Source organism: Lynx canadensis, chromosome E1 (genome assembly GCF_007474595.2).
Source record: "Lynx canadensis isolate LIC74 chromosome E1, mLynCan4.pri.v2, whole genome shotgun sequence".
Classification (NCBI taxonomy): domain Eukaryota; kingdom Metazoa; phylum Chordata; class Mammalia; order Carnivora; family Felidae; genus Lynx; species Lynx canadensis.
Window position 1 is genome coordinate 40,821,438 of NC_044316.2, and position 136,282 is coordinate 40,957,719.

The window sequence follows — 136,282 nt, forward strand, 5'->3', positions numbered from 1 at the left end:
TCTGGAGGGAGGAGGGAGGAGGGAGGAGGGAGAAGGAAGGGGTGGGGGGTAGGGGCAGGGACTGGGTCTAACCCCTGAAATGCTTCAGCTGACTGAGGGTCCTCCCTCTGGGACTCCAGCCTTCCCAGAAGGGACAGTCCCGGAAAGAGCTTGAGATTTGGAGGCAGAGGGCCTGGGTCTCAGCTCTGCCACTTCTTCCCTGGGGAACCTTTGGTGAGGTTCTGCACCTGTCTGACCTCAGTTTGCACACCTGGAAAAGAGCTGATCACCGCATCTGTCTCATTGTGTTGAGGAAGATTCGGAGAGGAGAACGGATGCAGAAAAGCTGTTCGACCCTTTATAAGTGAACCTTTATTCCTTACAGCTTAGACATCCAGGCCTGACTGCTTCTGATCCGGGCCCAAGGGAATCAGGAAAGGCCTCTTGAAGGGGGTTTCTTATGCTCTGGATTCAAAGGCTGGAGGAAGGCCAAAAGACAGGAAGGGGGAGGTCTCGGTAGATGCTCCCACATCTACCCTGAGGGCAAGAGAGAGCTTTAATGACTCCAAAGGCTGAAGTCCTTTGGCCCCCATTTTTCTGAACTCCCCCATAAACTGAAGTCTCTGGGTGAGAACCCCACGTTGCCATGGTGACCTCACCCCAGATACACTCAGACTGAGTGTACATTGCAGGCTGAGGGAGGTTGGGGGAAAAGGGTCATGTCCCTGAGGTTCCCAGGGGACACCAGGACCCTGGCTGGCAATCCTGGTACAGCTGTCTCCACCTACTCCACACTTGGCTCCCCAAGAAAGGGGTTCAGCTCTTCTGCACTATTCCCCACTTCCCTCTCTGCCAACAAAAGAGTTCCTTCTACACAGTGCAGCCCTTCTCCCCGCTTTCCCCCCTCCAGCTGAGTTCCCAGGTCTGCCTCCATCTCTAATAAATCCCCCACTCCCTCTCCTCGTGGGTGGGGGTGAGGGTCAGAGGGAGGAGAGGCTCCAGGTCCAGGCGGGTGTGGTGATTCCCAAGCAGCTACCCACCCCAGCAGCCGAAGAAACAAGGGGCACGTACATAAGTGCTCCTCCCCCCAAGAAAATGCTTCTGCTGTTGACTCCTAAATAACAGATGTCTGTCTGCATATTAATGAGATTGGACGAATAATTGGTGAGTTTTTCATTCAGTGTCAGAATGAACCCGGAGGCCTTATGTTCATGCACACAGACACCCACTCACCCCCCGACTCTCCCCTTCCCCCAGAGCACAATGAGACAGACGCAGATGCTGGCAAGTTTGACCCACAAAGGGGAGGGACAAACAGGGAACTGGGAGGGGGTGTCAGCAGGAGGGAGACCTCCAGGGTCTGGCTAGGTTTGTGGGTTTTCTCCCTCTTGATCTACTGCCTCCCCAGACCCCCAGGGGCCTAAACTTGCATTTGTGAGACTTCACCACCACGCAGAAGGGGCGCAGAGGAAGGTGGGAGCCAGAAGGTAGAGATAGTTGTGGGGAAAGGCAGGTGCAGCCTAGGGGGAGCAAAAAAGCAGTGGCCTCTTTCAGAGAGGTTGTGCCTCCCATGAGCCCAGAATCAGTGGGCCCCGTACCCCGCTTTAGCCCCTATGCCATGGTGTGGGGTGGAAGAACCGGGATATGGGAGTTAGACAGCTACCATCTGCCAGCTGGGTGTTCCCAACCTCTCCGAGCCTCTCTTACTCTGTCTCTAAGAATATCTACCTTGCAAGATTGAACAGATGAAATAAGATAAACTATGTCAAGTGTCTGTCATAGTGCCTGGCTTACAATAGGCCCAACACAGGGCACCCGGGTGGCTCAGTAGGTTGAATGTCTGATTCTTGATTTCAGCTCAGGTCATGATCCCAGGTTGTGGGATTGAGTCCCGTGTCAGGCTCCGTGCTGAGTGTAGAGCCTGCTTGAGATTCTCTCTCTCACTGCCTCTGCCCCTCTCCCCCACTCGTGCTCTCTCTCTCTTAAAAACAAAACAAAACAAAAAAAAGGCCCAACACATATCAGTTCTCCCCCCACCTATCTCCCAAACACAGACACACCAAGGCGGTTTCAAAATTGCTGCCTCTACTGCCAGACCCACCCTTGTTAGGGCAGGGGTTAATTAGAAGTTTAGTCATTATCCTGGCTGCCTGGAAATCGGAAGGAAAAGATAGGGGGAAGGAACGAGATGAAATAGACACAGGAGAGAAACTGAGGGAAACCAAGGCCTGGACCAGGAGGAGAGACTGCAGCGACACAGAACCACAGGCCAGGAATGGAGAAGGTATTGCAGACAGGTGGAGTGAACCCTGAAATGAGAGGCTGGAATTTAGATCGTACATTTCAAACCCCCCAGTTCTGCCTGGAACTCGACCTCAGAAGTCTCATCCCCTCTTACTGCTTCAGTCTTCTCATCTGTAAGATGAGGGAGTTGCCTTGTTTTCTAAGGTCCCTGCTCAATGTGTAAGAACATGAGATTCCCAGAGGCCTGAGGGAGCAGGGGAGGGGAGGTGGCTACCTCCACACCTACCCCCTCTCTACAGCCCATCAGTCACTCTTGCTCTGTCTCCTCTCTCCCTGGGTAAATGGATCTGCTGCACCAGCAAACAACTGTCCATTGTGTCCTAATGAGGGACGAGCAGGGAAAAGCAATCACTTATGATGCAAATGAGCGGCGGCTGCAGCCTCCCGGCTTTCACTGAGCGCCTCTCTTCTGCCCAGACCCCTGCGCTGCCCCAGTTGGACCTTTCTCCCCAGCCCCAGTTTCCATCTGGTCCTGGAGAAGGAGGGGGAGGCCCAGACTGGCCTTCCCATTGTGCTCACCGCCACTCCCTGCAAGGAGCTTCAACCCTCACAGCGGCCAGGCTTCTCTCCCCACCCCAAAGAGCATCTAGCGCGGCTCAGTTTGTGTTAACTGGGGTGAGATTCATAGGACATACGATGAACCATTTGAAGGTGTACAGTTCCATGGTATTTAGTGCACTCACAAGGTTGCACAGCACTGCCTCTCAGGGCTCGGGGGTCACGCCCCTCTGCCTGGCGCTGCGCCCCCAGCCTCCAGCGACATAGGAAAGCTGTTGAGAAGTCAGCAGAGTCTAGGAGGAATAGAGGCTGGTGCTGAGCTAAAGGCTGGGAAAAGCCCAGAGCCGGCCTGGGAGTGAAGGGGACAAGCCCTGGGCTTTAGGATGGAGCCAGCAGAGAAGATCGAGATTTTGGTGGTGATAGGTAAGATCATCACCGCTTTCCCCAGCACAGCCCTGCAGCCTTATCTTTAGGAAATGGTCTCTTGAATTTTTTTTTTTTTCCTTCTTCTTCTTAATTCCTCCAGCATCTGGTTAGGAACCGGAGGAGGTCCAGCACAGATCCTGGTTTCCATGGCTTTCATAGCCCCCGTGGGCTTGGGAATGATCCCACAGCAGGTTTCTTACCTCGGCAGCTACACAGGGGCCCTGAGACAGCCCCCAGGGACTCTCTGCCACTAAGAGAGGCCACCCCTCCACAGGCTCCAGGGACAGGCTTCACCAAGGAAAGATTTTCTACTTATCTGGCATTTGGTTTATCGCACAGACCTATAGCCTAACAGCTGGGAAGATTCCCATAAGTTGTAGTTTGAGTTTCCCTTGCTAATATGCACTACATTTTAGCTTTATGTCGTTTTCAAGAGAAGATGGCAAACATCTGCTTACCTGTGTGTCTGTGTTACCTTCAGCTTCACTCTCCCCCTACCCCCCACCCGCTGCTTCCCTAATCTAGGACATGTGGTAATGTTTTTAAAAAAACAAAACGAAACTCTTCTGGAATCAACCAGTGCCAACTGCTGCAGCATTGCAGAGAAAAAAAACCTTTACAGGGTCACAAACTTTCTTTCATCTTCTCTGGCCCTTGTCCCCACTCAACAGAAGTCCACACTTCCTTTCTCCCAGACAACATAATGAGGGCATTTTCGTCTGTGTTCTAATGAATAGGGAGTCCCAGGCTAGTAAGTTTCAGCTCTGCCACCAACTCACTGGGTGACCTTTGACAAGGACCTCAGTTTTATCACCTATAAAGTGGGAATAACAATTTTTGTCCTAGCCATCTCCCAGGGAACTAGTGAGGAGGAAGAAATACTAGTTGTGCCAGTGCTTTGAAGTCGCAAAGAGATTATCATGAACATCATAATTACTTCTCCAGGGATGGCGGCAGCAGTTTGTGTCTGGAGCATCCAGCCTGGAGGAGGCTTTGCTGGAGGACACATGGAGAGGGGAAACTGATGTCCTCCGTCCGTGTGGGTGTTGGCTTGATTAATCACAAAGGAGTAGGCTTCATGGCAGGCAAAAGAGAATCAAGGAGGGAACCTATAGGTGTGGGCTGAGATGAGGAAGTAATTCTCGGACACTTAGATCTCTTACAGCTTTTGGAGTAAATTGGGGTGCTGGCAAAGTGGGTGGGAAGGACTGAAGGAATTCGCACTCCCAGTGGCAGAATGTGACTAGTTTTCCAGGGACTCAAGTGGGGGGGGGGGAGTGGGGGACCAGCAGTTGGATAAGACCTTCACTCGATGGATCCCTTCATTCATCTGCTAATTCATTCATTCAGCATATACTTTTTGGGTGCCTAACAAGTATCTGCCACATACTGGGGGCTGGGTTCCAAATAAAGATAAAGTGATACTAATCTTCTAAGGACCTTCTAGTCAAATGGACAAAATAGAATATACACACAAATAACTTACTGATGGAAGAAAGTGTCATAAATAAAGCAAACTTCTGAGGTATTCTGTAGGAGGAGAGATTCTGGGCTGGAAGGCTGGTGAAGGTTCTGTGGAAAAGCTGGGATGGACAGGATTGGGCCTGTGGAGATGGAAGAACAGAACTCACCGAGGTCAAGTTACAATGTGGGTGGAACCTGTGGGTCCCCATGTTTGGTGGCCAGGGTGCCTGAGAGGGAGCAGCAGGTGAGGTTCTGGAGAGGTTGGCTTTCAGCTTGGGGTGGATGGTGTAGGAAGACCACATGGGTCAGGGAAATGTATCCTCAGAAGACTTTCCCAACTTCTCTTTGTGGATCGTGTGCTCCTTTCCCCTAGTCCTAGTTCTGCCGGCTGGGGGGGTTCTTATCCAGGCCTTCTGCAATCTCCTGGCTTCTTTTTCACCAGGCCAAATCCTACCCAAGCTCCAGGGGTCAGCTTGAGATGCTTCAACCGGAGGTCCTGCCACACAGCCCCCAGGGGGCTTCTGAACCAGAAGGCCAATTCTGCAAGGGTTTTCTGTGGCTTTCTTGCCTCACCCATTGAATAGTAAGCAATATGAAGGCCAGAAATGGATCTCTTCTCCCCTCCCTTCCACAACCACACATATAGAAGCTATCACAGAACTGGGCTCATAGTCTTCCCTCAATCATTAACCTTATTGTAACTCACCAACTCCTAAGGCTGGTTCCCTGCACAGTTTAGCCTCACACAAATCTATGTCTGCATCAAGGCTTTGCCACCTCCTTTTGTTGTGTGACCCCGGGGCAAGTTGCTTGACCTCTCAAAGTGTCATTTTCCTCATTCGTATGTTGGAAATAGCGCATGGCACTTCGTAGGAATGTGGCAAATGATAGTCATTAATGATTATTATTGCCGTTGCCCCCAAGACCTGGCAAGATCAGATGGTCCCCAGAAGCCAGGGCTGGGTTTCCATTTTTCTTCCCTTTCAATTTAATCATCTTCTCCCATCTGCCTCCTTCTGCTTTGTCCTCTTTGGGTCTTTCCTATCCCCCTTGACGGGTCTTGCCTGCTTTCTCCCTCCAGGCCAGCTGTCGCTTTTCCCCTCCGAGAGCGAGAGCACACTGGTGGCTGGCTCTCACTAGGTGAGGGTTGTCTGTTCACCTTGCTCTCCATCAGTCAATAAAGATAAATTACAAAATCATTTGTTTTATTTGTTCTTGTTACCTTGAGGGCTGTCTGAAATTGCCTTTCTTTAGAAAGCCCCATTTGCATATCTCCACACTGGAGTCAAAGGCTGCAGCTGTGGTTTCACTGCAATTTAAATATTAATAAAATCTCTAGCTGGTTTTTTTAAAGCAGTCTGGCCCTTCTGCTCCTAGGCTGCTAATATAATTTAATCTTTGTCCTTGGCTTTGTATTTATTTAAAGGGCCATTTTGGAGTCAACTGAAGCCAGCTGCTGCAACCTTGTAGTTAAGAACCACTAACTAGCCCATAAACCTTCGTTTTCCTTAAGAGGTACGAGAGCTACCTCTCCCGGAGACAAAATAGACCTCAGGTGACATTTTATACCAATCGGCAGCCCCTTACACTAAGCCAGTGGTTCTCAAACATGAGCTTCCTTCGGATCGGATTGGCTGGGCCCCACTCCCCAGTTTGATTCAGTATGTTGGGAATAAGGCCCTGGAATCTGCATAGCTAACAAATTCCTAGTTGTGGTGTTACTCCCCACCCTCCTTCCCCATCAGGGGATCATGGTTTGAGAATCCCTGCACTGAGCTGCTGGTGAAACTGCCTTATCATTCTGGGTCCCTGAAACAAGATCTCCAAAGTTCATCTGTGCCAGTCCTCGTAACTTGTGGGGAGACTTTCCAGTTGTCCGTTCCTTCCAGACCCTCCAACCATTGCTTAGGTTTTCCTGATCATTCGGACTCATTTCAGGATCAGCACCCTCTGCATCTCCCCAGGGCTGCTCTCTACAGGAGCTGGCTGTCTCCAGTTCTCCTTAATTTTCTATTTGCCCAGATTCATTTCTCTAATTTTCCCCTTGTTACGGGCAGATTTACAGGCTGTGTGAGGGAGCCAAACCAAGCATCACTGAAGTACGGTGGTAACAGGGCCTCTGGCTCAGCCATTCCACAGACTTTGACAAGCAAGCTCCCTCTGTCTCTGGCTAGCAAGCCCTCCTCTTGGGTTTCTGTGGGTAGATCTGTAGCTCCCCTCACGCTGCCCTTCTTCCTGTGCCGCCTGCCTCTGGGGCCTTGCTTATCTGCTCTTCGCAGCCTTCACAGGAGACATTCTGGGCAGCTTGGCTCCTTCCGCTCCAACCATCCCAACACTGATTCCTTTCTTTTTCTTCTGCATGTTTTTGAGTCGATACTTTGTTGATGATTCGGGTTGCATTTTGGGGGGGGGGGGAGATAATCTATGGAGCTCTTCTTTAGGTCCCCTCCCTGCACCTGCATGATAATCCTTCCTCTTCTCCTGCCTTTCCAGCTCCTTTGCAGAAGTTCATTTCTGAGATAACAGCAACACAGGAACTAGTTCCCCAAATGCTTCTGGGCCCAGAGAGGGTTAGATTGTGGGATGGAGAAGGGAGAGGCCATCTTAAAGCCAGAGGTCAAAGGAGCAAGTAGATTTGCTTCATCATCAGATAAGTTTTTTTTAACTTTAATGTTTATTCATTTTTGAGAGAGAAAGACAGAGTGCGAGTGGGGAAGGGGCAGAGAGAGAGGGAGACACAGAATCCAAAGCAGGCTCCAAGCTCTGACCTGTCAGCACAGAGCCTGATGTGAGGCTCGAACTCGTGAACCATGAGATCATGAGCCTAAGTGGGACGCTTAACTAAGCCACCCAGGTGGCCACACAGATAAGACTCTTAAACCCAGCTAGGCATCATGAGGCCAGGGCCAGAAGCTGACTTCCGGAAAAGGTTACGCAGAGCTGAAAAACCGGATGGGTGTGTGTGTGGATATCTGTTAGGAGACCTCGAGAGATCATTACAGAAAACTTTGAATGTGTCTCAGTCATCCCTGCTTTTTCCCAAGATTCCTGGGAAGGCATACTATACTACATGGATGCGGCTTTTCTACCAACCTGTCAGCGACTGGACACCCCCAGGGTGTCACTGGAAATGAGACATCCCTGACTGAAGACTGGGCCAGTAGCACTTGCTTCCCACCTGCCCTTAGGTTATCTAGACCCAGGGACTCCCTGGTGGGCTGCCATGAGCCCTGGAGAGGTGGTGCCATACGTGAGGCTGGACTGGAAGTTTTTTTGTTTTTGTTTTTTTGGGCTTTTTTTTTATTTGATTTGATTTGATTTGATTTTGATTTTTTTAAAGAAAAATTTTTTTAATGTTTATTCATTTTCGAGAGAGAGACAGAGAGAGAGCAGGGGAGGAGCAGAGAGAGAGGGAGACACAAAATCTGAAGCAGGCTCCAGGCTCTGAGCTGTCAGCACAGAGCCTGACGCGGGGCTCGGACCCACGAGCTGTGAGATCATGACCTGAGCTAAAAGTCAGACGCTTAACCAACTGAGCCACCCAGGAGTCCCATTTTATGATTTTATTTTTAAGTAATCTCCACACCCAATGTGGAGCTCAAACTCACAACCCAGAGATTAAGAGTCGAATGCTTCACCGACTGAGCCAGCCAGGCACCCCTGAACTGGAAGGTTTTAGTCACTGAAAGATAAGCAGTCATGACACAGGATGGATGGAGGTGGAAACAGGTAGCCATGAGCCAATCCTGTCAGTCCCTTTGCCGAGGGCTGCTTTCCCAGGGAGAGCTGCCACTGGGAAGCAGGAACATTCTATTGCGTCCCACCGTGGCCCCAAAGAGAGTCTAGAGAGTGCTAATTCCTCTCACAAACCCCTCTTCTCCCCAAATTCCCTTGAGGCTTGAGCCAGTGCCTCTGACCCAGGACAGCGACTGATGTGGGTGGGCAGGGTTCAGATTCCCAGGTCGTCACTTACTAGCTGTGCAAACTCTGAGCAAAATCTTCTATTTCCCATTGTCATTCTTCAAGCGAGGTGACAAATACTCACTTCCTAGGGCTGTGATGAAGACTCCATGAGATAAACATGTCATAATGCCAGTTTGTTCCATTTTCTTCACTCTCCCTTCACCCACCCACCCTGTTTACAAATGTGGCAGTGCTGAATCATGTGAGGATTTAATTCTCTTTGCCTCAAAGAGGATCCTACTCTCTGAACATGTGAAGACCAAAAAATGATGATACAGACTCTTATCTGTGGATTAAGTATGTTAAATAGGAGTGGTTGTCAGGAATCTCAAGATACCCTCCCCAGATTCTTGTCCCCTGGTTATTCAAACACTAATCTAGGTCCCGAGGTGAAGGGGCTCTGCAGCTGTGATTAAGGTTATGGACCTTAAGATATGGAGATCACCCTGGATTACCTAGTGGGCATGATCTAATCACCTGAGCCCTTAAAAACAGAAATTTCTCAGGATGCCTGGGTGGCTCAGTCAGTTAAGCATCCAACTCGATTTTGGCTCAGGTCATGATCTCATGGTTCATGGGATTGAGCCCTGCATTGGGCTCTGTGCTGGCAGCGTGGAGCCTGCTTGGGCTTTTCTCTCTCCCATTCTCTCTGCCCCTCCCCTGCTTGTACTCTTTCTCTCTCAAAATTAATAAACATTAAGAAAAAAACCCAGAGGGGTCCCTGGGTGGTTCAGTCAGTTAAGCGTCCGACTTCGGCTCAGGTCATGATCTCACGGCTCATGGATTCAAGCCCTGAGTTGGTCTCTGTGCTGACAGCTCAGAGCCTGGAACCTGCTTCGGATTCTGTGTCTCCCTCTCTCTCTGCCCCTCCTCCACTCGCTCTCTGTCTCTGTCTCTCTCTCTCAAAAATAGATAAACATTAAAAATTCTCTGGCAGGAGTTAGATCTGGCAGTCAGAGAGATGAGGAAGGGGAAGTCAGAGAGACTCCAAACATGAGAAAGCTTTGACCATGGTTGCTGGCTTTGAAGATGGAGGTAGGGGCTGATGAGCCTAGGAATGTGGAAGCTAAGGATGACGTCTGGTCAACAGCCAGTCATTAAACAGGGATCTTAGTCCCACAACTGCAAGGAACATTCTGGCCAACAACATGAAATGAGCTTGGAAGCTGATTCATCCCCAGAGCCTCTAGAAAGGAACACAGCCTTGTTGCCTTGATTTTGGTCTTGTGAAACTAATCAGTTGAGCCAACTCGGCTTTCTGACCTACAGAACTGTGAGACAGGGGCGCCTGGGTGGCTCAGTCGGTTAAGCGTCTGACTTCGGCTCAGGTCATGATCTCACAGTTTGTGAGTTCGAGCCCCGCATCAGGCTCTGTGCTGACAGCTCGGAGCCTGGAGCCTGCTTAGATTCTGTGTCTCCCTCTCTCTCTGCTCCTCCCCCCCGTTCATGCTCTCTCTCTGTCTCAAAAATAAATAAAAATTAAAAAAAAAAAAAAAAGAACTGTGAGACAATAAATGGCTCTTATTTTAAGCCACTAGATTTGTGACAATTTGCAATGGCAGAAATAGAAAATATGATAGGTACCAAAGCCCCCTTGATAACGCTAGGAGTTGGTACGAGGGTCTGAGCAAATCTGTAGCTGTAAGCTTCAAGAAGTCATGCTTGGTGAAAGTGAAAGCAAATTTATTTGCAGGTGAACAGCAACAACATTTACAAAATGTATTTTGTACAGTCAAGTCTGCACTGCCCTCACACACTAGGGGGCTAAGGAAGACCTAGTCCTTCCAACAGCCATAAACAGGCCTGGATAATGAGTTTATGAAAAACACTTTCTCTTCCTTCAGCACACAAAATTATTTATGAAGCTGTACAGTTCGGCAATAGGAAGCAAAAAGAAGAAAATTACCTCAAGGAAAGCAACAGCTCCTTTCCTGGTGGGAGCCGTCATTTTATAGACATGAGATATCCCTGTCAGAGATCTTGTATTTCAAGAAGAATGGGTGACATATCAGAGCTACAACAATAAACATTGTATTTATTTCTAATGGGGAATTAGAAGACCCTCTTTGGACATCAGTTCTTGAAAAGATTCTGCTATTTCAGAGCATATCAGTGCTAAGAAATCTTTTAGAAATCTGGATTTCTAAAGGGCAGGACGACTCCCTTTTCCTCAAACCCTCAAGGTTCATATTTATACCCATTACCTGCCTCTGAATCCCTCCAGGCCCCCACCCAAGCTCCATCCACTCCAACATTTGAGAGCCGCCCAAGGGCTGTTCTGATTTTAAGTCACATCACAGATTTCCCCAAGTACTTGCTTCCCACTGAAGGGTCTAACTCTTGGCCTTTATGAACACAGGATTTTAGGGAAGCAAACTTAGGGAGACCAGCTATTCTCCTGAGGCCAGCCATTCTGTGCCTCCAGCTCTAAGCCAACATCCCCAGTACGAAGAATAGGGCTGATAAATAATGAATCAGCATCTTGCTCAATTGGCGGCGTTTAAATGGTTTTAAATTCTTTTCAGGTGAAAAATTACCACAATTTTGTGCTCATGGTAGATTTCAAAGGGAGACTTGAAGCAGAAAATCTTTAAGGGCCCCTTGCATACCAGAATTTCTTCTCAGGCTGATGTCTATAAAATATTCAGTAACCGGGACTGTGGAAAGACTGAAGAGGAGCTCCCAGGGCCTGGAAAACGACTGCTTCTTACGATCATTCTTGGGGTCCTGTGGTGACAGGCCCTATACGCTACACACATGGCTGGCTGAGGTCAGCAGTAGCTCTGGGAATCTGGGGGATCAGGTAGGTGTCCAGCTCCTGGCACTGGTAGAGGGCTACACTGTCCAATACCCACTCTCGGGTCACCACAGGTGCCTCACACATCTGCCCAATCGCTGGGGACAAAGAATGCAAACAGAAATTAGTCAATTCACATTTTCCCAGGCCAGACTCTTGTCAATCTACTCCTGGGGACCTGGTTGTATGAGTTCACAGCGTTACTCAGGTAGGTGCAAAACGGTTGATCTTAAGTAATGCTTCAGGACATAGGACCTTATTTAGAAGCCTGAGGAGTGACTGCTGGTGAAAGCCTACAGCCTCTGGCAACTTTAGTAACATGAGCTCCAATCTGTTAAAGGAAGTCACCAGAGAGCAAAACAGCATTGCAGTTTAATGGTTTTGCAACATCTTAGGAGAGAAAGCAAAACATGATGAGCGCGATCACATCTGTGTGAAATACATGTGTGTACATACATACACACGCATGCCTCGTAGAATTTTACCATCACCATCTTCAAGTGGTGAGATTACTGGGATTATTCTGTTGTGTTTGTGTTCATTTATATTTTATGTGATGAACATTAATTAATATTTAACCTCCACCAATGGAAATAGTTCATGCCTTACTTTTATAACACAAAAGACACCACAAAAACTTTTGAAAAGTCATTTTAGGCATGCATGCATGCATACATGCATGCATTCATTCATTCAAATATTCATTGAGCACCTAGAAGATGCTGAGAACTGTGTTAATCAAACAATGGGTGACCTGTGGTGACCCAAACTCATCACACAGATCCCATATGTCATAGGCACATTCCTATGGCCTTCTAAAGCCCCACGCAGGTGCACCATCTACTCCGGTTGATCAAATCAGGACATTTAGACCTAAGATGACCATAGTCTTCATACTTAACCTGGGCCCTGCAACCCATACTCCTCTGGACAAAGGCTTATAGCAAGACTTACCATGGAAGCCACTGTCCTCTGTCCAGGCATCCGGTTGCACGACCACAACTGGGTGAGTAGCCTGTATCCCCGGGAAGGAAACAGCATTGACGGTATCAGAGCAGAGCTTTTAGAACAGTCACTTCACCATTTCTTGACGGTTTGCTGAAGCAGACTAGTTTAGGTGCAACCACAGTAAGGAGGGGGATGGGCACACGGCAAAAAGGAAGGGTTGGAGGGAGAGTCTTCCCTCAATAAATTAAATACTCGGAGAACTCAAGCCCTTACTCATCCTCCACAGATGGCATCTTCTGGCACTGGTACATGGTCAGAGAAGATTCAGGGCAGAGAGGCTTCTGAGGTCCACTGGCAGGGTTCGTAGGGATGGATGGGTACCAACCAGCCTTGCTCAATCATAGGACAGATATTTGGCAGGGCATCACTTACCTTGCTGAGAGTGAATAACGAAGGCCTCTTCACCACAGAAGCCCCACAGAGGCGCACCATCCACTCTAGTTGATCTAAATAGCACACACAGACCTAAAATCACCACAGTACTCTACACACTTAACCTGTGCCCTCTACCCCATGCTCCTCTGGATGAAGGCTTACAGCAAGACTTCTCAGTGGGAGACTCTCCACCTCTCTGCTCCAAAAGGACAGAGAGGCCTTGACCTAGAATCTATACCAGGTATGGATTCTAAGTCAATTTGCCACCAATATGCTACCTACTCTGGTTATTGGTCCCCAAAAGGCCACTTGGCAGATAAGGTTTGACAGTCTCTCAAATAAAACACTTTGGAAGAAAAGAATCCAAGATCTAATTTCCCTTAAATTGCTAAATTGCTGGCTAAGATACTGTGAAAAAATGCTCACTTGCCTTCCCTCCCTCCCTGCCTAATTCTGTGTTGGTAATTGATAACCACGGCCACCAAGAGCACCATACTTGGTGGTAATTACTGTAAATGTCAAGAGACAGGAAGATAATTCATTCAGTAAAAAAAAAAAATACACATCATCCTGGACAGAGACTCAGCACATCAGTGGGGAAGGGCTACGTGCTGAGCTGGAATCAACACATTCGGGGGAACAGAAACCAAAAGGGATTATACAGATGTTCCCCTTGCACCTGGAAAATCAGCAGAACCGACCAATGAATGGCTTCTGGGCCTCTCTGGGGATTGCTGAGGTGCTCCTATTTGTCTGAATAAACCGAGGTCAACAGACTCATCTCTAAAATGATACCTGCTAGAGACCTGGTTTTCATTACACCAAAGAACAAAAACACTGAGAAATCCTCAAGTGGCACTTGGAAATTTCATAAAAATCCAATCAATAACCAATAAAGAAGACAGAAGCAAAATTACTTTGCCAGGCCCTCTTGGGGCTGCTCATCTGTCCCTGACTAGATGCCAAGGCCATCTTCTGAGGAGCAAGAGAACCTGATCCCTGGGGTGGAAGGGGGCACAGAAGCAAAGGTGGGCGGACTTTGTTTTGAAGAGAACAAACCAAACCTATACACATACCAGGGCCTCAGCGCTACACACTGCAGAGTTGAGTCCCACAGCACTCCTAAACATAACATCACATTCAATGTCAAAGTTAATTAGAAAATGTTCATGCAGAGTCTTCCCCTGCCTGCTCTGGGCCTGTGTGGGGCCCCAGGCCCACAGGGCTTATGCAGCCGCTGTGTTTGCTTCTTAGTATCAAATGAAGATGGTGTAGGAAGAGCAGAATTCCTTCTTAACATTTACAAATCTGAAAGGTATCTTCTCCCTAACTTATGACTTCCCTCCTTTCTTAAAGCAAAGGGCAAGAAGGGCAGCTCTACCCCACTTGAGCACAGAACACTGCATCCTAGAACCTAACTTTTCACTGACTTCTAGCTCTCAGGAAGGGGCACAGGGCTGTTTTTTTGCCACAGGGTAACGTTTAAGCACAGTTTTGCCTGACGGGTGGTAGAGAAATAGAAAAACCTCTAGAACACCTCACCAACCTGAGGAACCCCCTTAAAAGGGATGGCCTCTCCTGTAACACTTTACCATGTAAGGGGAAAGGCTGGTGCTGGAATCACCACTTCTCCTGGTCTCTTACCTGTGGGCATGTTGGTAAAGGGCCCATAGCAACAGATTTCTAGGCCCCCGAAGATCTGGGAGAAGAGTGGCACAGAAGGAGGAAGGGAAAGAAACACCAATTATAAAAGAGTATGCATTTTATAAAAAACAGCATAAAGAGACTCTCAAAAATGAAGGACTTTCTTTTTTCTTTACCACCTGATAACTTCTGCTATGTCCCGGAGACAATCAGTGTAATGTCAGAACGTGGATGGATTTTAGAGAACTTTTTTTTTTTTTAATGTTTATTTATTTTTGAGACAGAGAGAGACAGAGCATGAACGGGGGAGGGTCAGAGAGAGAGAGGGAGACACAGAATCTGAAACAGGCTCCAGGCTCTGAGCTGTCAGCACAGAGCCCAATGCAGGGCTTGAACTCAGGAACCGCAAGATCATGACCTGAGCCTAAGTCGGACGCTTAACTGACTGAGCCACCCAGGCGCCCCTTAGAGGACTTTTTAAAAGTGTGTGAGTAATCGGTCCACACTACGGTCACTCTTTGTTATTCAGAGGCTGAGCTTTCCACTTCGCCACCAATCAGGCCCGGGCTCCTTCCTGGTGACTTCATTTCTCGTTAGAGACCCAAAAAACCTGGGCCTTCTTTATATTTAATAAAAGTCTTGGATGGCTAGATATTCAAGCTTTTAGCTGCAGTTTGGTGTTTTTATGCAGACTTGGTACATCAATACTAACCATAATTCTAACTGTCAGAGAGGTCTATGTTGATTTTACATGCTCTTTTTCTCCTCTTTCTCTGGTCTCTGAACATCTGTTCCTGCCTTCACACTGCTTTAAGAACAGCCATTGTTCCTTTAGGCAACCTAAACCATTTAAAAAAAAATTTTTTTTTCAACGTTTATTTATTTTTGGGACAGAGAGAGACAGAGCATGAATGGGCGAGGGGCAGAGAGAGAGGGAGACACAGAATCGGAAACAGGCTCCAGGCTCTGAGCCATCAGCCCAGAGCCCGACGCGGGGCTCGAACTCACAGACCGCGAGATCGTGACCTGGCTGAAGTCGGACGCTTAACCGACTGCGCCACCCAGGCGCCCCAACCTAAACCATTTTTAATCTAGAAGTTAATCTAATCTAGAAGTGAAGCCTGGTTCTGCCTCTCCTCATTGAGCTGACCTGACTGCCTGGTTTCCAGGAGACACAGATTATACTGTGCCTCCAAGGTGCCTCTTCCACTTACATACAGTGCTGGCTGGCACTGCCCAAAAGAACTTTCTGTGATGATGGAAATGTTCTCTATTTGTGTTAATAAGGTGCCCAAGTCACATGTAGCTACCAAGGTCTTGAAATGTGGTCACGGTGGGTGAGGACCTACACTTCCTATTTTATTTAGTTTTAGTTATCTAAATTTCAAAACGGCGGCATGTGGCCGGTGGCTATGGTGTTGGACAGGCAAATTCTTACACACGAATTGGCACAGATTCTTAGGCAAGCACTAGCATATCATTTAAAAGAAATCTCAAGTTGTGTCAGTTGGCTGGATAGATACCATTTGGGTAAACATCATTCTCTTGACCCTCTTTCTCCCTATTCCACTAAAAAGACTGCCTAGGCCTGGAACTCACCTTGTTTAAATAAGAGAGATGGGGGTACAGAAAACTCAGGAGCTAAAAACTCATCATGGCCTTTTACGAAATGAGCCTCCCCACCCCCATTTTAACTACAGCCAAAGGAATAAGAAGAGCAGCAGGACAAGTCTGTTTCTGTTTTAAGTGACAGCCTCCATATATGCCATTCTCAGTATCTGTATGAATAAACTGCATCCCCAACCTGTTGACAGGATCTAGATGCTCATAATGCTAAAACCTGTCCCCAAGCAGCCGTCTGGAGCCCAACATTGCTGTGAAAAGTACAAAAGATTAGGAATTTTTGTATCCAAGCTGACACTCACTGATGAGGATGGCTAGTTAGGAGATGAGTTTAGAAATCTGAAGTTTCACTTCTACAACTACAAATACATTTCTCTTCCACAGGAAAATATTACAGTGACATTTAGTATTTTCAGAACATCATTACTTTGACCGGGCACCTTCCATCACTGCCATCCCAAATTTAGGGAAAACCCTCAAACGCTGGAATTTCCTTTGAAGGAGGAAGAATCTGGTGCTAATTCGGCCTTGCGTACAGTGGAATAAAAACAAATGGCTGGCTCACACAGAACTCCCCTAGAGTGAAGGCAGAAGCAGAAACAGGGCCAATAGCTTTCCTTGGCATCTGGAAGTTACTCGATAGGTTCAGAGGGCGGGGATGGGCTCAAGGGTTCAGAGCTCTCCCAAAGCAGTTTTCCCTAGAAAATCTCCTCCACTGGTTCTTTCTCAAGTTCTATAAAGGGACAGACAGTGCTCCGTATGGGGATGTTCTAAAATGCCCATTTAAAAAAGGAAGAAAAAAAGGCAAATTTTTAAAAAAGAAGAAATGAAGACTAGGCATGGAAGTGCTCAGTCAGTGACCTGAGAAAGCAGCAGGTTCAGGCCTGACAGGCAGATGCAAAACCATGCTTGGACTTCTCCCTGACAGAGAGACAATGTTTTGCCTCCATAATCTGCTACAGTGTGATCTGGGAAAAATCATGGAGTCTTCCTGGGCCTCTAGGCCTTCATTTGTAAAACTGTTAGAATAACCTATTTTTTCCTCTGTGAAATCTATGACTTTCCAAGAAACTATGGTATTGTACATTTAAGATTTTTTAAAAGTATATATGTATGTATATATGTATGTATTTAATCTCTGACCCAACATGGGGCTTGAACTCATGACCCCAAGTTCAAGAGCTGCATGCTCTTCCAACTGAGTCAGCCAGGCACCCCTAGTATTGTTTCTTTTTTAAGATTTAAAAAAAAGTTTATTATTTATTTTTGAGAGAGATAGTGTAAATGGGGTAGGGGCAGAGAGAGAGGGAGACAGAGAATCCCAAGCAGGCTTCACACTGTCACCACAGAGCTCGATACTGGGCCCGAACTCACAAAACCGTGAGATCATGACTGAGCTGAAACCAAGAGTCAGACCCTCAAATGACTGAGCCACCCAGGTGCTCCTCTTTTTAAGACTTCATTTCATTTCATTTATTTATATTTGAGAGAGAGAGGGAAAGAGAGAGAGAGAGAGAGAGAGAGAGAGAGTGTGCATGTGTGTCTGAGCAGGGTAGAGGGGCAGAGAGAGAGAGAGAGAGAGAGAGAGAGAGAGAGAGAGAAAATCTTAAGCAGGCTCCATGCTCAGTGCAGAGCCCGACACAGGGGTCAATCCCACAACCCTGGGATCATGACCTGAGCTGAAATCAAGAGTTGGATGCTCAACCAACTGAGCCACCAGGTTCCTCAAGATTTTATTTTTTGTTTATTTTTGAGAGTGAGAGTGCACATGCACAGGGGGTCGGGGTGGGGGCAGACAGAGGGAGACAGAGGATCTGGGTCCAAAGCGGGCTCCACAGTGAGACAGCGGAGAGCCCAATGTGGGGCATAAACTCATGAACTGTGAGATCATGACCTAGCCGACGTCAGATGCTTAACTGACTAAGCTACCCAAGAGTCCTAAGAGTTTACTGTTTTAAGTAATCTCTACACCCAACGTGGGGCTCAAACCTATAACCCTGAGATCAAGAGTCGCATGCTCCATGGACTGAGCCAGCCACATGTCCCAAGAAACTATGGTATTGTTAAGAGCTCAGATTCTGGAGCTTGACTGCATGAGTTCAACTAGTCATGGGTTCCCAACTAGCTCTGTGAGCTTGGGCAATTTACTCAATCTCTCTGAGCTTTTAATTTTCTCATCTGTAAAATAGGTATAATTATAGTATACACCTCATAGGGCTACTGTAAAATTGTTAATTAGTTAAAATATGATCGAGTGTTTAGAGCAGACCCTAGCATACGGTGTAGGTTATAAAGATGTTAGCTACTGATTAACAAACACTTTCTCTTCTGTGCTTCCACAGACAGCACTGTACATCCCCCTCACAGCAGTGACCACATTACCTTAGAGGAAGACACCACAGTGAAGTGGAAAGAGCAACGGCCTTAGATTCACATCTGTTTCAAATTCCAGCTCTGCCCCTTATCAGCTGAGTTTTGAATCCTAGACTGGGGTCCAAAGTACATAGCTTCTCTACACGTCTAAGCTCCTTCATTCATAAAATGGAGATAATACTTATTTACCTTATTACAGGGCTAGGACAACTAAAAAAGAGCCTACATGGAAGCACTAGTTAGAACTCCAGCAAGTGAGTATCCAGTGCCCCTCACAGATGAATGAGACCATCTCTACCAAGGGGACTGGAATGCAGGGGTATGGGTGGGGTTTTTGACAACAAGGCAGAGGGGGACTTTACCTTTCTGTCCCGGGATTCTCTTGCTCGCTTCGGACCCTGGTGGTTTCTTCCATTGACAACATCTCCTCTGACTTCAAAATCATGCTGGAAAAAAACCAACGCACACCACAGGGATCAGAGAAAGAGAAACCTCCTTCAATGGAAGTGGAGTGGATAAGTCGTATTAAGGAATTCAGTACTGTCAAATTTTGACAACCCTACTCCCACCCCCCAAAATCATTCTTTTTGGTGGACTGAATGAAATGACCAGCATCTCAGCTGCTGAAATCAATTCACTGAAGTAAATCTTTGTGGGCAGAAATTAACAATTGGCTTTTCACCTCATTGGGACTTAACGTATTTTAATTTTTAACATCTATCTCTTCTCAAAACATTCACTTAGCATTTAGATCAAACTGCTAATACTGTGCTGTTATAAAGATAACTGGAGAATTCCTGATCTCTTAAATCAACTGTGCATTACCATCTAAAGAAATAAGGGCTTCTCAGATTTCCATTGAGAGATTTACAGTTAATGAGACCAAAATGATAAAATATAGATTTAACCCAGTAAAGAAAGTTAGAGGCTTTTCATAATCACTATTTTGACTGGTCAAGGACAAGGAAGTAAAGAATAATGTGACTGGGGAGGTTAGAGCTTTTGGGAGAATTTTGGGGAAGAATGCTCGGGAACAATTCTGACTGACACTTGATTGTAGGGAAGACAAAGTCATGAGTGTAACTACAGGCTGTTATTAGAGGAAAGAACACTTAACATTTCGTAGTCACTTGAGTGAGCTAGTGCTAAAAATGTCATCTATTTGAAGCTGACCCTCAAATTCCTTGTCCTGATTGCACCCCTGTGCCTACTTAAGCTCTCTACCTGGAAGTCTAATATACATCCCCAAATTCAGTCTAAAACAGCTCTTGATTCTACTTCTTCCCCCTCAAGGTGCTCCTCCTCCATATCTTCCTGATCTGATTTACTATTACTGGCACCCATTCTTGTTCAGGCCCAAACCCTAAGTGTTAGCCCCTGAATACCTCCCTTTACCTCATCCTCCAAACTTAACCCTTCAGTAGGTCCTATCCCCAAACGTAAATCAACCTCTTCTTCCCACCTCCATGCCTCCAATTACCCTACAAATAAAAGTCAAATTCCTTACCATGACTTCCACCAAATCCTGTGTGATCTGGCCCTTGTCCGTGATCTTCTCCAACCCCTGGTCCAACCTCTGCTCTCTACACAGAATTTGGCAATTACTACTCTCCAGCTACACTGGCCTATTTTTCTTTAATAAACCAAACTCATTCCTACCTCAAGACATTTATGCTTGCAGTTCTTCTGCCTGTTAACATTTGTTTCCTACATTTTTCCAGGCCAATTCTTTTTATTTAGGTCTCGGCTCAAGCTTTCAGAAAGCTTTCGCTGGTCTCCTTAAGTAGTCAACCTCTGTCCCTAGTCAGCTGCTAGTCTGTTGTTCTATATTATTTCTCCATAGTATGTATGTATGTATGTATGTATGTATGTATGTATTTTTTATTATTTGGCTACTATCATTTTTTAAAGTTTTTATTCCATAGTATTTATTGGTATTTTAAATGTATCTTTATTTATTGTATGTCTCCCCTCAATAGAACATGAATCCCACCAGAGCAGGGACCCAGCAGTCTTATCTACTGCTCTATTCCTGGTGTCCAGGACATAGTAGGCTCCCAACCATGTTAGGTCACTGAATCAAAGTTAAAACCAACAAAATGACATTTAATTAATTATAAATATGCTAAATAGTGCATAATAGCTTAAAACTGCTTTTGCTAATTTTATTTTGCCTTGTCTGTTGTCACCAGCAGTTCTTAGATGGTTCTGTTCTAAAATGATTCTTCCTCCTACACCCTGTCTTATTTACCTGTCACTGTTCTTAGGATCATAAAGAGTAACATCCCTTTGAAGGAATCTGATTTTTAAGTAGATACATCTGCATGTTAATATGAAGGGTTTCTCTTCAACAACAGTTTTCTACCAAGGTATATGAATGTAAGATTTAGGTGGGCCTGTTTCTTAAGCTTACGGGTCTTTCTTTCTGCTTTATAAATTCCTTTTCCTGGGGTGCCTGGGTGGCTCAGTCGGTTGAGTGTCTGACTTCGGCTCAGGTCATGATCTCACAGCTTGTGAGTTCGAGCCCTGCGTCAGGCTCTGTGCTGACAGCTCGGAGCCTGAAGCCTGCTTCAGATTCTGTGCCTCCCTCTCTCTCTGCCCCAACCCACTTGCATTCTGTGTCTGTCTCTCTCAAAAATAAATAAACAGTAAAAAAATAAAAAATAAATAAAATCTTCATGTTAAAAAAAAAATAAATTCCTTTTCCTTCCTCTGAGAAAAGGATTGTTTCCATTGACACTTAATTTTTTTTTAATGTTTATTTATTTTTGAGACAGAGAGAGACAGAGCGTGAACGGGGGAGGGTCACAGAGAGAGGGAGACACAGAATCCGAAGCAGGCTCCAGGCTCTGAGCTGTCAGCACAGAGCCCAAAGCGAGGCTTGAACTCATGGACCGCGAGATCATGACCCAAGCAGAAGTCGGATGCTTAACCAACGGAGCCACCCAGGCGCCCCTCTACTGACACTTAAACAAATGAGTGAGAATGCAGAATTTCCTGGTTTGCTCTGCGTAATTCTTGATGGTCCACATTGTCAAGGAAAGTCTTTGGAAAGCAGTATAAAAAAATGAAACAGAGAAGTATTCAATGATTTTGTGACTCAGTGGCACCAAGTCTTTCTGACTAGTTTGTAAGATCAAGTACCTACCTCATCTAGCATCTTTCTTTCTTTAATGGACTGGGTCACCCCTAAAGAGAGGACAGAAAACACAGGTCACACAAAGGCAGAAGAACATGCTCTTTTCACGGAGGTGGATGGTGAAGCGATACCATACAGCACAGAGGGCAACACTGAGTAGAGGTCCTCTCTCTAAAGCAATAGCCTCTTAATAGATTTCCTTCTGGAGACACAGTGGTGGCTTAATTTAAACATTATAAAAGTGCCTGCTGCACATGGATTTCTGCCTGCTATTAAATAAATCCTTAGTTCCTATGCTAACATTGCTAGGAGCAGATTAGGTCGTATTAGTTATAAAAAGAAATCCATTTTCCCCAACATCACCAGCTTTATCCGAACAAAGAGATATGCATTCAAGATAAAGCTAGTTTAGTGTTACCATTAAAGACCTTTTGGTAATTCAGATTCAGCATCAGCAAAAACCTTAGGTGTTAAAACGTTAGGTGTAAAAATGCAATTCTGAGGTGTTAAAGGGAGGAGGGGGGACATTATATTGTACTTACAGAAATAGCTAACTACCCATTTTCCTCCTGCAATACCCAGAAAATATTTCAGTGTCCGTTCACACACAAACTCAGCATCTGCAGGATGAAAAACATCCAAAGGATTAGCAGTTGAAAACAAAAATCAGCCAAGTTCTGCTTTAAGAAGCTAAAGTGCCCCTAGCAACTTATGCTACTTGAGATCAATCCGGATTGAGGATTCTGACAGCCCAGGTGATAGGCTCAGAGGCCAGAAGCACCCTAATTATAAGCAGCAAGTGTGCATCTTTGGAGGCCTGGGAAAGGCTGATAGGAGGTTGAGACCACAGGAAAGGTCTGCTCTATCTTCCAGGTGCCAACGTTGGCTAAAGACGACTGTCATTGTGTTGAAGAAATCACCCGTATCAGTAGTATTGATACACGTGGCTAGGGAAGGTCTATTTTACTGGATGGCAAAATGTGAAAGGAGACAAAAGCAGCATTATTGAAATCCTGAATCTGAAATGTCCATGTAAGCGACAAGGTTTCACCACCCAGAACTTCTACCCGGGGAATCCTAACCCCTTAATTTCTAAGTCCCCTGAGAGGCACAGGAAAAATAGACTATTTTCACAGCTTTTCTCTTTTCTATGTACTTCAGAAGGTAGTAGCTGAAGAATCAGTTCTGTTTTTCTTAGCATTTCAAAGGCCTCCTTTTAAGAACTAAGCAAACTGAGGAAAGAACACTTAGTTTTAAACAGGAGAAATGTATTTAACTAAATCCTAAACACAGTAGGCCATCTGCCAGTAGAACCAATAGCCATTCTCTCTCCCAGAATCCTTCACAGATTTTTAAAAGCCCTTTTTTTTCTTCAAATTTTAGAGCTTTTTACCTGTTGTACAAGTTGATTTAGTAATATGCTTTAAACCCAGAAATTTTAGCTCCTTTTTAGGTTAAAAGTAGCAAATGTTGTATTGTCTTTGAGTTTAAAGACTGAACTACTTTAGATTTAATATACATTTTAAAGTTTTCTTTTCACCTTTCAGCAGCTTTGATCCACAACTATAGCTAGCTTAAGCTATATTAAACTTTACTGACATCCATCTCTAAAATGTTACTTCGCTCAAAGTATCTTGTTGTGGCACTTGATTCCTGTGAGCACTATCCTCTTACCCTGTGGTATGGTCTTTGTACAGTAGAAAACTAAGATCTTAGAGGTTTTAGGGCAATGTGTCCCTGCCAAGGAGTCTGGACCCTATGCTCAAGTGCCTGCAGCTACATGACAGAAACACCCTGGAGAGGACCACTGTATTTCCAGAGAGTCAGTTTTGCGAGAAAGGCTTTGAGAATTGAACTCCAATCTGCATCTTTTTGGAGCCCAACAAGTGAGTCCACCTCCTCTTCCAGAAATCAGCTCTTCCAATATTGGAAGACAGCTGTCTTGTTCCCTTAAGTCTTTCCGTTCCTTCACCTGTTCTTCAAATGACACTGCTTTGAATTCCTTTTCCCCATCCTCAACATCTACCTCTGGGTAAACACTCTAGTCTGTCAGTGACCAGCTTCAAAAGGAAGTATGGTGCTCAAAGCAGAGCACACACCTTCCAGGCAGCCCCTCCAGCAGAGAATGCGGTGGGGGGGTCAGGATCTTCACTTCGCTTGTTCTGGACACTAGGCTTCTATTAATAAGGCCCAATTTCAAATGAGTTTTTTCAGCAGCCCTGAAATGTTTACTTAGATTTAGTTCAAAGCCTGAGGTCTCCGTTATCACAAAAGCCATAATTAAGACTGGACAAGGGGAAGGTGTAAGACAAATGAATTTCCCCTTCTCTTTTTCCTGTTTCCTATGCTAGGCTACCTCAGAACTGACAGTGGACTTGGATCCTGAAAAACTCCCAACCACACTCAAACTGGGTGTGTGGAGTAGAGCTAGGAGACAGAGTGGACAGGGAGCTAGCGTTTCCAACTGCCTGGATTTTGAGCGCAGGCTCGCTTCATTCTCCTCTTTGCCCCATTTGTTCCTCCAGGACTTGGACTGTGCTTTATCAGAAAGCCCTTCACACAGTGTGGTCCAGGCAGAGTGGACTAGAAGTGGTTCATCGTTTGGGCTCCTGATTCTCCAAATCTTAACCCAAACAAAAGGGGGCCAGGAAGTAGCAAAACTTTTATTTTTCTCTCATAAATAATTGGCTGACTACTGGAAGACTGCCAGCCATGCTATGCTGAACAAATATTCCCATTTCTTCATGTGGTTTTATGCAACATGCTCTGGAAAGGCTCTTGGTATACCTGTTTTCATAATGACATGAGTAGTCTCTTCAGAAATTACATTAGTTAAGGTGATTTGGTGTCTTCTGGCAAACTTCTGCACAAGCACCTGAAATCAAATCAAATATTACATCATAATAAATTACCTCTTGTACAGAGCTCAGACTATTAGTTACCCTAGCTTTGAGTCTTCATTTTCCTCACAAAAGGTACACCCCTTTTATTCTAACATGCCTGAAGTCCCAAAATAAATAGCAATTTAATAAAAATTATGTATAAATCAGAGGGAAAAATTCTAAAATAGTCTGTGCTAGTAGCCATGGAAATACAACCCAGGATTCAAAATAATAATTTTTCCCTTTAATAGCAGCTATCATTTGATACCCTAAGATAGTTTCTTTGCAGAGCGATACGCTACTATAATTTAGATTTATCAGCCTACACTTCGTAAGCCAAGAGGTAACCAGCCTGTTCAGAAAGTTACGCTACAGATATGCGGCTTAAAGACCTGATTCAACCCTCTGATAGTTACAAAACATTCAAGGCAAGATGCTTCTAAAGGTCAGTGTAAAAACCATCAATTTCTCTTAAGGATAAGGATTGGAAGAGATTCATATGCTTCCCGAAAGAAAGCTAAAGCCTTCTAGCTATTATCTAACAACCAAATAAAAATCAATAGGCAGTAAAAGGAATTAACCAGATCCGTTACGGACACGGTTGACACAATCAGTAGCTGATGTGTAGTAAACCACTTTGTTTACCAAGGGCCATCATTTACAAGCCATCGCCATCCATGTCAATATTTATGTGCTGCACAACCCTGCAACGGAGATCAGGCCATCTTTCTTTCAAGCTGCCTCACTCCATACTGCCACAGGGCACTGAAAAAGGGAGGCTAGAGAAGCTAATGACATCCTCCCCCTTTTGCCACTGCCCTCTGCCAGGATCATTAGCAATTCTGAACTGATTAATTGTTGAAATCCCAGCCTTGAAACAGTGTTTAGTTAGAAGAGCAACTGCTGAAAAGATCATCTTAATATGGGCTCCAGAATTAATCATGTGTACTACAGTCAGCAGCTTTCATAATAAATTTACCACACTTCAGCAAGTCTGAATAGAGCTGAAAAGTTTTCTTCTTTGCTTGTTTAAAGACAAGACGTACCCGAGTCCCTTACAGTCTAATGTGCAGCTCCGAATTGTCCATGGCAAGAAAAGATTAGATCATTTTAGCCTTCTCTGAAAAGCTGAACTGACAAAACAAGGGAGGATGGAATGCTAATTTTCAATGAATAATGGGAATTCTAGATACATAAGCAAATGATCAAGAACAATATAAACAGGCACAGGTATGAATTTTCAGGCCAAATAGCTGATCTGGGCACGTGCTTGTGAGATCGGAACCCTAGCATTATTGATGAGAATTTATTCGTCGTATCTACTAGGGCAGACACAGCTTATTTTACCTTTTGGTGGTGAGATACATTTGGCCACACAGAATATTATGCTGAGCCACTACCAATAGAGAAGTTAGGATGAGAAATGGTTCTTAGCCTAGGAAGGATATAGTAAGAAAGATACTTAAGAATGACTCAGTCGTTCGTTTCTCAGTGTACAATAAATGGCACCCACTATTGCATCCATCTGATATGCTGGTGTGTTATCTTATGATTTTAAAGAAATATTCACTCAATTATTTTTTTTTTTCACTCAATTATTTTATTATGAAAGGATACCAAAGGTGATTAACTACAAGAAGGTCAATGTCCTAGGATGTCTGAAATCTATACTCAGCCCAAGGAGCAACAAGATTTCAGTGGTATTTTAATAGGTATTTTTCTACAATGTAAAACAATTCCTATTTGTAGCACCATGAGCCCAAGGACACGTCAAATTAGAGGGAAGGTGCTACAGGGTAGAAACGACAGAGCAGGCTATTGAATAATTGTTACAAGCCAAGATAGAGACAAACCCTGGAGAAAAGCCACTATCTGGCAGTTTGCTTGGAACCACTTTGGATTTAGTTCATTATGCTCATAAGCTCACTCAGATGTAAACCAAGGTGTTTCCTCTGGGGAATAAAACTATACTATACAGGGGCGCCTGGGTGGTTCAGTCGGCTAAGCGACCAACCCTTGGTTTCCACTCAGGTCATGATCTCACGGTTCGTGAGTTCAAGCCTCACATTAGGCTCTGTGCTGACAGTGTGGAGCCTGCTTAGGGTTCTCTTTCTCCCTCTCTCTCTGTCCTTCCCCTGCTCGCTCTGTCTCTCAAAATAATAAACTTCAAAAACAATTTTTTAAAAACCCCACTATAGGGGCGCCTGGGTGGCGCAGTCGGTTAAGCGTCCGACTTCAGCCAGGTCACGATCTCGCGGTCCGTGAGTTCGAGCCCCGCGTCAGGCTCTGGGCTGATGGCTCAGAGCCTGGAGCCTGTTTCCGATTCTGTGTCTCCTTCTCTCTCTGCCCCTCCCCCGTTCATGCTCTGTCTCTCTCTGTCCCAAAAATAAATAAACGTTAAAAAAAAAAAAAAAATTAAAAAAAAAAAAAAAATAAAAACCCCACTATACTATACCTACTTGTTTTAGATAAAAAAAATTAAAATTAAAAAGTTCTATGTTATATCCCAAACTACAACATGCTGCTAATATTAATGATTATTTACTTAAGTAAATATACACAAAATAATCTATGTTATAGCTTTATCTAGGTCCAATGATCAGAAATCAGTAATGGAAATTAAATTACATCGAATTGTTCTTGGTACCTAGATTTTTCCTCATAGGTTATTCACTGCTAGTACCTATTTAAAACTATTTGTACTACATTAAGAAGTCTCAGTTGTTAGGGAGATACATATGGATACACTCACCAATTCTTTTGGAGTCAAGCCTGATGCCACCATAGATATTCTTTTGTTGACTCTTTTTGTTGAAGACATCATTTCTGGTTTCTCCTTGCCCTCAATGTCTTCCCTCTTATTATACCCAGCAGTATTAGTAATATGAACAGCAGCTGTACTCTTGGCTGATTCTTCAACTTGAAATTGGGGTAATTTCAAGGCAGAGGTTGAAGTTGGCATGCTGCTAACATGAACCGGTTCTGGGGCTCTGTCCACAGAGAGATCAGACTCAGGGTCATCAGAGAAGAGGCTGATTCCAGATTCGAAGTAAGGGGTTCCCTCTGAAAGGCATGAGGAAAGAAGTTTAACCCACACGACAATGAATTTGAATTATAAATAGTATTCATCATAATTCATTATTTTAAAAATGAAAGTTTAAGTCAACAGACTAAAGAAATATAACAGCATTTCATTGCCAATGACGGGAATACAAGTAATTTTAAATATTCCTTTCGAATTTTTATTACCTACATTCTCCAACTGTTTAACAATGAACATAAAGAACATATAGTACTTTTGTAAGGGAGGAGAATAATTTTGAAAAAAGAAACTAATACTTGATTTTTGTTTCTTTATCCACAACATCATTGTCTTCTTGACTTAATAAATCATCAGATACCCTTACCAAATTAAAAACAGGAGACCATTCCTGAAACATTTCAGAAAATGTCACTCCGTAAGGAAGTAAGCATAGCTACATAGAATTCATGAGATTCCTAAAATGACCTTAATGAACATGGCCAAATACTACATTTAGGTACCAAAGTGTACCTTTCATGATAATGTGTTTTTGAGGACTATTTAAAACTTTCTTTACTGATTAAAAAACTTTGATTTATAAGCCATAAAACACACCATTCAGTTATAGTGATTTATAAGGCATAAAATACCTAGTCATTTATATTCATTAACTCATAAAATAAGAGCTTACTTTGTGGAGATTTGACTCATTTTTCAAAAAAGGGCAGGCGGAAAACTTTATCCTAGGGCCCTAGAATTCTTTTCTTTTACCTTTTTTTTTCTTTTTCTTTTTTTTAACTAATCTCTGTGTCCACCATATCTGAGTTCCGGGTTGAACTCACAACCCTGAGATCAAGAGTCACATGCTCTACTGACTGAGCCAGCCAGGTACCCTAGGACCCTAGAATTCTTATTTAACAGTTGAAATAAAATATTTACAGTACACAAGACTCTCCCATTCTCAAAACTGTTAGAGCTAAACCAATACAGATATATTAACAGCTGCAATAATTTTCATGTAAATTCGGATTAACATTGAAGCAATTTTTCTAAAATGGGTTTAAGTATAACAGAAGCCCTCATGATAGACTACACACGCTAGACATCTGAAAAGTTGATTAACTGAAATATCTTTAGGTCAGAGTAAAACAGAAGTGTGCTCGCTTCGGCAGCACATATACAGAGTAAAACAGAAGTGTTTTCTCCACTAGAACAGATAAAATATTACCCAGATCTTGTCTTGGCAAATAAGACTGCTCCATGAAATCTCGGGGCTCTGACTTAGTCAGTTGTAGCTCCTCCCCATCGACAGCCTTAATTAGCTCCTTCTGAGACAGGCAGTTTGTGCTCTGAAGACTGCTTGAGTGGCTGCGCACACACTGCCTAGTATCTAACAGCCGGGATTGAGAAGGAGAAGACCTAGAAGAAGGATGAAAGGAGAAAGGCGCCAGCACAGCTTATGAAAGGGCTCATCATACTTCCGGGGCAGCTAAAGCACAAGTCGAACAGCTTACTGCCAGAGAGAAGGGGAATGACTGGTGAAAAAGAACCCGAGTGACTGCCCAGAAGTCTGGATCCACGATGCCTGCCAACATGTCAGGGCTGACAGACAACATCTCCTCTTAGGGTCTGGGCCAAGGCAGTATATCTCTCAGCTGTTTAAAAGCATGTCAGCAAATTTCTGTGTCCCTCGCTCAAATTCTATCCACTATTCCATTTGAGTCCAAATGGATGTTTCAGAATCAATCAGATCTCTCACAAAAATACAAAGCTGATTAATTTTGACATTTCTACACTCATTCTTTCTACCCAGTTTTAGCAGAATTCATAGAATCATCCCTACCTCCTGCCTTTTCAATGTCCAAAGCCATTCTAAAACCAAAGCCAGCTATAAAGTATTGTCAGAAGAGTATATGCACCCAGTGGTTTATTCCTCTGCTCTTTCAGGTGTTTAGGACTTTGCAGAATAAGATACTTATCAACAGATTTAAAGGACACTTAACAGATTTGAAGAATTAATACTCAAATGCATCATTTATACTTGTCTTTAAATAATAAACAATGGTTAATAATTAAAATAATCATAAAGTTATTATAATTATAATGGGTGATATAATTAAAATAATATAATCGATTATGACATAATAATATAAATTAACAATGAACATACATTAAATAATTGTCAATTAAATAATTATTGGGTGGAGTTTACTATAAGTCAGGCAATAAAACTAGGCCCTGTGGATTAAAGATGAGCAAAACCTGAGTTGTAAAGGGAGGATGCTCAATCAATGTCTAGGTTCTTTAATAGAAGACTCTGGAGGGTACAATGGGGAAGAGGGGAAGGAGGTATAGAAATATTTAGTCTAAAATATATATATTTTTAAGTCTACTTATTTATTTTTGAGAAAGAGAGCATGAGCAGGAGAGGGACGGAGAGAGAGGGACAGATTATCCCAAGCAGGCTCCATGCTATCAGCACGGAGCCTTATACAGGGCTTGAACTCATGAACTGTGAGATCATGACCTGAACTGAAATCAAGAGTTAGACACTTAACCAACCAAGACACCCAAGTGCCCCTTAGTCTAAATATTAAATGGATGGTTAGCTCAATTGATTAAATGTGGCAATGAGGTCATTACCTCTAAACATGAGTTAGTGCCTATAGAGGCCAGACCTTTGTCTCCTCTGTAAAAGCCACAATGTAAGTCTCCCGCCTCAAAAATATATCCTCAGTTCAAGAGGCTTGAAAGATAGTATGATTAGATTATTGACAGTTATCACTATTTTCAGAAAGATAAATAAAAAATAAAAATATATGTATACACAGTAGGAACCCAATAAATATGATTCCTGGGGTACTTTGGTGGTGAAGTTGGTTAACCATCTGACTTCAGCTCAGGTCACGATCTCACGGTTTATGAGTTCGAACCCTGTGTTGGGCTCTCTGCTGACAGTGCAGAGCCTACTTTGGATCCTCTATCTCCTTCTCTCCTACTGTCTCACTCACACACTCTCTCTCTCAAAAATAAACATTAAAAAAATATATGATTTCTTTTCCTTCCTAGAGTGGTGAGGTGCAGGACTCTAATGGGTCTGAGATTCTGTCCTGAACTATCAAGTAGGAACAACAGTCCAAACTTGTCCTTCTCCCCCTGTAGTATTGTAAAGATCCAACCAGAAGGTAGATAAAGTGCTATACAGTCTTATCTCAATAATGATTTGAACAGACATCCCTTTAAAGATATTCTGAATTTTCCTGGGTAAATCAATAGCTAAACTTTTTCTAGAGAGACAAAAACTTTGATTAGGGCAAGGGCTGCCTTGGAGAAGAATACCATCAGCCCTCAGGCTTGTTTAGCTTTCAGTTCTGAATTTTTTTTTTTTTTTTTTTTTTCAGTTCTGAATTTTATTCCGACCTTCAGGAGGGACAGATCGTGCATTTCTTATCTCGTAGCTCATGCCTTGTATAGACCCAGAAAACCTACATACAATTAAACAAGAGTGTCCTGGAACAATGAGAGGTCAGAAATGGCTCTTTACAAAAAACTAGAGCAGTATGGTGAAAAGGCTTAATAAGAGCTCAATATAAGTAAAGATGTTACTTAGAAACCACAAACTGACATTTATTACTGCTTACCGTCTCATTCCCGGTTCTTTAGTTTTACTGGTGGAACTATCCAGAGATACTTGAAATTTGTCAGCAGAGAGGCTTTCGGGATTCTGGCTTATAAGGCAATCACTACTTTTCTCTGAAGTTAATACTGCTTTAAATGGAATGAGAAAACAAAGAAATCTACTTTACTGCTCTGTCTTAAGGGTGATAATTCAGGTGAGGATATCGATTCTTTCAAAAGCAGCAATCTGTAACAGTCAAATTAGTTTTAAAACAAGTGTATCAGACAGAATTTTATAAACATAAGTGATGCAGCACCAAATGAAACAAAATGACTAAAAAATAGTAATGACAATAAAGGACACACTTCAAGACAGGAGTAAATGAAGATATCCAGCTGAGACGAGGCTGCAAAAAACATATATTTTTTGGCCCTGGATGATAAGGAAACAAGAATAGGAAATGAATTTTTATCTGTGCAGCAAAATAAATTATTCTGAAATCCCCTCAGATAACAAGGAAGAGAAAGTACTGGAAAGCACAAAGCACATTCCCTACTGGCTCCACATCAAAGACTAGAGGATGGGGGTTTGAGCTTTTTGTATGTATGGGGAATTAAGACGGGAATGGTCAGATGAGAAAGAAAAACCAGGTGACAGTTTGCTCTCCATTTGCAATGACTAACAAAAAAACAAACAAAAAAAACTAATATATACACAAAAACCAAGGTGCTGACTGATAAGGAACCTTGAAGTAATCTATGGAACTAATGATGAAATGGCACCAGAAAGGAAAAAACATACAACAGACCCAAGGCAAAGTTCTGGCATGTTAGTGAATTTTTTTTATTTATTAATTCCTCCAAATGTATTCTTGTAGCACTGCTTTCTAGGAAATGCCTTAAAGGCAGAAATCTTTAAAAAGCAAAAGCAAATACTTAAAATTACAAATGTCTTCTACCCACTAAAAAGTCACTGACAATTGTAATTTATTTTGAGCCTTTATTAGAAAAGCTACAATGCATAATCAAGGCAGAAAAACTTAAGCAAAAGGCTGTATTAATTAACCTGTGTTTTAAGTCACTGGGTAGCCTGGAGGGAAATCTAATCCTCAAATGTACTATTTATAGTTTCCTTCATGTGCATCTTTTCTGGACCTGTACATTTCTAGGAACCCAAGAACTCCCAACTGCTGAAAGGAAGCAGAGTCTGACCATGAACCAGCAGGTTTTTCTTCCAACTGTGTATGTAAAGCTTTTTAATTCAGGTATCATTCCCTCCCAAGTCCAGGGTGATAATTGAGAAAAGGTAGTGTGTGGTTTCAAAAAAAGTGAAAGGGTACAGAGCAGGGTGGGGGAGCTTCAGACACAAACAGAGATGTTAAAGTCATTCCACTGCCTGAACGTTTGGCATATGAGTTGCTCTTCTCAATACAATATGGCTCAAGCTACAAAGAAATGAAGCTAACCTGAGTTAGGATTCAATAACTCAACAGTACATAAAAAACACGGGGCAAAACTCTTCTGCTCTTCTTCCTTTATCCGTATTTCATAAACACAGGATCCAGAGCCCAAGTCCTGGAACAGTCCCTCTTAAATCACCCCCTCCTCTGGGGGGTCTTAACATGTTATATTCTTCATGGCTAGGGAATATGGGCTAGACCAAACATTTAATAAACTTATTGACTATTATGTGCTAAGCATTATGCAAAGTATTGGGAGGGGAAATCAAAGGAAAAGACATTGGGGAGAAAGGAAAGATATTAAGAAATGATAAACTACAAAATACAGAACCTACAATGAAATTCAGTTTTAAAAAGTACATAACCCATCCAGGCCAACTGATTCAGAATTTCTGGGGCAGGGACCTAAGAATTTTGAACAAGTGCTTCCGGAAATGAACGTACTGCCAGACGGAAAAGCTCAGATATGTCTGAAAATCACTTCCGCTATAACAGGTTATAATCTTACAAATGCTAATGTTTGCTTTATGAATGACAGGTAATTGGGAAAAAAAAAGTACCTGATAGGAAATAGCTTTACTTGTAGAGGAAAAGTACACATAATTTATAATGGGTAAGGATACACATTTGCACAAAAATATGCAGACTTAGGAATGACCCCTAGATAAACCATAGGGCAGATCTGTGCTGAGGGCAGGACATTTGATGTAAAGATCCTACAAAAGGAGCTTTCTTCATCTTTAAGGATATTGGATCTTAAAAATAAAAACTGGTGAAATCCAAATAAGTCTAGAGTTCCATTTGTTACTAGCAATGTACCAATGTTGGTTTCTTAGGTCTGATAAAAGCACCATATAATGTAAGATGACAACATTAGGGGAAACGGAAACTAGATAAGGGGCAGAATTCCTGCAGGAACTCTCTGTACTATCATTGCTATTTTTCTGTAAGCCTAAAACTATTAAAAAATAAAAAGTCTATTAAAAAAGATGTCAGTACAGCTAAAGGTAAACAAAATACCCTTCCCAGGATCAAGAAGCTCGCTTGAATTTCAGTTCACCTCACACCAATTTAAGAAAGGAAAAGGCACAAAACTTGAATTGATATTAAGTTGATACTCACACTCTTTCAGAAATAAAGCCACAAAATTCCAGAAATCATATCCAGAAATCTCCTTTCAGTAAGTCTGGGGTGTGTTTCAGGGTTTTAATCATGCAAATTAAAACATTTACGGAGTGTCTACTATGTTCTAAGAGTTCTCTGCCCTGTGGAATCTACACTCTAGTGGGAGGTGAGGAAGAACCCTACACAGTAAGCAAAACAAATTGTGTATAATTAAAAGCTAATAAGGGTTATGAAAAAATAACAGTATAACAGGGGAAAGTGGGGCTGGAAATGTCAGAGAGGTAAAAGTTACAATAAAAAATATGGTGGTTTATGGTAGATCTTACTGAGCATTGCTCAGTAATTTAAGATCAAATAAGTAGCATTTGAGCAATTCGTACAACATATTCTAGTTATGCCAAAGAGATCATGGAGAACACTCTCTGTGGAGCTGGGAGAAAGGACTTTTTTCTTTTTCTTTTCTTAGTAATCTCTACATCCAATATGGGGCTTGAAATCCGAACTCTGAGATCAAGAGCTGCATGCTCTGCTGACTGAGCCAGCAAGGTGCCCAAGGAATTTTTTCTTTTAAGCCAGGAAATTTTCTTTAAACTCTTTAAAAAAATTAATTGAAAGAGAGAGAGAGAGAGAGAGAGAGAGAGAGAATCTCAAGCAGGCTCCACACTGAACACAGAGCCCAATGTTGGGCCCGACCCCACAACCATGAGACCATGACTTGAGCCAAAAGCAAGAGTTGGATGCTCAACAGACTGAGTCACCCAGGTGTCCCAAGCCAGGAAATTTTCATAAGCCTCTCCTCCATCCTATCCTCCCAACATTTACCCATCCACCTGATTAAGCGCCTGACTTTGGCTCAGGTCACGATGTCATGGTGTGTGAGTTCAAGTCCCACATGGGGCTCTGCTGTCAGTGCAGAGCCTCCTTCAGATCCTCTGTCTGTCTGTCTCTCTCAAAAATAAATATTTTTTAAAAAAGGTTTTCAAATCCATAGTAAACTAGAATGTATAAAAATATAGCATTTATGAAATTTTAAAATGAAAGAAAGCAAGCCACAAGAAACATGTCATCTGCAGATCTTCAGGAAAAAATAAATGCACAACCCCACCTCCTGTCAAAGAGGAGACAGTAGATTTACACACATATTCAAAGCCAGACAATAACATTTTCTGCATTGTGCATTAACATGGAAAGTCTAGTCTGTTTTTAGACTGAAGATAGTGAAAGCACCCCAAAGAAGAGAACCGTGCTGGGGACGAGACTTTGAGCTTCGTTATCTGGGAGATGAACTAAATGAAGGTACAGTTACAAAGAAAGCATTTAAGGAAATACATTTTGAACCACTGCCATAGCAACAGAGTTCCCAGCTTCTCATGCATGAGCTACTGTTTCTCCCTGAACATGAACATACTGCAAGGCGCATTCTGGGATCGGAGCCATAGTATTCTGGAGAATTAAGACTTGATTTCCTAGAAAGATGAAAAGGAAGGCCCTAAGGCCCCCAGCCAGACTGGGGAAGGAAGCGACAAAGAAGGGACCTGCACACTAAATTAGCTGGGTGGGTATCATGGAGACAGTGGGGAAGACCAGTTTGGGAGGGCTCACCACACCTGCCAGTCCCGAAGCAGCAACACCCTCTGTGGCACCCGTGCCTGCGCATAGCCTCTCATCTCTGTGTCTGCAGATCTGCCCTTACTTAAAACCTGCCCGATGTGCTGTCTTCCACAAGGCTCTCTCCAATCAAAAACTCAAATTTTCATCTCACTTTCCTTCATTTACACCACATTATTCCTCAGCTCTGTGCTCACTTCTTACAGGAAGTCAGCTCTGATCAATCCCAACCTGCTTTGTTATTCTAAATGCCTTCTCTCAGAGGTCTTGTGGTCTTGTTGATCACTAGAACACTGTTAAGTTCTGACTCTCCCGGACTCTCCCACATAACTAGGCTTTCTGTGGATCATGGTGCCATTCCTGACACCTAGGACATCTGTCTCTCAAAATTGGAAAGCACATTAAATAGGGCTTTGGGATCTGACACCACTGTTATATGGGATGAGTCTTGTTTTTCATGTTTTCTAGAATGATGGAGTTTCCTATTTCCAATCTCCCCCAACTCACTCATCTTCCTATGGGCTCCTCATAGCTTCTCCTCATGGTGGGTACTCAGACAGTGACACTTCATGACTGTCCTGGTTACCTTGTAAGGCAAATTAGTTGTGAGCAGGGACTAGAACCAAGGCTCAAAATAAAATTACCCATGGAGTGACTCAGCAAACCTATGCTGAGCAAAGAACATAAAATGTTGGAGTTAGGCCCACACTTTGGGAGGGGAAAAACTTTGCTTTGGCCAATATTACAAACCTTTCTCTGATGTGTTTTGTTCCGGATTGAACAGGTCCTCAGGGGCATAAGAATCTGTTATGAGGGCAGGGGAGCTGTTAGAAGGCTGGCTCTCGTGCTGCTCTAACACGGCTTCCAGTTCGGCCATTTCCTGCTGGAGCTTGATCAGGTTGTCTTGCATGGTATCCCTCTGCTACAAACATTAAGAAATGACACCAAGAAAGTCACACTCTTTTAGCAACTTGCCAGACAGCAGGAATATGTCACACCAATTAATTTTAGCATGGAAACCGAAACCATCTTGCATGGAATTATGAGTTCTGGTTGAACACCTTTTCATCCAACCATATTCCTGCAATTAAGGCCCATGAAGTTATTTCAGAATGATGTCAGAGCAGGGAAAAAATGCCTCAAACTCTCCCAAACAGACTTGTTTTATTGTGATGCCCTTCCAACGTTGGTTATTTTCTCTTAAAGCTAGGGAGCAAATGGGGCGCCTGGGTGGCTCAGTCAGTTGAGCGGCCGACTTGGGCTCAGGTCATGATCTCACAGTTTGTGAGTTCGAGCCCCGTGTCGGGCTCTGTGCTGACAGCTCAGAGCCTGGAGCCTGCTTCGGATTCTGTCTCTGTCTCTCTCTGCCCCTCCCCCACTCATGCTCTGTCTCAGAAATAAACATCAAAAATAAATAAATAAATAAATAAAGCTAGAGAGCAAAAAACCAAAATATTCAAGTGCTTTCAATATTTAAAATTAGCAAGATTCTGTAACATTTTACCCAGGCCATGTTTCACAGACTTGGTGCTGTGGGACTTACAAGAGATTTGAGTTAGTCCATATAATAATGTCTGCCTTCTGGCTTATGAGGACTCTTCCTTTTCTGGGATTCTTTGAACATTGTTTCCAAAAGAGCGAGCAAAGAGTTAATTCACTGGTTTATCTATTCATTCAACAACCATTTGCTGACCATTATATGCAAGGCACTGTTCTAGGGGCTTACAGCCCTCGTGGTGTTGCCATTCTGGATCCAGAGAGGGTACCAAGAGATCACAACAGACAAGGACCCGCTAGAGGGAAGGATTTAGCAGAAAGAACCTTAGGAAATCCTATAAGGACTGTTACTGTTTTTAATTCAAAATAATGGCTCTTCTTGCTTATGGGACTTCTGATGTTTATTTCTCCATTTTAAGAAGGTATCTGCTAAGTCTTAGGTTTTTGAAAAGCAAAGTATTTGGTAAGTAAGGAGCCTTCCAAAAAATACATGTCTTCATTACTATTTGAAGTAACATCTATGGTTGCCAGCAAACCCCAGGGAAACACAGATTGTTTGACCCTCCCTTTCTTCTGATCCTTGAAAATGACTTTGCCCTCTACTAAAAACAAGCCATCTACTTTCTCCTGCTACACTGTGTTCATAGTTTTCAGATGTTTATGACAAGAAAATGTGCTCCCAGCGTCACAAAGGCTTCCGCGGCTGCCCCGAGATGCCTTGCTGCCAAAGTCTGCAGCAGCGCCATTGCCACCACGTGGTGCTTGTGGGTAGTTCTGTCAAACCCTGGCCATGGGAACTGCCTCAGTGAATCTGGAATGAAACCACACACAGGTATCTGACAAGCTTCAGAAGCTGTATTAGTCACTTCTGCCATGACGACCACATCTAATTTCTCTGTTGCCATTAAATACGTTAGAAAATCAGGAAAAATAGTAATGGGAGAATTGTAATTAGAGAGCTTGCCTTTGGGTTTTCCCAAAGGAATTACTTTATAACCTAAATTCCCTTGTAGGTAATTGCCCAGACACATTTGGGAGACCAAGACCAAATTGGTTACTGAGGGTTTTTTTTTTTAAATTCTAATTCTTAAATGTTTCTGGAACTACCCCTATTCTTCTTTTCTATTCCCAATATGCTACTCTGATCTCTTTTAATACAGCTGCATTACTGTGGAAGTTCTTTAAAACTCATTATTGCCCTCAGGATAAAGCCCAAATTCCTAAGCCATAGCATTCAAAAGGCCTTTCACACTCTGATTTTTTTATTACTTCCCCAAACCACCCATATGCCCTGTTTTCCAGTTACACAGGACAACTTTGTGCTTTCTGGACATATCGTGCCTCTGTGTCTTTGCCTTGATTGCTGCCTCCCTTCGCTTTCTACATGGAATAATTCTTCTCATCTTTCAAGGCCCAGCTCAGATGGCCCCTTCAGAAGTCCCCACCAAGAATACATCTACTACCAGGAACAGATGATCCCTCACTACTTCACTGGCTAACACACTTAGTATACAAAAGTGGAATACTAAACCCTTCTTAAATTTTATTTTATTTAATTTTTTAAATGCTTATTTATTCTTTAGGGAGAGAGAGCGTGCATAAGCACAGGGGAGGGGCAGAGAGATAGGAAGGCAGAATCCCAAGCAGACTCTGTGCTGACAGCCTCAAACTCACAAACGGTGAGATCATGACCTGAGCCGAAATCAAGAGTCGACGCTTAACCGATTTGAGCCACCCAGGCACCCCAGGACCCTTCTTGATAGGTGGAATCCTTCTTAACCATTTTTGTATTCCTAATGCCTAGCAAGTAGTAAGTACTCAGTAAATGTTTAATGCAGAAATGAACTAATGAATGAGTATAGTTAATCAGTCTTTAATTAAAAAAAAAACAAAAAACAAAAAAAACAGGGCACCTAGGTGGCTTAGTCACTTAAGTGTTTGACTTTGGCTCAGGTCATGATCTCACGGTTCGTGGGTTTGAGCCCTGCATCGGGCTCTGTGCTGACAGCTCAGAGCCTGGAACCTGCTTCAGATTCTGAATCTCCCTCTCTCTCTACCTCTCCCCTGCTTGTGCTGTCTCTCAAAAACAAATAAAATGTTGGGGCGCCTGGCGCAGTCGGTTAAGCGTCCGACTTCAGCCAGGTCACAATCTCGCGGTCCGTGGGTTCGAGCCCCGTGTCGGGCTCTGGGCTGATGGCTCAGAGCCTGGAGCCTGTTTCCGATTCTGTGTCTCCCTCTCTCTCTGCCCCTCCCCCGTTCATGCTCTGTCTCTCTCTGTCTCAAAAATAAATAAAAAACGTTGAAAAAAAAAATTAAAAAAATAAATAAATAAAATGTTAAAAAAAATTAAATGGTACCAAATTAGGTTTCTCTATCTCCTATATATTTCTTCTTAGTTCTGTTAAACAGTTGGAGGGAAAAGATCCTGCTCCCATCATTTTGTCTGTTACTTTAAATTTCAGTTAGCCGTGAAAACTGACTAGCTCTGTTTTGAGAAGATTCTTGATAAAAACATTTTGCAAAATGAATCTTGAACAAGTAGACACATCTCTAGGAAGAAGATCGGGAATATGAAAAACAAAGGGGTAGTTTATTGAATGTCAAATCTAATGCACTATAGCTAAGCCCAACAGAATTAGAAGCTGGAACCTACAACCTTAAAACACAAGGGACAAAAAGGTGAAAGGCACTGGTGAAAGTTTGACAGGGCCCCAAATCCACCTAGGAGTTGCAGAGAAAAGGCCTCCTTAGTCTTTTCATTCATTTTGTCGCCATGGCAATCCTGTAGGGCGGGAAGAATATTGGTGACAACTCAGGTACGAACAGACTGAACAGGCCACTGTCTCAAAGATTTCTTCCTGACTCCAGCAGGTTTATGTCCTAGAGGGATCTGCTCTGTACAGAAAACGGGGAGAAGACCAGCCCTTTCTTTCTATAGCCCTCACAGCAATGCCAAGAATTAGAAGATTTTAAAACTGGATACCACCTCGTGTTAGCAAAGGTGCAGGGAAGTGAGAACCATCAAGTACCACAGGGGCTGCAAGAGTATGGATTTGTTCAATCTTTCTGAAGAACAATTTAACAATATGTATCAAAGACGAAAAATTTCAGTTGTAGGAATTTATATTAAGGAAATCATTGGGGATGCGGGCAAATCTTTAGCTACTATCAAGATACTACTATAGTGCTGTACATAACAGCAAACTGGGTCTCTTACTTTGAAACCCTCATATTCATTAATAGGCCAAATAAATCACGGCTTACCCAAAGGACAGAATACTATATAGTAATCAAAAATGAGTCATTGAGGGGCACCTGGGTGGCTCAGTTGGTTAAGCCTCTGACTTTGGTTCAGGTCATGATCTCATAGTTCGTGGGTTCAAACCCCACGTCAGGCTCTGTGCTGACAGTTCAGAGCCTGGAGTCTGCTTCAGATTCTGTGTCTCCCTCTCTTTCTGCCCCTCCCCCATCACACTCTGTCTCTGTCTCTCTCAAAAACAAATAAACATTAAAAAAAAAAAGAATCACTGAGGAAAACTGAATGACATGGAAAGAAAAAAACATTACAGTGGAGTATTATGTATTTAAAAAATTTTTTAAATATTTTTATTTATTTTTAAGACAGAGAGAGACAGAGCATGAATGGGGATGCGGCAGAGGGGGAGACACAGAATCCGAAGCAGGCTCCAGGCTCTGAGCTGTCAGCACAGAGCCCGACGCGGGGCTCGAACTCACGAACCATGAGATCATGACCTGAGTTGAAGTCAGACACCCAACCGACTGAGCCACCTGGGCGCCCCATGGAGTATTATGTATTTTTTTAAAGATAAGGAGTACACCTATCTTTGTGCATACACAGGAAAATGGAAGAATTTGAATGAATAGTTAATAGTAATTATTCCTGGGTAACCCATAGAATTTAATCTTTTTTTTTTTTTTTAATTTTTTTTTTTCAACGTTTATTTATTTTTGGGACAGAGAGAGACAGAGCATGAACAGGGGAGGGGCAGAGAGAGAGGGAGACACAGAATCGGAAACAGGCTCCAGGCTCTGAGCCATCAGCCCAGAGCCTGACGCGGGGCTCGAACTCACGGACCGCGAGATCGTGACCTGGCTGAAGTCGGACGCTTAACCGACTGCGCCACCCAGGCGCCCCGAATTTAATCTTTTAAATAATTAATGTAAGCATATGGCATAAAATTCAAGGCACAAAAGGACATTCAGAGACTAAGGCTTCCTCCTCCTTCTCCCAGTCTGTTTCCCCACTCCAAGGGCAACTACTATTAGCTGTTCAGTGAAGATGGTGGTGTTAATCTTTATTTATTTATTTATTTATTTATTTATTTATTTATGATGGGTGTTAATCTTTAAATACTGTGATAGAGAGTACGTTTTCGAGGAGACTGTTCTGCCTGTAGTACTGAAACATTCATGTTACCAAATGTTATAGATAGGACAACGCTCCTATCCCCTTCATATGTAACCACAATATTGGTCTTGGCCACGAGATACAGGAAGTAAAATTGTGTTACTTTCTTTTTCAAAGAAAAAAGAGGACTTACAGGCACCAAAGAACAACTAGCAGATTTAAAAAGAAAGAACGAAAAGAAATCTCCACAAAACAACAAAAGGCTAGATCATCTCTAACAGAACGAGAACTCTGTGGGCTCCAAACAAACCCCTCTCTTTAATACAGTAGTGTCTTCATAGATATTTTTGCTATAGGGAAAATTGCTTTTTTTAAAAAATATTTTTAAAAAATATTTATTTTCAACAGAGAGAGAGAGAGAGAGAGAGAGAGAGTGAGTAGGGGAGAGGTAGAGAGAGAGGGAGACACAGAATCTGAAGCAGGCTCCAGGCTCTGAGCTGTCAGCACACAGCCTGACATGGGGCTCAAACTCACGAACTGTGAGATCATAACCTGAACCAAGGTCAGTCACTTAACCGACTGAGCCACCCAGGCGCCCCTAGGGAAAATTGCTTTTGAAGGTTTAGCTTATTCATTAAATTCAGGATGTAGTATTCACAGTCAACCAGATGGGTGGGTGGGTGGGTGGGTGGGTGTGTGTGTGTGTGTGTGTGTGTGTGTGAAATAAAAGGCAGCCTGAGTTCCGTTCAGGTGCTTACCACCTACTCTGAGGAGACAAGGTACCACATACAACTGTTATACCATTAATTCTAAAGCATGATAAAGCAAATGTCAGCACGTGGGGTGCCTGGGTGCATGCTACTGAACACAGAGGACACAACACACACACATCCACATAGGCTTTTTACCTGAGTGGTTAAAATATCACTCTGAGAGGACACCCCTGAACAGTCTTCAGAGAGGCTTGTTTCACTCTCGTACCCAGATGCCGCTTCACCTTAAATGATGATAAAAATAGCTTCAGATGTGAAAACAGCACATACTGCAACTCGTATCCTTCTCTTCCCATTGGTGGGACAAATTTCACTTTCATGTCATGCAAAATGATTACATTCCTTGTTTTGGGACACCTGGATTTCCTATTGGAAATCATAACAATGAAAACTAGAAACAAGTCCCCCAACAATTATATCTCATTCAAACAGAGAAGATGTTCTAGCTGGGTAAAGGACTTTTAAGGAAAGGCACCTAAGGAGGAACATGTATAAAGTTTAAGAAGCAGTTACTTTAGTTGCACTTGTAAACTTGTAAAATGTACTCTCCCAAAAGGCATCAACATTTAGCTCATTTCTATACTACAGATGGTGGCAAACACAAAAACCTGGTTCCAATACCTAAGTTTGAATCCACACTCTGCTCTTCTTCGTGATTATCCTCTTCCAGGCCAGGTTCCCTTTCATCATCATATGAAACCAATTCCTCATCACTCAGAACGTCCACATTTTCGGACTGATGCCTCACTTGTTTGGAAGGAGGATCAAACATCAAGAAAGGATCCTGGGTATTTGTATTAACAGCCGAGTCTTCCGATGCACTGCACTGTGAAGAAAATAAGCTACCGGAACACCTCGCTTCCTCACTAAGGTGATGTTCCTGGGACTCCTTTGCTGATGTTACCTGGTTACTGCAGTCATGTAAGCTATCCTTCAATGATTCCAGGTTCGCCTCTGTTTTCTTAGACAGACCCTCTGTGGCAATGGCATTATGGCTGGTAGACTGAGAAGGTATACTGGTTACTTTACCAAATAGTAAGTGTTGGAAGCAGGGAAGCTCTTCCTCCTCACTAGACACGTTCTCTTCTGAGGACTCTAACTTCCTGGTCTCTGTTTGGTGACCCTGAGCCAGATGTGTATGGTCTAAAGGGCTAGGGCTCCTTCTGAATTCTCCTTTGTGGACACTCTTGCCAAAAACAGCAGATCTTTCCTTAGCACTTTCAGCAAAGCTGATTTTTCCCTTTATTTCATCACCATTTAATAGGTCATTGGGTGTCTCAGAACAAACCTGAGAAGCACGGCTACTTTCCATAGGTTGTTCTACATTATCGGAAATTAGACATGGAGAAAAATCTGCATTAACAGACTGAACTACTCCTTCATTTTCTCCTTGCCTTTTCATTTCTGGACATTTACAATTACTTACAGGAAGACTTTGCTCATAGACTTCAGGTTGCATAAGACCTAACCTGAGCATAGCACTTAACTTAGGTCCCCGGTTTCTACCCAGTTCTGTTTGAATGTTTTCACCACTGGAACCTACTTCATTAATGCTAGAGCCTACTTCATTAGCACTGGAACCTACTTCATTAACACTGCTTGAGCTAACTTCTTTAAAAGTGTTTTCTCTAATGTTATTTTGGCTAATTGTGCTCACTGTACTTTGAATGACGCTCTCATTTCCCACTGCTCTTTCAGGTGACATTGAACGCTGCTCAAACTTTTCCTCTGACAGGTTTTTCTTACATACAGCATTAACAGATGATCTGATGGGAGAAAGTGGTGGTATATGATAAGGGTTTTTTGAAATGTCATGGTTATTTGCAATAAAGAGTTCAGTTTCATTGCCTCTGAACTGAGATGACTGACAGAGCCCAGGGACTCCTTTTATGCTACATTTGGCATAATCACCTGGCTTCTCCACTTTCTGACTGACTGCAGAAAAGCCTGCAGTTGCACGGACTGCCTGCACGTGCTTGATTTCAGACTGTTTCTTTCCCTGATTTTCTTCTTTTTGTTCATATTCAAGAGCGACTTTTGGACTTTGTTTCCTTAAGGACGTGGAACGGGCCCAGACTGTACCACATTCCTTTTCTGGATTTCCTGGATTTGAAAACAGAGCAAATGACTGACGTTTTGAAACCTTGAACGTATTGTATAAACACTGCGTATCAAGTTCATTCTCTTCCATTTCTATACTTATCCCTTGAGTATGGTTATCTGCACGTCTCAGAGGATCTGTAAAACCCTCTGTGCCATTTCTAGTATCTTTGGAACAACCATGGATAGCTTCCTTGGGGTTTTCAATTGCTGCACACAGACTCACATGTTGATTTGGTGCTGTTTTTGCCTTCCCTGGGGTGTCAGCTTCCAGTAATGAGATACTATCCTGAGTGCCATAATCGGCATCAGGTACCAGTGAAATACTGGTACTCTCTACAGATCTTTCAGTTTGCAAACTTTTTCCTCCACTCGATACCAGCGCTTTGGGATCTCTGGTCCTATCAGACACGTGAATCGTTCCTCGGCTCTCTTCTAGTTCTTCTCTTTGAATGCCAGGGTTGACAAACTCTTGAAGTGTATTAGAACTTGAACAGTTAGTAAAAACCCCAGGTATGTTTGTTAAATTTAGCTCTGGAAAAGTGTTACTGGCAAGTCTTTTATTTATTTGTTTACTTGGCTTGTTACGCTTCTTGGCTCCAGGTGCAGGTTCTTTATTTTCCACGAGTTGAAGTGTTTTGCTGTGTCTGACTAGCATTTGTTCCGAACTTTTTCTTTTCACCATCTCTTCACTGCTAGAACAACTATCAATCTGTAGTTCGGTATGATCAGGTGGGCTTGGATTTCTATTGACTACTAATTCCAGCGCACGCATGTGCCTGGTAGAGGACTTCCTCCTCAGCCTGTTCTCCTTAGGTGCCCTTGAACTGTGGCTATTTAATTCTGATTCCATATTACTTATATTGCTGCTTATTGGTTCAGCTTTGGTTCTAAAAGCAGATTCTTTTTCCAATGATTCTGTTGGCTTAGCATTTTTCTCTTTCTGAACATAATCACCTTTTGTCCCATTCTCAGGACCATTATTTGTTATATTCATCACATGACCGTTTTGCCCTATTCGATCGGTTCCCTCAATTAGCTTTTCAGGAGTCTTTTGAACAATGGCCAAATCTACTTTCTTGATAAAATCCTCAGGATGAAGTCCTGCTGTAGATCTCCTTTTACGCTTTGTTTTATTTGTGAGGGGATGGGCTTGCATTATCTGAGGTTCTATAGCACATGCTCCTATAATGAGATCTTCACTTGTGTGGCTCAAGTTAGGAAGGCTTGCCTTCCTCCGATAGGTTTTCCCAAATATTTTATCTTCAATATTACTCTCTACTGGTTTGGTGTGGACTCTTTCACTTTCACATATCAAAGCATCATGAGGATCACTGGCCATTAAGTCTATTTTCTCAGAAGAACCAGAATATCCATCCACTACATTTGGAACTTCTACTGCACCAGCTACTCCAGGATTCGATTCAGATCCCCCATCATGTGAGTCATCAGAAGTTAACATTTCATCACTTCTGGAAAACCACTCATTAACTTTCTGTATGCTACTATTCAGTGTTATCCAAGGTACATCTTGGGAATCTCTAGGACTGTCAGAGCATGGAGATTTCTGCTTACTCAGTTTTCTCCTACACAGGGGATCAGCATTCAGAACTACCTTTTTCTCTGTGCTGGGAGTCTGCCTATCATTACATGTTTCCTTACTTTCAGCCCATCTGCTCTGTTGGCTCCTTGCTACGCCAGGCTGTTTGCTTTCATTACAGAATTCAGCCTTTTCTACATTCATTCTGCCTTTAGTGAGTAATAAACTGCTGTTCTCATGCTGTAATGAGCTGGCATGAGTATTTGTGGCACATGGCTCCACATGCAAGTTTGAAACAGAAATACCCTGATACTTTTCTGGATGCTTTTCAGTTGCATGCTTCTCAGTGGCGGTCAAATCTTTATTACTGGGTTGACGATGTTCAATATTTGTTATGTCCTCAGAAAATTCACAAGAGGCTGAAAGTATACAAAAACAAGGTGCTTAAAAACTGAATTATCATGAAAAAATAATGTCCTTCATACAACTTGCAGGGTAGAAATAAAGCAACTGGCTATTTTTAGAGAAACTAACCTCATAAACCACCAAATATACTGAAGATGTAGCTCATGCCCTTTCCCAGAATTTCTATTTATCTAGATTCTCCTTATTTCCACTCAAGATACTTAAAATTTTAATTTCAGAATTCCCCTTATTCATAAAACATACCTCCTATTTCTGTAACCTCTGACAATGAACTTAAAGCAGACTGGGCATCAGACATACAGTGCTCTATCTTCAGATTCATACTCTATTTAAATACCAGTATACACAAGATGAAATATAAACATATCAATTAAAAGTAAAAGGCAACAATCAGTTACACAGGCTACTATTATAATCACATCAGTCTAGTGCCATTGAAATAGATCAGGCTGTACCATGACATTTGAAAAAGAAAGATATTCTAACTCTGCCAAGAGATGTTGTGAATTATAAATGTCCCAAATGGTCTTCAGAATAATCTAATTACAGTACTGAATCCACCCATTCTCTCTTCATTGCCCATTAAATTGGGAAGACTTGTCATTACCCTTTTTTGCAGGATTCAAACTGGCTTCAGCTCTGGCTCCTTGAGGGGTGATTCCTAACAATTCGTCATCTCCCACACTATAGAGAAGAGACAGAAGCCTTAATGCGAAATGCTAGTTACATGCTCACAGAGTTGTCAAATGAGCAAGATCAAGTATTTTAGCTCCTCTAGGTACTACTGCAATAAGCTGATCAATTTAATTCACTTTCTGAAATTTGCTCTCTCCTTTAGTAACTTCCAGTCATAGTGAAATGGTCAAAGACTAAAGAAGGAAACACATTCACAAAAGTCAGAGTAGTGTAGATACATTGCTTTACGGATGTGCAAAAGAGAACCAAAATTTAAATGGTAGCCGAACAACAGCCAAAAGATGGTAGAGAAAAATACCCAATGAAATTTAAAAGTGTATGTTAATGAGGGGCACCTGGGTGGCTCAGTTGGTTAAGTATCCGACTTTGGCTCAGGTCATGATCTCATGGTTCTCAAGTTCAAGCCCTGTGTCGGGCTCTGTGCTGACAGCTCAGAGCCTGGAGCCTGCTACAGATTCTGTGTCTCCATCTCATTCTGCCCGTCCCTTGCTCGTGCTCTGTCTCTCAAAAAAAATGAATAGGGGCGCCTGGGTGGCTCAGTCGGTTAAGCGTCCGACTTCAACTCAGGTCACGATCTCACGGTCCGTGAGTTCAAGCCCCACGTTGGGCTCTGGGCTGATGGCTCAGAGCCTGGAGCCTGCTTCGGATTCTGTGTCTCCCTCTCTCTCTGCCCCTCCCCCGTTCACGCTCTGTCTCTCTCTGTCTCAAAAATAAATAAACGTGGGGCGCCTGGCTGGCGCAGTCGGTTAAGCGTCCGACTTCAGCCAGGTCACGATCTCGCGGTCCGTGAGTTCGAGCCCCGCGTCGGGCTCTGGGCTGATGGCTCGGAGCCTGGAGCCTGTTTCCGATTCTGTGTCTCCCTCTCTCTCTGCCCCTCGCCCATTCATGCTCTGTCTCTCTCTGTCCCAAAAATAAATAAACGTTGAAAAAAATAAAAAAATAAATAAATAAATAAACGTTAAAAAAAAAAAAAAAGAATAAATGTTAAAAAAAAAATTTTTTTTTTAAGTGTATCTTATTGAGAACGCAAGAGCAAAGATATTTAAACAAAGAGAGCACTGGGATGGAGTAGACACTCCAATAGAATGCAACACTGCCTCTGTGCTTCTTTTCCAACTAAAAATCATTTCCTCCCAATTGAGAGATTAGGAAAAAGTCATTCGTAAACAAGATCTGATTGGCAATGACAATCACCATAGATCACCAAAGCCACCACAGATCTTAGAGTCAGGCAATAATTCCTAAGGAAAGTAATTTGACAGGTAACCCAATTGGGGTGGCTTGTAGATTACTGTAGAATTGATGTAGACAAAGCTTGAGGGATAGATGGAATTAAGGAAGAGAAAAAGAATTGAAAATTAAGTCCTTTAGTATTTTCATGAGCCAAAATTACCACTGTGTCAATACTACTGTTCAAGGAACTAAGTTAGACATGACCATGGGCTGGAAGCAAGTTTGACTGGAGTTCTGTTATTTTAAACTCTTTTAGACTCTACTAAGATAGGCTTTCTCAGCTATAAAAACAAACAACCATCAAGGTCTATTCCAATGCTATGATCCTAACCGAAACACCAATCCTTAATACTAATTAAACAAATACAAAAATGCCGGCTTCATAGACAAAGGCTCTCTTCAACTCACCTGAAATAACTTGCCTTATTCACTGTATCTTCAGAAGAATCAGATCCTAAAAAATTCCCCAGATGACCAATCAATAAAAGGATTTTTATTAAAAGGGCTAAACTCAATAAATGTACTTGTTGCAAAACAGATATTCATTCAAGAAATATTACTGCACACTCACTATACACAAAATTTGCAGGCACAATGATACATATGGCAGCCAACACAGAGACGTAGTTACAAACACAGGATCTGACACCAGAATTCCTAAGGTTGAATCACAGCTCTGCCCCTTGCTAGTTTTGTTATCTTGGCAAAATGTCTTCACCTCTGTGTGCCTTTATTTCCTCATGTGTAAAATAAGTATAATAATACTAACAACCTCAGAAGTTTGTCATGCATTTTAAATGAGTTATACAAATAAAGCCCAACAGTGCCTAGACCACATAAGTGGTCCTAAATATTCACTATTATAGTTATTTTGTTTATTTTTATGACACAACATCTGCTGTCTTGGAACTTATGATCCTAAGACGGGAAAAGATTTACAAGTAATTTCAAGAGAATCTCCTAAGTGTGATGGTAAACATACAGTGGTGTTTGGGAGCCCAAAGACGACCGGTCATTCTTTCCAATTATAAAAACGTTCTAAAAGATAAGACAATCAGAGACCTGTTTGAACTGAGCTTGGCTTCTTAAAAGTCTTCCTATCCTAGTACAATGTATCTTGGATCCCTCTAAATGCTGTGGCCATCCCATTAGGTTATTTCTTATCCCTACTGTCCATCCTTCCAAAGCATATTTACACATGCTAGACAGCCTTCCTTTTGCTCTTTTTATAAAATAAGAGACTTCAAGGTGAGAGCTGCATCTTTTACATTATTTAGAACACACCATAAGGCTGGAAAAATAATAATATTTTATTTTCACTTTCCAAAGCTCCCTGCCATTGTACAAATTATGAGGATTTGGTATAACTATAAGACAAATAACCAAGCAACTATTATTCTAAATTTACAAAATCTGTGTCTCTTACCCAAGTCAATGTAGACAGACTTATTCTGTGGTTGTATCTGCTGCTTTGTCCTCAGAGATCTCACAATTCCAAAGTTAGAGAGTTGGACACTAAGACTGGTTTCCTGCTAAGCAGTAAAGAATGATCAACTATTTGTTGGCCAGTCCTGTGTTTCTTTTCTTAAAGAGAAACTCCAGGCCATGGACAAAATAGACGATCATAATTAGCTAACATTTGACACCTGGAAAAAACACTTGGCAAATTGCACATCAAAATGTACGAGTTATGTGTGGTTTGAGTATTTTTTCCTCTCTCTGTTGTTTTAAACTTCTCTAAACTGAATGTTTTATCTATGTGATTTTTTGAAGTAAAGAAAAACAGATTTTGAATCTAATACTTTATATTATAGCATAGAAAGGGAATGAACTTCATTTAGTACACATCCCCAATCATATCTGATAACAGGGTTATGAATAAAAACCCAGCAATCCTAAGAACATTCAGAATGGGTAAGAATATTTAAAACTCCAACATTATTCTGATGAAGGTTTCCTTCTTCTTGAGTCCTTAAACATCTACTGAAAAATGAATGCTGGTACCATGAGAACTATTACTTTAAGACCTGCATTATTCATTCATATACAAGCAACAACAGAGCAAATCACTGCATTTTCTCTGACAATTGCATCTTTTAAATTGAAGTAATTTTCAAATGGTAAAAACTGATTTTTTTTCCAGGCAACTTTTCAAAGGAAACAAATTAGGACATACTTCCTCATGCCTGGAGAATTACTGTAAGATGGTTATTTTAAAAACTAGCGAGTAGGGTGCCTGGGTAGTTCAGTCGGTTAAGCGTCTGACTCAGTTTTGGCTCAGGTCATGATCCCCTGATTTGTGAGATTAAGCCCCGTGTAGGCTCTGCGCTATTAGAGCACAGCCTGCTTGGGATTCCCTCTCTCCCTCTCCCTCTGCCCCATTCTCTTTCTCTCTCTCAAAATAAATAAATAAATATTAGAAAAAATAAAAACTAGCAAGCTTAAAACTTAAAACCATCAGTGACCTTGCGGCTAATTTAGACAAGCATCAGAATGGATAAAGCACTAAAGCAGGGGAAGGGCCCAGAAGGTCTCTCTTGCCCACACTAGGTTTAAAGACCTTCTCTTGGCTCTTCTAACTCTTGATCAACCACTTAATTTACCATCTTACCTTGTTTACTGACTTTTTATGTAAATCCACAAGCATCTAGCACCTTCACTAATTCACAACGCTCAATAAACAGATGTTACTAGAATAAATGAAAATGGCTTTACCAAGTTAGGGTTTTCAGGTTCACTCTGTCGAAGTCTTTTAGCACGGTTTCGATAGCCCATACTTTGGATAATAGAAACCTCCTCCTTCAGATGCTCAGGAGAGTTATTTTCCTTTTTTGAAAAGTTATAGCTGTTTGCAACTGTGAATTAGAAAGGAAAATGTTATTTTTGTAGTTAGAAAAAATACAGTAATTGTATCAAAGAACCAAGAGAAATTCTGTATGTATTGTTTTGTTAAGACGATGCATTAAAGACTACCTCTCATTTTTTTAATCAACTCTGGAAATTCTACTCCTAGGAAACACACAGACTGTCAAAGTTATTTCTAATCTTTTTTCCCTACCTCAATACTAACAAATTTACCTATTAATACCATATTTCCCTAAATCTAAGATGCCAACAATGCAAGATGCACCATTATTTTCTGTACCACTTAGAAAACACATTACATTAAGCACTAACACACCACAGGTGGTAAATTGCTCCCAATTTGGGAGATGTGAAATGTGAAAAATGCACATCTCAGAACTTATAAAATAAGGGGTGAGACCAGTGGGAATAATTTAAAAAATAAATCAACAGATAAAGATTTAAAGTTAACCTAGACCAAAAGATCTTACTGCTTATTCACAGAAAATAATTGTGAAAACTTCCCGAGTTTTAATGGACAACCACTTGAGAACTGGCCCCTAGGGCTATGCAACACTTACACTGCAATCCTGTGTCAAGCTCAAAAGCATGAATGATGTTCAACAGCTCTTCAACAAGTTGACTAAATCTTGTACTTTCCTGTAGGCTTCTGAAATTAAATTGATTGAGAAACATACTCAGCAAAGGATGATCAACTTTTAAAGGACACTAAAATAAGGAAAGACATGTAAACAAATAAAGTAAATGTAGCAACAGTAGAAAAATTATATTCAGAGAATACAGCTATTAGTGACATTACAGTATAATCAAACATCACCCACATCAGAAGGTACGTAGCAGTATCGGTTGTTCTCTCTCTCTTTCTCTCTCTCTCTCTCTCTCTCTCTCTCTCTTTTTTTGGCCATTCAAGCCTATCAAAAGCCTATAGCTATCTAAAATAATAGTACTCTGAATCCATAGTAGATATAAGTCTACTGCATAGAGAACTTCCCATTCTTAACACTTGAACCTCATCCACTCAACCTCCTAATTTGAGCTTTCAAGGATTTCTGTGAAATGATGATGATGTTATTTCAAAAGCACAGATGATAATGTCCGAAGAGAGATTTTGGTTTAGGAAAGTTGTAGGGCAATATAATTCATTTATTTGTTTAAATATCTCTGTGACTACTATGTGCCAAACACTGAAAAAACAGTGTTGACTGAGACAGAAAAAGCCAGTGCCCCAAAAGAACTTACATTCTGACCAGAGGGACCCACAATATGTAAACACATGTGTGTGCGTAAATAATTAAGTGGAAACAAATGCAAGAAAAATAAAAGCAGGACCAGGAGACAATGAGGGCAAAATGATATAGTCCCACTTTAGATAAGACTACAAGTTCTTGTGCCATTCAGAAGCATTAGAAAGAGGCAATGAATTCCTAATACCTTTATAAGACAGATATACAATAAAACTTTCAAGAAAATGACTTTAGAAATAATTTATTCTGTCAGCTGAATATCCATTTGTACATTTTTCTAGTGATGAATAGTTTGACAGGAACACCAATATATTATTAAGGAATTTCTACTTTTCCCTACTGTTGTTGCATCCAACCTCCCATCACTACCCAAATCAGATACCTTTTGGTTATATCATTCTTACACAAAGGACACTGAGAAGGCCCTTTCCTCTGGTTGAGAAGTTTCAGCATACAAAATCTATAAATTATAAGGAATGAAAAGAACACTTCAAGTTACTTTTTTTTTGTACAGAGAGTACTCAAAAGGCAAACAGCCATGAAAAGATAATCTCACCACTGCCCTTAAGAGCCATTTTCAAGGTAATGGCAGGTGAATTACAACCAATGGCTTTCTTTAATTGTTTTTAGATGCTGCATAAGCAGAAAACCAAACTACATAAGCAACGATCTATGAAAACTGAACTTACATGCATATGGCTTGCTGTTATCATCAAATAAAACATATTAAAGAGTTAATATGGCATATTTAGTGACATATTCATAATTATATCATGCTGCATAATTAGATATAAGTGGTAAATAGTTTAAAACAATTATAATTAGTTTAAAAACTCAGCACATCGCTACAAAGCTATAGTAAATCAAGACAGTGTGATGTTGGCATAAGGACAGACATATATATCGATGAAACAGAATTGAGAGTACAGAAAAACCCATGTAGCTAAGGTCAATTGCTTTTCAACAATGATTTTCACCAAGACAATTAAATAGAAAAAAAAAAAAAAAAAACAGTCAACAAATACCAACAAATAGTGCTAGGACAACTAAATGTTCACATGCAAAAAGAAAAAGCTAAACTCCTAATATATAATACAAAAAAATTAATTCAAATGGATCACAGAATTAAATGTGAGAACTAAAACTATAAATCTTTATGACCTTGGGTTAAGCAATGATTTCTTTCTTTTTTTGAGAGAAAGAAAGAGCACGAGAGCGAGCTTGTGCATGTGAGCAGGGGAGGGGCTGAGGGGGAGAGAGGGTGAAAGAGAGAAAGAGAGAGAGAGAGAGAGAGAGAGAGAGAGAGAATCTTAAGCAGGCTCCACACTGGGTGTGAAGCCTGACACAGGACTCGATCTCACAACCATGAGATCTAAGCCACCTAGGCGAATGAGCCACCCGCACGTCCCAGCAATGATTTCTTAAATACACAAATAAACAAAGAAAATGTCCAGACACACTGGACTGTATGAAACTTAAAAACTTTTGTGCTACAAATACCATGAAGAAAGTGAAAGGCCAATTCACAAAATGGGAGAAAATATTTGCAAATCTTTTATCTGTTAAGAGACTTGTATTCAGGATATACAAAGAACTCTTACAACTCAATAATAAACACAGAAATAACCCAACTGAAAAACTGGCAAAGGATTTGAATAGACATTATCTCCAAAGGAGATATACAAACGGTCAATAAGCACATGAAAAGATGTTCAATATTATTAGCCATTAGGAGAATGCAAATCAAAGCCACAATGAGATGCTACTTGACGTCCACTAGGATGACTATACTCAAAAATAAGTACTGCAGAAGATGTGGAGAAACTCAAATCCTCATTCATTGCTGGTGGGAATAGAAAACAAGGCAGCCACTTTGGAAAAGTTTGGCAATTCCTTAAAATATTAAAGAGTTACCATAGGACTCTGCAACTCTACTCGTAGGTTTCTTCCCTGGGGAAATGAAAACATAAGTCCACACAAAACCTGTACACAAATGTTCAGAGCAGCATAATAGCCAAGAAGCAGAAACAATCCAAATGTCCATAACTGATGAATAAATAGATAAAACGTGGTATATCCACTCAATGGAATATTATTCAGCCATAAAAAAGAACAAAGTACTAGGGTGCCTGCTTGGGTAAGCATGTGACTCTTAATCTCAGGGTTTTGAGTTTGAGCCCCACATTGGGTATAGAGATTACTTAAAGATAAAAATCTTTATAATTTTTTAAAAATATTTATTTGAAAGAGTGAGAGCAAGCAAGAGCAGGAGAGAGACAGACAGAGAGGGGGACAAAGAATCCAAAGCAGGGTCTGGGCTGACAGCAGAGAACCCGATATGGGGCTAGAACTCACAAACCATGAGATTATGACCTGAGCCGAAGTCAGATGCTTAATCGACTGAGCCACCCAGGTGACCCTAAAATCTTTATTTTTTTACTTTTTTTAAAAAAAGTAGCTGCCATGCTCAATGTGGGGCTTGAACTCATGATCCTGAGATCAAGTCACATGCTCTACTGACTGAGCCAGCCAGGCATCCTGAAAATTAAATCTTTTTTTTTTATTTTTATTTTTTAAATTTATATATTTTTGAGAAACAGTGAGACAAAGTGTGAGTGGGGGAGGCCCAGAGACAGAAGGAGAAACAGAATCTGAAGCAGGCTCCAGGCTCTGAGCAAGTGGTCAGCACAGAGCCTGATGCGGGGCTCGAACCTATGAACTGTGAGATCATGACCTGAGCCGAAGTTGGACGCTCAACTGACTGAGCCACCCAGGTGCCCCGAAAATTAAATCTTAAAAAAAAAAAAAAAAAAAAAAGGAATGCAAACTAGTGCAGTTGCTCTGGAAAACAGTATGGAGGTTCCTCAAAAAACTAAAAATAGAACTACCCTACAACCCAGCAATTGCACTACTAGGTATTTAGCCAAGGGATATAGGAATGCTGTTTCAAAGGGGCACATGCACCCCAATGTTTACAGCAGCACTATCAACAATAGCCAAAGTATGGAAAGAGCCCAAATGTCCATCAACAGATGAATGGATACAGAAGATGCGGGATATATATACAATGGAGTATTACTTAGCAATCAAAAAGAATGAAATCTTGCCATTTGCAACTATGTGGATGGAATTAGAGGGTATTATGCTAAGCGAAATTAGTGGGAGAAAGACAAATATATGACTTCACTCATATGAGGACTTTAAGATACAAACCACATGAACATAAAGGAAGGGAAGCAAAAATAATATAAAAACAGGGAGGGGGACAAAATATAAGAGACTCTTAAATATAGAGAACAAACAAAGGGTTTCTGGAGGGGTTGTGGGAGGGGGAATGGGCTAAATGGGTAAGGGGCATTAAGGAATCTACTCCTGAAATCATTGTTGCACTATATGCTAACAAACTTGAATTAAAAAACAAAAAAGAACAAAAGTACTGATACAGGCTACAATACAGATAAACCTTGAAAACATGTTAATTGAAAAGAAGTTAGACACAAAAGACCAAATATTGTATGATTTCATTTATATGAAATATCCAGAACAGACAAATCTGTAAAAGACAAAAGGTAAATTTGTGGTTTCCTAAGAGGAGGTGGGAGGCGGGAATGGGTTAGCTGCTAATGGGTACAGAATGTCTTTCTGGGGTGATCAAAATGTTCTAACTTAGACTGTGGTAATGGTTGCACAACTGTGAATATACTAAAAGAACACCCTGAACTGTACACTTAAAATGGGTGAATTTTATACCATGTAAACTATATTTCAATAAAAATGTTAAAAAAAAAAAAACTCAAGGCAGGGAGAAAATATGCTCATATTTTATATTCACAGATGTGGTATCTGGCATAACCAAGTGGCTCACTAGCAGTCTAAGGAATGAAGAAGGTGCCAGCCTTCTGGGACAGTTGGGTTGTTAGACTGGCTCTGGAGAACAATTTTGTTGGTTATCTCAGACAATGAATATGGCTAAGAAGACATGAACACATGCACCATATTCTAATAAGTTTGCTTCCTTAAAAACAAAGAAAGAACAACAACAAAAAAACAACTCTTGCCATTGACTGGTGGTGTCTGTAAAGATCTAACGTTCCCTTAGGACAAAGACAAAAGACTCAGAGGAAAAAGAGGTAGAAAGGAAATAAAGGAAAAAGAGCAGTAGAGATTGCTGTGGGGATGGTAGTTAAAAGTACGGGTTCACTCATACCACTGATATTTACTAAATGTCCAGTACTGTGTTAGATGCAAGGGATTCAGTGGAAAAGCAAAATAAAATCCTTGCAATCATGAAAAACAGAATATTCCGGTGAGGGAGGTGACTGGGGGAGGGAGCAGACATTGGCAGTGAAAAGAACCACGAAAGAAGAGATTAAGGGAGCTGAAAAAGCAGTAGGAATGGTGAACCAGCAGACACAGACAGCACTGCTTACTGGCCGTGTCCTTGAATGTGCAGTGCCCTCTCTTAATCTACACAACAACCGTGATGTATTATCTCCATTTTACAGTACAGATTTGCCCCAGAACACACAGTAATCAAGTGGTGAAGGTGATACTGGATCAGGACTGAATTGCAGCAAGGTCCACAGTCTTTCTACCAGAGAAAGTGAATGTAGTAGGTATGGTCAAGGACACCAGGGCCTTTCTTCACCTATACAGATGCTTAACGACAACTCTATAGTATAGGGGACAGGGGTGTCAAAATCCTTCCGGTATTGTATATAAATTCCCTTTAAAGAGCCACAGACTAGGCTACCACTCCTCGAGAAGATGCAAATCCTACCTATACTCTACCATAATGGCCCTAGGAGGCATCAGTGAATTACACTGGCAAATGGTACAATTAAACAATTCATAGTAGGGATAGGGAGGGAATTTCCTGAACAGAGTACTGCAGAATACAGTAGCTAAGCCATAGTGACCAGCTAAGTTACAGAGTGTTGTAGCCTGTACAATAATTACATAAATAACGCAGGGGAAGTAGTTAAGTAGAAATCAACTAAGATACAGGTTCCGATTTTTCCTTACGCTAGAAAAAGAACAGATTCTTCATGGTTGTTAACTAGAAAGAGAAAATGAACTTGTATATGACTTGAAAAGACTCAGTTAAGGAAAGAACCAACAGGCCAATAGAATACTGGCATATCTTTGAGGGCTGAGAAGAATTTGTTAAATTCTGTTTTAGAGCTTTGGGGAATCTATGTGATACACCAATTGAATGAGAACACATACAAAAGTTCTGCATGAGGTTCTCAATAAAAATGTCTGAGACAAGTATGGGGCTTTTTTTTTTTTTTTTAAGATTTTAAGTAATCTTCACACCCAACAGGAGGCTTGAACTCACAACCCTGAGACCAACAGTCATGTGCTCCACCGAATAAGCCAACCAGGCACCCCAAGTTTCTGGCTTCTTGAATTTCTAAAGTCCAATGCTTAAGGAAAGACAATACATTAAAATTTTTTTTCTTTAATGTTTACTCATTTTTGAGAGAGAGATAGAGTGTGAGCGGGGGACAGGCAGAGAGAGAGGGAGACACAGAATCCGAAGCAGAGCTGAAGTTGGACGCTTAATCAACTGAGCCATCCAGGTGCCCCAAGACAATATATTTTTTAAGGAAATGTAGTATGTTTTCTGAAGGGTGGCTTCAGATTTTTAAAGCTGATAAAAACCAGTAAAATCACAGTGGCACAAACTAATTTGGGGGACTTTCAGAGTATTCATTCTCTTTTCCTTTTTTCATTATTTTACTTTATTTTTTATTTTTTAAAATTTACATCCAAATTAGTTAGCATAGTGAAACAATGATTTCAGGAGTAGATTCCTTAATGCCCCTTGCCCATTTAGCCCATTCTCCCTCCCACAACCCCTCCAGTAACCCTCGGTTTGTTCTCCATATTTATGAGTCTCTTCTGTTTTGTCCCCCTCCCTGTTTTTATTTTTTTTTTATTTTTTTTTTATTTTTTTTTTCAACGTTTATTTATTTTTGAGACAGAGAGAGACAGAGCATGAACGGGGGAGGGGCAGAGAGAGAGGGAGACACAGAGTCGGAAACAGGCTCCAGGCTCTGAGCCATCAGCCCAGAGCCCGACGCGGGGCTCGAACTCCCGGACCGCGAGATCGTGACCTGGCTGAAGTCGGACGCTTAACCGACTGCGCCACCCAGGCGCCCCCCCCCCTCCCTGTTTTTATATTATTTTTGCTTCCCTTCCCTTACGTTCATCTGTTTTGTCTCTTAAAGTCCTCATATGAGTGAAGTCATATGATTTTTGTCTTTCCCTGACTAATTTCACTTAGCATAATACCCTCCAGTTCCATCCACGTAGTTGCAAATGGCAAGATTTCATTCTTTTTGATACTCGATTGTATATATATCCCACATCTTCTTTATCCATTCATCTGTTGATGGACATTTGGGCTCTTTCCATACTTTGGCTATTGTTGATAGTGCTGCTATAAACATGGGGGTGCATGTGTCCCTTCGAAACAGCACCTGTATCCCGTGGATAAATGCCTAGTAGTGCAATTGCTGGGTTGTAGGGTAGTTCTATTTTTAGTTTTTTCAGGAACCTCCATACTGTTTTCCAGAGTGGCTGCACCAGCTTGCATTCCCATTTCTTTTTTTTTTTTTTTTTAATGTTTACTTTTGAGACAGAGAGACAGAGCACGAGTGGGGGAGAGGCAGAAAGAAAAGGAGACACAGAATTTGAAGCAGGCTCCAGGCTCCGAGCTGTCACACAGAGACCAACACGGGGCTCGAACTCATGAACCATGAGATCATGACCTGAGCCAAAGTCCGACACTCAACCAACTGAGCTACCCAGGTGCCCCAAATACTGGGACTTTTAAATTTTGTTTTACAAAAGTATCAATCTACAAAGAAACCAGTTTTATACCACGATAGTTTGATAAGCTTCTCTCTAGGGGCCACAAAACTAAAAATCCTCAAAGCAGAGTGATAAAGCTGTGCTGCCTTGGCACCTGACAGAGAGAAGGGCCTGGAGAATCAGAAGGAAACTCATGGGAGCAGACCAGTGGGGTGGTGTGGGAAAGGGGTGAAGGGCAATAGGAATGGGCTCTGGACCCCAGCTGGGACAGATGAATGGGAAGAATAAGGCAGAATTCAGAGGAAGGAAGGGGCCTGCCAGACTTGAGTTTGCATATCCCTCCAGGGGAACAGGTTTCCTTCAGCTTCAGCCAGCCCTCTTTATCTTTATCTCAGAAGCACTTCACATTTTTTAGGTTATGGAAACATTCTAAGAATCTGATTAAAATTATGGACTATCTTTCCTAGGAAACTGCACATGTCTATAGCTTTTAATATAATTAAACTTAAAACTGAATATAATTCTAGGAAATTCATGAAAACCATTCATGAATCCCAAGTTAAGAAGTCCTGAATTAAAAAATTCCTGAGGAGACACCTGGCTGGCTCAGTTGGTAGAGCATATGACTCGATCTTAGGGTTTAAGTTTGAGCCCCACGATGGGTAAAGAGATGGAGGAAAGGGGCAAGCAGGGGTTTGCGGGTAGGAGGGAAATACACATCATATAACCATTTGTGCTAGTAAACTCATTACCATGGACATGCCTTGCTTTTCCGATCAAAAAGGAAAAAAATACCCAAAAACAAATTAGTTGGCATTCAGGGCAAGTCTCAATCACAGCTTAACAACAGGGAGAGGAGAGAACCCCTCGTTTTACCAAATTGCCTACCAAACGTTTTCCCAAATTCTTTCATCAAAAAACATTTTAGGGGTGCCTGGGTGGCTGTTAGTTAAGCGTCCGACTCTTGATTTAGGCTCAGGTTATGATCTCACAACTGTGAGATCATCCCCTGTGTCGGGCTCTACACTGGGCCTGGAGCCTATTTAAGGTTCTCACTCTCCCTCTGCCCCCCCCCCCCCCCCCCAACGCCCACGCTCTAGCTCATCAAATAAACAAACAAACATTTTCAAAAGGCAAGATCCTTAAAAATGTAAATATAATTCCAATCATTGGTATGCATGAATTTCAGCCTAAAAATAAACTGGTATCAGATCCTTTCCTATCTTCACAAGGATTATGAAGCAGGCAAAAACATAGCACCTAAGAAGGGAGAAAGCAGAGGGACAAACAGAAAGAAATAACAGTAAAGGAGAAACAGGGAAAGCTGGAACACAATTTGCTTATTGCACAATCGCTTGCAATCTGCCTCCACCCAAGGACACAAAAACAAACAGCTGTTCAAAATGATTTCACATCCCACCAGATAAATGTGCCAATATTTTCCCAAGAACTATGGTTACAACCAACTTCCAGTGACTTTCTAAGTACTCTGAGGCAGAATGAAGCAGAGTTAGATTTTTCTTTTTCACTTAACTGGAGTAGCAAAAGCTTGTACAAAGTTAGGTATTTCCTATGTTGTGAATAAGCGCAAAAGCTAATAATGGAGCCACATAAAACATTCGAACTTACTTGCAAAATATGTGATCACACTTTGTGGAAACAGGCTCTTTGATCAACTCCAGACTAGAAGGATACAAAAAATAAGAAATGAGGCTCAATAATTCATTTCAAAATAAATATAATCTTGGTAAAGAAGTTCAACTTTAAGTTGCTATAACTAAGTCAAAGTAAGGCTTTAAGTTCATTTCATAAATATTTATTAAATGTCTGCTGTGCTAGGAGCCAAAAATACAGCAGAAAACAGGATCCTTCCCTCCTGAGCGTCCAGATACCAAAACAGAATATATTACTCTAGTCAACACTCTATATTACATTATCTTATTATTATTATTACTATTATTATCTTTAGCATTTAAAAGATTAGCTGACATTGCTCCATTATTAGTAAGTTTTCACCAATACACTTTTTTGAGCTATCTTTGTGAGGAAACATCCTATATATATCTTACCTAAACTTTAAGCTCTACAAAGACAAAAAACTTCTTGTATTTCTTTTGGATTCCCTCACAGCACTTTTTTCACATGTGACTACCTTTTTATTTTAAATTTATTATTTTCTTTTAATTTAAAGTAATCTCTACATCCAACATGGAACTCAAACTCAGGACCCAGAGATCAAGAGTTGCATGCTCTACTGACTGAGCCAGACAGGCGCCGCTTAAATTTCTTAGTATGGAAAATTTCAAGCATTTACACAAATAAAATAGTAAAATGAACTCCCTGTACCATCACTCAGTTACAACAATTTTTGACTTAAAGCCAGTCTTATATACACACCAGTACCCACTCAAGGCCCAGATTATTTTTTTTTTAAGTTTATTTATTTATTCTGAGAGAAAGAGAGAGTGGGGAGGGGCAGAGAGAGAAAGGAAGAGAGAGAGAATCCCAAGCAGGCTCCACACTGAAAGTGTGGAGCCCAATGAGGGGCTTGAACTCACAAACCTATGAGATCTTGACCTGAGCCAAAATCAAGAATCGCTCACTTAACCCACTGAGCCACCCAAGCACCCATGAGCTCAGATTACTTTAAAATAAATTCCAAGAGGGGTGCATGGGTGGCTCAGTTAAGCACCAACTTCGGCTCAGGTCATGATCTCACAGTTTGTGAGTTTGAGCCCCATGTCGGGTTCTCTGCTGTCAGCATAGAGCCCGTTTCAAATTCTCTTGTTTCCCTCTCTCTGCCCCTCCCCTGCTCACGCACGTGCACTCACACACGTGTGTGCTCTCTCTCTCCCCAAAATAAACATTAAAAATATTTATAAATTAATTCTAGGAATCATTCATTTCAATATAAATATTTCAAAACAAAGGTTTTAAAAAATAAAGATCTTTTCAAGATGACCATGAAACCATTACTCTTAAAAAAACAATTTCCCTTATACCATCTAATATGTAATACTCCAATTTCCCTCATTATCTCTTAAAATTTAATAATTAAATTTGTTTAGATCAGGATTCAAATAAGATCCATACATTGCATTTGGCTGGTATATCTTGTCTTTTTTTTTTTTTTTTAAATGTTTTTTATATTGAGAAAGAGAGAGAGAGAAAGAGAGATCATAAGTGGGGGAGGGGCGGAGAGGGAGACACAGGATCTGAAGCAGGCTCCAGGTTCCAAGCTGTCAGCTCACAGCACGACTCGGGGCTCGAACTCACAAACTGGGAGATCATGACATGAACCAAAGTTGGATGATTAATCGACTGAGCCACCCAGGCACCCCTCAAATGTCTTTTAATCTATAGATTTTCCCTTCCTTTTTTCCCCTTGTCATTTATTTTAAGAAGTATGTCAGCTGAGGGTGCCTGGGTGGCTCAGTTGGTTGAGTGTCTGACTCTTGGTTTCAGCTCAGGTCATGATCTCACAGTTCGTGAGTTCAAGCCCCGCGTAGGGCTCCACACTGACAGTGTGGAGCCAGTGTGGAGCCGGCTTGGAATTCTCTCTCTCCTTCTCTCTCTCTCTCCCTCTCTCTCCCCTGCTCATTCTATCAAAATAAATAAATAAAAAGAAAAAAAATTTTAAAAAGTACATCAATACGTCATTTGATCCACATCATTTCCCTCATTCTGGATTTTACTGATCGTAACCCTATGATATGGTTTAGCATGTTCCTCTTGCCTCTATTTCCTATAAACTAGACTTACAGGCTCGATCAATTCAGGTTTGGTTTTTTTGGCAAGAACACTTTACAGGTGGCACTTTTATTATGTCACTTCAGGAGGTACATGATGCTTGGCTTGTGATCACTTTGTAAAAAGAATGTAACAAACACTGAAGAAAATTTAGAAAATAAAAAACAAGCTTAGAAAACGATTAAAATTTTGAGAAAAGAAAATTGGTCACCCAAATTCCCATCCTTGTGGGTCCATTTCCAAAATCTTTCTTATTTTCTAGAAAATCTTAAGATCTTCTTGAGACGCTTTCATTTATTAATAGAACAAATGTTCATTGGGCACCTACCGTATACAAGTACTGTTCCTGGGGATGTGACATACAGCAGTGGACAAAACAAAGCCTGTCCTCATAGAACTTTCATTTTAGCTGTGGTAGATAGTTAATTGAGAATTAAACAAGAACATAGGAGAATAAGGGCTAGAAATAAAAATAAAGCTCAGTAACAGGAATAGGGAGTGCTGGGGTGGGAGATCTATACAGAGTGATCAGGAAAGGCCTGATTGAGGTGACATTGGCAGACAGTTGCATGTGAGGAAACAAGCTGTGCAACAATTGGGAGAAGAACATTCCAGCAGAGGGAGCAGAGAAGGCCGACTCTGAGCAGGACCATGCCTGGTGTTTTTGAAGGACAGTGAGCAGGCCTGCAGGGGAAGCGCTAGAAGAGCTCGGAGAGGCAGCCAGGAGCCTGAGCAGGTAGAAATCTATAGGCAATTTTAAGTTTTTATCTTTTATTCTGAACGAGAGCTTTAGCAACGGATTTCTGGTACAGTTCAGCCAGGACATCAAAAAACAGGTAACCTGTGTGTGACAAGAATGTGGGTCTTTTAATTAAATGTTAACTTTTTAGAAAAGGATCACAAGAAAAGCTGGGGGACAATAGTCTCGTTGTGAAAGGTTTGGTAACACAACTCTTGTGATCATGGGGCTTCTGACGCAACACAGGGTAACGGAGAAAAGAATATCAGAGTAAGTCAGAAGGCCAGGTTTCTACTATCAGTTCCCTTTTTTATTAGCAGAGTGACCTCAGGCCAAGCCCTCGACCTGAACATCAGGTTCCTTCTCTGTCACCCACTCTACCAGTCTCTTTAGGTTATTGTCAGAATAAAATTAAACGCTACTTGGGAAAATGTTCACAACCTGAGATGACTTCTATCAATGTGAGAATTATTATCCGGACCTAATGTGATTTTAAAAAGAAAACCACCCAACAAAGAGAACTCGATTTGCTACTAAATCACTATTCCTCAGATAAGCTACATATCAAAGAAATTCTCGGCAAAGGCGAAATTGGATTTAGCTATGATGCCAGATGGCTTTCATTCTCACCACTGCCTCAGTTCTGAAATAATTATGTTTCAGCATGGTAATTATGAGCCAAGCTATACAAACATACTGTAAACACAAACTTTAAACGGATGAAAACTCCAATATGTAAAAAGGTAATGACTGTTGAAAAAAACCTTGAAAAGGGAATGGGAATAAAAAGAAAAAAGTCAGTCCTCTTTTAGATCCTGATGAAAGTGAATGTTCACTATAAAGATGATTCAAATATTTTATTATTTTTTAAGTTTATTTTGAGAGAGAGTGTGCATGGGAGGGGCAGAGAGAGACAGAGAGAGAGAGAGAGAGAGAGAGAGAGAGAGAGAGAGAGGAGAGAGTCTAAAGAATCCCAAGCAGGTTCTCAACTGTCAGCGTGGGGCTCAGTTTCACCAATGAGATCATGACCTGAGCCAAAATCCAGAGTTTGACAACTTAAGTGATTGAGCCACCCAGGTGCCCCTCAGATATTGTAAACACTTTTCGACTCAGGCAATTTAGACCTCCTGCATATTTGCTTTTGGGCTTCTGACATGGGTAAGTGATTGGAAAAAGAAGCTAGGTTAGGGTTGAAAAACCACCACCACCCAGCAGGATACATATTTTAGCAAACTCTTCTGAAAGTCAAAAATTTTATATGGTCATGTGCAAAAGGTTAGAAAGAACTACTAATTATCAGAAGTAAATATCAATAACTTAGAGGTCAGCAGAAGTGGTTTTAGCTCAAAAGGCCTCAAAGAAGCTGGAAACCTATCCTCTAGCTACCCTCAATAATACTTTACAGTCACTATCAGGAATCATTTATTAAGACATAATGGCAAATTCTACTGTTCTAGCTAGGCACTGGTAAACAAACAACAGGGGCGCCTGAGTGGCTCAGTCAGTTAAGCATCGACTATTGATTTCAGCTCAGGTCATGATCTCACGGTTCATGACTTCAAGCCCCATGTAGGGCTCTGCACTGCAGCTTAGAGCCTGCTTGGGATTCTTTCTCTCCCTCTCTCTATGGCTCTTCCCCACTCATGCACGTGTGTGTGTGTGTGTGTGTGTGTGTGTGTGTGTGTGTGTGTACTCTCTTCCTCTCAAAATAAATTTTAAAAACTTTAAAACAAACAAAAAGTGGAGTAGGTAGGATTCCCATCCTAGAACTTCCCCCATGAACGAGTTTAAGGTTTAACAATGACCAGAATGAAAAGCTTTAGTTTAAAAACTTAAGTCCATTGCTAGTAGAAAATAGATCTTAAAAAATAACAAGGAGCCAGAAATAACAGGACGGCTAACTGAAAATGAAAATTTAGCACTAACTTTCATTCTTGTGTCTTTACTTTTTATGTATTTGAGTTTTTTAATTGATGGTTTAATTTGCCAGAGTGAGAAAGAACATTACATTTCTATAACTGAGTCCCATGGAAATGTAAAATAAATGGACCCAGATGCCACACTATTGAGGACTTTTTTGATCACTCTTTGTAATTATCATGAATAAGTTTTGCTTTTTCAAAAGCAATTTTTTTCTAGTTGTCATTTCCTGCTTCTCCGGCTCTGATGATTCATAAAGTAGGCTATAAATCTCATTTAGCTCTTGTTTTTATTTAGATGAAATGTTGAGGGGCAAGGGAGAGGAGGGTTACTTATAAATCTTGTATCTCTCTGGAAACACAACTTGCATGTTCTTTAATTTTATTTACTTGACTCCAAATATGAAAAACAACTTTATGAAGCACAAAGGAAAATTTACTTGAATTTACTCTCCTTTATTGAAGGTAAGGGGCAATAGGTGCAGCTTTCCAATTTATTTTTTGAATGTTTACCCACCACTAACCATCACCATATTAAAACCCATTAAACTAACAAAGAACCAATTTAATTAATGTTAATTAATATTTAATACCTTCAACAAACGTTTACTGAGTGGCTACTATGTCCCAGGTATATAACTACTAAGGATATGGAAGTAAATAAAACAAAAATTCCTGCCTTCGTGGAGTTTAAACTCTGTAAGGGTAGAGAAAAAGGATAAATTGTAAGGAATGTCAGATGGTAATAAGAACTATGGAGAAAAAAAAAACAGGAAAGGGAAATAAAGAGTGTGTTGGGGGTAAGGGTGTTTATTTTTTTTTGAGAGAGAGAGAGTGTGCAAGTGAGCAAGGGGCAGAGAGAGAGAGAGAGAGAGAGAGAGACAGGAAGCAGGGCTCAAGCTCACCTGATATGGGACCCGAACTCACCAGCCTTGAGATCACGACCTGAGCCAAAGTCAGATGCTTAAGGACTGAGCCACCCAGGTGCCCCAGGTGTTACCATTTTAAATAGGGTTGTCTGGAAATGCCTCTGTGAAAAGGTGGTATTTCAGTCAAGATTTGTAAGCCATTCAATTATCAAGGGTAGAAAATTCCAGGCAGAGGGAAGAGCAAGCATAAAAGCTCAGAAGCAGGAGAGTATGTTCTAGTCCGAAGAAGAGTTAAGAGGCCAGAATGACCAGAGTAAAGAGAAGAAGAAAGATTCTAAATTTCCTTTCTGGCTTTTCACCAAGACATTCTGAGGTATGGTTTTTAAGTAGATTTAGTGACCACCATAGATATCACCTAGTGACTGCCTGGGGCTCATAACCTCTGGCAGCCAGTGAAGCGCATGAACGCCCTTCCAGAGTAATGCTTTTAAATGCATAAAATAAAAAATATAAAATTATACAAGAAACTAATTATATTGAAATATAGTTCTAGCCATAGGCCTCCAAATGTCATGAAGGGTCAGCAAGTTAAGAGCTCCTGAACTTTCTGGGGTGATGGAAATGTTACACAGATATATACAATGGTTAAAACTCATCGACTTGCACACTTAAGATCTCTACATTTCACTGTATGTAAATTATGCCTCGACTTAAAAAAAAAAAAACCTTGAATATTCCTTGTTGTTGTTGTTAATGTTTATTTATTTTGAGAGAGTGCATGGGGGTAAGCACAGGAGGGGCAGAGAAGGGGAGACAGAATTCCAAGCAGGCTCCATGCTGTCAGCCAGAGCCCAATGTGGGTTCAATCCCACAAACCACAAGATCACGCATGACCTGAGCTGAAATCAAGAGTCAGAGGCTTAACCGTGAGCGCCCCAGGCGTCCCAAAACCTTGAATATTCTAGTCCCCTCTTTATTTTATAGATGAAGAAAAACAAGCTCACTCAAAAAGTCAGAGACTTACCAAAGACTTTGATGATTCGCAGTATTTTTTTTTTTTTTTCTTTAAAGATTTTATTTTTGGGGCGCCTGGGTGGCGCAGTCGGTTAAGCGTCCGACTTCAGCCAGGTCACGATCTCGCGGTCCGTGAGTTCGAGCCCCGCGTCGGGCTCTGGGCTGATGGCTCAGAGCCTGGAGCCTGTTTCCAATTCTGTGTCTCCCTCTCTCTCTGCCCCTCCCCCGTTCATGCTCTGTCTCTCTCTGTCCCAAAAATAAATAAACTTTGAAAAAAAAAAAAATTAAAAAAAAAAAAAAAAAGATTTTATTTTTAAGTAATCTCTACACCTAATGTGGGGCTTGAACTCAACCCCAAGATGAAGAGTGGAGATCAAGTGGGGCGCCTGGGTGGCTCAGTTGGTTGAGCATTTGACTTCGGCTCAGGTCACGATCTCACAGTTTCTGAGTTTGAGCTCCGTATCAGTTTCGCTGCTGTCAACACAGAGCCCGCTTGGGATCCTCCGTACCCCTCTCTCTCTGCCCTCCCCTGCTCATGTTCTCTATCCCTCAAAAATAAATAAACATTAAAAAAAAAAAGTGGAAATCAAGAGTCGCATGCTCTGTGGACTTCTTATTTAAATATACAGGACTAGTTCCAACTGGAGACCTACCCATTCACAAGCACCAATCATTGGTGATTTTATTTTGCCACTATTAACTATGCCCATTCCAAGTGATCTAGCTGTTTTTAGAGCCCGGATGAAAAGGCCACTTACTCCAAACCAGATCCCTACCCCAAAGTAGAACCAATCAAGACAGTCTGTGGGCTAGGAAAGATAGGGAGCTGAATGTGTTAAGGCAGTAAAAAGGGAAGGGGAGAAGCAGAGTGGAGAAAAAGGAGTAACTTTCTATATTCCCAAAGCTCTTGAGTTAAGAAAAGCAGCAACTTTTATAATTTAATTTTAATAGATAGTATAATTTTCTTCTCCTTAATATGTAAGGTGAATTCTACTTATTTGCATAGGATATAATCAAGAAAGGAAGAATCTCAAATTAAGAAACCCTTCTGTTGACTTACCAGATTGGACACTCTAAGATTTTCTGCATAGCATTAAGGACACTTTGTACTTCTTCAACACGATCTGCAGATAAATCCATTTCTCCCTGTTCCAATGAATTTTAAGGCATCAACTTAAATATATATGGATATACACACGCACAAGTCACTTTAAAAGATTTATAAGAACAGACTAGTTTCATTATATGTTGTTTTTAAATAAGAGAAACTTAAGACTGGAGTGCTTCAGGATCATACCAACCATAGAATTAATGACAAAAGCTTTATTTTTTAGATTCAAAATATTGTTTTTTGTAATTAAAGACCATTATTTTCTCTATTTTTTTCCCATATACAGCCTCCAACCACTTCCTTTTGGTGTATTCCTCTCTCCAAGAAAAAGAAAGCCACAGTGGGGTGGCTGAGTGAGTGATGGTAGCCTCATATTTCTCCAATCACCTGGCTCCTTTCTTTGTCTTGTGTTTAAAACCAAACTCAAAAAACAAGACCAACACCAACCAACGCTCCCCACCCCTGCCCTTCCCCAGTGTTTCTCACTGGTCTGCATTCATCTCAGGATCCTCTTTAGGTACGATCATACCAGCAATATATGCGTGACTGCTGACGCCCCTCTACTTTCTTCTTGTCCCTTCTCAGAAACGCGTATGAAGCCAGTTCTTTCTTCAGGGCTCCCCCTCCCTCACAATCCACCCTCCTCCTATTCTCCGACACATTCCTGCTCCCTTTCCTCCTTCCTCAGGATACCCTTCTCACACACCCCAGCCCGTCTTTTTACACTATATATTCCCCTCGGGACACATTCCAGTTCCTGTCATCAGGATTCCCCCTCGGACACACCCTGCTCCCTCCCTTGTCCTCAGTGCCTCCCCCACCCCGGGACCCACAAGCGCCCCCTCCCCAATTTCCCCAGACTTAACTTCTTAGGCTTCTCAGGTTCCACCCTCCGCCCGCCCCTGCCAGCCAGGTAATGCCCATCTTGTTCTTCCCCACTCTCTCCATACCTGTTTCCTGCCTGTCCCTCGGAGCACCCCTTGGGCCCTGTCCCTTCCGGCGAGCTCTCTCACCTTTACCCAGAGCAAAGCGTCGGGGCTTCCCGGGCCCAGGGCCCCACTTATATAAAAACCTCCCGGGCCGTCCTCAGTTCAGAAAAACCTCAGCGAGCTCTCGCCGCACAGTCGCACTTTCAATTTTTCTGTAATTCCCGCGCTTTCCTGTTGCCACGGAAACCGTCCGCGGCCGCTGAGCGAGAACCTCTCAGAATACGAGATCAAAACACGTTACGGAAGGGAGGAGCAGAAAGAGCCGAAAGTCTTTCCGGGCTCCCGATTGGTCATCCATTCTTCCCCGCGTTACGTAATTAGAAAGAGACGGAAGAGAAAGAATTCTCCCCCCACTTTTCTGTGAGGCCCCTGCCCCCTCACCTGTACGCTTTCAGTTGCGGCTTATTACGTCACAGAGACTGCGGGACTAGGGTCGAAATCAGTACCTGAGGCCTGAATAGGAGCGCAAGATAGTGCCTGAAACATTCGCAAGAAGAGGCCCCGTTCCCTCCCCATTTCCGCCGCAATGAAAGTCTCCAGTTTAGGTAAATAAAAGGATTGTGGGGGGGGGGGGGACTACGATTTCCAGCATGCATTGCGGATCGAAAGGCCTTCGACACAGTGTTCCTTGGAAACTGTAGTCTTATGGAGAGGCGCTTCCAACACCGGAAGCGGGCAAGAGTCTCACGGCAATCCAGTTGGCAGATTGAAGAGCTCTGTGCGCTTACGCACGTCAACAGATATGGATTGGAGTGTTAGGTTTTCACATCTTGAGAGCGGAGAATAGGCTAAAGAACCTACAAGTCCCAGGAAGACTACAATTCCCATCCAGCCCCGCAAGTCTCGGGCAAGGAGTCCACTAAGGTCAGTGACCTAAGGGAATGCAGTGGAAGCCGAATTTACCTGGGAAGGGGAAATGGGCCGCGGCCCACAATTGCGCACTTGTAGTTCCGCCCCTCTGCCCCAGTGTTTGTTGTTGTTGTGCTGTTATGGCTGCTGTTGCCCAGCCCCTGCCACGCATGCTCGGCCAATCAAGGGGGGGTGGTAGTTTTGAGAGACAGCTGTTAAGAGCCAATCATCTTGTCGGAAACTCAAACTGGGGACTAGGTCCTATTTCTATCCGCCATGTTAGATTCACCCCGCGGGGAGAGCAGCAGAGCTGGCAGCGAACGGTTTTTGCACTGGCCTCCGGCAGGCGCCCCCCGGGGGTGGGGAGCTGGTAAGGAAGTAGCGGCGGTTACAGAGGGGTGGGAGCACATCGCCACTGAGAGGGCCAGGGGAAGTTTACGGAAGGGATCCTGCAAAAGAGAAGGCGACTTTTTCCGTGTCTGGGGGCAGCCAGTCTTTTCAGTGACTGGATGAGAGAGCCGTTTGGGCCAGGGGGCCGAGGCGGCGGATACTTCCAGAGAGATGGGGGGGTCCGTGGCTCAGAACGCTCGGCATCTATTGATGGGAGGCTGAGACTCTCCAGCAGAAAGAGGGCCTAGGCAAAGAAAGCGAGATTCCTCAGGGGGTGGTAACACGGTCTTGGGGGCATGGAGTGCTAGGGAAACGATAACTGGAAGACAAGGATAAAGTCTGCAGGGAAAAAAAAAAAAAAATGACAGTGCCCACACAGCCTCCCATCCCCATCCCCCTCCGCTTGTTGAGAACCTTGTAAAGATGTCTCCTTGGTCAGGGACCTCTGGTTTTGGAAAGGCACCGTTTTTCCTTTTTGTCAAACACCCAGCTATAGGTCACATGTTTTAACCCCCGGATTAATAGTCAGGCCTTTGGTGGAGACGGTAATCAAAGCTCAAGTTCCCAGGTCTGCTTCATTAAAGGGATTTTTGGTATCCTGAAAAATTTGACGTAGAGGAAAAGCTGACTTGTGCCAAGCAAAGGTGAGCCAGTGGCATGAACGTATAATAATGCCAGTTTTGAAAACTGAAGGCCTAGGACCCAGCCGTCTGACTTTACTGGCTTTAAAGCTACAAGGACAGATGGTGCTAACCATAGCTTTGGTATTTCAAGTTCAAGATTAATGCTCTTGCTGAAAGAATTTTCACATAAAAGCCAAACAGAAATAGGCAGTTCTTTATGAAGACCTGGGTATGGTCCAGCTAAGCTAGAATCCCCCACTTCCTGTTTTCTCTCATCAGCCTACCAGCTGGATGAGCTCCAAAGTATCTAAACTAATTTTGTGTATGTAATTTGGAACAAGGGAGTTAGATTAGTTTCCTTCTGGACTCTCAAAAGTGTGGAAAGCATTTATGGGAAGTTGAAAAGTAAGAAGGTGATTCAGAATATCCACTTTTTGACTGACTGAATCAGTTACTTCATTTCCCAGATTTTTTTTTCTCCCCAAGAATCTGGGAAGTTGACCTGGGGAGGCATTCTGTCCAAATGTTAAGGACTCCAAGAATTGCATTCCATAAGAATGAATACTAGATGTCAGCAGATTGGTGCTAGAAACTGGGTTTGGTTTTTTTTGTTTGTTTGGTTTTTTTTTTGTTTTTTTTTTTTTTTTTGGTTGTGAACTTGACTGTAGGTAGAGACAAAAAATGGAAAAAATTGGAGGATGATTGGTTTTGAATTTTAAAAAAAACCCAGATCCTCAGAAAGTTCGAAGTCCTCTTTTTAAAATGTTTATTTATGTTTGTTTTTTTGGAGAAAGAAAGAGAGAGAGAGAGAGAACATGCAAGCAAGGGAGGGCAGAGAGAGAGGAGGGAGAGGAAGAATCCCAAGCAGTCTCCACACTGTCAGCACAGAGCCTGACGTGGAGCTTGACCCTGTGAACTGTGAGATCATGATCTGAGTCGAAATCAAGAGTCAGATTCTTAACCCACTGAGCCACCCTGGCACTCCCAAAGTCCTTTTTAATGACACTCTCAATGTATTGTGGAAAAACAGGTCTATTTTGGCTTCTAAAGACTGATTTATTACAATAATTTTTGTGTTTGAGTAATGTTCTCAGAGAACTTGGACACACGTTTTTATTTGACCTATTTTACAGATTAAGGAACTGAAGCTCAGGTCAAATGACTTACTGTTTTGTACATGGCTAGTTATGTGTCAGAGCTGTGTCTGGAGCCCAGCTCTTCTCAGCCCTTTTGCTCCCTCACCATTACACTGCACATTCCTGAGACATAGTTGTTCATCTCCTTTCTCCATTTGCCTAGAGCAGAATCTGGTTCTTTGAAGAGATTTCTTAAAAGATTTGCTGATAAATATGTTTAAAAGATGACCTTTTTCATTACAACTTAGGTTCAGATTTTAGTAAACTCTTTTTTCACAGAGTCATAAGAACAAAATCTAGAGGTCCCTGGGTGGCTCAGTCAATTGAGTGTCCAACTCTTGATTTTGGCTCAGGTCATGATCTCATTGTTTGTGGGTTCAAATCCCACATCAGTTTCCATGCGGATGGTGCAAAGCCTGCTTGGGAGTCTCTCTCCTCCTCTCTCTGCCCCTCCCCCACATGTGCATGTGTGCAGGCTCTCTCTCTCTCCAAAATAAATAAATAAACTTAAATAATAATCTAACAACTCATCAGTAAATAAAATCCTTAATTAAAAACAACTGACCAGAATAGACATTAAATTATAGAATTGTTAACTTCTTAGGCATGATAATGGTATTGTGGTTATCTTTTCAAAAAGTCTTATTTTTTTAAGGGTTACATACTCGGTTATTTTATGGATGAAATAATGGCTGTCAAAATAATCCTATTGCTGTAACAAGATTAGTCCTGGGTTGATGATAATTATGGAAAATTCCTGATGGGTCCTTAGGAGTTCATTGTATATTAATCTTTATTCATTTGTATATGTTTAAATTTTCCCTTAATAGTTTTTTTTTAATTATGGTACTATAGTTTGGTTAAAACATTAGTTAACTATGGTCAATCTGTATTGGGGGATTTGGGGACAATACAGAATTATAGACAAAATGACGATAGCTTTGAATTGTTTACTATAGTTATATGTCCATGACTCTCCACTTTTATGCATGAAATGTTCCATAAAAGAAAAAAAAAGTAAAATACAAAAACAAACAAAAAACACCACATGAACTTGGATGAAAGGTATTGACTGCTACCCCTGTGTAGTTTCTTGGCTAGTGTCTTGGCCTCTGAATTGTTAAAACTGATCTTAACAAAGAACCTGGGTTGCTCAATTTAGGAAAAGGCTGTTTTTCTAAGAAAAATGAAGAATGTTGCTTTCAAGCTATGAGAATGTAAATTCCCTGAGGGTAGAGACCTGTGGGTGTTCATCTTCATTGGTATCCTGCCACTAGTGGATATTCAGTAGTATCTATTGAATTAACTAATCATATAAAGTTCCATAAAATTCAAAAGAATTTTACAGCTGTTAGAGGATTTCTGCGGATGTGGCCAAAATTTATACTGTTTCAGCAAACGTTTAACAGTGAGATTTGTTTTAAGCTACCCACCAGGTTGTAAATAGCATAAGAGCAGAGACATTGTGTTCTCATTCACTTCGGTGTCTTCCTAGCCTAACCCATATTAGGCCTTCACAAGTATTTGCTGAATGAATGCTTATGCAGTTTTATAGAACCCTTTCCACTGTTTTCTCTCTCACCCATCCTCTCAACTCTAGCCCCACAGCATGGAACCACAGGTTACTCTAAATGTGACTTTCAAAAATGAAACTCAAAGCTTTCTGGTTTCTGATCCAGAAAATACAACTTGGGCTGATGTTGAAGCTATGGTGAGTGTTACTTTGTTTCTCCATCTTTTAAGCCTAATTTTTCCAAAGATAGCAATTTTTAGCAATATTGTTTCATAGCTGTCATATTTACCTTTTCTAGGACTTTTGGAAAATTACTTTTGACAGGGGTTCAATATTCATGTAGGCGATGTTCTCCCCACCCCCAAGAGAATAAACAAATTCCTTAATTTGCAGCTAGACTTGGAAAACCTGTTAATTTTAGAAACAGTCTAAGGAATGAATTGGTGTGGCTTCCACCCTAACCAGGCCCCAGGGAAATGTTCTCCTGCCTGAGAGCAGATATGTTACTGTAGTTTGTGAACCAGCAAGGATATAACCTAAGTTTTGCAAGAGCTAATTGTTGTTATTGCTAGCTCAGAGGTCAAGTATCTAAAAGTTTAGCAAAGGGGCCCCAGGCTGGCTCAGTCAGCAGAATGTGTGACTCTGGATCTTGAGGTTGTGTTTTCAGGTGCCTAGTGGGGTGTAGAGATTGCTTAAAATTTTTTAAAGATCTTAAAAAAAAAAAGTTGAGCATGGGGCACCTGGGTGGCTCAGTCTGTTGAGCATCCAACTTCGGCTCAGGTCATGATCTCAGGGTTTGTGGGTTCGAGCCCCATGTCAGGCTCTGTGCTGACAGCTTGGAGCCTGGAACTTGTTTCAGATTCTGTGTCTCCCTCTCTCCCTGCCCCTCCCTTGCTTGTGCTCTATCTCTATCTCTCAAAAATAAATAAAATATTAAAAAAAAAAAAGTTGAGCAGAAAAAACTCCCACAGGTGCTTAGCAGTTCATCTGTTCTTTTGTTGTTGTCAATGCCCTCCCTCCTCTTGGTTTGCCCTTTGTACTCTTCTGGTTTTTGTTTGCTTTGCAGTATTGAATGTTTTACTTCCTGTGTAACTGTTTATCCAGCAAAACCCTTTGGTAAAAACCTGCTTTTATTTGGTTATGTGCTATGAAAACTAAGAAGAAAAATAAATGGTGGAAAGATTTCAAAAGATGATCTGAACTAGTCCTCTGTCTTCCAGCAAATATTTCTTTATTCTGGCCTAAACAGATGGTTATCCAGAAAGTTGGGGTGTTTGTCAAATGATCTGAAAATCAAACACAGTTATTTTTCTTTTTCTAGTAGTTAAATGAGTTGACAGCTTGCCTTTTTTCCTTACTGTAAATTTTAAATTATAAAAGTATAATATACATGCCTATTATAAGAAGTAAAACAATCCAAACACATACTAAGTAAAAGTTAATATCCCTCTGTTCATTTCTCTTCCATCCACTGTTCCCACCTCTTTGTTAACCATTGTTAACAGCCTTGGATATAGTTACCCACATTTTCCATGTTCATACAGATATCATCTTAGGAACATACTGTAAACATAATTCTGCAGCTTGTCTGTTTTCCCAGCAGGATGTTATAGACAGTTCTCAATGAATAGATAAGGATCCAGGGTCATCCTTTTTAAATCTATAGATTGTCCACAGTATTTTGGTGTTGTCATACCATAATTTAACCATTTCTAATTGAAAGATTGTTTCTAGGTTTTTTTTTAATTGAGATATAATTGCCATATAACATTATATTACTTCCAGGTATATAGCATAATGACTGTAAATTTGTATATATTGCAAAATGATCGCAATAAGTCTAGCTAACATCTGTCACCACGTGTAGTTAAAAATTTTTTTCTTGGGGCTCCTGGGTGGCTCAGTCGGCTAAGTGTCTGACTTCAGCTCAGGCCATGATCTTGCGGTTTGTGAGTTCGAGCCCCGCGTCGGGCTCTGTGCTGACAGCTCAGAGCCTGGAGCCTCCTTCGGATTCTGTGTCTCCCTCTCTCTCTGCCCCTCCCCAGCTCATGCTCTGTCTCTTTCTGTCTGTTAAAAATAAATAAACATTAGGGGCGCCTGGGTGGCGCAGTCGGTTAAGCGTCCGACTTCAGCCAGGTCACGATCTCGCAGTCTGTGAGTTCGAGCCCCGCGTCGGGCTCTGGGCTGATGGCTCAGAGCCTGGAGTCTGTTTCCGATTCTGTGTCTCCCTCTCTCTCTGCCCCTCCCCCGTTCATGCTCTGTCTCTCTCTGTCCCAAAAATAAATAAACGTTGAAAAAAAAAATTTTTAAATAAAAAAAAATAAATAAATAAATAAACATTAAAAAAATTTATTAAAAAAAATTTCTTATGATGAGAACTTCCTTAGCAACTTTCAAATATACAGCACATTATTTTTTTTTTAATTTTTTTTTTCAACGTTTATTTATTTTTGGGACAGAGAGAGACAGAGCATGAACGGGGGAGGGGCAGAGAGAGAGGGAGACACAGAATCGGAAACAGGCTCCAGGCTCCGAGCCATCAGCCCAGAGCCCGACGCGGGGCTCGAACTCACGGACCGCGAGATCGTGACCTGGCTGAAGTCGGACGCTTAACCGACTGCGCCACCCAGGCGCCCCATATACAGCACATTATTAACAACTATATTCAGTATGCTGTACATTACATTCCCAGGACTTATTTATTTTATAACTGATAGTTTGTACCTTTTCACCACCTTCACCCATTTCACTCACCTCCCACCCCCTGCCTCTGGCAACCACCAGTGTGCTATCTGTATCTGTGAGTTCATTGTTGTTATTTCACTTACACAGTACCCTCAAGGTCAAAAGGGTTTTTTTGTTACTGTTGTTTTTCTTTTCACCATTATAAAATAAACTACAGGAGAGATCTCTTTGTGTATAAAACTTAAGCACTGTTTTGTAGGATAAAGTTTTCCAAAGAAAGATTGATGGGTCACAAGGCATGTGATTTTAATTTTTGATAGATACTGCCAGGTGCTTTGCAGAACAATTGTAGCCAGTGCAGAAACATATGACAGTGCCCTGAATTTTTGACAACACTGGATGTTATGGCTTTAAAATTTTTTTCACCATTCTATTGAGATGACATCTCATTGCTTTAATTTGCATTGTTGTGACTAGCATTAAGGTTAAACATCTTTTTCTATACTTGTTAGTCACATTTGATCTCTCTTGAAAGAAATCTCCATACCTTTTTGCCTACGTTTACCTGAATTGTTTATCATAATGATTAGCAGTTTTGCAGATGATTTTTGTGTATTGCTGATAATAACCCTTGGTTATGAGTTGCAAATATTTCCCGTCTATTCTTTGTCTTTTGACATGGTTTTCTTCTTTTATGCCATTTAAATGTTTAATTTTTTAAAGTTTTTTTAAATTTATTTTGGAGAGAGCATAAGTGCACATGCGTGTGCCAACTGGGGAGGGACAGAGTGTCCTCAAAGAGAGAGAATCCCAGGCAGGCTCCGCACTGTCAGCATGGAGCCCAGTGCAGGGCTTGAACCCACGAACCATGAAATCACAACCTGAGCTGAAGTCAAGAGTCAGACGCTTAACTGGCTGAGCTACCCAGGCGCCCCTAAATGTTTAATTTTTATGTAGTGAAATATGCTCACCCTTTCTTTTAGGACTTCTGGGTTTCTGTTACAATCTGCCTTTTTGATATGATGTATATACATTTCATTTGCAGGTAAAAGTTTCATTTGATCTGAACACTATTCAGATAAAATACCTGGATGAGGAAAATGAAGAGGTAAAGTATACGATGGTACCCATGGCCAGGTATCCAGAATAGGGATCTTATTTCTCAAGAATGATGGGGGATTGAAAAGTTCCGACTAATGTTTTCTCATTTGTGTAGTGGTTAAATGTACTTGATAACTGCATGTTCTTAGCTGACTGTGGAATCTGAGATGGAGTTGAGAAATAAGGAGTAAACATTGAAGAAGGAAATTTGGGAGATAACTTTTAAAACTATATAGTCCTATAGTTCAAATATATCATAACTTGCCATTTAGCTTATAATAATAAAAATAATGACAAACCTTTATTGAGTGACTGCAATGTGTCAGACTAACAACAGTACTATGTATTGGGTATTACATTATTATCACTTTTTTACCCATGAGGAAACTGAAGCCCAAAGAAGCTAAGTAACTTGCCCACAGGCACAAAATCTTGGAAATAGTAGAATAGGGGTTCCTTCCATATACTCTGACTCCAGAGCCCAAGCTCTTAACCTCTATATTATGCTGCCTCTTAATGTACCTGAAATAAAGGAGGATACAGGAGTTAAGCAATAAAAGTCCTTATTATTATTCACAGTTAGTTCATGATACTGGAAAAGCTGAATCCCTAACCTGAGATTGTTCATCTTATGTGTGAGGCTGGTCCTAGTAACAGAAATGTTACAATGACAGGAGGTTTATAATTCCCTGTTGCTTTTGTCCTTTTACAGGTATCCATCAATAGTCAAGGTGAGTTCCTAAGAGAACCTGCTTAACTTTACTTAAAAGCCTTAATCTGGGGGTGCCTGGGTAGCTCAGTCAGTTGTGGAACCAACTCTTGATTTTGGCTCAGGTCTAGATCTCAGAGTTGTGGGATCAAACCCCTGACTGGGATTCTCTCTCTCCCTCTCCCTGACCCACACATGCATGCACATTCTCTTTCTCTCTCTCAAAAAAGAAATTTTCAAGCCTTAATCTGTTGATGGGTGTATGCATTTCCATTTACACTAAGATCTTGCTGCACTATTTATTTTAGACTCGAATTTAACATGCAGTAAATTGACATAACACTCACTTGTCCATGGGCATAAATTACATAGCAGATTTTTATTTTGTAGCAGTTTTTTGTATATACATTAGTGCCTTTGATTGGACCCTAAGGACAGCTTTAATGGAAGGTTCTCTTATGTTTAAGATGTTAATCTTTTGAAAATATGCCTCCCAGTTCAACACATACAACTCCATTCTCCCGATGTTGCCTTTGTCCCTGACTTGGTATATATGTTAATGTCACCTTACAAACAAGTGGTATCCCAGAGTGTATTTCTAAGATGGTTTGGCTGTTCAGAGCTTGGAGTTCATTTTCCCATAGGAACAATGTTGCGTTTAAAGGCTAGGCCCCAGGGCACCTGGGTGGCTCAGTCAGTTAAGCGGCCGACTTCAGCTCAGGTCATGATCTCTCGGTCTGTGAGTTCGAGTTGGGCTCTGTGCTGACAGCTCAGAGCCTGGAGCCTGTTTCAGATTCTCTGTCTCCCTCTCTCTGACCCTCCCCTGTTCATGCTCTGTCTCTCCCTGTCTCAAAAATAAATAAAAAACGTTAAAAAAAAAAAATTACAAAACAAAAAATAAAGGCTAGGTCCCTAGGCTAGCCCCCAAAAGCTTATTTTAACCAGCTGTAATGATAGAACAGGCATATATCATTTTATTGCATTTCGCTTTATTGTGCTTTGAAGATACTGCATCTTTTTTTTTTTTTTTTTTTAACAAACTGAAGATTTGTGGCAACCCTGAGTCACTTTTTCCAGCAGCATTTGGTCACTTTGTGTCTGTGTCACATTTTGGTAATTCTCGCAGTATTTGAAACGTTTTCATTATTATTATATATAACGTGACAATCTGTGATCAGTGTTTATGACTTGGCTAAAATCTCAGATGATGGTTAGCATTTTTTAGCAATAAAGTATTTTTTAATTAAGATATGTACTTTTTTTTTTTTTAGATATAATGCTATTACACACTTAATAGATTGCAGATAGTGGAAACATAACTTTTATATGCACTGGGAAACCAAAAACTTGATTTGACTTGCAATTTCCTGGTATTCGCTTTATTGCAGGAGTCTGGAACCAAACCTGCAATACATTTGAGGTCTGCCTGGGTTAACACTATCCATGAAGTCCCTTGTATCCCTAGTGGGAGGCAGCTGGGTTGAGGTTTTACAGCTGGAAGTCTCCAGTAGCAGAGAGAGGGAGAGAGATTTAAGAGGCAGAACTAATCTACATGTGGCTTCTATTTGCAATGGGACAGGAAGGGAGTTTGTCAGCAAAAAGGCAGTAGCTGTTCATGTATAAGGATTGTAAGCAAAAAATTCTTAAAAGAAAGGATTGTCTGTACTTAAATAGAATCTTTTGGGGTGGTGAAGAAATAACACAGTATATTTATTCTTTGTCTTTTTAGGAGAATATGAAGAAGCACTTAAGGTAATGGTTATTTCATCTTATTTGCAAATAATATTTGTTAACTAAAACTTGAACCTGAATGCCATTAGCCATGAGGGGAAACTAACAAAACACAACAAAAACAGATTTTCCGGGAGATTATGATTAGTAGGGCATATCACTCAGCAAAAGGCAGCTCCTGATATAAAGATGTTTTTCCCTCTCATTGTTGATCTTGGTGTCACCATGTAGGATTTAAAAATACAAGGAACTGTGTAGAATTATGCTTTCTGGTTCACATTTTTCATCTCCTTCCTTCACCTTTTGTTTTTGTTTTTGTTTTTTTAAGTAGGCTTCATGCCCAGCTTGGGGCTTGAACTCATGACCATGAGATCGAGTCAAATGCTCTACTGACTGAGCCAGCCAGGTGCCCCACCTTGTTTCCCATAGAATGTTATATATAAAGTGGGAGCATTTAAGGCATAAGCTATCCAGTTAACGATCTCTTGCTTGTCAATAATGAAATAGAGCATTCCTCAAAGTCACATCTTTAAGGTGTGCCCAGCTGTCCTTTCATTACCACCTTTGTAATTAAGATTTTTCTTTAAAGTTTGACTATCCTTTGGACGTCTGGGTGGCTCAGTTGGTTAAGCGTCCCAAATTTGGCTCAGGTCATGATCTCGCAGTCTGTGAGTTTAAGCCCCACATCGGGCTCTGTGCTGACAGCTCAGAGCCTGGAGGGTGCTTCAGGTTCTGTATCTCCCTCTCTCTCTCTCTCTCTGCTCCTCCCCTGCTTGCTCGCTCGCTCTCTCTCAAAAATAAACATTTAAAAAAATTAAAAGTTTACTATCCTTTATGAACTTCTAGTCTACAACAAAACTCTTTTGTATAATCACTTTTGGTCTAGGGAGGAAAGGGCAAGATTTTTTAAATTGGGAGCTGGATTTACCCTTTCTGTTGCCTGGTTAAAATTGCTGTTGTGGGTGCAACCTGATTCAACAGTTCAGCCAGCCTTCTTGGTTTTTACTCAGAAATCCTTATTTACCAGCCAGTCTCTTGGTTTTGGACATTCAGGCTCTTCCCTGGTTTCTCTTAGTTGAGCTGCTCATCTCTTAGTTATTTCATGCTTCATCATTTCCTTCTTCCCTAGTTTTCACGTGCTCTTCCTATTTCATCTTTGCTTTTAAGCTGTTGTAACATGCTTTTCCCCACATTCTTTCACCCTTGTCCCACTGGCTTTTCTCTTTCCCTATTCTCAGAAGCTACAGTAGTTTCACTAAGAAAAAAAGTCTTCTACAGGCTTCAAAACTTTTCTCTTTCCCATGATCACTGTTTACCTATGCAGTCAGAAATCTCAGACCTCAGGAGTCTAGATGTTGTATAAGCCTGCCCTGTCTCAGGAAGCAAGAGTTTTTATATGTTTTTGCATGGTACTATATGATAGTTAAGATCCCATGTTTATATTTTGACACATTTCATTATACTAACTTTTTGAACAGTTTTGTCCACAGACTTTGCCATACGTTTTATTAAATGTCTCTTGGTTTATGGTCTAGAAGAAAGGCTGGCAGACCAGCCAGTGGGCCAGCCATATGTTTTTATAAATAAAGTTTTATTGGAACCCAGCCATGCCTATTACGTATTGTCTGTGGCTGCTTTTGTGCAGACTTGAGCAGAAACTGTATGGCCTGCAAGCCTCAAATATTTATTATGTGGCCTTTTAAGAAGATTTGCTGATTCCTGATCTTAAAATAATACCTGTCAAACTTTTTGGCCTTAGAATGCTATTTTTATATGGAAGCTTGGGGCACCTGAGTGGCTCAGTCTGTTAAGCATCTGACTCTGGATTTTGGCTCAGGAGATGACCTCATGGTTCATGAGTTTGAGCCCTGTGAGTTCGGGCTCTGTGCTGGCAGTGAGGGGCCTACTTGTGATTCCCACCCCCCCCCCGCCCCTCCCCTGCCCACTCTCTCAAAATAAATCAGCTTTTAAAAAGTAAAATAAATGGAAGCTTAAGATTGTTGTATAAAAATAGATAAAAGAACAGTTCATCAGGGGTGCCTGGGTGGCTCATTTGGTTGAGTGTCCAATTCTTGGTTTTGGCTTGGGTCATGGTCTCACGCTTTGTGGGATTGAGCCCCGTGTCAGGCTCTATGCTAACAGTGCAGAACCAGCTTGGGATTCCCTTTCTCTGTGTCCTTCCCGTTATGCTCACTCGCTCTCTCTCTCTCTCTCTCTTAAATAAACATTAAAAAAAAAAGAAAAAGAAAAGTAGTTCTTCTTGTCACTGGGTGACAAGTGGGGAGAGCTACAAACTCATAGACTTAGCCCCTGATCTCTTCATGCACACTGGAGTACCTTCATAGGACCTCAAATGCTTCTTGAAGTAGTTTTCAAAATAGCATTTTTAAGAAGATGCTCTTCAAAAAGAGGTGACCACTCAAGTATGCTTTCCACAGCTTTTCCACTTAATGGAAAAGTAAGTGCTTAATTATAGCATTTGGCTTTAAGTTTCTTGGGTTCTGGTAGTCTGGGATTGACTTTTTTGAAAATTTGAGATTAAAATCCATAAGTGGAATCCTACATAAAAACCAATTACATAGAAAAGTTGTAACCCATTAATGAGAACATTGCACCTCACAAAGTGCTACATTAAATGTACTTTTGTGTTTTAGATAATAAAACCATTCCTAGGTAACATTTTGGTTAAAGAAACAGCAGGCTGACTAATAACATAGTATGTGCCATTTGATTTAAGAAAATAAAGGTAAATGCTAATATTTTCAGCATAATTCACCCTACCTCTTCTGATTAGATGTCTTTGGAATTTCATTTGGGAAAGGAGAATCACACGTTAACGTGTTTATTCCTAACATATGCTCTCAGATGGCGGTTAAGCAGGGAAACCTACTGCAGATGCAAGTCCATGAAAGCTCCCGGCTTGTCGAGGAAGCCCCACTCCCAGCCGTAGCAGAAAAACGACCAGTTGTGAGGGCAGGGAAGAAGCCACTGGCCCATTATTCTTCACTGGTGAGAGTCTTAGGATCAGACATGAAGACCCCAGAGGAGCCTACAGCACAGGTATGAAGGGAATGGACCCATCTCTACGGTTTTTCTAGCCTGAATGTCTTGTCCATAGTCCAACATTTGAGTTGTCCATCAACAATTTGGGAGTTGTGACAATCTCTGCCTGACTTTTTGAAACTGGTAACTGGTTACTTCTGGAGAAGGGGCAGTAGGATGATATACTTTGTTTTCCTTTTATACTTCTTCATACTTTTTTTTTAACCATTTATATTATTTGACAAAAGAAACCTCAGAGTACTACATTTCAGGAAAATTGTTATTTTTTTTTTAAGTAGGTTCCATGCCCAATGTGTGGCTTAAACTCATGACCCCAAGATCAAGAGTCCCATGGTCTACCGACTGAGTCAGCCAGGCACCCCAGGAAAATTATTTTAAACAGGGGCACCTGGCTGGGTCAGTCAGTAGACCATGTGGCTCTTGATGTCAGGGTTGTGAGTTCAAGCCCCATTCCATGTTGGGTATAGAGATTACTTAAAAAAATAAGAATCTTTTTTAAAAAACAAAAAACAGTCTCCAAGATCTTGGGTTGTGTTTCCTTGCAGCGGCTCCCACTTGCTCCCCATAACACAGACCAGCCTCAAGACAAGCCCCCAGACTGGTTCACGAGCTACCTGGAGACAGTGAGTGTTCTCTCTGGGTTGGGTTTTAGCAGCAGTGTTGGCACAGGTGGAGTAGGGGAGAAATAGCAAACCGAACCCAAATGGCTGCTGCCTCTGGTGCAGGCGAATGAAGAGTGATAATGGTTCTGGTCAAGAAAGCTCCTCACTTCTACCGTGATTGACTGGGAAAAGAGGGAGCCTACTTCTAAGGATGTAAGGGAAAGGAACTAGTCTCTGTGCTTGAGAAGGAAGAGGTTAGAAACTTAGCAAAACAATTTCTTGGTGTCTTCTTTGAACCTGGTTAGCTGTGGAAGAGAATAGACCTTCTTTTGCTACATTTCTATTTGTTCAGTAGCTACTAGGTGTTTTATTATGTTCTTATGCTATATCAGAGACAGTGAGGTGTGTGGTATAACTAAGGTTTTCCCCTCTTCTGCTCTGTATTCTAGTTCAGAGAACAGGTGGTCAAAGAAACAGTTGAGAAACTGGAACAGAAATTACATGAGAAGCTTGTCCTCCAGAACCCATCGTTGGGTTCCTGTCCCTCAGAGGTCTCCATGCCTATTTCAGAGGAAACGCTGTTTCTGCCGGAAAACCAGTTCAACTGGCATATTGCTTGCAGCAGCTGCCAAAGGCGGATCTTTGGTGTGCGCTACCAGTGCAGGTAAACAGTAACTTGGCTATTAGAAGACCTTTGAGCAGGCCTTTCTGGCATCCTGGATAGGTAAAAGCAAATTAGCACGTACTCTGTCTCTGAGCATCATGCATAGATAGCAGCTCTGGATTGGAAATAAGCTATTCTCCACCCACAAGAAATATAACTATTTGAAGGGTAACTATTCAGATTGTTGTGTTCAGATGTACATTGAACTAACAAAACCAAAAACGATAAAAAAAAAAAAATGACAGAGCCAGACAAACTTACATTCCCCAAAGCAAAATTATATCACCACGGATTATCTCCCTGTTGTTCCAGGTGCTTTCATATCTTGCTTCCTCTCATGGATTGTCTTTTGAAATGCATACATGTTAAGTCTCTTAATTCTCATTTTGTTAATAAGGAAACTTGAGACATGGCACGGCCAGGTGACATGCTCAGGTTACTGCCTAGCTGGTAATACAGTCAGTATAGAAGTCTAGTCTCCTATCTCACCACCTCTGGTACTTCCCACTCGCCATGCTTTTCCCCACAGCCTATGCCCGTCCTACAATATCTGTGAAGATTGTGAATCAGGGCCATATGCCCATGACTCCAACCACATCCTGCTGAAGCTACGGAGACCTGTTGTGGGTTCTTCTGAAGCATTCTCTCACCCAAGGTTCTCTGCCCCTCGTCTTCCTGCTGCTCTGGAACAAGCCAGGTAAAACCATAAGGAAAGGAGGCTTGTTCTTTGATGGGAGTCTTGGTTCTGGTGATGGGACGTGAATCACAAAAATGCACAGTCTCCTTAGTTCCTATTCATTTCCAGTTGATGTGTGATGATGAGGACGATTACCCAAAGCTAGTGAGACAGAAATGAAAACTATAGAAAGAAGTTAAACTAGAGGCTGGCACTGATGGAGGCTACAAATGGCTCAGAATAGCTTCAGGATTTGTGAGGATTTGACACTTTTCATTTGTTACCTTACAGGCTCCAGAAACAGGTTGACAAGAACTTTCTTAAAGCAGAAAAGCAAAGGTTGCGAGCCGAGAAGAAACAGCGAAAGGCAGAGGTCAAGGAACTGAAAAAGCAGCTTAAGCTCCATAGGAAGATTCACCTGTGGAGTTCCATCCACGGACTCCAGAGCCCCAGGTCCCCTTTGGGCCGACCTGAGAGCCTGCTGCAGTCAAACACCCTGATGTAAGCCCAGGGCCTGGGTGGGCACCAAGGTGGAGCCTTCCAAAACCAGAACTTCAGCCAGGTTTTCTCTTATTTTTTGGCAGCCCCTAATAACACCCAAACTCTTAAAGCTTCCCATTCTCTAATCCTAGCATTCTTTTTTTTTCTTTCTTAAGTTTTATTTATTTTGAGATAGAGGGTGCAAGTTGGGGAAGGGCAGAGAGAGAAGGAGAGAGAATCCCAAGCAGGCTCCACACTGTCAGCACAGAGTCGGATACATGGCTTGAACACACCAACTGTGAGACTATGACCTGAGCCGAAGTCACACACTTAACCTACTGAGCCACCCAGGCGCCCCTGATCCTAGTATTCTTACAGGGTGGTTTGGTAGTCATTGTTGACACTTGCTTTGTTGCGTTCTTCAGAAGGACAGCAACCAACAAGGTTCCAAACTGGCTGGTGTGACTTCTCTTCACTGGAGACAGTTGGGATTTAAAGGACCTGACTCTCTAGTTCTTTTATTTATGGACCTTTATCCTCACCATAGTTTTTCAGCTCAGGAGTCACATCTGTCTTGTTTTTCAAATATTTTTAGAGGCACCTGGGTGGCTCAGTTGGTTGGGCATCCAACTCTTGACTTCCACTCAGGTTGTGATCTCACTGTTTTGGAATCGAGCCCCAAGTCAGGCTCTGCGCTGACAGCACTGAGCTTGCTCGGGATTCTCTCTCTTCCTGTCTCTCTTCCCCTTCTCCGCTCATGCACACATGTGCGTGCTCGCTCCCTCTCTCAAATAAATAAACTTCTTTAAAAATTACAGTTTTTTAAAAGATTTTTTTCAAGTAACATCTGTACCCAGCGTAAGGCTCAAACTCACAATCCCAAGATCAAGGGTCGCATGCTCTTCCAACTGAGCCAGCCAGGTGCCCGTAAAGATCTTATTTTTAAGTAGTCTGTGTACCCAGTGTGGGGCTTGAACCTACAACCCTGGGATCAAGAGTGTCCCACATTCCACTAACTGAGCCAGCTGGGCGCCCCCTATTATTTTTAAGGCAAACGAAGAGTCACTGTCAGCCTCTTGAATCATGGTGCTAGATATTCAGAAGCCATCATACCCAACACAAGTGACTGAATTTCTGTTCTGAAAATTTCTGTTCTGTTCTGTTCTGAATTTCTGTTCAGGCTCCCTTTGCAGCCCTGTGCCCCAGTTATGCCAACCCTCAGTGCAGCATTTGTGGATGAGAATTTGCCTGATGGGACTCACCTTCAGCCAGGAACCAAGTTTATCAAACACTGGAGGATGAAAAATACAGGAAACGTCAAGTGGAATGGAGACACAAAGGTATTTTTTTTCCCACCTAGAGTGTGAAGATGTGATTAGAAGTGACAGTGCTCAGTTTACAAGCTTGCTTTCTCTTGTCACTGTTCTTTTCAGCTCAAGTTCATGTGGGGAAACCTAACTTTGGCTTCTACAGAAAAGAAAGATGTTCTGGTTCCCTGCCTAAAGGCCGGCCATGTGGGTGTTGTGTCCGTGGAGTTCATCGCCCCAGCCTTGGAGGGAACGTACACTTCCCATTGGCGTCTTTCTCACAAAGGCCAGCAGTTTGGGCCTCGGGTCTGGTGCAGTATCATAGTGGATCCTTTCTCCTCCACAGAGAGCCCTGAGAACATTGAAAAGGGCATGATTAACTCAAGCAAAGCTGATGAGCTCACTTGCCAGCAAGAGGTGAATATTGGAAGGGTAAACTAAAGCTAAAACAGCCCACACACAGCTAGTTGTTCCTCCAGACATCTGGAAAACGTAGCTCCTCCCCCTCCCCCCCAGCACATTAGTAAGCTTTTATTAGGCCTAGTTCTCAGGGGCTTTCTTTGCATGTCCTTAGGATCTTGGGGCAGGCATCCCTCAGTGCTTTTGTATCTCTTTGTAATGTTTGGCCAGCCTCTTTGCTGCAGGAGGGAAGGTAGGGCTGGCTGGCCTGTTGAACTGCTGGACTGATGGCTTTGCTCCTTAACCCTTACCTCTCCTGGATATCCACGTGTGTGTTCCGTAAATACTAATGAAGTCTTGCCTTTTTTTTTAGTTGGTGCAGTTTTTTTAAGCAACTTCCATTTATTAGTGTGTTACTAGTTTTTAGAGCATTTTACTGCTCAGATTTAGTTAACCAAGTTAATTTCCTGCTTTTGACTGTCGTCAACTATGGTTAACCTGACTTGTCGTTAAAGGAAGTTAGGTGAAGGGGATTATTATTTTTACAACTTTTCTGTAAGTCTAAAATTACATCAGAACAAGTTTTAAAACATGTAGAGGTGCAGCAGTGTTTTGGTTTTTAGGGAGGCAGCTGCCACCTTACATTTTGAGTTCAGTTGAGGGCCTGACATTTGTCCCAATGGTTTTGTCTGTGTAGGAAGCTTTTCTTCTGGCTAAAGAAGACATTCAGCTTGATGAAGTAACCGAGCAGTCACAAGGGACAGGAACCTGCATCCCACAGAAGACAAAAAATGTTGCCAGTGAGAGGGAGCTTTACATCCCCTCCGTGGATCTACTGACTGCCCAGGTGGGAGACTGAACACTTTGGGGGGCAAAGGACAAGGCAGTGGAGAAAGAGGCCTTACCCCCTTGAGGAGAAGGTGATATAGCCACAGGCAGTGCCCAGCAAGTTAGCCAGATGGCCACTTCGATCCATTCAGATGCAGAGTGGGAAGGAGGTCACCTGTGGAAGGAGGCCTCTGAACTAAATGTTTCCTCTCTGAGTTGGTAACTCGCGTGCTTCCCCACAGCTTCCCTTCAGTTGTCTCTTCACTTCTGCTTCTCTAGTTCATTTTCACCCCCACTGCATTTTCTCTCTCTCCTGCCACTTGGTTATTTGAACACCTAGTTCCCATTTCGCTCTCCTTGATTTCACTTGAGGTGAGGCATGAATTTGAACAGAATCCAGGAAGGTGTGATGCTCAGTGGCCCAGCCTCCATGGCAGGTAGCCTAACATTGCCCTTTTTTCCTCCAGGACCTGCTGTCCTTTGAACTGTTGGATATAAACATTGTCCAAGAGTTGGAAAGAGTGCCCCACAATACTCCCGTGGGTAAGAATGTCATTCGACCCATACTGTTTATTTTATTAACGGACACAAAAGTGCTATACCCTAGACTCTGATAGGTAGTATCTTATTCTGAGAAAATAGATGACAAGGATTTCTCCCACTGTGTGACAGTAAAATTGCACCCATGCATCACGTCCCTTCTTTTTTTCTCTTGTCTGTCAGAGTCAACAATACATGGTGGTTTAAGACTTCCCCACGATAAAGGGACCCTTGGGGCACTTGGCTTCCCAGTTGGTGGAGCATGAGGCTCTTGGTCTTGAGGTTGTGGGTTTCAGGCCCACACTGGGTGTAGAGATCACTTAAAAACGAAATCTTTAAGAAGTGGGGTGGGGGAGCCCTCTTCTCCATTTTTCTGTAAACATTATGTCCTTTTTTCCCTTTACATTCCTGGTTCTGTGTCTTGGCCGTGGTTTTTAAGGCCAGATGACTGATCTTTCCTGCATTCGTTGATCTGAGATACTTCCACACCTGATGGTCTGGAGAATTTTCTTTACAACAGGCCTTGAAGCATACTTAGGTTTGTTTTAGCCCTGCAGGAGGCAAGAAGCCTGTGAGCCGCTGCTTCTGTACCCTGTTTACAACGTGATGCTTTTTCTTGGTTGATGATTCTTCTGTCTTCATTCTGCAGATATGACTCCCTGCATGTCTCCTCTGCCGCATGACAATCCTTTAATAGAGAAGCCAGGCTTGGGGCAGATACAGGAAGAGAGCGAAGGGGCAGGATTTAAAGCACTTCCTGGTAGGGACTTCAATATTTGTAAAGTTTTTGCATTGTCCCCTTCCATATTATACCGTTTTCATACATACTCCTCCTAACCTTCATATGGCACAGATAGTCAAGGCTATTCCTTGGCATGGTATCAGCATGGGAACATGAATGGAAGAAGCTTCTCCACACCAAGTGCAGACAAGCTTTGTGTCTTTCAGATCCCACAGCATCAGTTAGGAGGAAGGCTGAGAACATTTCCTCAGTGGAGGAAGCAGAAGATGACCTGAGTGGGACCCAGTTCGTGTGTGAGACTGTAATCCGATCCCTTACCTTGGATGCTGCCCCGGATCACAAACCACCTTGCAGACAGAAATCCCCACACAGTGAGTGTCCCTGGGTTCCTCCACCTAGCAGGGTGGTGCTTGAATTGTGGCTGCCTGACCAGAGTAGAAAGAAGTGCTCTTCTTCACTGAGAGTGGAGGTTAGGTGATCTTTGTTAGACTTCAGGTCATGGTTGTTTCTTTAGTCTCCACACACTCTACCTGACCATTTTAATTGTAGCCTCAAGAGCAAAGCAACCACCATAACACATTTTCACACTTTCTTGGGGGCAGAATTACAGCTGTACGATTCAGAGGAACAACAGCGACTTGTGCTGCCTGGATTCTGCTGTGAGGAGTCTTCCTGTAAGTTGACAGAGCTCTTCAGCAGAGACCTCCATTGGCAGCTGAGTTTTGTCATTTCTCCCAGGACACAGTCCAGGAAATAGCGTGCAGAAGCTGGGGTACCAAACTAAGTTTCGCGAGGTTATATTCTGTCGTAATCCACTTTCTTTACAACAGATACTTCTAGATCAGATATGTAGAGCCCATACTGTGTATTTCAAGAACTATCCAAAAATTCAAATTCTAGTGCATCAAAATAATGTGGGAAAATCTCTTGTTTGTTATAATGAAATTTAACCTATACCTTTAAATATTTTTTGTCTCACTTTTGTTTAAAATACACACAGGCGCGCGAGTGCGCATGCACACATATGCACACACACACACACACGGAGGTAGGCGGGGGATGTGGTAAGTAGGTGATGGGTATTGAGGGCACATGTTGTGTTGAGCATTGGGTGTTATATGTAAGTGATGATTCACTAAATTCTACTCCTGAAGCCAATATTACACTGTAAGCTAACTAATAAAAGTAAAATAAAAGCTGAAACTAAATAAATGGAAATAAAACATGTAACACACTTATTTCACCCACATACACTTATATATGAATGCATAACAAAAACATCTGAAAGGACTTACAACAAAAGGTTCACAGTAGTTATCTCTGATAGGATTATAGGTGTCTTTTTTTCCCCTCATCCATGTTTTGCCAATTTTCTACCATGACTACCCATTACTTTGCAAAGAAAAGGAGGAAAGTAGACATACAGTCCGGCAGCACTCACCACCTACCATTTGCTATTGTTCTAGCACTGTTAGCGAGTATATCAGTTTTGATATGTTTCTAAAATTCATGGTGCTTCTCGGAAGCTTTGGTGTTTCTACATACCTTGTTGTTATAAGCTTCAGTTCTTCCTGGCTTTGTACAGGCTTCAGACTTAGAATGTGGCCATAACTGAGGTTCTAGCAGCAGCCCTTCCCTCTGGTTCGTCCCCATCCTCTGGCTTTCACGACTGTAGCTCATGACCCACAAAAGACTTTATCAGGTAAGGACAGCACCAGAGGCTGCTTTTAGCTGTAGCTGAAAATTGATTGCTTTCATCCTTTAGTGAAATTTCCCTCCCCTGAAGAGGGACCACTTGGAGTTGAGCAGGAGGAGGTTGTCCATATCGCTGAAGAAGCTGTTGTGGAGGAGGAAGCTATTGTGGAGGAGGAAGTGGAAGAGGAGGAGGAGGAGGAGGAAGAGGATGATGAGCTCAAAGATGAAGTTCAGAGTCAGTCCTCTACTTCTTCAGAGGATTACATCATCATCCTGCCTGAGTGCTTTGACACCAGCCGCCCCCTGGGGGACTCCATGTACAGCTCTGCACTCTCACAGCCAGGCCTAGAGCGCGGGGCTGAAGGTGAACCTGGGGTTGAGGCTGGGGAGAGAGTCGCTGGAGGGGAGAACCAGCCGCAGGGACAGAGCATCAACGACATCCTCATGACCTCACAGACTCTGGACACCGTGCCCCTAACCCCAGAGGTGGTGGGGCCTCCACCACAGCTGCCCAGGTACCATCCACACCCCCCCCTCAGCTGGGCTGTTCTTCACAGGCAGAGTAGAGAGGAAAGGACTCGATCTCAAAACCTATTTTTTTGTCAGCATGGGAAGAGACTATTTCCCATAAAAGTCTGAATTTAGATGAATAAAAGTTGTATTTCCCAGAATTTGTGGATTCTGGATTTAAAGAAACACTTGTTTTAGTTAATCTTAATTATCGGAGTACAGTCTATGTTTTGGTCGTTGAGAGCCAGTTTTTAAACACAAACATCCCTGGATCTTCTTCGCCGTTCTGTTGACTCATGGGTAAAGGCACTCAAAACTTATTTTCATGTTAACCCAAACAAAGTAGTAGAAAGCTTAATCTGTTATGGAAAAAATACACTCCAAAATCAGAAAACAATTATTTTTAATTATTTACTGATCTGTGTCCTTGCTCTGTCATAGTAATGGAAGATGGTGGAGCCTTGACTGTAATTTAAACCACTCTCTCAGGGAGCTAGACATTTCCCCTTATCAGTACCAATTGATGTAGGGGGGAGTGGCCTGACTGAAGCTGGTCTTTCTAGCTTGACTATGGCTAAAGAGGAAAACCAGAAGTAGAATGAGCCCTTTCTACCTGATCCCTAAATTCAGACATGAGATCTGGATCAGAAACGTGAAGCCTCTGTAGAGAATCGGTCACTTCTATGCCATATTTACTGTTTCCACCGTTCCCATAGGTGCCTTTTCAACTGACTTTCAATATTGTGTCTTTCTGAAAGGAGCCCTTCTTGTGCACAGCATGATGGTTCCCCAGGAGTGGATTTACCAGTCACCATACCAGAAGCTTCTTCAGTCCCTGATCAGATCAGAGGAGGTAATGACCAGCCTAAGCTTTATATCCTTTTCTGTGCTCCTTTCTAATGAAACCAGGTAGAAAGGGGCACTGTGTCTCCATGACTCTTGGCATTATTTGGAAACTTGCCCTTTCTTTCTCTCTGTGCCCCTCCCTCATACTATTTTCTATTCTCTAGTAAATATTCTTAACATTCATGAAGTGAGACCTTACAGAGGTGGGCATTGTGCTGCAGTGGGAAGAACACAGGCTGTGGAACTAGACCAGTCTAGATTCCAGGCCCAGCTCCACCTTTCCTCACTGTGTGACCTTGCAGCAGGTCAGCACGTTCATACCACCTGCGAGGCTGTTTTCTTGTCTCCAAAATAAGGAGAATAGCATCTTGAAGTTGCTGGTAGACCTTCAAAGTCAACATCCCACTCCACTTCAAAAAAACGAAACTTAAGGAACTGAAAAAGTAATAAATGGACGTGATAGGATTATAGAATTTTTCTGATTCAATAAACAATCACCTTGTATTACATTCTGGACAGTTCCCTGTTATCACTTAAAACCACCTGCAAAATTTCCCAAATAGTTAAAAAATAAATAAGTAAATAAATAAATAAATGCTGTGATCAGATTGCTGCCTGCCTCTCAAAAATAGCTTCACTATGAGTTAAGAAACACTAGGCACTTGTGGACGCTACATCTAACCAATAGCTCTTTTGCTTTTAGAGCCCAGAGGCTCATCAGGAATTGTAAACAGCAGACAGAAGAGCTATGACCACTCAAGGTAACTGGACCTTGTGCAGCCTCTTCTTCAGAAGCAGGTGGATATCCTAGTATTGCTTCTGCTTAAACAAGCCTCTCACAGCATGTGCCACCTCCAGAGAGCAGAGGAGAGCCGTCACTCCTTATTTCTCCTGAAGCTTGTGAGCAACATTGAACAGAGGGCTAAAGTTACATTACAGAGTGTTCACATGTCAGACCAGTACCCTCAAGTTCAACTCATCCTTAGTGTCAGAGGAGAAGGCAGAAAAATCAAGCCCACTGTGCATCTTAGTAACAGTTTCTTAGACCTCCCTGCCTCTCTGCTCCCAATCGGCTCAGAGCAATGGCAAGCTGGGCTCCTCCCTACACTACCCAGAAAAGCACATTGCCTTTGGAGGTGTTTCCTCTGAGATGATAATTGTGCAGACAGACTGCCAATACTCTTCTGTGCTCTTGACCATGTAATTTTCAGCTGGGACAGAAAGCTGGTATACTAACCAGAAGGGTGCATTTTCTGCACGGCCTTACCTTGCAGCAGTAGAACTAGGCTCTACTACATCAAACCAAGATTGTGTAGGTATAAAACTAATAGGAAAGTGATCACATCCTCTTTTTACATCTGACTTTTTTTCTCAAGGAAATCCATTTTCTTTCAAGGATTAGAGCCCAGATTATCTTGTAGGAAGATAATAGTTTGTGATTTTTTAGGGAGATCATTTGGTTTTCCTCTCCAGACACCACCACCATGGGAGCAGCATTGCTGGAGGATTGGTGAAGGGGGCTTTGTCTGTTGCTGCTTCTGCATACAAGGCCTTGTTTGCTGGGCCACCAGTCACTGCCCAGGTCAGTGTATGTTTTATTTTCCTGTAGCAAAGCCAAGTCCCCAGTGAAAATGATGCTGCCTGTCTGAGTTGGAGAGTAGTATAGCATTCTGCCACTTTCTAGCTGTATGACTTTAGCCAAGTTACTTAAGGGATGAAAGGGAAAAGGTCTAGTGTTTGTTGAGGACCCATCATGTGTGGGGAGCTCTTCCAAGTACCAGCACTACAAGGTGAAAAAGACACCAGTCCCTGCCCAAAGACAGGAAAACAAGCAAGGTACACAGACTTCTGCAGTGCAGTGTAAGATCCTATGCCCATGTTCTCGGGTGGGACGTCTCAGCCTGCTGTGGGCCCTTGCATGGGGCCAGAGAAGGCTTCCTGGTAGATGGTGCCTGAATTGAGTCCTTAAGGACAAAATAAGTATTTGCCAGGAAAGAAGAATAGAAAGAGCATTGCAGACAGAGCCTAGCCAGTAAGAAGACCTGTAAATGTGACTCTGAATTGTGAATTTGGTCTGGGAAGAGTAAGAAGAGACCAACTTATGTAGGTGGGGTGCTCTGTTAAGTGGTTTGGGTGTTACTTTAAGGCTAATGGGAGGAGCCAGTGAATGGGTTTTAGGGAAGTAATTAGCATCAGATTTGTACCTAGTGAGAGAACTCCAGTATTGTGTGGAGGTTGGGGGAGACCTAAAGAAATCGATTTGAGGGTCTTCTGGGTGGCTCAGTTGGTTAAATGTCCAACTTGATTTCAGCTCAGGTCATGATCTCATGGTCTGTAAGATTGATCCCCGTATAGGGCTGCAAGCTGACAGCACAGAACCTGCTTGGGATTCTCTCCCCCCCCCCCATTCCTCCCTTGCTCACGCTCTCTGTCAAAATAAATAAATAAACTTAAAAAAAAATCCATTTGAGATGGAAAAGGGGTAAAAGAAATGGCAGAACTTGGAGACCATGATTAAAAGGCTAGAAAGAAGTCAAAGAGGAATCCCATGTTTCTGGCTTCAGGCAATCAATAGGACCATTCATTAGGATGTGCAGGAATAAGGATATATTTGGGCAGGGGAAGAAGAAAATTAGGTACATTTTGGAAGGTGTGGAATTTGAGGCATGTCCAGGTAAAGTTACCCAGAGTGCAGTTGGGCCCGTGCATGTGGCTCACAGAGGAGAGATTTGGCCTGGAGGTAAAGTTATTCGTACAGGTTATAACAGAAGCCATGTGATTGGGTGAGAGTTTCCAGGAAAAAGGGGTGTAAAGCAGGAAGCAGCCTTTAAGGATCCTGGAAAGGAGGGCCCTGCAAAGAAGACAGAGAACTAGGAGGAAAATGAGAGTCTGTGCTGGGCCTCGGGGAAGGGAGCTTTAATGAGGACCTCGTGGTCAATGCTGCAGAGAACAGGGAGGGAGTGGAGAGGACTTGGAGAGTGCAAGTACACCTCATTTTCAAGTAGCTGGACCACAAAGGAGGAAAGAGCGAAAGCAATGATGCATAAGGCAGAGGGAGAGGTTTCTACAGTTGGGTGAGCCAGTAGTAAAGGCGGTTAACAGTCAAGATGAGAGAGGATAAGAGGCACCTGGCTGGCTCAGTCAGTTGGATGTCTGGCTCTTGATTTCGGCTCAGGTCATGATTCCAGGGTCATGGGATCGAGCCCCGCGTCGGGCTCCTTGGAGCCTGCTTGGGATTTTTCTCTTGCTCCCTCTTCTCCGTGCACACTTTTTCTCTAAAGACAAAATAATAATGAAAAGATGAGAGAGGATAATTCATAGAGATTTCAGAGATGGTGAGAGGTAATGAGATAGCAAGCAAAGTACCTGTGGAAGGATTAACCTGAAAGGAGGTTGGATAATTTATTTTGAAATAAAAGGGAAGGAAGGGAACAGTTGAGTTAGGTGTAGAGAGAAATGCCAGAGACTGTGCTCAACATGCTTATACACTCTCTTCTTAATCCTCTCAGCAACCCTGCAAAATAGGAGGTATTTTATATCTCCATTTTCATACATAATAGAATTAATTGGTAGTCAACACAGTTGGTAAGTAAATGGTAAAAGAGTGATCCGAAGTGTTAGGATTTAAGGTTATGTGTCCACCATAGAGCTTGACCTAAAGAGGGAGAGGTAAATGAATATTAGTTTCCTCTCTTCTGGATTGCTTCTGTTCTTTAAAAAGAAAAAGGAGGGGCGCCTGGGTGGCGCAGTCGGTTAAGCGTCCGACTTCAGCCAGGTCACGATCTCGCGGTCCGTGAGTTCGAGCCCCGCGTCGGGCTCTGGGCTGATGGCTCGGAGCTTGGAGCCTGTTTCCGATTCTGTGTCTCCCTCTCTCTCTGCCCCTCCCCCGTTCATGCTCTGTCTCTCTCTGTCCCAAAAATAAATAAACGTTGAAAAAAAAAAAGAAAAGAAAAAGGAGAAAAATGCCAAGAAAGTCACCCAAGATGTAATTTCCCAAGCAGTTTTTTGTTCAGCTCCTTTGTATTTCTGACCAAACCCTCTTCCAATAGCGGTCTTGGCTCCTGCTTATACTTGCCCCATCACCACAGTTACCTTTTATCTTCACAGTGTTTCCAGTGTTTGCATCTCTTGCTTCATCAGGTCAAAGGATGCTTCCTTCGGGAAGCCCCCTCCGAAGCATCCTCCTCCTGGTTCTGAGGACAGTTCATTAGTTGCCTGGTTTTGGGTACAAACATACTGAATCTAGAGCAGGGCATTCCCAGTCCTCCCTCAGAAGGTCCATTAGTGTCAGGTGGACAGGAACACCATGCCCTTGCATTGAATTTCCTAATATTTTAAACAAATCTGGAAAAATTCATATAATTTACAAGATAATAACAATTTACAAGACCCATAAATGATACAGAAAATGTTCTGCTTTTCTTGACTCTACACAGCCAATAGTTTCTGAAGATCAGACAGCAGCCCTGATGGCCCATCTCTTTGAAATGGGATTCTGTGACAGGCAGCTGAACCTAAGGCTGCTGAAGAAACACAATTACAACATCCTGCAGGTTGTGACAGAACTGCTTCAGGTCAACAACAATGACTGGTACAGCCACCGCTACTGAGGAGTGACCCTGTATTAAATAACTGCCTGCTGCTCAGAGATGATCTTTATTCTGTCCTTGGGGCATGGGGGAGAAGCCCTTGCTTATTTTTTAATCCGATAAACCTATATAGAGCCCATTATTGAGTTATCAAGACAGCACCTGCATTACAGTATTTTTTGGAGCAAATGAAAGACCAGGACTTAAACAGAGACATTGAGTTGTAGGGAAATGGTTTTTCAGTTGAGTTGGATAAAGCTCCTTTCTCCATTTTAGTGCATTGAAGAGTATAACTTGAACTTTCTATAGAACCGTTTTTCTTTCTGCTTGTATTGAAGTTGAGTATTTTTCTTTGGTTAAATGTGGATGTTTCTATGGGGATATCTGTTGGCAGTTTTTAAAAGAAATTAACCTTGGAAGTTGTTTTCAAGAACTCTTAACAATTTTTCTAGCCTACCCCAAGCCTCATAGCTGTACGGGATTGAAATGACACCCAGAGCCCCAAAGGAATGTTGTTACTCTTCCTTTCTCCAGGACAAAGTCCTTTCCCTTGCAACACTGAGTAATGGACCGCTGTTGTCTAAAGACCGCACTGGTACATTCAAGATGATCCACCTTCAGGGTCTCTGCACTTCAGTGAAAGGAGGAGGGAGTGTGCTCATTAACCCACCAGCACCTGTCGAGCAGTGTTTACTGTAGTAATTTTGCATACATTTTTCTTTATTTAAGGGAACAAATTTAAGTAGGTAGTGTGGAATATTTTGCTAATCCTATAAGGGAGGAGAAAACTTCTATTAAAGGGAAAAATGTAACGGTTACCTTTTTTCTTAATGTCAAGGCGGATGTTATTTACAGTCAAGTGAGGGGAGATAGAAACATGAAAGGCAAGGCCCTACATTAATCTGTAAAGTTAGTTCAGGGCGGGCAAATGTGTGTGTGAGGCATTAGAGATCCTGACGACTTCCTGAATGTTTGAAATCTGCTCAAAGGTATCTAGAACGGGGCGGCTGTTTTGCAAAACTTGGATGGGGGCAAATTCTGAAAAAGTTTTGGTTTAACCCCAAAATGAATGAAAAAGCTTGCTGCCTGCGGCCCAGGTCCTCATTCTGTTTACAGAAAGGAGTCTTTGGTACAATCGGTGAAAAAAAAAGGTAACAGAAAACACTAAAAGCTAGTATTCATGAAAATGACTTCCAGAAAAAGACCCTCATCCAGGAGGAGGAAGGGTAGTAAACTAGTATTATTTAACCTGGTTGGTATTTATAATGAATGGTAATAATGTTAATTAATCATTAGCCATCACGATGTTTATTTACAGTATAATTCTTGACCTATTAAATAAACCAAAATTCAGACTGCAAGCCAACCAGGCTGTTCATTATTTAAAACGTTTTTATCCGGGCTTCTGGGTAGAGGCTGAGCTGCAGGGTGCGTGTAATTAATTGGGTTGATATCGAGCGAGACCTGTTCTGACCTCCTGAGTCATACTGTAGGGGTCCAGGAGGACCTTGGGGTCCAGTCGTCCGTCCAGTTGCACATAACCGCTTAAAAAATGGTGGAATAAACGTTCTTTGAAAGGCCTACCTGGACTGACTGGTACTTGAGAAAGCAGCGTCCGAGATGCGGGGCGATCTTTGAAGAGCTGAGCGCTTCTCTGGCAGCTGAGTAGGGAGGGGGCGGGCCCCCGCGGGGTGGGGCGGGCCTGGAGGAGCTGGGGCGGAGCCTCCCCAAGCACGGAGTCAAAGCCTGGGGTTAGGCCCTGGGCTCCGGCACTTTCGATTCTGCTTGCAACGGTTGCTGACGTCCGGGGGTGGGGTAAGGCGCTCCTAGACCCTCCTTCCTTTCTATCCTTTTGGGAGGCAAGGGTCGAGGAACCTTGTGTGTCTCCTAGCCTCACGCAGGCACTCGCGGGTAACAGGCTCGACTAACGGCCTCGGTGTCTGGCGGGACTTGAAATTCTCCTTCAATGAAGTCCCAGCTTCTGCGCTCCCCAGCTCGGGCCCCTGGCTGAGCCCCGGAATAGGGCAGGAAGCGGCTTAGCCCTCTGAGGAGGCCGGTGTCGTTGCTCCGTCCTCCCTCCAACGTGGCCTGTTCGCTCCCCCAGGCCTCTGCTGAAGGGGGCCACTAGCCTGGCCAGCCCCAGCCGTGGCCTCTCTGGTCACCCTACCCTACCAGCCCTTCTCTCCAAAGACCATTCCAGAAATCTCACTCTTGGCTGACAGGAGCCCTGGATCCCAGACCTGAACCAGGTGAGGCTCTCTTGATTTTTAGCCCAGTAAGGTCTGTATGCAGCTCACCTTGCCCACTCATTCTGACACCACTCCTGAGCCTTTGGAGAAGAATCTGGATTGTTAGCCTGTACCATTCCTTGGTGAAGTATCCTTCACTATCAGCCCGGACCAGTGCTCCCACTCTTCCCCTGGCATTCTTTCCTATCTCACAGAAAGCAGTGAGGAAGAGGTTTCTGTTCCCTTCCAGGCTATTTTAAGGTTCTTAGCCGCACCTGTGACCAGTCTAACCTTCTTTCTCTTATTTCAGAGAATCCCTGCCTTCCTATTAAGCCAGCACCTGCCACGGCTCAGGAATGGAAGCTTTCCTTCCACGCCCAGGCTGGGAGATCTCAGGCATTTCTTCCCGGGTGTTCTAGACAACTCTTGAGAGTCCTCTTGTTGCGGAGGGTGGAAGGGACTCTGGACTGCTGCCTCCCTCCACCACACCCCCACCCCCAGCCCCGTCCACTTCCTTCTCTTGAAGAGAATGACAGCTCAGCAACTTTCCCAGAAAAACAATAAGTGCTCTGCCATTCACTTCTGGAAATCTCTTCTAGTGAAATAACTTCTGCTTTTCTCGTCCCTCTTGCAGGCAGATTGAGCTCCCCTGCAGTAATGAAAGGAAACACACTGCGATTTCTGATGGGAGAGTCCCATGTAACTGCTCAGTTTTCCATCTCCTAGTTTCCTTGGGCTGGAGCTTGCTGACATTGTGATGGCAGTCCTTGCCAATCCTAAGAACCCAAAACCAGAGTTACATCCAGTGTCCGTGCTAACAAGCTTAGCAGTGAATTCTGTTCTTTTCTTATTAGTGAAAACTCCCCCTGAATGATGGGTGAGACATTCTCCCAGTTGGGTTCTCGGGAGGATGAGAACAAATCGATCCTGCCCCCCAGCCCAGCCATTGGCAACAAAGCTGCCTGCTACTCCAGCATCCGAAGCAGCAAGTCTTTCTGTTCCTGCATGCCTCGTGAAGGAACTGCTGGTGCCAGCTTTGTGACTTGTCCCACCTGCCAGGGCAGTGGGGAGATCCCAAGAGGTGAGTGGCCCAAGGCTTCGGAAATCGCCTGGAATCCAGAAAAAAAGCTCTTAGCAGCCAGCTGGGCAGGCCCCCCTGAGCCTCCTTGAATGGGGTTGGGTCTCCCAGCTCTTGGTCCCCCAGTTGCAGCTGGGCCAGCAAGGAGCTAACTCTCCCTGGGCTCACTGCAGAGACACCCCCACCCCTCCTGACCTGATTGTTCTCCCCAGCCAGGGGTCTCTGGCCTCCCCACTCCCTGAGCAACACTGTGCCTTAGGACTCAGGAAGTTAACAAATGACCTCTCCAAAGAAGCTAGGCTTTTCTCATTTGCTGGTGTCTTACAGAAATTCACACCTGCTAATGAAAAGCTCGCTTCTATTCTGAGCTGCCCTCCCTGCCCTGTGTTCCCAGTTCTGTGGGGCAGAGGTGGCATGCTTCTGACCCGACTCTGTGGGGTGTAGGGGTGCATCTGGGAGGCAAGCACAGGAAACATTTGTCACGAATACTTCCTGGCCCTTTCTCTTCTTTCTCTCTACAGAGCTAGAGAAGCAGCTAGTGGCGCTCATCCCCTATGGGGACCAGAGGCTGAAGCCCAGGCACACGTAAGCCCCTCTTCCCCCCTCAGTTCCACAGGACGTGACCCCTGGGGGCTGTTCTCTTTGTCTCCCCCATTCTGTCTCCCCCTGCGATTTTTCTCCGTTGGTTCTCCCCAAGAAAGTCTCACTGGGTTCATACGTACTAGCTGCATTTCCAGAGATTTTCCTGGTTTAAGAAGACGGGCATAGCAGATGCCACCTGAGGGTGGCCCTGAAAGGAGTGGCCCTGGCTGCAATTTGGGGAAATTATTTTTCCTAAGAGCCTCCCTTGCTGTGGCAGTTCAGAGCTGCTTGGTCTCTTCCTGGCTGAGATGGAAAACTAGCTGCTCCCTGTTCTGAGATGCTTCAGAACCTCACAGGCAGCCCTGAGTTTCACTGGGGGTGTTATAACCCTGTTTGTCATCTGGGTCTATTTGGCAGGAGTCCCTGCAACCTCTTCCCAAGTTCCTCAGCTTCAGTCTGGGAGCACCACCCTGCCCTCCCCAACCACTGTACCAGAATCTGAATCTAGCAGTGCCCCTCATAAGATATAATAAGGTGCTGTCTCTTTAATGCATATCTCAGTTTTGAATCAGATGGACAGATGATATCCTGTTCTGAATTTTCATATTCAGATTCACATCCATGTGGATGTTTCTTCCAGTGATGATAGCTAGCATTTGTTGAGTTTTGTTAAGTGTCAGGACCTTGCATTAACAAATTCTGTGAGGTAGGTACACTTCTCTCCATTTCACAGACAAGGAAACTAAGCCTTTGGGAGGTTAAGTAGCTTGCTTAGAGTTACTGGGCCAGTGGGTACAGAGAGCTGGGAGTGGAAGTCAGGTCACTTGCCTCCCAGTCCTGTGCTCTGACTCACTTTGGGGCACATCTGAACCTGGGCTGGTCCTCCACATCTGGGTGGGGGGTAAATTTACGGTTATGAGGGGGCTAGTGCAGGGGAGAGCCTTGTATATGGAGAGGAGTGTCTGAACAGCTCCCTGCTCAAGTTTCCTTGGTGTTCAGACCACTCCACTCCTCTTTCCCGGATCCTGCCTTCCCACAGGAAGCTCTTCGTGTTCCTGGCAGTGCTCACCTGCCTTGTGACTTCCTCCCTCATCATCTTTTTCCTGTTTCCCCGGCCCATCTCCGTGCAGCCTGCAGGCCTCAACTCCTCCACAGTGGCCTTTGATGTGACTGATATCAACCTCAACATAACGGTGGGTGGGTGGATGCCTGCACCCCTGGGCTCAACCCCGCCTTGCCGGCAGCTCTTCTCTATAGCCCTTATCTGGGGTTACAATCCTGGGCACAGGTTGCCAGGAATTTTATGGCACCCAGGGGGTGTGGAGGGCTGGGGAGAAGCAGGGGCAACCATGAGCCCCATAACAGATTGTGTAGGATTGGGACTATACACGGTGAGGGGTCAGAATCGGGACCAGAGGAAAAAAACACAGGGTGCAGCCAGGGGGCATGCCTGAGACTCCTGGGGGGCGGGGCGGCAAAACTGAAGAGAAAAGCCTCGCAGGGTGAGACTGGATCCTGTGCCAGCTTAATGTCTTCCAGTGACCCTTTGCCAGTAAGAGCTCTTCCAAGGGGCTCCTGGCATGTGGTGGGAGTGAAGCTCAGCCAGGCCTGGTGGTTTGGGAAGCTATTTGACATCTCCTTTCTAAGGATGGTCACCCTCTCACTTCCCTTTTCCTTCTCTTTCTCCTCAGAATATCTTAAACATCTCCAATAGTAACTACTACCCCATCACCGTGACCCAGCTGACCATCGAGGTTCTGCACCTGTCCCTCGTGGTGGGGCAGGTCTCCAACAGCCTCCTCCTACACATCGGCCCTTTGGCCAGTGAACAGGTGACTCCCTCCCCTTGGACAGCCCTGCCCACAGGTGTATGGACACTGGTGGTGGGAAGGGGCAGCTGGGATTGGGGCTTACCCTATGCCCATTTGGTTGACAGATGTTTTATGCAGTGGCCAACAAGATAGGGGATGAAAACACCTAGTAAGTATCCTTTGATCTCTTCTCCCTTAGCCTCTTTCCTGGTTGGAAACCCGGTTTTCAACCCTACCAGATTTCCTGATGGCTTAGCAAACCCTGCAGCCAGCACTTGGCCTTCACTCTCATGACCAAGACTGCAATGTGAGGGGGCTCAGGGTCCCCAGCCTCTGCCTGTTTAGACCTAGGTTGGAATGAAAACAGGCCAGAATTTGGTTAATTCTTACAATATGTGACCTTGAGCTTTTCCGCCTGAATCGCTGAGGAAGATGAATGTCCTTGTTTTCTGTTGGTGGAGGGGCTAGCACATACCTGGGCCAGGCCTGTGGGGCCTGGGGGAATGATATTGCAGCAAGGGTGACATTCTCACCTTAGGCTGAGGGAGGGAGAAAGAGTGGGAGTGGCATTTGGGACCCCTGATGGAAAAGAGCCCAGGAGGCAAGGATACTGGGACCTGCAGGTCTCCTCTGAGCCGACAGGCTGCTCAGTGTGAAATGTCCCATGTTCTTTCTCTCTCAGCAAAATCTGTTCCTGGATGAAAATCAAAGTCCACCATGTACTTTTGCACATCCAGTAAGTAGGGCTTGGAGCCCTGGTGTCCCCTCTCCTACTTCTGACCCCAGTCTCCCCTCTGCTCCACCTTGTGGGAGGAGTCATCCAAAGCTAACTCCCTGGATCTTTGTTGGCTCATGGGAATAGCCCCTTCCCTATATCCCACCTTGCTTATAAGCCATTGATGTGAAGCCACAGGGCTATCTGGACTACAGGTGGGACAACTATCCCAGGTGCCTTGGCAGAGTGGGGAACAGAAGGAAGAGGGTGGGGTGTCTGAGGGATCCTCACCTCCCGAGACAGCAGAGTAGGTCCAGAGCTTTCTTCCTCCCAGACACAGCCACAAAGCCTACTTCCTCTCTAGGGGCACCCTGACCTGTTCCTGCCTGAGCCATTCAGAGCAGCTAGTCTTCCAGAGCTATGAATATGTGGACTGCCGGGGAAACGCGTCAGTGCCCCACTTGCTGGTCCCTCACCCGACGTGACCTGTCTGCTGCCCCCAAACTCCAGGCCGCTGCCAGCCTGGGCTGGATCTCCCAGTGCCTAAGTGTCTTTGCCAAAGGAAAAGCCCTGCTTTATTATACCTCCCCCGCCACACATACCCCCTCAGCACAGGAAGCTCTCTGTGGAAGTTAACTTTACAGACGTGTGCACACACATCCCCTGATGTCCACAAAAAAAGAAATTTGGTTCTTCTAGGGGTTTTCCCCTTGGTCTGTCTTGAGGAAAGTCTGACCTGATGTTCTTCAGAGCTGCTGTAGCATCCCTGGAGTGGCACCTGTCCTTTCGGTGCTGAGCACTTTGGTTGCCTAACTTCTCTAGGGCTGGCCTTCCTCCTGCCTGAATGAGGAAAGCTTTAATTTTATCTGGGTCTTAAAACATGGATCTTTTTTCAAGTTCTCCACCCAGGGATGGGATTGGGACTTGAGGGACATCCGTGCTGTCTCATGCCTCCCTGCTTTGGTCATGTGACAAAGTGATGGTGATGGTCTGCTTCTCTCCTGGTAACTTGTCCCCTCACAGCAAGATTGGCTAAGGCCCTTTGACCCTGCATCCTCCCTGGTTAAAGACTGTTCCTGTTCCTAGGAAGACAGAGCCGTTCTCTGGCTAAAGCTCTTCCTGCCACAGAATAGTTTTATTATTCTCGCCACAGCCGGAGCCAAAGTAGTAGGGGAGGAGAGGGAGGCACCCCCTCTGCCTAACTAAGAAAAATGGAGATGAAACCAGAATCATCTGATAAGTTGTTTATTGAAGGAAAGCTTCTGGCTGGTGGTGAGGCCACAATCCTGAGTCCATGTGGGGACACAGGTAGGTCAAATGGTGGTCCCAGCTGCTCTCCCATGAAAGCCTGCAGAGGTGAAGCTATCGCGATTCTCAAGATTCCGCAAGCTGCTGGGCTCTGCGGCATCCCTGGCTTAGTACCAGGTCCCGTCCTGCGCACCCAGAGTCCTCTGCTTTCCTTCAGGAATTGACAGTATGGAGCTGAATATCAGTAGGGACTGGTCTTGCCCTCTCCTCTTTGCTGTCGCTCAGATGAAGCTAAGTCCCAGATAACCCAATTTCCCACTGGGCTCCAGGTGGAGGCGGTTTGTTTTGTAGCTGAGCCAGAATGGTAATTGCTCCCTAAAGGCGGCTGTGGTTTTCCTCAGGCAGGGAGATGAACTTAGGTGGTGGGGAAAGTGAATGTGAAGCTGGATGGCTGGAGAGGGGGAAGTGTCACAGCACCTGGCTAGTTGGCTGGGGGGGGGGGGGGGGGGGAGTCAAGAAGGTGCCGGCAGGAGCACAGAAGTCCAGAAAGGCCAGGCCGGAGTTTCTGCTGTATGTAGGTTGCCGAATGTGTAGGGTTTATATTGTATTCAATAAACTGTACTTGACAGTGTTAAAAAGTCTCCTGTAAGTGGGCAGGGAGCTGGTGTACACTCCCAGCCTGTTTCTTAGTGTCCGGGTGGGGTCGAGCTCTCTTCCCCAGGCCCTGAGCTCCTCTGATAACATGTATGGCTTTTCTGGCTTCTGAGAGATTGCTCCCAGGAGCTCGCTCTCTGCCTTTCTCTCATTGTTTGTCTATTAAGCTCCCTCCCTACTTTAAAAAATTTTTTTCTATGTTTGTTTATTTCTGAGACAGAGCATGCGTGGGGGAGGGGCAAAGAGAGCGGGAGACACAGAATCCGAAGCAGGCTCCAGGCTGTGAGCTGTTAGCACAGAGCCCGGTGAGATCATGACCTGAGCTGAAGTCGGTCGCTCAACCGACTGAGCCACCCAGGCGCCCCAACTCCCTCCCTACTTTAATATTCCTGTTCTGTGTCCCCTTCCCCCCTCCCCAGCTGCCCCTGCTCAGGAAACACTGCACTGAGGGGCTCCTTCAGCCTGACCCACAGGCGATGCTGTGTGGGCTACAGTGAGGGGCTCTAGGCATCCCCTCACCATTCCAAGGCAGAAAAGGGGGCAGCCTAGGGGGTCCAGGGTGCCACCTTCAGGAAGTGGTAAGAGGGCTGCCTGAGGTCTTCGGGGCCTTTTGACTGCCTCTGCCACACACGGAAGGAAGAGGCCTATGGGGTTTTGTGGGTGAGTCCCGCCTCCCCTTCCCAAGGTCAGGTGTCCTGTGCTTGAGGCTACAGCCCCCCTTACTCTGAGCTCTTTTCCACCCCTGCCTCCCATCATGCAACCACTCAGCGCCCACTAAGGGCCCAGCACTGGGGGGGCCCTGCCTGACACCTCTAATGCTGCCCCAGGCTTGCTGTGGTGTGATGCAACCCCTCCTTCCCCAACCGTATCTCAGTAAGCATTGGCCAGGGGGTAGGGGTGATGGTTCCCGCTAGCATCCTAAACCTAAAGCCCCCCCAAAGACCTATCCTTGCTAAACAAGGGCTAGCAGTGGAGCTATATAGACTTGGGAGGGCCAAGACCAAGTTCCCCCGATGGCTTTGCCTACAGAAGCATGGAATTCCCGCCTTTCTTCTCCCACCCAGTCCGTCCCCTTCATGGGTCCTCATGCCCCTGTCCCTTCATCCCAGTCTCACAGAGCTGACCAATCTCTTGATTCTTTTCAGGAGGCCATCACATTTTATTCCCAGCTAGCCTCCTCTTCTAGAGTGGATCAGGAGGGGCCTTCGGAGTGGAGATGCTGCCAGGGATGAGAAAGTGTGGGGCTCCTCATCTGGGTTATTTTTCTGCTGGTGGCCAGTGGGGGTGGGGGTCTATCTCTGGATCACCATTGCTGTGTGTAATTCGTTGACTGGGAAGAGGGAGAGACAGGAGGCAAACCAGGTTAGTTAACAGTTTCTGGGCCTGCTGATTCCTGAACATTGTATCAAGCCCTTTGAGGCCAGAGGATTCAAAGTAAAATGGAGCAGCCCAGTCCTCATCCTAAAAGGGCTAGAGCATCAGGGTCTCTCATCCTTTGCACCTGTGTCAGAAACTCACTTTCCAAAGCCTGTACTGTTTTGTGTCCTCATCAAGAGTGACCGCCCTGGGTTTGAAGGCCTGCACTGAGCCAGGTTCTAAAGTAAACGCTTTTGATACCTTCTCTTTTAATTGCCACATTCAGTGGTCCTGATGCCTCTATTAAGGAAGTGGTATTATCAGTCTCATTTTCTGGATGGGGCAGATGAGGGACTGGCGATCCTGAGACTCCCAGCCTCTGGCTTCATGTCTTACCTTCCTCCTGCTCCAGCTGCCTCTGCCCGGATCAGCACTTAAAACAATAGATTGTCAATCCCTCCATTTATGTTTAGTGTTGAGCAACAGGCCTTCCTTGGACATTTTTGTGAAGGCAACAAATGGAGGAATGGACCATCCAGAAGTGACTATATAATTGCATATCAAGACTTTATATAATTGACTTTATAAAGTATAAATAATTGCAGCCCCTTCCACCAAGGAAGCTTCTCTAGGATTCCATCCACACTTACACACATACACACTCTCAGACACACAGCCAGAGTCTACCTGTCTTTCACACTGTCTCACCGTGAATCGTGAGTGCTCAGTATATTTATCTGGATTAGATTGGAATGATTTCCTGAAACCTAATGATGAAACAAAGCACAAGTTACTCATCTGACAGTTTCTGCAAATGGATCATGGCAGAGCTGGGCCCATTACTATGTGTCTGGCGGGGGGGCGGGGGCAGGTGGCAGCCCTTACCTAGGGCAAGGCACCCACTGAGCCCACCCAGAAAATTCCCAACTGGGAGGCTGTGCTGGGATTCCCTGTTCCAGCCCTCTCAGGGCACACTATACTGCTGTTAAGCCTACAACTCAGATCCCACCCTCTGACCACCCTCACCCTGGAGGAGGGGTCCAGCTTCTCAACCACCCTCTGCAAAAGACAGCAGCCTCCTTCGCAGCCCCAGAGTGATGCAACGGTACCCACAGGAAGAGATCCTCAAGTAAAGGCCAAAGGTACGGGGAGAGTCTGACACAGTGGAGGACAGATGTGGATTCTGGACTATAGGGCACTCTCTCCTCACCACCTCCCTTCCCAGGCATCTCACCAGGGTTTTGAAGGAATTTGTTAAAGTTGGATTGCCCTGGCAATTGATGGGCTCCCACTGAGCTAAGCTGGGGACGTGGCCTTTGGGAATCCTGCAGAATGTGCGCGGAGGTGCACTGAGTAAGAGAGTCTTGGGCATTCTGTGGCTGTGGCGGCGGCGGAGGCAGGATCTGGGACTGTTCTGCGAGCTGTGGCCGCTGGGGCAGCTGTGCTCCGACTGGGGTCCCCTGCGGCTGTGGCTGCGCTGGTGGAGGCCCCAATGGCCACTGCTGCTCCTGCTGAGACTCCAGAGGTGGCTGGGTTTTTTCCTCAGACTGGCGTTCCTCCTGTCGGAGTTCCTTCAGTTCCTGGCAAGAAACCACCCCCCAGCTAGTGGCATCCCCCTCCCTCCTCATTCATCACCCATCTGCCAGAGACACCGCGGAGAGCCAGGCAATGGAGGAAAGGAGAAACAGAGGTGGCCGGAAGGTCTCTATTCCAGGGAGTGGGAGGCTAGGCTCCCTTCACCCACCACAACACCGAGAACTATTTCTTTGGTGACTGTGTCCCCTGGCACAGCGCTGGCCCAGGAAACAGCAGCCTCTCAGCACCCACCTCCCAGCTCCGGAGCTATGCACTGAAAACAGTTGTCAGTGCAGGAGAACAAAGGATACTTTCTTGCAAACACTTTGAAACAGCACTATCCAATTGAAATATAATGCATGCCACAAGTAATTTAAACTCTTCTAGTAACCACATAAAAAAGTAAGAAATAGGTGATGCTAATTTTAATATATTTTAGTTAACCCAGTACGTCCAAAACATGTAATCAGCATGAAAATATTAATATTAATGAGATTGCTTATATTCTTTGTTTCTGTACTAAGTCTGCAAAACCCACCATGTATTTTATATGTAATAGTACCTCTTAATTCGGACACTAGAGTTTGATCGAAACTAATTGTTTTATATTTAGATTTCATAAAATGTATAGTTGAAAAAGATTTATGGGGCACCTGGATGGCTCAGTCCATTAAGTGTCTGACTTCAGCTCAGGTCATGATCTCATGGTTCCTGAGTTCCAGCCCTGCATGGGGCTCTCTGCTGGCAGCATAAAGCCTGATTGGGAATCTCTGTCTCCTCCTCTCTCTGCTCCTCCCCTGCTCTTACTCACATGTGTCCGCACTCTCTCTAAGTAAACATTATAAAAATAATAAAGTTCTTTAAAAAAAAAAAAAAAAAAGATTTATCGGAACGCCTAGGTGGCTGGCTCAGTGGGTCAGTCGGTTAAGCAGCCCACTTCAGCTCAGGTCATGATCTCATGGGTTGTGAGTTTCAGCCCCACGACAGGCTCTGTGCTGACGGTGCCGAGTCTCCTTCGTATTCTGTCTCCCTCCTCTGCCTCTCTCCCCCGACCCAAAATAAATAAAAATAAAATAAAGCATTAAAAAAAAAAAAATAGGGGCACCTGGGTGGCTCAATCAGTTAAGTATCAGACTCTTGATTTTGGCTCAGGTCATAATCTCAAGGTTGGTAAGATCCAGCCCCCGCGTCAGGCTCCACACTGACAGTGCTGAGCCTGCTTGGGATTCTCTTCCTCTCTTTCTGCCCCTTCCCCGATCGTGTTCTCCCACTCATGCTCCCTCTCTCAAATAAACATTAAAAGAAAAAAAAAAGAAAAAAAAACACTTCAATAAGATCTCTAAAAAGATGTACGTATCCAAGTTGTTTTAAACATACTTAAAAGCTTTCCAATATATAAAAAGAGTATTAGTTTTTTAATTTATTTTTAAATTAATTAAATGTATATAACATTTAAAATTTAGTTCCTCAGTCTCACTAGCCACATTTCAAGGACTCAACAGCACACAGGCTAGTGGCCACCCTATTGGACAGCACAGCTTTAAAACCTCTCAGGTCTGGGGCACCTGAGTGGCTCAGTTAAGTCTCCAACTCTTGATATCAGCTCAGGTCATGATCTCATGGTTCTTGAGATCTAGCCCTGTGTCAGACTCTGCACTGACCGAGCTGAGCCTGCTTGGGATTCTCTCTCTCCCTCGCTCTCTGCCATTTCCCTGTTGTGTACATGGGCACATTCTCTCTCTCTCTCTCTCTCTCTCTCTCTCTCTCTCTCTCTCTCTCTTTCTGTCTCTCTCTCTCTCTCTCTCAAACTTTAAAAAAATAAACATTAAAAAAGTCTTTTTTTTTTTAATGTCTATTTTTGAGAGAGACACAGAGTGCAAGCAGGGGAAGGACAAAGAGAGGGAGACATAGAATCCCAAGCAGGATCCAGGCTCTGAGCTGTCAGCACAGAGCCTAACACGGGGCTCAAACTCACGAACTGCAAGATCATGACCTGAGCCAAAGTCTGATGCTTAACCGACTGAGCCTCCCTGGATCCCCCACTAGCCCTCAGCCTAGTACAACAGCAAAGCTGAGTTACCCTAATACACACACATGCGCGTGCGCACACACACACACACACACAGTGCATCCCTGAGAACATCAAAGGACCTTACTTTCCTCCTAACCCCAGCAAAACATTGACCAAATACCTTCCTAGGGATATATCTTCCCTTCCCATTCCCTTCCTGCCCCGGGAAGCCCTGATGAAACTGGCCCCTCTCATGCACCTGCTCTTGCTCTTCCTGCTGCTGCTGCTGCTGTTGCTGCTGCTGCTGGGCCATCACCCACCTCCTCCTGTCCAAAGCCATCTGCCTGCGACGGGCCTCCCAGTGGTAAGCGCTGCCCATGATAGTGGGGACAGCAGAAGGGGGTGGGGGCAGGCAGAGCCCAGGTTGCTACCACTGCCCCCATCACCTGTGTTTCCTCTCCCACCCCACTGCCTGTAACCAGAACCACCTCACAATGTGGCCACTACCGGGGCAACTGGGCAGGCCTCCTCTGCCCTGGGGAGGAGGGAAGCTGTCCTCCTGAGTTGCCTAGGAAATGCCTGTAAATTACCTTTCTCTCCAAGGTCCTGTGCAGGCAGAAACCTTTCCACCTTAGCTTTGAGTTTCCATGGGCCCCAGGGACAATTTCTGAGTCAGCTGGCTTTTCTCTCTGATTTCTTCCTCCCACCCTTCCTAGGATCCCTGGATCCTCATCTGGCCCTCTGCTGACCCCTCCCTCCCCACTCCCAAAGTTTTCAGGAGTTCCCTCAGTCTTCCATCTCCTGCGGCTGTGCTGAGTCAAGAGGGAAGAAAATGTAAAATCCATCTAACCTTCACTGGAGTCTGAGCCCTGTGAAAGCAAGGTGGCTAATTAGCAAGTGGCCTAGTCCTGGGGATTTATAATGCTGGGCTCAAGCCTAGTGTCTACCTCTTCCTCTGACCCTGGAGACCCTACATAACTTCTCTGGATCTTAGTTTCCTTACCCGTAGAACAAGAAGGATATTATTTATTACCTCCTTCACAGGACTGGTATCAGGACCAAGTGGATTAGTGGATGAGAAATGTTCAAGACAAAGTATAAACTTGTGTAGCTACAGGTTAATATTTATTATCCTTCTGATTTTCCTCCCAGGAGGTGGAATTGGCCAGAGGAAGGGATCATTTCCTGCAACCCAGGAAGGCTTGTGGAGGCAGGGACTGGATAGGCTATTGACCTACCTCCTGCCCTTACCCACAGATAGCAGTCTTCCTCTAGAAGCAGCAGAAGCTGTGCCCAACTTCTGGTCTAGAGGTAGGGGAAGGGCATGAGTGAAAAAGGGCTTCAAACCCAGTCACAGCTTCAAACACTGTGCTAGTGGAAAGCAGGGTGGGGTGGGAAGGTGACAAGAGAAAGCAGCCCTAGAACCAGAGAACGGGTCCCTAGAGAACCTGTCAATTCAGGTGGCCGCTGTAGTGGAGTCAAACAGGCTCAGGTTTAATTCTGCCTGTGCCACCTACTAGCTGCTGGTACCTAGGTAGGTCGCTCAACGTCTCTGTGCCTTTCCTGTGAAACTTAAAAAATTTTTTTTCACATTTATTTATTTTTGAGAGACAGAGAGACATAGCATGAGTTGGGGGGGGGGGGGGCGGAGATACAGAATCCAAAGCAGCCTTGAGGCTCTGAGCTGTTTGTTAGCACAGAGCCCGACATGGGGCTCGAACTCACAAACCACAAGACCATGACCTGTGCTGAAGTCAGACGCTCAACTGACTGAGCCACCCAGGCACCCCAGTGTTTTTTTTTAAGTCTCTACACCCAATGTGGGGCTCAAACTCATAACCCTAAGATCAAGAGTTGCACACTCTACTGACTGAGCCAGCCAGGTGCGCCAGAGACAGTGCTTTGAGGGTTGTCTTTCTGTCTCCTTGCTTGTAATAAGTAATAAAAAATTCTTTACTTTCAACACTTCTGTGGGCTGTGTTCAATTTGATGCACCCCAAAGAGAAAACCGTTGAATTTGGTTACAAAAAACACTTCTATTAGTCTACAGTTGGGCAAAAATCATGTAACAAAAGCCTATTTTTTTTTATTTTTTTTTAACGTTTATTTATTTTTGAGACAGAGAGAGACAGAGCATGAACAGGGGAGGGTCAGAGAGAGAGAGAAGGAGACACAGAATCCGAAACAGGCTTCAGGCCCTGAGCTGTCAGCACAGAGCCCGACGCAGGGCTCGAACTCACGAACTGCGAGATCATGACCTGAGCCAAAGTCAGAGGCTTAACTGACTGAGCCACCCAGGCGCCCCCAAAAGCCTATTTTATAATAAAATGTTGAATATCTCATGTAACTTATTGAATACTGAAAGTGAAAAACAAGATGGTCATACAGGTCGACAGTTACAGTCAGGCTTCCAACTTCGGCTTAGGTCATGAGCAGGGGAGGGGCAGAGAGAGGGAGACACACAATCCGAAGCAGGCTCCAGGCTCTCAGCTGTCAGCACAGACCCCAACGAGGGGCTTGAACACATGAACCATGATATCATGACCTGAGCTGAAGTCGGATGCCCAACCGACTGAGCCACCCAGGTGTCCTGAATGTCCAGCTCTTAGTTTCTTTTTTTTTTTTTTTTAATTTTTTTTTTTTCAACGTTTATTTATTTTTTTTTGGGACAGAGAGAGACAGAGCATGAACGGGGGAGGGGCAGAGAGAGAGGGAGACACAGAATCGGAAACAGGCTCCAGGCTCCGAGCCATCAGCCCAGAGCCTGACGCGGGGCTCGAACTCACGGACCGGGAGATCGTCTTAGTTTCTTTTTTTTTTTTTTTTAATTTTTTTTTCAACGTTTATTTATTTTTTTTGGGGACAGAGAGAGACAGAGCATGAACGGGGGAGGAGCAGAGAGAGAGGGAGACACAGAATCGGAAACAGGCTCCAGGCTCCGAGCCATCAGCCCAGAGCCTGACGCGGGGCTCGAACTCACGGACCGGGAGATCGTGACCTGGCTGAAGTCGGACGCTTAACCGACTGCGCCACCCAGGCGCCCCTACAGCTCTTAGTTTCATCTCAGGTCATGATCTCACGGCTTCATGAGACAGTGCAGAGCCTGCTTGGGATTCTCTCTCTCTCCCTCTCTCTGTCCCTCCCTTACTCGCTGTCTCTGTCTCTCTCAAAATAAATAAACTTAAAAAATAATAATAATGGGATTGTATAGTACTATCAGAAATATTTGTTGTTTGTCCTGGCTGAAACATGACAAGATTTTTGAAAGGATTCAAAAACTATTGGTGAGGTTTTGGGGTGATGGTGGGGTTTGGAACTGATGGCCAAGAAAGAATTCTTGAAGACATCTATGGCACAAAAAGGTGATTTTATTAAAGCACTGGGTCAGACCTGAGGGCAGAAAGAGCTGCACTGGGGTTGTGAAGAGTGGCTCATTACATACTGTGGAATCAGCGGAGGTAAAGACACAAGGGAGGCCTCCAGAGGGACTTTGATATGCTAAAGAGGACTCCTAAGATACCTGGGCCTTGCTATTGTCAAGCTAACAGTATTTTCCTCTAGTAAGGCGTTAACATTATGACAGTAGGGAGTCCCTGGAGAAGTATTATACTCTGTATTTGCCTCAAGTATTTGTCAATGGGCTGCAGGTTATAAAAAAATTTAATTTTACCTGCCATTTCCTTCTTGCCTTTGTTCCCCATATCACTATGGAGGGGAGGGTGATATTAGGGGCTCCAGGAAACTGAGTCTATAGGTTTCTGGAGATTAGGCTAATGATAAGATTGCCATTTTCTTATAATTTACTAAGATATTTGTAAACTGATGGAAATTCATGTCTTGCATGACTATGATCTCTATCAGTTAACCATTTGTTTTTCCCCTTTCCTTTGTTCTTGGGCAGCCAGGAGTGCCTGAGGAAGGTCACACATATCCTTCGGGGGGGGGGGGGGAGGCCTGGACAGGGTGTGCCAGCTTGTGCTTTGCCCTCAGCTTGCCTTATGGCCCCTCATCATCACAACCTCAAGATCATGACCTGAGCCAAAATCAAGAGTCAGATGCTTGGGGCACCTGGGTGGCTCAGTCAGTTGAGTGTCTGACTTCGGATCAGGTCATGATCAGTTTTGTGAGTTTGAGCCCTATGTCGGGCTCTGTGATGACAGCTCAGAGCCTGGAGCCTGCTTCAGATTCTGTGTCCCCTTCTCTCTCTGTTCCTCCCCCCCACACACACACACTCTGTCTCTCTCTTCTCTCTCAAAAATAAAGATTTTTAAAAATTAAAAAAAAAAAGTCAGATGTTTAACCAACTGAGTCATCCAGGTGCCCCATAATAGGAAATGTTTAAGGCCTCTCCCCTAAGCCAAATGTACCCAGAGGGAAGAAAACCCTTCCAACAGTTAGTATCATTAAAGTGGCAACCCTGTTCTTTAAGGAATTAAAAATAGCTGTCCTTGCTTTTCAAATCTATTTACAGGCTAGAAGATTGGATGGCTCCAGCTATTTCCAGAATTGTTATTCAAAGTCCATCTATCCTTTTTATCAATCCCCAAGTCTTTCCTATTTATCTCAAAAGGTATGTAGGAACTTGCATTTTTTCTCTTGTACCTTTGAGATGTAAATATTCTAACAATGTTCAGACCCTCTCTCTAATATGCAAACTTCAGGGAATTCTTTTTTTTTTTTTTAAATGTTTATTTATTTTTGAGACAGAGACAGAGCATGAGTGGAGGAGGGGTACAGAGAGAGAGGGAGACACAGAATCCGAAGCAGGCTCCAGGCTCTCAGCTGTCAGCATACAGCCCAATGCTGGACTCGACCTCAACGAGCTGTGAGATCATGACCTGAGCCAAAGTTGGACGCTCAACTGACTGAGCCACCCAGGTGCCCCAAACTTCAGGGAATTCTTATCAAAAGATAAAACAAAAGGAGAAAAGGTCATTTGGAACTTGATTGGACAAATATAAATCTTCAATATCTTCTCCACAAATATTAATGGAAAAAGCCCTAGTCACCTGAGTAGGTAAACTTAACTTGTTACATTTACCAGAAAAACAACTTCGATACAACTTTTATAAATTGTGAGTTTTGTATTATTATACCTAATACATGCCAGTATTTTTTTTTTTTACTCTGCTCACCTCAGCATTTTTTTTTTTAATTTTTTTTTTTTTTTCAACGTGTATATATTCTTGGGACAGAGAGAGACAGAGCATGAACGGGCGAGGGGCAGAGAGAGAGGGAGACACAGTATCAGAAACAGGCTCCAGGCTCTGAGCCATCAGCCCAGAGCCCGACGCGGGGCTCGAACTCACGGACCGCGAGATCGTGACCTGGCCGAAGTCGGACGCTTAACCGACTGCGCCACCCAGGCGCCCCGCATTTTTTTAAAAGTAAACTCTACCCCAAAAGTGGGACCTGAACTCATGACCCCAAGATCAAGAGACATACTCTATCAACTGAGCCAGCCAGGTGCCCCAATGGCAGTAATTTTTTTTTAATTTATTTTTAATGTTTATTTATTTTTGAGAAAAGGAGAGACAGAGCATGAGCAGAGGACGGGTGGAGAGAGAGACAGAATCCAAAGTGGGCTCCAGGCTCTGAGCTGTCAGCACAGGGCCAAACAAGGGGCTCAAACCCACAAGCCATGAGATCATGACCTGAGCTGAAGTCAGATACTTAACCCACTAAGCCACTCCGGCACCCCAGTAATTTTTTTTTAATGCTTACTTATTTTTGAGAGAGAAAGAGACACTGTGAGCAGGGAAGGGACAGAAAGAGAGGGAGACACAGAATCTGAAGCAGGCTCCAGGCTCCAAGCTGTCAGCACAGAGCTGACGCAGGGGTGGAACTTGTGAATCTCCAAGATCATTATCTGAGAGGAAGTCAGCAGCTTAACCCACCCTGCCACCCAGGTGCCCTACCAATGGCAGTAATTTTTAAATGGAAGTTATAAGGTCTCTGTTTATATCTTTCTGTATATTTGTGTGTCTACCTGTGTATTGTAGATGTGTGGTATTTCCCATCTCCTGATGGTATTACCAAAATTAATTTGTGAAAGACCTCTATTTAATTGGCTTAAAGAAAATTAAGTTCTGGGGCATCTGGGGTGAGAAGTGATGAAATTCTGAGGTGATAGTGGGGTTCGTGGGGTCCGGAGTCAATGGCCAAGATTTTTTTTTTTTTTTTTTTTTTTTAATTTTTTTTTTTTTGAACGTTTATTTATTTTTGGGACAGAGAGAGACAGAGCATGAACGGGGGAGGGGCAGAGAGAGAGGGAGACACAGAATCTGAAACAGGCTCCAGGCTCTGAGCCATCAGCCCAGAGCCCGACGCGGGGCTCGAACTCCCGGACCGCGAGATCGTGACCTGGCTGAAGTCGGACGCTTAACCGACTGCGCCACCCAGGCGCCCCATGAGAATTCTTGAAGATGTCTTTGGTGCAAAAGGTGATTTTATTTAAAAAACGGGGACAGGACCCGTGGGCAGGACCCTGTGGAGGGATTGGTTATATACTTGGGAATTGGGGGAGGGAGAGTTAAGAGGAAGTTTCCAATGGGATTTTCATATGCTAAAGAGACTCCCAGGATGCTATTGTCTAGCTATTGTCAAGCTAATGTTGTTTTTCCCTCTAGCAAAGCATTAGCATTAAGATATCAGGGAGTTCCTGGAGAAATGTTTTACTCCGTCTACCTCAAGTATTTGTCAATGGACTGCAGATCATAAGGAAATTTAATTTTATCTGCCATTTCCTTTTGCCTTTGTTTCCCACATCAGGAAGTGAGATGATTCATTTTCAGAAATACCAAATAAAAGCTGTGTTGTCCAGTTAACAATAGGTTTACAATCTATTGGAAATATGTATAGCCCCCCCCCCCCCACCACACACACACACAAACACCACAGTGGAGTCCCAAACCCTTAGACACTTCAGTTCCTGGTTCTTCATCCCCTCTCCATTTCCCCGGCTTATTTTTCAGGCTTTGCAATGACCATGTGCCAAAGAACTGAAGTATCTGCCTCATCTCAAGGAATGTACATTTATTCCAGTCAGACTATTTTTTGCCTTACGTGGGCATAGGTGACTTCTGGGTAAGACTGTAACCATAGTACTCAGCCAAGGAGGAATCAGGGGAGGGATTTGCACACTAGGAGACAAATTACCTGCTGTAACTGCCCCAAGTGTGCCTGTCCATCAGATACCCGCTCTTGCAAGAACTTTGATTAAAGCCTCACTTCACTGTGCTCCCAGTCTCCGTGTCCCTCCTTTGATTGGGTCAGTGGGCTTATTTCTCACACCTGGCTGACTCAGTTGAAAAAGCATGCAGTTCTTGAACTCAAGGTCATGAGTTTGAGCCCCACATTGGGTGTCAAGATTACTTAAACTCAAAAAGGACAAAGGAAAAAAAAAAAAAAGAGAATTAAGTTCTTATATAAATTGAGTTCTCATTAATATAATAGACAGTAACCCAAATGAATTTCAGGTTCACCTGAACTAGGGAAATATTTGGTATTAAAGCTAGTTTAAGGGGCGCCTGGGTGGCGCAGTCGGTTAAGCGTCCGACTTCAGCCAGGTCACGATCTCGCGGTCCGTGAGTTCGAGCCCCGCGTCGGGCTCTGGGCTGATGGCTCGGAGCCTGGAGCCCGTTTCCGATTCTGTGTCTCCCTCTCTCTCTGCCCCTCCCCCGTTCATGCTCTGTCTCTCTCTGTCCCAAAAATAAATAAATGTAAAAAAAAACAAAACAAACAAAAAAAAATCCAACTGAGTAAATGGGAGAATCTAATTGACTTTATTCAGGGATTCATGAACCAGGCAGCATCCTATCGGCCAAGTAGTAAGGAGCCCCAAAGAGCTATACACAATGGGAGAGTTTTATAGGCAAAAATGGGGCAAGACAAGGAAGTTACTAAGAAAAGGATAGTTTCAGGTAAGGTCACCTTCCTTTGGGCGGTAGGGGAGGGGTCTATCATGCAGATTACCTCACTGGTACTGACCAGGAAATACCAGATTGACAGTTTAAAGGTCATTTCCTGTAGTTAGGTTTCTATTTGAGCTTATTGTTTCTTTCTTTTTTTATTTTTAACCATTCCCTCCTTTTGATCAGACTCTGTGCCTGAGAGATGTGATCAAAATTTAAGCCATCTGTGTCACTCTCAGCTACCACTATGTGGTTCTCACAACTTTTACTGATCCTTGATATGATAGTTACAGGTCCTGATGTTTTTTGCTTTATCCCTATGGTAGTAACACATCACAACTTCCCATTTGAAATTTTTTACTTTCATATTTTTTAAGGTTTTATTTTTTATTTTAATTTTTAAATTTTTTTTAAACATTTTTTTTTTCAACGTTTATTTATTTTTGGGACAGCGAGAGACAGAGCATGAACGGGGGAGGGGCAGAGAGAGAGGGAGACACAGAGTCGGAAACAGGCTCCACCAGGCTCTGAGCCATCAGCCCAGAGCCCGACGCGGGGCTCGAACTCACGGACCGCGAGATCGTGACCTGGCTGAAGTTGGACGCTTAACCGACTGCGCCACCCAGGCGCCCCTAATTTTTAAATTTTTATTTGTTTGTTTTGTAAGGGTTAAATTGCAGTGTAGGGCTAACCTGTAGCCTTAAGAAATAACAGCTTTGTTTTAACACTGTAGATGAAGAGATAACAGCCTTGTCCTATCAATCAAGGGAACAAAAGTTTAAGGAAAATCAACTGGTTTAGTGTTTGATTGGATTGGGGCAAGGGCATGTCTGAACTGTTTCCACCCCCATCTGGGAACTATTTCTTTGTTCTGTCCCCAGGTGATGATAAGACGTTGTGGTCGGCTATAAAAACTCTATACCCCGGCTGTTCGAGACCGCACTCTGGTCAAGAGTGTCGGTCCCGATCGGTTGGCCTTGCCTCTCGTTGCAATAAATTTTGTTGTGACTGTCACTGGTGCCTGTAGCATTCTGTTTCAGGAGTTGTGTGGATGCAACAGTTTTTGTTATTTTAGAACGAGCAGGGGAGATGGGCAGAGGAAGAGAATCTTAAGCAGGCTCTGTGCTCAGCACATAGCTAGACGCAGGGCTTGATCCCATGACCATGGGATCATGACCTGAGCCCAATTCAAGAGTCAGAGGCTCAATGAACTGAGCCATGCAGACACCTCTTAAAATTTTTATTTTAAGTAGGCTCCATATGCAATGTGGGTCTTGAACTCACAACCCCAAGATCAAGGTCACATGCTCTACCAACTAGCCAGCTCCGCACCCCTTTAAGATTTTATTCTAAGGTAATCTCTACGCCCAACATGGGGTTCAAACTCACACCCCCAAGATCTAGAGTTGCATGCTCTATCAACTGAGCCAGCCAGGCACCCCTGAAATTTTTTAGCTGACCATTTTCTTCATTTGTAGGCATACCAGACTTAGATTGTTGGCTAGAGGCTGCAAACATGCATGCCTTTAAAGACTGAGAGCATAAGGTCCCAGGGAGATTACTATGATTGCTATAAGCAAGATACTTCCCAATCTCTGGAGTATACTTTGGGGCAAGAGTTCCCAAGACAAAAACCAATCACAATCAAATAAGTCAGAGAGGGGCGCCTGGGTGGCTCGGTTGGTTAAACGTCCGACTTCGGCCCAGGTCATGATCTCACGGTCTGTGAGTTCGAGCCCCGCATCAGGCTCTGTGCTGACAGCTTAGAGCCTGGAGCCTGTTTCAGATTCTGTGTCTCCCTCTTTCTCTGACCCTCCCCCGTTCATGCTCTGTCTCTCTCTGTCTCAAAAATAAATAAACTTAAAAAAAATTTTTTTAAATAAGTCAGAGAAAGACCTTCAAAGGAGTCACTTTTGTTTGTTTGTTTTTGAGAGAGAGCATGAGGGAGGGAGGCAGAGAGAGAGAGAGAAAGAGAGAGAATCCCAAGCAGGGTCCATGCTGTCAGTACAGAGCCTGATGAGGGGCTCGATCTCATAAACCATGATATCAAGACATGAGCCAAAATCCAGAGTCACACGTTTAACCAACTGAGCCACCCAGGAGGAGTCCCCAGGAGGGGCACCCAGGTGCCCCTGAAGGAGTCACCTTTTATTATTTTTTTAATGTTTAATTTTGAGAGAGAGAGTGTGTGTGTGTGTGAGAGTGGGAAAGAGGCAGACACAGAATCTGAAACAAGCTCCAGGCTCTGAGCTGTCAGCACAGAGTCCGAAACAGGGCTGGAACTCACGGACCTTGAGATCTTGACCTAAGCCAAAGTCTGACGCTTAATTGACTGAGCTACTCAGGCACCCCAGGGAGTCACCTTTTTAAATGAAGTAGGTTGCTCAGTGATCTCTTTTGTAACTGAATTTCCACTTCCCCAGAAATGTTAATCCAGGCACAGCAGGTGGTGTTGGCCACAGCAAAGATACCTCCATGCTTAGCTAAAAGACAATCAGTTTTATTATCAAGAACAAGTTTGACTAGAGATTCCGGATATTTGTTGGGCAGCTATTGCTTTTGCAATGGATTCTGCAGTATTTTTTGAGAGCTAAAGAGAGATACTTTGTCATAGCCTCATTGGCGCTCATTACTCCTGACCAGGCAAGTAGGGACCTGCCAAAGGAAGTGAATCGTGAATCGTGAAAGCCTCCAGATAGGTCCTTTCTAACTTGACAATGTAAATTCAGAGGAGTTGACCAAACAGGTGTCTTAGCTTGTTTGTAAAAAGTTAGGGACACAGATAGAAAACCTAAGAGGCATGGCCCAGCTATGTGCCAAGCATCTAGGCATTCATACACCCAAGGAGAATGATAACCACTGCAGGAAAACAAAACAAAACAAAACACCTTATTGGGCACAAACCATTTCCATGAAGGTGGTACTGTTAACGGATTCATTCACAGAGATTGTTTCATTTGCTAATCCAAGCAAGGGGACAGTTAGGTTTTCTCCTAGCCTGAAATGAAAAGTTGTAAATTCCAGAGGTTATTCGTCTTAGCAGTGGCCTGGGAGATAGTGGATGATGGTGTTATCTTCCCAGGCCAGTGCCAGAGTAAAGCAGAGAGGGAAGAAGAGATTCATGTTTAGTTAAAGTATGAAGTGTTGATCTAGCACTTGGAAGAAAGTAGTCTACCTTGATGTCAGCTACTTCTCTTCCTAATTTGATTTGGAGATCTCCAACTTTTGTACAGGACCAGATCTCAGATGTAACCTTCTTCAGCTGTGAGACAGAGATTCAGGTTTTAAGTCCCTGATATTTGGCTGCCATCTGGGTTGTGACAAAGACCTGCTATATACTCCCATCCAAGGAGACTCAAAATAGTCTTTGTTCTTAGCGATTCCAAATCAGAAGGGCAGGAGGAAATTGGAAATGTAAATTTGGTGAGTCATAGCCAGATATTTGAGGAAACTAGAGGAATTCAGGATCAAGTCTAATTTACAGATAGATAAAACCTCAAAAACAATTAACAGGATTTAAGCCAATATAGACAGGGGTACTTGGGGTCTAAAGTTCAAGCCCCTCTTGGGTATAGAGATTACTTAAAATAAAATATATTAAGGGGCACCTGGGAAACTCAGTTGGTTAAGCGTCTGACTCTTGATTTCAGCTCAGGTCGTGATCTCACAGTTTCTTAGTTCCAAGCCCCTAATCAGGCTCCACACTGACAGTGCAGAGGCTGCTTGGGATTCTCTCCCTCTCCCTCTCTTTGCCCCTCCCCCACTGATCCTGCTCATGTGCTCTCACTCTGTCAAAATAAATAAACTAAAAAAAACAAAAAACAAACAAACAAAAAAACCCCCAAAGAACCACTTTTTGTTTTCTGTGGATTGTCTGCACCTGGCCTTTGCCCTTTTTTTTAAAACTATATGGTTTGTCTGTTATAATTATTTGCAGGAGCTCTTTATATTTTAGAAAAAAAGTACTTTTTCTGTGGTCTGGGTTGCATGTATTTATTTTATTTTATTTTTAATTAAATTAATTTTAATTTAATTTCATTTAATTATTCATTGTTTAACTTACATCCAAGTTAGTAGCATGTACTGCAAAATGATTTCACGAGTAGATTCCTTAATGCCCCTTACACATTAGCCCATCCCTCCCCACAACCCCTCCAGTAACCCTCTGTTTGTTCTCCATATTTATGAGTCTCTTATGCTTTGTCCCCCACCCTGTTTTTATATTATTTTTGCTTCCCTTCCATTATGCTCATGTGGTTTGTATCTTAAAGTCCTCATATGAGTGAAGTCATACGATATTTGTCTTTCCTTGACAGACTAATTTTGCTTAGCATAATACCCTCTAGTTCTATCCACATACTTGCAAATGACAAGATTTCATTCTTTTTAATTGCCGAGTAATACTCTATTGTATATATATATATATGTATATGTACATATATATGTATATGTATATGTACATACATACATATATATGTACATATACATATATACATATATATGTCATATATATATACCACATATATGTACATATGTGTGTACATATACATATATACATATATATGTCATATATATATATATATATATATATATATATATATATATACCACATCGTCTTTATCCATCATCCATTGATGGACATTTGGGCTCTTTCCATACTTCGGCTGTTGTCGATCGCGTTGCTATAAACATTGGGGTGCACGTGCCCCTTCGAAACAACACACCTGCATCCCTTGGGTAAATACCTAGTAGTGCAACTGTTGGGTCGTAGGGTCATAGGGTATTTCTATCGTTAATATTTTTGAGGAAACTCCATTCTGTTTTCCAGAGTGGCTGCACCAGTTTGCGTTCCCAGTAGCAGTGCGAAAGAGATACTCTTTCTCCACATCCTCGCCGACATCTATCGTCGTCTGAGTTATTAACGTTAGCCATTCTGACAGGTGTGAGGTGGTAACTCACGGTGGTTTTGATTTGTATTTCCCTGACGATGAATGTTGTTGGGCATTTTTTCACGTGTCGATTGGCCATCTGGATGTCTTCTTTGGAGAAGTGTCTATTCATGTCTTTTGCCCGTATCTTCACTGGATTATTTGTTTTTGGGTGTGGAGTTTGATAAGTTCTTTATAGATTTTGGAGACGAACCCTTTATCTGATATGTCATTTGGACATATCTTCTCCCATTCAATCAGTTGCTTTCAGTTTTGCTGATTGTTTCCTTTGCAGTACAGAAGGTCCCAGTAGTTCATTTTGCTTTTGTTTCCCTTGCCTCCGGGGACCTGTTGAGTAAGAAGTGCTACAGCCGAAGTCAAAGAGGTTTTTGCCTTTTTCTCCTCTAAGATTCTGATGGTTTTCTATCTGACATTAAGGTGTTTCGTCCATTTCGAGTTTATTTTTGTGTGTGGTATAAGAAAGTGGTCCAAGTCCATTTTTTCTGCATGTTGCTGTCCAGTCTTCCCAGCACTGTCTGCTGAAGAGACTGTCTTTATTCCATTGGATACTCTTTCCTGCTTTGTCAAAGATTAGTTGGCCATATGTTTGCGGATCCATTTCTGGGTTCTCTATTCCGTGCCATTGATCTCAGTGTCTGTTTTTGCAAGAGTACCATACTGTCCAGATGATTACAGCTTTGCAACACATCTTGAAGTCTGGGAGTGTGATGCCTCAGCTTCAGTTGTCTTTTTCAAGATTGCATTGGCTATTTGGGGTCTTTTCTGGTTCCATACAAACTTTGGGATTGTCTCTTCTAGCTCTATTGAAGAATGCTGGCGTTATTTTGACAGGGATTGCACCAATATTCATTGTTAAGTGATTTGTCCTTAATCTCCTGTAACGTGATGTGACACACCTGGGCAGGTGCTGGAAGCAGAGACCGGACAGACCCCGCTCCTGCCCTGGGGGGTGCATCCAGCTGCAGACGGGGACTGAGACCCTTGCCCGGATGGCCAGAATACCAGGCAGAACAGGAAAGCCAAAGAGAGATGAACAATTGCTTGGGGCGTTCAGATGTTGGCAACCCCCCTCTCAGCAAAACCCAATGAGCGAGTATAAGATGGTCTGTCTGATACAGGGGCCCCCGGATGGCTCAGTCGCTTGAGTGTCCAACTTGGGCTCAGGTCCTGAACTCGCGGTTCCCGGGTTCAAGCCCCGCCTCGGGCTCTGTGCTGACTCTCACAGTCAGGAGCCTGCTTCAGATTCTGTGTCTCCGTCTCCCCGTCTCCCTCTGCCCGTCCCCTGTTCATTCTCTGTCTCTCAAAAATAAATAAACGTTAAAAAAAATTAAAAAAAAAAAAAAAAGGATGGTCTGATACACGCATATCTGAACACAGATCCGGGAGTAGGAGGCGCAAAGAGTCCTATGTCGTCAGGTCAGGTGCAAGCGAAGCCCATTATGTATCGTTTCATGTGCACTTCATTCATTCATTCACCAAATTTCTTTTTTTTCTTAGTTTCTATTTAAGTTTATTTATTTATTTTGAGAAAGAGGGGGGGGAGAGAGAGAGAGAGACAGAGAGAGAGAGAATCCCAAGCAGGCTCTGTGCTGTCAGCGAAGAACCCGATGCAGGGCTCCATCTCACAAATCGTGAGGTCACGACCTGAGCCAAAGTCAAGAGTCGGACCCTTAACCCACCGAGCCACCCAGGCGCCCGAAATTTCTTTTTTTCAACAAATATTTCTCTGGTGCCACATGTGTGCTGAGCACTGTCCAGTAGCTAGGGGCTAAAAAAGCTATTGATAGGATTCATTCACAGAAAGAAGCAGGAATAGACGCAAGGGCTGGAGCTGGGAGGGATGGGGGGGGGGGAGGGGGAATCCCTCCAGCGGCCCAGCCCCGCCTCCCGAGATGTGGCAGGCCTCCTCCCTGCCCTACACTTTCTACCACCTGCCTTCCGCCTTGCAGGGAGGCTACCACCGGCTCCGGGAAGCCCGTCCCGCAGACCTGCCGCTCCCCTGACTCAGAAGGAGCTGCTCGACCGACAGATACCAAGGTCGTCTTTGCGCCGGCGTGCGACCAATTTAATACGGTACGGTAAGGTCTCGGAGTTTCTAGGGAAAGGGTCTTGCGACTTTGCCTTTCCTCAAGAAGACCCTCCGCCAAGAGGTCCCTTCCACAGGCCCCTCTTGACGGCACCCCCGATCCTCTCTGGTCCCGTCTCTAGTCTCCGTTATGTACAAAAGCGGAGACCGACCGCCCGGCGCGGCTTCGACTCTCGGCGCGCGGAAGCGATCCCGGGGTCCAGTGGGCCCGCTTTAGCCACGCCTCCGCGGGCGGGAAAAGGCGGGGAATTCAAATTAGGAACGGCGTTGGGTGAGAGCGACGAAGCGTCGACAGGAACACAGTTTCTCTTTTAAAAGGTAGAGGATTTAAAAATCTGCACAGGAGCCTACTGCCTAGTGTGGCTCCCATACCAAAGTCCGAGAAGCGAGGGAAGGGAGACCTCGAAGGAGGGTGACCTGGCTCACCGTGAGTGCAATGTGGATGGCGGCAGGGCGGTGGCGGGGAGGCGGACGTGGCCGGCATCGCTTCTCGGCCTTTTGGCTAAGATCAAGTGTAGTATCTGTTCTTATCAGTTTAATATCTGATACGTCCTCTATCCGAGGACAATATATTAAATGGATTTTTGGAGCTGGGAGATGGAATAGGAGCTTGCTCCGTCCACTCCACGCATCGACCTGGTATTGCAGTACTTCCAGGAACGGTGCACCCCCGCTCGGGGGACAACGTCTATGGTACCTAAAGTCAGGTTCTGTGTCTTTCTCATGTTTATCCCTGTAAGTACTTGCTTGCGTTGTGTCTTTTTCTGGAAGGCTTTCTGCCTGTAGGCTGCGATGATTGGTGTTTCACCTTCTGCGGAAACTTTTCTGCTACCCATGGTAAGTAGCTTGGGAGAAGACGCGCGTGTATTTTTAGTGGTTGCTTCTTGGTTCCACGCAGTACGGGGGAGGGGTGCTCACTCCCGTGACAAGATCCACACGTCTATCTCTGCTACTCTGTTTTTCGTGCTTCTGTGTAGGGCGTGTGGAAACTTAACAGCTGACGTCTTTAAAGGTAGTTCTTTCTTCGATGGAAGGCTGCTACGAGGTCCATCGCGGGAAGCCCATACCCCCCACGTGGCGTATCTCCTGAACCGCGCTTCTTTTTACCTTCTGCCCCGGTAAGACGTTTTCGTAACCTCCTCATCGTTCGTGGTACGAGACGGACGTCGCCACGTAGTGAAAAGCCTAGGCTTCACGGCCCCGGAAGGTCTGTGACATCTCTTTCTTTTACAACCCCTTAAAAGTGTCCGTTGTTGACGCACACCTTCCAAGAGTGGACCGGGCCAAATGTGGGTGCGGGCTGTAGTCTGCCAACCCCTGATATAAAACACCTTTGTGTCTTGTCACGGAGATGCCTCCCTTCAGGCTTCTTGACAGTCCGCTGCCACAACTAGAGACAGGCCTATACATTTACAAGTGGCTGTGGCTCGTGACCAAAGTGGAAACGGAGAGTTCCTGCTCACTTGTGTCTCCCGGGTTTTCCATCCATGTTAATTAAGTACGTTTGTTGAGCACGCACACTGTACACTCTTCCTTAAATACCTTTGTGTTGGCGGACGTTTCCAGGGTTTCTTCCTTAAACGCGTGGTTCCTGCAGTTTCCCTCCACCTGTCATCACCAGGACTTTTTATGTTTTAGGGCAGATCAGGATTAAAATCTCTGCCAGCGCTCAAGAGGACTCATGATTAGAACAACTGAATGAATCTAGGGGCGCCTGGGTGGCTCAGTCAGTTAAGCATCCAACTCCTGGTCTCGGCTAGGTCATGAACCCTCGGTTGGTGAGTTTGAGCCCCACCTCGGGCTTTGGGCTGACAGCGCGGAGCCTGCCTGGGTTTCTCATTCTCCTCTTTCTCTGCCCCTCCCCGACTCACTCTCTCTCTCTCTCTCTCTCTCTCTCTCTCTCTCTCTCTCTCTCTCTCTCTCTTTCTCTCTCAAAATAAACAAATAAGTAAATATTTTAAAAATTAGAAGAGAAAAGAAAGAAGAATGCTGAAAACTTTCCGAATTCTGGAGGGATCATGTAGGGAGAAAAAGTAAATGTTTCATCTTTGTTTACAAAGGTATAATTTGCCAAATTGTCGATAGATAGCTTAAGAGAAAAGATAAAAAAAGGTTTCAAAAAAAATCTGGAAACACAAAACATTAAAGAACAAGCAATGAGGGGCGCCTGGGTGGCGCAGTCGGTTAAGCGTCCGACTTCAGCCAGGTCACGATCTCACGGTCTGGGAGTTCGAGCCCCACGTCAGGCTCTGGGCTGATGGCCCGGAGCCTGGATCCTGTTTCCGATTCTGTGTCTCCCTCTCTCTCTGCCCCTCCCCCGTTCATGCTCTGTCTCTCTCTGTTCCAAAAATAAATAAAAACGTTGAAAAAAAATTTAAAAAAAAAAAAAAAAAAAAAAAAGAACAAGCAATGAAGTCATAAAAATGATCCTCCTCCTCAACTCATTCAGTCTCATGTAATTAATATTTATTCTACTTGAGTCCAGTTTTTCCATTAGTTGTGGAAATTTTTACCCAGTTCTGTTTTGTGATCTTAGACTTATCAAAACCTTGGACCTGCCGGGGCGCCTGGGTGGTTCAGTTGTTTAGGTGCCGGGCTCTTGAGTGCAGCTCAGGTCAGCATCTCACGGTTTGTGGGATCGAGCCCTGGCGTGGGGCTCTGTGCTGACAGCACGGAGTCTGCTTGGGATTCTCTTCCCCCCCCCCGCTCCCCCCCCCGGCCCTCCCACACTTTCTCTCTCTCCCTCCCTCCCCTCCCTCCCTCTCGAAATAAATAAACTTAAGGGAAAGAAAGAAAGAAGAAAGAAAGAAAGAAAGAAAGAAAGAAAGAAAGAAAGAAAGAAATTGTGCTTGTCAAAATACAAGGGATGGATGAAATCGGTCCCCAGCATGGAGTGTTACCCTCTGAGGGGGGTCTCAACAGGAAGCCTGGGCTTACACACCCTCTTGTGTCTGACACCTGGATGACCTTGAGCCTTCCGGTCTCAGGACCTTGGTTTTCTTGTCACCAAAGTTAAGCACAGGATGGATGACTCCCAAGGTGCTGGGAGGTCCTGACGCACAGGGGCCGGCGGGGTGTGGGTGTGTGTGTGTGGGGGGGGGGGGGTCCGTCCCTTAGCTGCTCCCTGCTTCCCCCTGCTGCCCCCAAAGAGACAAAGAAAATCGGTTCATCGGCTGAGATGATGACTCAGCCCTAGAGGCGGTGCAGTGCAGGTAAAGGAGCCGGCTGCCTGGCAACCCACTTTGGATCTTAAACACCTGGCCAGGCACCCAACGTTCTGCCCTCAGCAGCCAGGTGTCCGGCTCCTTGAATCCGCCCCCCGCACATCTGAGTCTGTCTCCCAAGTCCGGTTAGCTTGAAATCTCTTTCTGAAAGTGTGCTTTTCTCATCTGTTAAGTGGGGGTCGTGAACGCTGATTGATCCACTTTCCTCAGAAAGTGGATGGGAACGAGAGGACCCGTCAATCGCAAAGACGCAAAACCAACCAGCCAAGAGGAAGGGTCCCCTTAATTCTGTGGGAGGAAGCAGAGCAAGACAGCTGAGGATGTTGGGAGGTGGGGCCTGGGCAGCCTGGATCTCTTTGGATGTAAAATACGATAAGTAACACCTTCTCTTTGGGATTGTTGGAAGACCAAAAGGACAATGTGGGGATTTGCCGACCCGGCCCACGGTGGGTGCCCAAGGTGGGTGCCCAAGGATGGCAGGCAAGTTTTGAAGCCCGGTTCTTGGGGGAGTCTAACTAGTTTTATGGATCCAGTCTAGCTGGGCATGAAACTTGCTGTCCAGCACACAAACCCTGATATTCTTTCTAGCCCCGGGATCCCGAACGCAGTCGGGGCGGGAGGTTGGGGGGGGGGGGTGCAGGTACTCTGCTGGCCCTTGCAACTGCCTTGATCACGTGTAACTATCCAGGGTTTTCAGGCTGGCTTGGGGTAACACCGCCCGGCCCCGTCAAAGAAATGCAGCGTGAACAATCCCACACCTCTTGGCTCCTGTCTCTCAAGGAACATGAAAGTGAATCTAATTAATGACCTTCAGTATCTTCTGTGCTTTTTTATTATCCCATCCACAGTTCCTGGAGCCTTCCGGTCACTTACAATTCAAACAAAAGAAACACCAAAAAGTTAGCTCGTGTGTCATGGGCTCCTTTTCTCTGTCTCGGCACCAGAAGGTTCTAGAAACCGTTTGCAGACTCTCCTCAGGGACTCAGAAGGTCAGGGTGAGAGAAAGGGTGGAGAGAAATTGGTTTGCGTATATCGGTAGTGAGAGTGGAGATCCTGAGGAATATACCTGCTGCTTCTGCCGGTCTCTCTCCCTCAGTCATCAAGTGCCGTCGCTGAGCACTTCTCATACGGTCCCGTACGCGCGCGCGCGCGCACACACACACACGCACACACACGCGCGCGCGCACACACACGCCAGGAGAGTCTTGTTAAGAAGCCCGTGGTCCAGGGAGGCGCCTGGGTGGCGCAGTCGGTTAAGCGTCCGACTTCAGCCAGGTCACGATCTCACAGTCCGGGAGTTCGAGCCCCCCGTCGGGCTCTGGGCTGATGGCTCAGAGCCTGGAGCCCGTTTCCGATTCTGTGTCTCCCTCTCTCTCTGCCCCTCCCCCGTTCATGCTCTGTCTCTCTCTGTCCCAAAAATAAATAAACGTTGAAAAAAAAATTAAAAAAAAAAAAGAAGCCCGTGGTCCTGCGTTTCCAGCATGCTCACGGGACCCTAATGCTGCTGATCTGGAGACCTCGCTTTGAGCAGCGAGACTGCGGCTAAAATGTCCCACCTCGGGTCTTTTGTATTTTTTTTTTTAAGTTTATTTACTTATTTGTGTGTGTGTGTGTGTGTGTGTGTGTGTGTGTGTGCGCGCGCGCGTGAGAGAGAGAGAGAGAGAGAATGGGGGGGGGGGGGCAGAGAAAGAAGAGAGAAAGAAGTCCGAGCAGGCTGTGCGCTGTCAGCGCAAAGACCGCCATGGGGTTCAAACCCATGAACCGTGAGATCACGATCTGAAGCTGAAATCAGGAGTCGGACGCTCAGCTGACCGAGCCACCCAGACGCCCCCGGAGTCATTTTTAAAACAGGGTATATGTGACCCTAACGTGGCCAGCCGTTGCTAGAAAAAACAATCTCCCTTGCCCACTGCCAAGTCAGACAGACGGACCGGGTTCTGATGGGAGTCACAGAAGCAAAAGCTTTTGTGTGTAACTGGAGAAAAAGGAGAGGGGAGAAGAATTGAGAGCGGAGGGGAGGGGAGGGGAAGTCAGACAAAACAAAATGGCATGTCTCTCCGACCGGGTCTCTTCAAGTAGTTGTGAAAGCTGAGCTGAGGGGACAAAAAAGAACCCGCTGGAGGGGCGCCTGCGTGGCTCAGTCGGTTGAGTGTCCGATTTCGGCTCAGGAGCAAGAGGACAGGGTAGACGTGGAGATGAAGGCAGGGCTGCCGCAGGGCCAGGTAAAAAAAAACACAGACGCGGTGGGGATTGGCCTTGAGGACGCTGTCCTCCTGGGCTGGCAGGGACCCAACAGCCCTGCCAAGCCTGAGGGGGGAACGCTCAGGAGCGCCTGGAGCTGGAGTTGGTGTCCTTGGCAGCGGGCGGGAGGGGGGCAGGCACCCTCCTGCTGTGCGTGGGCATCCCCAAGGCTCTGTGGCGGTGTGATGGTGGCTGAATGGCAGCAGAAGAGGACTGGAAGAGCTTGGCAGATGCCCCTTGCCGACCCAGGGCCCACAGGTGCCAGTCACGGAGTAGGTGTGATACTGGAGAATCAGTTGAATCAAAAATTTTAAGTTTGCTTATTTATGCATATGTTTGTGTTTTGAGTCAGAGAGACAGAGAGAGAGAGAGAGAGAGAGAGAATCCCAAGTAGTCTCCGCACTGCCCATTGAGGGGCTCGAACTCACAAACTGTGAGATGGTGACCTGAGCCGAAATCAGGAGCCGATGGTTGCTGAACCAGCTGAGCCGTCCAGGCGCGCCTGCATCAAAAATGGTAAAAACAGGTTATCAGAAGAATTTTTAATAGAAAAATCCAGGGGTGCCTGGTGGGCCAGTGGGTAGAGCATGTGATTCCTGATCTTGGAGTTGTTGTGAGTTCGAGCCCCACGTTGGGTGTAGAGATTACTTAAAACTAAAATCTTTTTAAAACGAGAGAGAGAGAGAGAAGAAAAATCCGGAAATATGTCTAAATACGTATGAGGACTTTTTTTTTTTTTTTTACATGATCAGGGTGGCGTCTGAACCCGACGGTCCGTGGGCTATTATTCCGTATAGGATGCCGGGACGGCTGGGTAGCCATCCAGAAAAAGTAACGTCAGACTTATACTCCCAATTCCTATACTAGGACGGATAGGAAGAAGTGTGCTCTGTGCTCCAGGTGGAAATGCAAAATGATGAACAATTTAAAGGACAACGGGCAAAGAATAGAGACACTCAGTAACTTGACCAAACTCACAAGAAGCCGGTGCGTGAACCGGAATGAGAAACCATTAATTTGCAATGGGAAATACTCCTTTGCGATGACAGAACACGCATGTCTGTCTGCCATCCCAGGCACCTCACTGCACAGATCAAGATGCCCGTGACGTTCCGTGAGGGAGCCCGGTGGGGCGCCTGGCTGGCTCCGTCAGAAGAGCATGGGACTCTCGATGATCTCAGGGTCGTGAGTCAGACCCCATGTTGGGCATGGAGCCTACTTTAAATAAATAAATAAATAAATAAATAATAGATAATAAATAAATAAATAAATAATAAATAAATAAGCAAGCGAGCACGCACGCACAAGATGACCAGATAAACGTGGAAGCGAGCAGAAAGTTGGGAGACCGCAGTGAGGGTCATAATTACCACAAGCCAGGAGGTCTGCCGGTCACCTTCCATATGTAGAGATCACATTATATAATATTCATTCATTCATTTATTCGACCAAATATACGAAGTGTCCAGCGTATGCCAGGTACTGTCCTAAGCACAGGAAATATAACTGTGGACTATGGAATAAAGAACAAAAACACAACAAACAAACAAACAAAAAACAGGTAAGGGAGAACAGGGGCCCTGAGTGGAGGAGGGAAGATTAAGATTATATGCCTGCTGTTAGTACTCTCGCTTTCCAGATGAGGAGCTACAGAGAAGTGAATGGCCTGAGGTGTTTCCCTGTGCTTGGTTCTCACGGATATGCTACGTACCAAACATGTCTTGTTATTCCCTCTTTTTAAAAAAATGTTTGTTTCTTTGTTGTTTATTGAGAGAGAGAGAGAGGGCGAGCGCGCGCATGAGCGCACGATCGAGGGAGGGGCGGAGAGAGAGGGAGACCGAGGATCCGAAGCAGGTTCCGTGCTGTCGGCGCAGAGCCGGATGAGGGGCTCCATCCAACTCACCGACCTTGAAGATCAGGACCAAAGCCAAAGTGGGGCGCTTAACCGACTGAGCCACCCAGGCACCCCACGTGTCGTTATTCCTAATAATTCTGTCTAATGATTTCTCATCTCATCATCTCTTAGTTTACAGGACAATGGGCAAATGGTTTATTGAAGGCGGAGGGTGAAGCGAGGAGGACAAGGTCCACGCTAGGTCACACTAGGCAAACTGGGTTTAGACGGCTTCCGTCCTGTCCGCCCCCGCACACCTACCTGTGTGTCAGGCTCAGCAACGCTTAGTCTCCTCCTGGGCTGGGCACACAAGAATAAGTTTTCTCTTTCTTTTCTTTTTTTTTTTTCTTTTTTTCTTTCTTTCTTTTTTTTTTTTTTTTTTTTTTTTCTTTTTTTTTTTTTTTTTTTTTTTCCCCGTGCTCTTTCCAGGCCCTGGGCTCTTGGCTTCCTAGACTTTACCCAGCCTCTTCCACCAACTAAGCTGTGTGGTCTTGGACAAATTGCTTAACCTCTCTGTCTCAACTGTTCCATCTGTAGGTAAACTTTGCAAGTTTGACCCGAAAAGAAAGCACTGGGCACAAGTCGGACCCAAACAACCAGTGTGTCCTATTGTATTGTGTACTGCCGCTCCGTTGTTTCAGTGTCACAATCGATGGCCCCTTCGCTGGTACCTCGTGGGACCCAGGACCCATATTCTAGACGGCTTAAACTGAGGTCACCTCATTAGCTACGTTTCGTGCTCCCTCGACCCCATTTAGGAAGGCACGAAGGTTTCCCCCTCTCGACCCGGGACACTGAGGCTCGACCGGGGTCGGGTCAAGTAGTTTGCCCAAGAGCCCTGCTGACCAAGGCAGGGTAGCAGCCCTGTTAGGGCCCAGTCTCGGGTCCCAACTTCTCTCTGGAGCCCTTTCCAGGAGACCTCAGCCGGGCGCTTCTCGGTTCCCAGCACCCTGAAGACAGCAAGCCCCGTAGGGTCCTACAGTGATGACGGGACGGGACGACGTTCTTCAAACTCGGACCACTCTGCTCCAGCCCCCTTCCACACACTCCCCAGTTCCCAGACCCCCATCCCCACCTCCCCCTTGGTCCTGCCTTTACGCAGGCAAAAGCTTTAAACCAACTGAGAGCTTGGCCTCAACCTAGGTTCTGCTCCAGCCCACAAAGCCCTTCAAGAGAACTGGGAAATGGTGGGCGCGGTTACACCTCGCCGCGCGGAAGGGGCGGGGCATTCAAATGAGAAATGGCCTCTGGGTGAGCGCGACGAAGCAACGACAGAGAACACAATTTCTCTTTTAAAAGGCAGAGATTTAAAAATCTGCACAAGAGCCTGCTGCCTAGTGTGGCTCCCATACCAAAGTCCGAGAAGCGAGGGAAGGGAGACCTCGAAGGAGGGTGACCTGGCTCACCGTGAGTGCAATGTGGATGACGGCAGGGCGGTGGCGGGGAGGCGGCCTACAGGTGGTATCGCTTCTCGGCCTTTTGGCTAAGATCAAGTGTAGTATCTGTTCTTATCAGTTTAATATCTGATACGTTCTCTACCCGAGGACCGTGTATTAAATGGGTTTTTGGAACCGGGAGAGGGAATAGGAGCTTGCTCCGTCCACTCCACGCATTGACCTGGTATCGCAGTACTTCCAGGGACGGTGCCCTCCTCCCTGTGGGGGGAGGTAGTACTTGTGGTGCTCAAGATCAGGTGCGGTTATAAACGTGTTTCGGGTCTTGCTCGTGTGGGTGTTGGGGGGTACGCCTGGCGTTGCCAGTTCGTTTTCTACTTCTAGGGGCTGGCGGGCACGACGACGGGCGCCTGTAAGATAACGCGGAGCCTTGCTTTTTCCGAAGCTGTTGTTCTCAGCTGCGTCTTCTGGGCAGTAGCAACTAGGAGCTAGTTCGCAACGACACCTGCTGTGAGGGCGTAAGTTTCCAAACCCTTGCTCCCAGATTGGACGGGTACTACTTCCGTCTCCTGGTCGTGCTCCTGAGTGGGGTCTATGGCATGTAAGTGAATACTGTAAGCAGGTGGTTTGTTTGTTTTGTCTTAATTTTAGTGTTTACTTGTTTTTCAAAGAGACAGAGTGTGAGCGGAAGAGGGGCAGAGAGAGAGAGAGACCCCCCCGCCCTGACACGGGCCGGCACCCACGAACTGCGAGATCATGATCTGAGAGCCGAAGTCGGAGGCCCAACCAGACTGAGCCACCCAGGCGCCCCAAGTCGGTGGTCATTTTTTAAGCGGAAGGTTATCATCGTAGGAGGTCCATACCTACAAAGTGACATACCTTCTCAACCGTGCTCCCTTTTGCCTTCTGCACAAAGGTGAAATGTTTTCTTAACCTCACCGTTGGTGGTAGGAGAGGGGGGAGGGGGGAGGGGGGAGGGGGGAGGGGGGAGGGGGGAGGGGGGCGGGGGCATGCTTTCTCTCTAAAGGGCCAGCCACATCGTAGAAAGTTGAGGCTCCACGGGCCCCCAAAGGTCTCTGTGACATATTCTTTCTTTTACAACCCTTTAAAAATGTACGATCCGTTGTTAACGTGCACCTTACAAGAGCGGACCGGGCCAAATAGGGGGGTACCGGCTGTAGTCGGCCAACGCCTGGTATAAAGTACCCACTTTCTGTCTTGTCAGGGAGATGCTTCCCCTTCAGGCTTCTTGACAGTCCGCTGCCACAACTAGAGAAAGGCCTTACATTTACAAGTGGCTGTGGCTCGTGCCCACAGTGGAAACGGAGAGTTCCTGCTCACTCACGTGTCTCTCCCAGGTTTTCCATTCACGGGAAATACATTTGTGGAGCACCCACGATGTACACACCTTTTTTTTTTTTTTTTTTAAGGTTTTTAAATTGTGTTTGTTTGGAGAGAGGCAGAGAGCACAAGCAGGGGAGGGGCAGAGAGAGAAGAGGGGAACAGAAGATCCAAAACAGGCTCTGTGCTCACAGCGGAAAGCCTGATGCGGGGCCGGAACTCAGGAACCATGAGATAGATGATCATGACCTGAGTGAGCCCTAGTCAGGCACTTCACCGACTGAGCCGCCCAGGCGCCCCCACAACGTACACTCTTGATTAAAAAAATACCTTTGTGTTGGCGGACATTTCCAGGGTTTCCCTGCAGTTTCTGTCCACCTGTAATCATCGGGTCTTTTTTATACTCCTATATTGTTTTAGGGCAGATCTGGATTAAAATCTCTGCTAGCGCTGAGGGGGACCCATGATGATAAAAAAAAAAAAAAGGAATCTAGGGGTGCCTGGATGGCTCCGTCGGTTAGGCGTCCGACGTTTGGTTTCGGCTCAGGTCATGATCTCACCACGTTGGTGAGTTTGAGCCCCACGTGAGGCCCTGCTCTGACAGGGCGGATCTTGCTTGGGATTCTCTCGCTCTCCCCCTCCCCTGCTCGGTCGCGCTCTCTCGAAATAAATAAACGTAAAATGTTTTAAAGTGAATAATAACAATAAACAAAAAATGAATCTAGCTAACAACAGTATCCCTCCACCCAATCCATACACCTCCTTCTACAAAACTGTGTCCTACGTGAGGAAAAATATGTGACACTCTCTACTTAAAAAGAGACTTCTTTTCCTCTCATAGGCTGACACAGAAAGAAGGAAAGAAAGAAGAGACACCCAAATCTAGAACACCGACCACGTAATTTCTTCTCGTGTTCCTAGTCTGTTGCCCTGTGTCGTTATGTGCCCTTTTATGGGTCCCCTCGGGTCCCGACAGAAATAGCAAGATGTCATCTCTCCATGCCTCCTTAGCCTCATGAGACTCCGGACCTCCCCTTTCC

General features: G+C 44.0%; 3 protein-coding genes and 2 non-coding genes across 13 annotated transcripts; 4 read left to right on the top strand and 1 right to left on the bottom strand.

Annotated features, from left to right (window-relative positions):
- Window positions 1–10,300: 10,300 nt before the first annotated feature.
- Window positions 10,301–69,604, bottom strand: BRCA1 (BRCA1 DNA repair associated). Its single transcript, XM_032591074.1, has 23 exons — window positions 69,289–69,604; window positions 68,225–68,310; window positions 60,503–60,556; window positions 52,434–52,511; window positions 51,368–51,456; window positions 50,658–50,797; window positions 49,369–49,471; window positions 48,351–48,396; window positions 46,621–46,697; window positions 42,569–46,006; window positions 42,083–42,171; window positions 36,059–36,230; window positions 31,139–31,265; window positions 28,726–28,916; window positions 27,228–27,538; window positions 24,381–24,468; window positions 22,136–22,213; window positions 21,603–21,643; window positions 18,817–18,900; window positions 14,459–14,513; window positions 12,812–12,885; window positions 12,386–12,446; window positions 10,301–11,529 (listed from the first exon to the last, which is right to left on the bottom strand). The coding sequence occupies exons 2-23, from the start codon at window positions 68,302–68,304 to the stop codon at window positions 11,384–11,386; spliced, it is 5,622 nt and encodes a 1,873-aa protein (XP_032446965.1). The 5' UTR covers window positions 68,305–68,310; window positions 69,289–69,604; the 3' UTR covers window positions 10,301–11,383.
- A 4-nt stretch (window positions 69,605–69,608) lies between these two features.
- Window positions 69,609–98,303, top strand: NBR1 (NBR1 autophagy cargo receptor). Of its 4 annotated transcripts, none has more exons than XM_030295135.2 (21): window positions 69,609–70,128; window positions 73,863–73,973; window positions 77,506–77,568; window positions 78,274–78,292; window positions 80,000–80,022; window positions 82,867–83,061; window positions 83,610–83,687; window positions 84,116–84,330; window positions 84,860–85,027; window positions 85,298–85,507; window positions 86,667–86,826; window positions 86,920–87,210; window positions 87,890–88,039; window positions 88,488–88,563; window positions 89,210–89,320; window positions 89,509–89,673; window positions 91,068–91,512; window positions 92,266–92,360; window positions 93,057–93,114; window positions 93,827–93,935; window positions 96,790–98,303. In XM_030295135.2, exons 2-21 carry the CDS (start codon window positions 73,872–73,874, stop codon window positions 96,961–96,963), a joined length of 2,907 nt encoding a protein of 968 aa, XP_030150995.1. In that variant the 5' UTR covers window positions 69,609–70,128; window positions 73,863–73,871; the 3' UTR covers window positions 96,964–98,303. The 4 variants fall into 4 exon arrangements, with proteins under 4 accessions (XP_030150995.1, XP_030150997.1, XP_030150998.1 ...); XM_030295137.2 differs by having other exon boundaries at window positions 69,632–69,809; XM_030295136.2 differs by lacking the exon at window positions 69,609–70,128 and adding an exon at window positions 70,377–70,483.
- A 312-nt stretch (window positions 98,304–98,615) lies between these two features.
- On the top strand, window positions 98,616–119,127 carry TMEM106A (transmembrane protein 106A). 6 transcript variants are annotated; one of them, XM_030295144.1, is made up of 9 exons: window positions 98,616–99,191; window positions 100,025–100,251; window positions 100,770–100,833; window positions 101,870–102,023; window positions 102,522–102,662; window positions 102,767–102,810; window positions 103,324–103,377; window positions 114,672–114,770; window positions 118,995–119,038. In XM_030295144.1, the coding sequence occupies exons 2-9, from the start codon at window positions 100,041–100,043 to the stop codon at window positions 118,996–118,998; spliced, it is 771 nt and encodes a 256-aa protein (XP_030151004.1). In that variant the 5' UTR covers window positions 98,616–99,191; window positions 100,025–100,040; the 3' UTR covers window positions 118,999–119,038. The 6 variants fall into 6 exon arrangements, with proteins under 6 accessions (XP_030151004.1, XP_030151003.1, XP_030151005.1 ...); XM_030295143.1 differs by lacking the exon at window positions 118,995–119,038 and adding an exon at window positions 114,908–114,947; XM_030295145.1 differs by lacking the exon at window positions 102,767–102,810 and having other exon boundaries at window positions 118,995–119,127.
- Window positions 119,128–125,630: 6,503 nt separating this feature from the next.
- Window positions 125,631–125,821, top strand: LOC115501921. The gene has a single exon (XR_003964971.1). It is a non-coding gene; the product is annotated as a U2 spliceosomal RNA (small nuclear RNA).
- An 8,149-nt stretch (window positions 125,822–133,970) lies between these two features.
- Window positions 133,971–134,161, top strand: LOC115501929. The gene has a single exon (XR_003964979.1). It is a non-coding gene; the product is annotated as a U2 spliceosomal RNA (small nuclear RNA).
- Window positions 134,162–136,282: the final 2,121 nt, after the last annotated feature.

Coding starts and splice junctions, on each gene's coding strand:
- NBR1 (XM_030295135.2), top strand. CDS start 73,872: ATGGAACCACAGGTTACTCTAAATGTGACTTTCAAAAATGAAACTCAA. Junction 80,023..82,866: donor AATATGAAGAAGCACTTAAG/GTAATGGTTATT, acceptor ATATGCTCTCAG/ATGGCGGTTAAGCAGGGAAA. Junction 93,936..96,789: donor GGCCACCAGTCACTGCCCAG/GTCAGTGTATGT, acceptor GACTCTACACAG/CCAATAGTTTCTGAAGATCA.
- BRCA1 (XM_032591074.1), bottom strand. CDS start 68,304: ATGGATTTATCTGCAGATCGTGTTGAAGAAGTACAAAGTGTCCTTAAT. Junction 28,917..31,138: donor AAAGAACCGGGAATGAGACG/GTAAGCAGTAAT, acceptor TCCTTCTTCTAG/GTCTTCTCCTTCTCAATCCC. Junction 21,644..22,135: donor ATGGGTAGTTAGCTATTTCT/GTAAGTACAATA, acceptor TCCTCTCTTTAG/GGGTGACCCAGTCCATTAAA.
- TMEM106A (XM_030295141.1), top strand. CDS start 100,041: ATGATGGGTGAGACATTCTCCCAGTTGGGTTCTCGGGAGGATGAGAAC. Junction 102,811..103,323: donor ATAGGGGATGAAAACACCTA/GTAAGTATCCTT, acceptor TTTCTCTCTCAG/CAAAATCTGTTCCTGGATGA. Junction 103,378..103,720: donor CATGTACTTTTGCACATCCA/GTAAGTAGGGCT, acceptor CTTCCTCTCTAG/GGGCACCCTGACCTGTTCCT.